A 144,179-nucleotide genomic window follows, 5' to 3' on the forward strand; every position below is an offset into this window, starting at 1 on the left:
TTTGCTTTGGCTGCTATTAAAAACAATACATCGGTTTCAATAACTTTTAAGATGAAACAAAACATTCCTCTCTATATCCATGGAAACTCCTTTTTGAATGGTGATGCATACACTCTAACACTTGACCGATTTGAAACATATCAAATTGCCCATGGAACGGATTTGACAGGAACCGTTGTTCAATCTTCAAAACCTATCGCAGTATTTTCAGGAAATGATTGTAATTGGCTTGAAAATATAGGTTATTGTGATCCCCTCATTGAGCAGGTTATTCCAACAGCAAAGCTAGATAACACGTACATTGTACCTCCGAATCCAAATGACCGAAACACTAAAGTTCTTATCACTGCGGTAGATCAGAGTAATATTTCCTACACAGTGGATCAAACATCTCACACTGTTTCATTGAACAAACTGGATTCTTTTGATATAATAATTTCTAGCAGGCAAACGTGTGTGATTGAATCAAACACAACAATTATCGTTACAAGTTTTGGCCTTTCATCTCAGATATCTGATATGGGCGATCCTTCAATGACAAACATACCTGGTGTTCATCAGTATATTGATTACTACAAAACAATCGTGCCATACGGGTTCAATTATAGTTATGTGACCGTGATTATGAAACAATCTTTAAAAGATTCCATCCGTATTAACAACACAGCAATAAACAGAAGCAATGTTGTATTTGAAGAAAATGTATCAGCCATGAAATTATCATACAATGTGAGGTCCATAAAAGTAGAGGCAGGGGAGGTTACCATATCTACGGTCGGCGGGGAGAAGTTTGGACTCATGTTCTCCGGAGTTAAAGCCTGGGCTGCCTATGGTTTCTCTGCATTCAATCTGTGAAACTATAATATAGTAAAACCTACCTACTCCGGCTTATACCGAGTCTGCAACATATTTTTCAAGAACAGATTAAATGCGACTTAAAACAGATTAAATGCGACTTAAGAAACGGCAATACCTTTCTAATACAGAGTTCTATTATAAACATGGAAGCAAACGTTAATGTATCATTTCATACAAACGCTACACAACTTACTTTTGACTGTGTAAATAGTCATATTTTAGCTTTTAAGTATTATTTATGTTTAAAGAAAATTAATATTCTTGATTCGCCGTTGCACTGAATGATTGATCAGCAAGAACATGCTTCATATTTCATGTTTTTTTAATTACCTCTCTCTCTCTCTTTTCTTTCAATTGTTAAACTGGTTGGACTTGTATCCAATATCAAATAAAACGATTCTATCGTGTAAGGCTATATTATTTTGTACTTGATACATCTAAAGTAATAATCGCCCTAACGTGCCGTTTTACTATTACAGTTAACATTTTGATATGTTGTCAAAGCAATAATAATAACCTTTGAGATGAAACAATTTGTTATGTCAACTTTCGAAAAAAAAGTACTATTTACTTTATGTTTTATTTTACATCAAATAATGGGTTAAATGTGTGTGGGCTTTTTTCATCTTAACTGATATGATTTCAATTTTAATATTGATAATTCAATAAAAAATGTTTAATAAAAACAGCAATAATCTGTGATTTTTAATCCCAAAATCAAGGACCAAACGATTCACCTATAACAAAAATGTCATAATTAACATCAAAAGTCGTACAGGGTACAATACTAGTGCAGGGAGGTTTAATATTTGCATTGGTTATAAAGTGAAATATACTGTTTCTTTTCTACACACACTACCTAAATTGCATACAGTGAAAGGCCAAAAACTAAAATCTCTATCACCGGGACCTAAAACTCATATCTAAGAACTGTTATTAAAAACTAGAATATGTTGTAGCTTTTCTTTCACGTAATGAAAATAGCATGTCCTCACTTGATGTAATTGTAGTGGTGGTAGGGACAATATGCAAAAGACAAACACCATATACATGTATATACTCATTATAACGATTGTTACAATCTTTTTTTCCAATAATTGTCATCTCACACATGTAAGAAAATATATTCTTTTAAAGCTTCAATTTAAACTGAGATTTCGCAAATGTATGTAAAATACATTGATGTTAGAAACATAAACATTATACACTTTTCAGTTAACTTAGTAATTAGGGCAAATTGAAAAAAATAACGATTTTTCGTCACAAAAAAATTACAAGTCTTTAATTTGACGAAATGTTAAATCAGTCGTTGGCGTTTTCTCTCTTTTATCAGACAGCAGCAAAATCTAGAGTTGCCTTTCTTGATATTGAAAGTTAAAATAACGGATTACAGTGCCAAGAGTTATCTATTTTTGATTCAACAGATGTTCGTTGTATGTGTCTTTGGCTATATGGTTAACAGAATTCAATCTTTATTTCTCAAATACAAAAAAATAAACAAAAATGAACACACATCAAATCATCACTCCCACGTAAAATTTAATCGCTTAATTAAGTCCTTTAAGGTATCCCACTCCTCAATGTTGTTGTATCAAGATTTTCTTGAGAAGTATATCATTGAAATCTGTAGACAAAACAAACTTTAAAAATACAAAGATAATGGGGATCAGTATCCATCCCTCTGAGTTATGGCCCATTTAATTTGACCTTTTTGCACCTAAATTGCAATTTCATCCTCTTTAGGATTTGTTGTCAGTATTTTTGATTAAGCAAACTTATTTCTTCAAATATTGTTTTTGATTATGCACAATGGTCACACTGAATAGAAGGATTACGAAAAAAATTTATACAAAGCTGCATAAATTTGTGTGTGACCTTTTTGCACTTAAAATAGACAATTTCTTTAATAGTTACAATTGGATTTGAAATAAAAACTTTTTGAATATCAAGAATTTTATAAGATTAATCCAGTTTGCCTAAATATGTATTCAGTATCATTTTGACATAATATAACATGGGGGTCAGTGATGTCAAATTTTAGATATAGGGCTTCAAAGGTAAAATTCTCGCAAAATTTAGCTTAAAAAAATTCGGACATGTTCTATATATATGCCTGATTTTATGCTAAACGGTTATCACATTCTCAAGATTTGATTTTGTACATGTCACACAGAACCTATAAAATATGTTACAAACCTATCAAATGTTAAAAATGTGAATAACGAATAAAGGATAATAAAAAGAAAAGTATATTGAAAATTCATAAAATTGCTTGTTTCTGTCATTTTCGTATAAAAATCCTTCCGCACGAAAAAATAGTTCCCCAAAAAACTTGTTTGTTTCTAGAATTTAAATGGATTTTCTTTATGAATGTTGTGTAATTATGAAATAATAATCTATCTGTGATGATTAAATAAATAAAATCATATTCATTTTAAATATAATGATCATCTGCGCAATGAAATCAAAACATGAGTAGTGAGATACCTTAAAGCCCTTCCCTGGTCAAATAACTCCTGTAAAACCAGGCCAGCCTGACCCATCCGTTACAAAGACATATGGAAAAAAGCATTGGCCAAAGATGAAAACGATATGGTCCACAAAGAGACGCAAAGCTGCCATCATTCAAATGGATGTAAATTCACCACGGTGTTATAAAGCAGCGAACCATTATGTTTGTCTGAACAAGAAGATAGATGAAAACACACACACACACACACACACACACACACACACACACACACACACACACACACACACACACACACACACACACACATGCATTACCGACCATTCGAGGACTATGACACCCCACCTTCCTCCGAGGACCATACTTTCTAATTGAGCTATTGTTTCAAGATTCGGTACTGAAATAGGATATGGCTCTAGTTACACGATGGGAGGTTGCAGTATGCAGTATTTAGGTAATTAAAGCATGGTATTTTCACTATGCTTTAGAGGACGTTCCGGTTTAGTTTACTCCGGTTTGAGAGTACGTTGTGTTAACTTGAGAGGACGGTGTGTTAACTTGAGAGGACGCTGTGTTAGCCTTGAGAGGACGTTGTGTTAACTTGAGAGGACGATGTGTTAGCTTTGAGAGGACGGTGTGTTAGCCTTGAGAGGACGTTGTGTTAACTTGGGAGGACGGTGTGTTAGCCATGAGAGGACGGTGTGTTAGCCATGAGAGGACGGTGTGTGTTTTAACCATGAGTCATGGACGTTGTATTTATCTCCCACAAAGCAATCACAGTTTTTACTTTTGATCAATCTTACTATGTACTGTAAAAACGTGCGACATGTGTTCGCAATGATTTATTATTTTTCATGCACAATCTGGAGGTGGTATCAAAATGCGTAGGTAATATCCTGAAGTAGAAGGCACTTTTATTATTTCCTGAGAATTTTTTTTCATAAAGATTGAATATACCTTAAAATGAACTTAACATATGAATGTAACCAATCATGGAAAACATAAGCTATGAAGGACAACAGTTCTGGAAATAAACTTAATAAATTTCTAAACTTTAAACAGAAAATATTCTTAAAATTACTTGTTTTAGGGGTTATTTTCCTATCAAAAAACAGTGTCGACAACAGTCGTCAATTTCAATTTTTTTTTATAAAATCTTTGCAATGCATGTAGTCTATATTGTTTGATAAGAAATTCCTCTGAAATTGGTGTATTTTGCAACTGAGCTCATGACATCAAAATTAGCATTTAGGATGCATGTCATATGCTAAATGTCATATGCAAAAAAAGCTTACATCATGAGATTTAACAATTCAGTGTATTTGATTTTAGAAAAGGAAAACCTCCAACATACTAGAAACCGATATGCTAAATGGAGTGGTGTTTTTTTTTATGTTACTAGTACTTGTTGTATTCATGACTACATGCCAATGTATAATAGTGGATAGTAAATAGATATTCCCCTAAAAAAAACTCGATAAAGAAGTATTTCTCTCTGAAAACTGGCCCCAAAAAAGTAATCCCCGGAATAAATTGCTCAAGAATTGTATTTTCCTTAAATAAATCCAAACAAATGAATTTTTTTTTTAAACTTTCCAAAAAAAAAAAGACAAAAGATATTCATATCCTATGAACAAAGAGGATGTTGCAGAAAATACTGCTAAATTAATCGAGACTATGGGAGTATGGTGTTCCAATAGAGCCACTTTAAAACTTCGTTGTGTTAGTCGTGAGATGACAATTTGCAGTAACCTTTAGACGTTTTATCACATCCTTTATATTCTGCTTAAACGATAAAATAGCTACTATTTTCACAATACTTTTAGTACATCATTTTTAGACGCATGACGTTAAAATAAGAAAGTAAAATTGGTAAGTAAAATATGGTAATAACGAACGGTGTTCAAAATCAAATGTCCAAAGGAAAAAATACAAAACAGGAGCAGAGCAAACAAAAATATCTACAAAAATTAAAGAGAGGATCAGGTGGTGATAACGAACAGTGTTCAAATTCAGAAGTCCAAAGGAAAATTACAAAACAGGAGCAGAGCGAAAACGGGCCTCTATAAGAAATTAAGAGATATGATCAGTTGCATGGAGGAGTGAGCATCCTCTGCTGACCGGTCACACCCGCCGTGTGCTCTTTGTGGTAATCGGGAAAACGGAAAAACCCGTAGACAATTCGATGATTAATAATGGTCTTACAATACGTATTTTAAAAAAAACCCTCAGTCAGCATTCGAACTAGCGGAATTATTCTATCAAATTGTTTGTAAGTAGCTTGCCTCGTTTTAGAAATTGTTCATAAGTAGAGCATGCCCTTGCGTATTGAATCAAATGAGAGAAAAAAATTCCATATGCTTTTTTTCTTTCTATCTCTCGTATATAACTCTTTTGCAAATTATCATAAATTTATTTTTTGCACCAATACCATATATATGTGAAATAAAATGTTTCAAAAAAGCAAGCAAGCAAACTCCATATGCAGGTGATAAAGGTATATTGCTACGTAACTAAGGTAAGTTAACGATAGAATAATTGATGCATCATGTTTCTCATAGAGAATTGTTGTTATGTTATTACTAACGTCTTTATCTGGTAACATATTTAAATATGAAATAGATGACTCAGACTGAATCCGGCAAAGTAAAAATTGATCTGACAACCTAGTGTCTGGCTAGAGAAAGAGAATAAAGAGACAGACGGACAAAAAGGTTTCATGCAAAGCAACTTGAAATCGTAATTCTTCCCCGTTATCTTTTCTCTGACGGCCCAGATACAATATATTCATCACGTACATTGTCGACTTACACTGCGACACAACAATGTTACTGCCACTGCCAAATTATTTCTTGATTCAACCTATTGATATATTGTTAGCTTTTATTAATAATTGATGAATATAAATTCACAAGTACAAGATAAATTACTACAACTGAAATAAATGATGAGTGACAACAAATGAATATACATGCATGTATCTCTGATTCACAAAGATGGGTGCATCTTATTCAAGATATTTAAATGATACGTATATAAGGTCAGATAATCAAAATAATACAAGAGAACGTGATAAAACGAATTAACTAGACCGCATATTTAGATGGGGATAGGAGTGGTATGACACCCCTTCCCCCGCTCTTTAAGAGAGAGAGAGAGAGAGAGAGAGAGAGAGAGAGAGAGAGACCTTTCGATGCAATATTTAGCTCATTGGCCAATGTTTCATCTTTTATCTTTCATGGTTTTTTTGTCCTTAATTGAATTATAGCTTATAATAGATGAATATTAAAATAATAACTTTCCTTCCTAACTACTAGTTACAATAAAAAATGTTTAATTTTCAATAATAAAAACAACAAGAGCAAAGCTCGTTGCTCGTTGGTAATGGAAGACCCTAATAAGCGTGCGCTATTTAAGAATTTGAAGGAAAAAATGGGACTATTCGTATAGAATCAAAATAAAATCAATGTAATCTTATCAAATACATACAGTACCGATCAGACCCAGCCTTACAAAAAGTAAACCCCAACTAAACCCTGGGTTAACTTTCTGGGTTTACTCTGGGTTTACTAGAGTGGAACCAGAGTAAACCCAGAGTAAACCCCAAGTAAACCCAGAGTGGACACAGAGAGTAAACCCCGATCAGAAAAATACCCCGAAAGCAGACGCTACATGTGTATTCGGAATATACAAGGGACAGGAATTACAGGCAGTAGGATGATAAGATAAAATACAGGTCTGCTTCACACTTAAGTGCGTATAGTTGACTCCAAAAGCAATTTTCGAGTAAACCCAAAGTAAACCCCGAGTGCACCCAAATTTTCAAAAAGTAAACCCAAAGTACACACAGAAAGTAAACCCGGGTTTAGTTGGGGTTTACTCTGGTGTTAGGTTGGGTCTGATCGGTACTGTATATAAGTCAGTGTAAAAAAGTACATGTACAATGTACAATGTACATGTATTCTAGTTCATTGTTGTATCAATTAAAAATGTGTTTACACCCAAGAATTCAGACACGTAGCAGAAGGGAAGGGGGGGGGGGGGGTATGGGGGACTGCTCCCCCCCCCCTCCCACTTTTTCTCGCAGCAGACACATTTCTTAAGTTACATATATAAAATTGAATTAAAGTGGTGTGCCCCCCCACCCCCACTTTTTGGGGTAGCATATAGAAATAAAAGAGAATATAAGGACATCAAGAGTGAAAATGAAGGTAAAGGAATACAAAGTACCCCCCCCCCCCAAAAAAAAACAAAAAAACCCCCCAAAAAACTACGCAACCCCCCCCCCTCCCTCCAACGAATTAAGATTATCAAGATTTTGAGATTCGAGAATTTGCTTCTTCTTTTTATCTTGTCAAGGTTTTTTTTGATGAGGAGCAATCTGTCATTAGTATAGATTATTCTTATGATAGCTTTGGTTTTTGCAAAGTTTGACATGATGGACTTAAATTTTTCCTAAGATATTTCTAAGCGTATAAACTTTCTTAAGAATAATCTTAGCCTGCCTGACGGTCTTTTTTACAATTGACGACTACATTTGCAATTTGTGTGCAATTCTTTTTCTGCGATCGTGGGGGCAATATAAGAGTGTGTCATCTTAGGCGTTTACTCAATATAAGGTATGAGAATATTTACAATTATTTTACGAAGAAGCTCTCGTAAACATTAAAGAAAGACAAGGATGATGTCTTGTGGACGATTGCTCGAACACCGTCAATTGTACATACGATGATCAATAACCAGTGGTATGGAAATCACGGGGCTTCCTAAACCTAAGGTGGTATGGGACATCTGTCGATATTAATATGGATTAAAGTACATTATGATTGAAATACTTTCACCCGTTAAGAATTTTTATATTTTACAATACCTAACCAAAAATACCTTTAAAAATATTTTGAAAGGTAAAATTGTAAAACCCACAGTGGGATTCGAACTCATGACTTATAGATTCATAGTAAACCCTCTAACTCACTGCGCTACGCTCTTAGATGACAAAATTGGTAAAGAAACTACTTATATAACTGCACTAAATTTTATTGTTTATTTCGATAAACAATACGTCACAACATGGAAGTGTCCCATACCACCTTAATTAATTGAAAATGCCAAAGTGTCTTTAACATAGTACTGTACTCTTCCGGCACGGTCATCGCAGACCGATACGGTAAAAACAAAGAAATTATATTCACAGTACGAATAACGGCTTACGAATCTTATATTAGAATGTGTATTAATTACAGGTATAAATAAAAAATCTGTCGAATGTCGAATAGCCAGCACTAGTAATACATGCGCGGTTCCAGGGGGGGGGGGGGGGGGGGGTCGCCCCCCCCCCCCACCCCCCCCACCCCGAAAAAAAAATCTTGAACCGCACAGAGGCGAAGACTTCAGTGCGAAGTTGCGACGGAGAAGGAGCGATAGTAGTATTGCTCCTTTGCCTTTGCAACTTCGCACTCTCGCCTTCGCATCTTCTCGCTTCGCCGTCGCATCTTCGCACTTTCGCGCTTTCGCCTTCGTACTTTCTCTTTTGACTCTTCGCACTCTACCATTTCGTCCCAGAGGCAAAAGTGTGAGGGTCGAAGTGGCCCCATCGGAACATAATTAAAAAAACACACCTATTTAAACAAGCCGATAAAAAAACGTACGGTGTCGTGAGAAAAAAGGAACCATTCAATTTACTAGTTAAAATTCCAATTGAATTTAAACTGTTTGACAAAACAAACTTACTTGTCTAATAATACGGATGCGAAGTGTGAAGCTATAAAATAAAAGTCTACAAATTATAGTACGCATCCATTTAGTATTTTTGAAACATATATTTCAACTTAAAAGCTTCACGTCGTCATTGATGGTCAATGGAGAAACTGGTCGCTAACCTCTTTATATTAATGTATTTAATAGAATGGTTTCGTTTTGGAGATGCGAAGGCGAAAATGCGAGGGTGCGAAGGCGAATAAGCGAACTATTATAAGCGTATTATCGCTCTTTCGCATCTTCGCAATTTCGCCTTCGCCTTTCAAGTTTGTGGAGCCCTCAATCGTGCGGATCCAGATTTTGTTTCTAGAAGGGTGTTGGGGGGGGGGGGGGGGGGGAATGATTATTGTATTTGCCGCGGTTGGGAGGGGGGTCCGAGGCATATTCTTAGTAAGAGAGAGGGAGGGGGGTCCGGATCCCTCTTATCCATAAAATTTCGTGCATGAGCAAGGAATTGGAATGTCGTATAATGAAATTCAATGTTACTGTGTTTGAACCACAGTATTGATTTAAGGTAAGAAGACAGCTGATAAGTGATAGAAATCTTGAAATCACTACCTTTTATAAGGAGAATATAATGATTAGACGTAGCCAACACTGGTAAACAAAAAAAACCCCGCATTACCCAGTAAAATATTAATGAACATCCATTGAAAGCACGTGTGCTTATTATGATAATGTGCATGCGTACCAATAACAAATTCATCGGCAAGCCTCGGGTGAGTACGGTATCCATACCATCACTGATGGTCAATGGAACAAGAGGCCCATGGGCCACATCGCTCACCTGAGGAACAATAGGTATGATAAAATCAGCTTAATGGAGTCATAATACAAACTATCTGGACAATGTACAATAATACATGTAGATCCTGTATAAATAAAATCCATTTTCCCCTGGATATTCTTATGTTTATAATCATTAGTCCCTTTTCTAACAAGATGATTTTATAGTCATATCATATGTTGAGTATTGCAGTTCTCAAAATGATCCTTAACAATAGTTTATATATTAGATATAAACGTACATCAAACTCTGAACCTTCTCGGGAGGCCAAAGAATTGTCCTGGGGCCAAATTCTTAACAATTATAAAGAAACATCTGGCTGATTAGTTTCTGAGAAGATTTTTAAAGATTTACCCTACATATTCCTTTGTTAAACTTTGACCCCCAATTGTGGCCCCACCCTACCCCTGGGGATCATGATTTTCACAACTATGAATCTACACTACCTGAGGATGCTTTCACACAAGTTTCAGCTTTCCTGGCTGATTAGTTTCTGAGAAGAAGATTTTAAAAGATTTACACTGTTTATTCCTATGTAAAACATCGACCTCCCATTGTGGCCCAAACCTACCCCCAGGGATATGATTTTCACAAATTTGAATCTACACTACCTGAGGATGCTTCCACACAAGTTTCAGCTTTCCTGGCTAATTAGTTTCTGAGAAGAAGATTTTTAAAGATTTACTCTATATAATCATATGTTAAACTTCGACCCCCCATTGTGGCCCCATTCTACCCCCAGGGGTTATTATTTTCACAACTGTGAATCAACACTACCTGAGGATGCTTCCGAAGAAGATTCAGCATTGCCGGCAGATTAGTTTCTGAGAAGAAGATTTTTAAAGATTTACTCTATATATGTTTAACTTCGATCCCCCATTGTGGCCCCATCCTACCCCCGGGGGTCATGATTTTCACAACTTTGAATTTACACTACCTAAGGATGCATCCACAAAAGTGTCAGCTTTCCTGGCTGATTAGTTTCTGAGAAGAAGATTTTTAAAGATTTACTCTATATATTCCTATTTTAAACTTCGATCCCCCATTGTGGCCCCACCCTATCCCTGGGGGTCATGATTTTCACAACTATGAATCTACACTACCTGAGGATGCCTTCACACAAGTTTCAGCTTTCCTGGCTGATTAGTTTCTGAGAAGAAGATTTTTAAATATTTACTCTATATATTCCTATATTAAACTTCGATCCCCCATTGTGGCCCCACCGTACCCCGGGGGTCATGATTTTCACAACTTTGAATCTACACTACCTGAGGATACTTCCACACAGGTGTCAGCTTTCCTGGCCGATTAGTTTCTGAGAAGAAGATTTTTAAAGATTTATTCTATATATTCCTATGTAAAACTTCGATCCTTCATTGTGGCCCCACCCTACCTCCGGAGATCATGATTTTCACAAATTTTTATCTACATTACCTGATGATGCTTTCACTCAAGTTTCAGCTTTTCTGGCTGATTAGTTTCTGAGGAGAAGATTTTTAAAGATTTACTCTATATATTCATTTGTTAAACTTCGACCCCCCATTGTGGCCCCACCCTCAGGTGAGCTAAAAAGGTTAAGGTTACAATACAATAAGTTGTTAAAGTTGGTTTCTGGAAGAACAGGCTTTGTAAATTTTCTTAATAAATATTGACAATTTTTTTAATTTTTTAAGCTTTAGTTTTTAAGATCTGTGTACAAACATAGAATTGTGAGCAAATCTCTGTATCTTGCTTATAATTCGAACACTCAAATATGGTTAGTAAATAGAAATTGTAAACAATTAAACACAAGAAACATGCACTACATGTATAACAAATAAAGAACACAATTTATTTTTTCGAAATGAATCATATATATACATGTATATACCTACATATTTCCGTCAGCGATATCAAACTCTATTTAAACTGAATAAACTCGAGAAAATGCCGAGCATCTCAACAAAACCTATTGCATTAATCTACATGTACCATTACGCAAAAGATAATGCCGAATTACCGATAGAATGAATTGTATTTCAGTACCCCTACATCCGATTTTGCTTAATTTGCGCAGGTAAACAGTTAACTGTTTGATTTACCGAAGTCTCTGTTTGATTTGATACGTAAAAATCACGAAATACAGACGATAGTTTCCAGGTTACAAAGCATAATGAGAACGAAACGAAAATCAGAACAAGCTAACACCATCGTCATGTGTGAAAACTATCAACGCATTGAAATATTTAGCCTCAATTTACTTCACAAAATCGGCACCAATATATTTTGTATGTTTCAAAATTTCCCTTCATACGCGAACTGTTGCACAACAAGCAAATTCATCATAGTCAGAAAGACCTTTTTCGTATAATGTCATGGCTGCTTTAAACAAAGAACCTCGTTTTAGAAGTATGGAATCATTTTACCGTATGCCGAACCCGAAGCTATTAAACTGATTGAAACACGCCTTTCCTTTATTATTATTTTCGTAATAACTCAGATTTGAAACAGAATTACCACTTAATTTTTGCAATTTATATTTTCCTTCCCATAAGGATAATTTATGCTAAACTAGGTTGAATTTGCCTCGGTAGTTCTTGAGAAGAAGATTTTTAAAAATGCACCCCCCTTTTTCTACAGTTTCAAGGTTTTCTCCGCTTTGAATACAGATCAAACTTTCATTTCTGCAATTTATATTCGCCCTCCCATAAGGATGCTTTGTGCCAAATTTGGTTGAAATTGGATAAGCGGTTTTAGAGAAGAAGTTCAAAATGTAAAAAGTTTACAGACGGACAGACGGACGGACGGACGGACGGACAGACGGACAGACGGACGGACAGACGGACGACGGACAAAATGTGATCAGAATAGCTCACTTGAGCTTTCAGCTCAGGTGAGCTAAAAACTGGTCGTTAACCTTTTTATATTAATATATTTACTAGAATGGTTCGTTTTTGGGATTAACTAAAGACGCCTCAAGAAAATTTAATTGTAAATGTACATATACTATATAAACACGTGTGCACACTGTAGTTCGTATACTACAGTTAACCTGTGGCTGTACTTGATCTGTACACATGCAGTCAGAGGACCCTGTGTTTGTACTTGAGCTGTCGGTACACATGCAGTCCGAGGACCCTGTGTTTCTACTTGAGCTGTAGACATGCAGTCCGAGGACCATGCATGTGTTTGTACTTGACCTTTACACATGCAGCTTGTGTTTGTACTTTAATTGTATTCATGCAGTCAGAGGACCCTGTGTTTTGTACTTGATCTGTTTTCACATGCAACCAGAAAAGTACTCGATGTTGAATGTATATACCATTTAGATAAATATTCAAAACTAATCTAATTTTATTTAAAATTGGTAAGTAGATAAAAACAACAATAAAAACGCATTTTGGTACAAATTTATACATATTGCAGTAATAACACTACCAACTACCACCAACCACCAAAATATTTAAATAAATCTCATTTTATATAAATGCTGATTTCCTGGTGATCATGATAATTTGGTTAATTCCATATCAGGTTCTTTATTCAAAGCCCCAAAAACGGTATTCGATGTGGCTACTTTGATCTTCGCATTTTCGCCTACAGGGCGTAGATCTATGCGAGAGTGCGAAGTTGTGAAGGCGAAAGTGCGAAGTTGCAAAGGCGAAGGAGTGAAGGTACGAAGATGCGACGGCGAAGCGCGAAGATGCGAAGGCGAAAGTGCGAGCTTGCAAACGCGAAGGAGCGAACTACTTTCGCTCCTTCGCACTTTCAAGTTTGTGGAGCTCTCTATCCTGCAGATCCAGATTTTGTTGTAGGAGAGGGTGTGGGTTTCCGAATGATTACTGTATTTGCCGCAGGGGGGGGGGGTGTCCGAGGCATAATCTTGGTAATTTTACTTTGTGAAATTATTAATATTGAAGAAATTTCCAGAGGGGTGTTGGGAGGGGGGGGGTGGGTCTTCCCCATCAAAATCCGTGCATGAACAAGGAATTCGAATGTCGTATACTAAAATTGAATGTTACTGTGTTTGAACCACTGTATTGATTTAAGGTAAGCAGACAACTGATAAGTGACAGGAATCTGGAAGTGCATATGTACACATTATGGCGAGCATTACCTATTCTGTAGAGTACATAATGATTAGACGTAGCCAACACTGGTAAACACAAAAAAAAATCCAATGCCCCAATAAAATATTAATGAACATCCATAGTAGGCACATATGTGCTTACTATGATAATATGCATGCGTACCAATATCAAATGTATAGGCAAACCTCGGGCGAGTACGGTATCCACGCCATCATTGATGGTCAATGGAGAAACTAGTCGCTAACCTCTTTATAAATGTATTTACTAGAATGCACACATCTGTACACATGCAGTCAGAGGACCCTGTGTTTGTACTTGAGCTGTACACATGCAGTCCGAGGACCCTGTGTTTGTACTTGAGCTGTACACATGCAGTCCGAGGACCATGCATGTGTTTGTACTTGAGCTTTACACATGCAATTTGTGTTTGTACTTGAATTGTATACATGCAGTCAGAGGACCCTGTGTTTGTACTTGAGCTGTATACACATGCAACCAGAAAAGAACTCGATGTTGAATGTATATACCATTTAGATGAGTATTCAAAATTGATCTAATTTTATTTAAAATTGGTAAGTAGATAAAAACAACAATAAAAACGCATTTTGGTACAAATTTATACATATTGCAGTAATAACACTACCAACTACCACCAACCACCAACATATTTAAATAAATCTCATTTTATATAAATGCTGATTTCCTGGTGATCATGATAATTTGGTTAATTCCATATCAGGTTCTTTTTTCATAGCCCCAAAAACGGTATTCGATGTGGCTACTTTGACCTTCGCATTTTCGCCTACAGGGCGTAGATCTATGCGAGAGTGCGAAGTTGTGAAGGCGAACGTGCGAAGTTGCAAAGGCGAAGGAGTGAAGGTACGAAGATGCGACGGCGAAGCGCGAAGATTGGAAGGCGAAAGTGCGAGCTCGCAAACGCGAAGAAGCGAACTACTTTCGCTCCTTCGCACTTTCAAGTTTGTGGAGCTCTCTATCCTGCAGATCCAGATTTTGTTGTAGGAGAGGGTGGGGGTTTCCGAATGATTTCTGTATTTCCCGCAGGGGGGGGGGGGGGTGTCCGAGGCATAATCTTGGTTATTTTACTTTGTGAAATTATTAATATTGAAATTTCCAGAGGAGTGTTGGGGGAGGGAGGGGGTCTTCCCCATCAAAATCCGTGCATGAACAAGGAATTCGAATGTCGTATACTAAAATTGAATGTTACTGTGTTTGAACCACTGTATTGATTTAAGGTAAGCAGACAACTGATAAGTGACAGGAATCTGGAAGTGCATATGTACACATTATGGCGAGCATTACCTATTATGTAGAGTACATATGTGCTTACTATGATAATATGCATGCGTACCAATATCAAATGTATCGGCAAACCTCGGGCGAGTACGGTATCCACGCCGTCATTGATGGTCAATGGAGAAACTGGTCGCTAACCTCTTTATAAATGTATTTACTAGAATGGTTTCATTGTTGGGCTTAACTAAACCCTGTCACACCAGGCTGCGTCCCCACGGCGTTGTATTATTCATGGAATCGCCGTAGGATCGCAAGGAAAATTCAGAGAAAATGTACAGTTTTATTTGAAAACTTTACAACTGGAGAAGTCACGGCGTCCTGACGGCGACCTAGGCGGTCTTACGGAGCTCCCATGGCGTATAACTGCGTTTCCACGGAGTTCTACTTGGCGATTAACTGCGCTCTCGCTGAGTCTCCGCCGAGCGCTCATGACGTGCTAGGAGTTTTTACCGCGCGTCCACGGCGTGCTCTGTGCGCTGACTGCGCTCACAAGACGTTCTTTACTTCTTGGTAGGTTAATATTAATTTGTACAATTGTATGGGAAACAAATAAGAATTTACAACCAGTATATAAATGATTTAAAAATTGTTTTGATTTTATGATAAGGTACATTGTAATTGAAACATAGTTACTTCTAAACAATTTGTGAAGGACTAGGATTAAACTCTTAGTAGTCAGGTCTACAAAAAAGATCCGTTATTAGTTGTTAGAAAACATTGACAAGATGTGAAAACATCAGAACCAAATGGCGTGAATTCCATCTACGTCCATCGATTGGTCTTGGAATATTAGCAAATGCTGCTTTTTACATAGTCATCTACATCCAGTTTGATAATTATTACATCGCTTGCTATTGTACAACAACCATTTTTCGAGTTTTCGTGGTCCTGATGACAACGCACTAGAAACGCCGTGGGAGCCCAGTATAAACGCAGAAAAAACGTCACGAGAGCGCAATGAACCAGCAACAGCTCTTTGGGGTCGCTGAGTGAACGCAGCCAAATGGAAAACAACTTGTTCAAACGCTTTAGATGCGCAGTGAGAGCGCATTGAGAGCGCGATAGAGACGCAGTGAGATCCCAAAGGACTCCGTGAGGTCTCCGTACAAGAGCAATTAACTTATCACTGCGTCTTCACTGCGATTAGCTGCGTTCCTTGAGCGCACCGACGGAGCTCTCGTGGCGCTGTTGGAGATCTTACGGCGCTGTCACGGCGACCTCACTACGCTTTTACGGCATGTTTAGAACGCCGAGCCACGGCGCGTATTTTGTGCATGTTCAAAGTGCGCGCCGTCGCAAGGCGTTCTTAAATGATCAAGGCGATCCCATCGCGACGGACGAAGATGTAGTTATGTTGTTACAGCGCTGAAGAAGACTCTACTGCGTTTACCTTGGCGTTTTACATTATTTAAGGACGCGGCGGGATCGCCGTGAGAACGCAGCTCCGGTGTGACAGGGGTTTGAAGACGGCTCAGGAAAATAAAATTGTAAATGTACATGTACTAAAAAAATACCTGTGCACAGTGTAGTTCGTATACTACAGTTAATCTGTGGTGATCAGTACACATGCAATCCGAGGACCCAGTGTTTGTACTTGATTTGTACACATGCAGTCCGAGGACTCTGTGTTTGTACTTGATCTGTACACATGCAGTCCGAGGACTCTGTGTTTGTACTTGATCTGTACACATGCAGTCCGAGGACTCTGTGTTTGTACTTGAATTGTATACATGCAGTCAGAGGACCCTGTGGTTGTATTTGATCTGTATATGTATATGCATTCAGAGACCCTGTATTTGTACAATTACAATTTTCAGACCTACTGTGGTTTCATCAATATTCGTTGAATACCAATTTTCGTGGATTTCGTTGTTAAGTTGCTCCACAAAATTAAATGTTCATTGAAGTGCAATTTCTATTAACATTTTGTATTGATAGGTTCATTGGCCACGAATTTACGTATCCTTGAAACTGTGATTTTTACTATATCCACGAAAATTGATACCCTTGAATATTAATGAAACCACAGCATATATTTACATTTTCCAGTGTCTTTGCTTGTGATAACACTACGTACCGATTTTGTACTATATAACCCATAATACAAATGACGCCAAATTGAGGCACCAGCGGGGATTGCTTATATATATTTATACAATGTATATTTAATCGTACGATGGCATAAAACTATATAAATATAAGTAATAAGGAATCATTCTTTTAATATTATGAGGTGATAATTTCGGTCGGGGCGTGATCAAATCTATCATAAAGCCCTTCGGGCTTTATTGGATTTGATCACGCCCCGACCAAAATTATCACCTCATAATACTCAAAGAATGATTCCAAGTTTAATAATATTCCTTATATATTTTCGAGAAAAAAAACTCCTAACTATTCGTAAGAAAATCAAAGGTGGAATAACACATCATAACAAAATGGCTGACCTCTGAACGAAAGGATATTTCGTTTTATTAAAAGGATTTTATCGACGGCAACATGTAAGTTATCCAATAGCCGAATAGATAAAATGTCGGACTTAAGATGAAGATAAGTGATAAATGTCCGTACATCACGAGTTCGAATCCTGCTGGGGCTTTTGTTGTTAACTTGCATGTACTTACTGAATTTTTTAGATATTCAATTTGTATCCCTAAACTGTAAATATTTCGCTTATTTGACATATGTACAGTTTATTTATCATTATATCTTTCATAATCAAATAATTCACTGTTTATTTGAATGACTTTTTCCATGTGGGTTATTCGACCTTATCTATGCTAAATTTTCTCATATTGGCAAGCGTAAATCGTCTTTTATCTTACACACTCGTTGAAAGTTTTCAATGCGTTCGTTAATGCTAAAATTCGTAGTTATCGCACAACCATTGTATATTTTCAAATATACATGCATGGTCTCGCAGATCGAGATTACAAATGAAAATTCGCTATAATACAAATACAATAATGAATTTACAGGCGTCGTTTAGATGAGTTATTGAATGGGCTTTCTTCTGCTATTACATGTACAGTATCATATTCCTACATGTACAGTACATGTACCTATTTCAACTCTACATTTAACTTCGGGTGTCCACGTTTTCTTTCGGGGGGTAGGGAGTAGGGGTACAACATACGTATGTTTAATATTCACAGGTTCACTGAATATTTAACACTGAGAAAACTTTAGATCAGCTTGTCCTGTGGTTGTAAATATATGTACATTTTCAGTAAGGGGGAACTTCTTGTTGTACTTAATATGTATACATTCAGTCAAAGGACTCTGTCTTTCTACTTGATCTGTAAACATACAGTCAGAGGACCCTGTTGTTGTACTTGACCAGTCTGTACATTTGCTGTCAGAGGACCCTGTGTTTGTACTTGAGCTGTACACATGCTATCAGAGGACCCTGTGTTTGTAATTGAGCTGTACACATGCTGTCAGAGGACCCTGTGTTTGTACTTGAGCTGTAAACATAAAGTCAGAGGACCCTGTTATTGTACTTGACCAGTCTGTACATTTGCTGTCAGAGGACCCTGTGTTTGTACTTGAGCTGTACACATGCTATCAGAGGACCCTGTGTTTGTACTTGAGCTGTACACATGCTGTCAGAGGACCCTGTGTTTGTACTTGAGCTGTAAACATACAGTCAGAGGATCCTGTTGTTGTACTTGACCAGTCTGTACATTTGCTATCAGAGGACCCTGTGTTTGTACTTGAGCTGTACACATGCTGTCAGAGGACCCTGTGTTTGTACTTGAGCTGTACACATGCTGTCAGAGGACCCTGTGTTTGTACTTGAGTTATATAAATGCAGTCAAAGGACCCTGTGCTTGTACTTGATCTGTAAACACATGCAATCAGAAGAGTACTCGATGTTTGCATATACATGCCATTTAGATGAATATTCAAATTACAATTTATAATTAAGAAGGCTTAATAGTCAGCAAATTACCAATCGCATATACATGTACCTTAAAAGTTGGATATAATTATATTAGACAGAAGCCATGATGACTTTACATTGTTTATACAGTACCGATCAGACCCAACCTAACAGAAACTAAACCCCAACTAAACCATGGGTTTACTAGAGTGGACCCAGAGTAAACCCAAGGAAACCCAGAGAGTAAACCTGGTCAGAGGTATACCTCTGAAAGCAGACGCTAAATGTGTATTCGAAATATACATAGGGCAGGAATTACAGACAGTAGGATAGTAAGATAAAAGACAGGTCTGCTTCACACTTCAGTGCGTAGTTGACCTCAAAAGCAATTTCCAAGTAAACCCAAAGTAACCCCAGAGTGGACCCAAATTTTCAAAAAGAAAACCCAGAGTAAACCCCAAAAGTTAACCCGGTGTTAGGTTGGGTCTGATCGATACTATAGAGCTCCTTCTAAAGAAGATTAATAGAGTCCAAAAATGGCCATGACCATCGAACCCTCTTAAATGTTCTCCCACAATCCAACCCCTTAAGGCTATTTTTTATTAGTTGTTTTTCAAAACCCTTTTTTTTAATTGGACTGTAGATCAAAAAACATAAACATTAAAGACACATTTTGATACAAATTTATACATATTGTAGTATTTTTTTTAAATTTTGGTCAGTCGTTCTTGAAAAACAACTAATAAAAAAGTGGCCCAATATACAATGAAAATGAACCTTGTTATTAGATTACATGCTTTTATTCTCTGTAACAAATTCATTCTTAAACAAAATTTAAATGATTTCAAATAAATATATTTCAGACATGTTCATTTTTAGAAGCTAAATTAATTATGATAATTTCTATGTACATGTAGTACTGTGGAATCATTTTTATTTGTGGGGGTCAATGTCCGTTGGTTACCAAACTGTTCCTAGTTCATGGGGAGGTAATTTCTTCAGTAGCAAGTTCTATTTTATCAATAAATACTAAATATTTGCTTGTGTATACATTCAAGGGGATGTAAATTTGTGTACAAGGGTTACTCACGAAAGCCATGAACATTGGTCCCCCACAACCACGATGATTCCACAATATAATATGTACTGACTACATACAAAAATAAACATTCACATGCAATTTTAAATTCAGCTTCGATAAAATTTCCCAAAATTAAATTAAGTTATATGTATGGACTGAAAACTTATCATTCCAATTTATCAAGCATGCAGTTATTATAAATTGCATGAAAGTGTTCAACTTCAAGTTGCATCTAGTATGGGCCATGGTGATTCTTTTCCATTTGTATTCCATTCATATCTTTGGTATTATGTCCAACTCTTTTCTTGAGATTTCCTAAAAAGAAATATTACAAACATTTAAACATGCATAGTATTTTTACATCAACTTTAAAACAATAACTAGTAACAAATACATCTATTAAAAAATAAAATTCTAGTTTTAGTCAATGTACAAATAAAAGGCCTTGTAGGGGTAAAAAAAGAAGAAGAGTATTTAACACTTGTACATGCAACTGAACTCAGGTTTTCAGTGTAATTTTGAGATTGGCTAAACATTGAGTATAATTGACACATGTTCTTACATGTAATTATATGTATATACATGTAAGATCGATGTATGTATACATACATGTAGTTGTATCCCAAACAGCAGAATTGTAGATGGTGAGATTATAAATTCAGGGATTCGGAAACTAACACAAAGTAGGAAACCTGACAGATGTTATCTTTTTAATCAATTTACTGTAGATTCCTACATGTTATTAAACACAAGGAATTGATATTCGCATAAAATGACACGAGAAGCACCCAAAGCGGATTTTAAAACCTCACTATTATTTTCTGAGAGTTTTGAACTTTAAGAAATTAGGATAGAAGTTATTTTGCACTAGCTATTAAATACACAACTGCAAGATCATGGAATTACATGTAAGCTAGTACTCCCATAAAATAAGAGGGGTTTGCATTAATAAGGAATCAACGGTATATATTTGAAAATACCACTAGATACAAGGTTTATTTTGAAATATTAACCAACTAAAAAAAATTTCCGATACAAGTTTTTACCAGTATACAAAATATCAGTTCTAGAATCAAATTAAGAACAATATAAAAGAAAGAATATAGAATGGTATTATATTGTACATTTATGTAATTGTATCATATTTGATACTTAATACTAGCTTTATGTATAATTTGATACAATATTGTATGATATCATATCATGTGACATAGTAATTCATTATATATTGTTATACTTTCATATTAAATACTGAAATCTGATTGGTTAAGACGCAGTTCATAATATTTTCTATTACCCTCAGCGTTAGCAACGGGTAACATTAAAAATTGTTACATGCGCGAAAATTATGCGCGTACGGTTCGCTGTAGAATTCACGTTATTCCTATATGCAAGCAGTAAAATTTTCTTAAAAATTAAGACATTCAGTTTAACAAAATAAATAGTGCCTGTTTGGGAGGATAACAGTTGAAATTGACACCCCTCCAAAACCATTGTCAACCTCCCAAACAGGCACTATTTATATAATACAATATCAAATTAAAATATACTGTATCATATCCGATACAATAGCGGGTTTCGAACTCTTGCCACTAAAAGCATTGTGTCTTGAAGCCCAAAGCGTTACTGTTATGCTACAGCATCCGATGATGCATCTGACGGTATTTATGTATATAAAACGTAGAAACTTACGATTGACATCAAGCAATTGAAATTATCAAAAACATCTCATTATTGACGATAATTTTATAAGTTATATAAGTTTTGATAAACTTTTGAATAAATGGATTAAACAATTTCGAAAGAAATTCAACATGAGAATCACAAAAACGCTTTTTTGAATGACGCTTGATAAAGAATGTACCAGAACAAAATTCAATGAGAATTTGTCTGCTAAACATTTCGAGTTTTCTTGGTAAGGTGAAACGTTTCTCGTTTCTTAATTATAAAGAACATAATCCTTTGTTGATTTTTTTTAATTGTACAACAACTTGTTGATTAAATAATCGATGATTTTGAAATCAATTGATTAATTTGAAAGAACAAACGCTAGCTTTTCCGGTGATTATTTTTGGGACAGGACAACACTCAAACATCACAGCTACTTGTAGCAAAGCACGTCAGTATATACAACACTCGGCATAATAATTAATAACAATAGTGTTGTGTTGTGCATGTAACTATGCCTAAATAGTACCCTAGTCAGGGTTTGATACATAGTGCACTCGCCTCCGGCTCGTGCACTATGTAACAAACCCTGTCAGACTACTATTTAGGCATAGTACATGAACAACACAACACTATTATATAAATATTATATCATATCATACAATACTATACATAACGATATCATGATACAATATCATATCATAATGTACAAACATTTGATACAATATCATATTGTATCATATTACTTTTTACAATATAATAAATAATATAATATTGTATCATATAAACAAGATAGTGTATCATATCATACAATACTATATTAAAGGAATCATGCTATATCATTTAACAGAAAACACATCCATCAAGCAGTTTGAGTGAGGTAAGAGCTTTTTTAAGCATCTTTGATAATGGAGATCAGGCTCTGAAGTTACCTCTGTGATTCATTTATATTATAGCTAAATCAACTATGCAAGCTATAACATGTATCTATAACTAAAACATGTGACCTGTTCCAAAAACTAAACTTCATCTCACATCTAAAACCTATGGCTCAGATTCAGCATTCAAACCTGTCAGGTGAATCAGCATCATAAGACACATCATCGATACAATTTTGGTGAAGTTAGGACCAGTAATAAATTACAAAGATATATTTTTCAGCATCCTTGATAATAGAGATAAGGCTGCTTCCTCTGCGATACATTTATATTAATAGTTAAATCAACTATGCAAGCTATTATCTATAAAACATGTGATCTGTTCCAAAAACTAAACCTCATCCTGCATCTGAAACCTATATATATGGCTCAGATTCAGCATTTAAGGCTGTCAGGTGCATCAGTATCATAAGACCCATCATCCATATGATTTAAGTTTGGTGAAGTTAGGAGCAGTAATAACTAAGATAAAATCATCAGAGGGCCACTGATCCAAAAACTTTAACCAGCTATTAAAAATTAATCTCCTCCAGCATCCAAAACTAAGGCTCAGATTCAGCATTCAAGCCTGTCAGATGCATCAGTATTACATGTATAAGACACACCATCCATGCAAGTTTGGTGAAGTTAGAACCAGTAGTAACTTCCCTTACCAAAATATAAGGCCTCTGGCGAACAGTTGCTGCAAACTTGCGGAGAGTTTGCTGCAAATTTGTGACAAACAGTTGCTGCAAATTTGCGGCAAGTTCAGAATTCGTATGCAAATTAGCTTCTGGCAAACTGCTTGCGGCAAAGTTGCGGCAAGTTCAGAATTCGTATGCAAATTAGCTTCTGGAAAACTGTTTGCCGCAAATTTCCCGCAAGTACAGAATTCGTATGCAAATTATCTTCTGGCAAACTGTTTGCGGCGAATTTGCAGCAAGTTCAGAATTCGTATGCAAATAAGCTTCCGGCAAACTGTTTGCGGAAAATGTGCCGCAAGCTTATAGATAAACATATATAGCAACTTTTCAATATTACAACAAGAAAAACAATTAATAAACGCTTATAAGCATTTAATAATGAGTTACTAATACATGTACTATGCTTTTCAATCAATTTACAAATAACTTCTACTGGTGATTAACAAAGATGTTTAACTTAAACAGTTGCAGAAAAATTAGCGAGAAAGGACACAAGTTTAAAATTATTAACTTTAAATTTTACACATTTTATAAATTAAAAAAAAACCCCACAAAAATGATGAACAAACCATAATGAAATTTGACAAATAGTACTCAACCGTTCGGTGATGACTGATGATTTGTTGCTGCAGATCGATAAACTTGAATGCAGTTTGATCACAACATGCATGCACAGATGAACTCGGACAAAAGTTCACAATGAGCGAAGTTCAAACCATATAGTTCACAATTAATTTAAGGTACTTCACTACACCGAGACTTATACTTTTTAAGACACTACGTCACAAGATGGCGATTTACATGTTTTGTTAAACTGTTTGTATCAATCAATTCAGATGTATACCGTCATAGCTCAGTGGTTAAAGTATCAGGCTTGTGAACCGCAGGTCATGAGTTCGAATCCACCTGGGGCTTTTGTTCATGTTTACTGAATGAAATTTTTGAAAATATCATTTTTTATCTAAAATTGCACATTTTTTCGCCTATTTGACATATATGCTTCTTATCCATCATGCTTTTATCAAAATCAAGCAATTTTCTGCTGATTTGAGAAAATATTTCAAGGTGTAGTGAGGCACCTTAAGCCCTGCACGGTCACTGGTCATATTACAATTAATCACGGCAATCTTTAAGGCATTCTTGATGTCTTTTTTATGACAGTCTCCTGTATGTGCTCTCCGATTTAATTTCACACATAAACAATATCACACAAATAGCCGAATATCACAATAATGTCCACAATGGAATGGTCAGACTTCAGCACTGTTGTTTATATGCTTTTCTACGTATTCTTATACAAATTCTGTCTTCACTCTTTTTTGGTTGCATCATTTGATCATAAAATCAGTGAGATAGTTGTTCATGCATCGTTTTCTTTAGGTCTGTGTAACCCGGTCACCAGGGCAGACACCTATTGGGAGGATAAATGGATTTCATATAAGAACAACTGTTTTCAAGTTTAAAGCAGTTTCTAAGAAAAACAAGTTAACCTATCATACACTTACTCAATCTATTAATCTATATAAAGCTACAAATTTGCACTAGGCCTACTCTAACTCTGACTATGCGAGTAGAACATGAATTCTTTTATTTAAGTAATAAAAACTGTAATCATATAAAATGTAATTATACACTATGTAATGATAATTTCCTAAATTTGGCGTTGTTAAAATAAATTTTAAATTGAAATTATTTGTTCATGGCGCATCACAACGATGTCAATAACGAGCGTTTTGCTTGATTCGACACCCGGCATTGTCATAGGGACGGCCTTAAACTATTTAACTTACTATAAAAGATCACAGTCTTTCGTTTTATATTCCAATAACTGTTTAAACTGCCATTCAACGAATATATTTTCATTACTTCACTTACTTTTTCAAAAACGTGCTCAGGATGGTGCATGCAGTGGCCTTGCCTTTGGTTTTTAGACTCGATTCATTCACTTAAATTCGTCTTCTGTTTAGCCGTGGATTTTCCAAAAGTAAACACTCCATTGACAATGTTTCTTTTACCTTGTGCACAGCCATATTGATATTCCCTTATTTCCATTCATTTTACCATCTCAGTGAAGGCATACAACATGGCAGCATCGAATGTGAAAATTGGCGGCTAGCTATTGATCGACCAATCAGCGCGCGCGTAGCTTATTATTGAAACAAAAGTAAAAGTAGAAACAAACACTGAACAGCATACGGAAAATTCTTCAATCTTCATGATTCAACAGCAAGCGGTTTAGATACTCAAATCTAAGTTAACTGAACGTAAGAAAAAAGAATATAGGATAACAAAAGAACAGACAGGTTGGTGTTCACATAATACGTGGGGTCTGGTCTGCATGAGTGGAGTGGGGGGGGGGGGGGGGGGGGGGTCAGTAATGAAACATCATGCGATTAAAGTTGATCTTATTTTCGTTATAATAGAAATTTTAATTGAGACTATCTAAGAATAAAACTTAAATCCGAAAACATTTATTAAGGTCTTCCGTTTCCAACGGAAGACCTTATAGTGATTGTAATGTTTCTTATTATTATTATTATTATTTTTTTTTGTCCGTTTTTTGTCCACAAGATTTCTCAGAGATGGCTGGATAGATTCTCTTGAAATTTTCAGGACTGATAGAAAATGATAATATCTCTAGGCGTTTTTTTCATTTTTTCAAAATTCACTTCCTGTCGTCCGTTTCCTGTCCCGCGACAAAAAGCTATGGACAATGAGATCTCAGAAACGATAAAGACTTGAACCTCCAAACTTTGAGGGATGATAGACCTATAGTTGTAGATGTGTTTAAACTATTTTGTTTTGTTCGTCGTAACTTCCGGTCGTCACCGGTAGCTCTTCAAAAATTATGCTTTTACGCATTTAATATATTTCTCGGAGAATTGAAGTATAAGTATACATGCTTACATATGTCATCTATCCGATGATTAATAAACATAAAAATTCTACTTCCGGTGAGATATCTCAAATATCTCATGAAGCCTTTTTTAAAATAAATGTTTGAACCCCGAGATCTCAGAAACTGTAAGTGATCAAGACACGAAACTTACAGGGATGATAGACATTTGATAGAAGATGTGTTTAACCGTTTTTTATTTTGTCGACCGTCACTTCCGGTCCACACAGGAAGAGTTCAAACAAATCAAGTTTTTTAAAAGTTTAACCAGATTTCTCAGAGATGGCTGGATGGATTTTCTTGAAATTTTTAGGACTGATAAAGAACGATAATATCTCCAGGTGTTCTTTTCATTTTTTCAAAATTCACTTCCTGTCGTCCGTTTCCTGTCCCGCGACAAAAAGCTATGGACAATGAGATCTCAGAAACGATAAAGACTTGAACCTCCAAACTTTGAGGGATGATAGACCTATAGTTGTAGATGTGTTTAAACTATTTTGTTTTGTTCGTCGTAACTTCCGGTCGACACCGGAAGCACTTCAAAAATTATGTTTTTACGCATTTTATTTCTTTAACACAAAATTGAAATATAAGTATAAGCGCTTTCATATGTCATCTATCCGATGATTAATAAACAAAAAAAATTACTTCCGGTGAGATATCTCAAATATCTCAGGTACTCTTTTTAAAACAACTATTATTACAGCGAGATCTCATAAACTGTAAGTGACCAAGACACAAAGCTTACATGGCTGGTAGACATTTGATAGAAGATGTGTTTAACCGCACTCATTTTGTCAACCGTCACTTCCGGTCCACACCCGAAGAGTTCAAACAATTCAAGTTGGTTAAGAGTTTAACTGTTTTTGTTTGACAATGTAAGACAAATTGATAGCCAATAAAGTCCTGTTGTGTAATGGTTAAGAAATACAACTTTCATTTTCATCAAACACTTCCGTTTGTCCGTTTCCTGTCCCGAAACAAAAAACCTTGATTCCTAGAGATCTTAAAAACGGTGACGACTTGAATAATCAAACTTTGTGGGATGATAGAAGTATGTATGTACATGTGTTTACACTATATTGTATTGTTCGGCGTAACTTCCGGTCGTCACCGGAAGCACTTCAAAAATTTGTTTTTTTTCCAAATATTATTCATTTTACATAAAAAGAAAATAACAGTATACAATCTTACATATGTCATCTATATAATGCTAAATTAACAAATAAATTTTACTTCCGGTGAGAAATCTCAAATATATCTGTGTAACTTTCATCTTTACAAATTTGATGTCCGCGAGATTTTTGTCTCTGTAAGTGATTCAGACCCGAAGCTCTCTTGATTAATAGAAATTTGATTGGGGATGTGTTTAATGGGTTTAATTCTGTCAACTTTAAGAACCGGTTCTTACCGGAAGGGTTCAAACAAATCATGTTTTTAACAAGTTTAACTGATTTTATTGGGATTTTCATCTAGCCTGATAAACAGTGATGTACGCTAAGCAAATGTACGAGAAGTACCAGCTTTTGTTTTTATTAATCACTTCCGTTTGTCTGTTTCCGGTCCCGACACAAAAACTATTGTTTCAAAGAGATCTTAAATTTGGCAGAGACGTGAGCAACTAAACTCTGAGGAAGGATTAACTTATGATTGTACAAATGGTTAACATTTTTGTTTAAATCGGCGTTGCTTCCGGTCGTCACAGAAAGTACTTCAAAAATTGATTTCTTTTTCATCCTCGTTGTTTTACATGTAAGTAACGTCTGGATATATCATTCACAATAATTATCATATCCACTTCTTTTTCTATGTCAGAGAAGCAATGTCTTACAGTTAAATTGATACATGTATATCAAAACGGAAGACCTTTTTGTTGCTTTTGCAACAAGTGTCTAGTTATAATTTATTTTTTCTCTTTACAAATACACAAAATTATAAAAGCAATTCAAAATTATAATTGATAGTCTTAAAGTTGTGCTGAATGTGTATATAAAATTGTATAAGTATTATTTCTGGTAGAGCTTTGGCAAGCTCAGGAAGAAAATAAAACAGAGAAAAAACAAGAAATGTTTGTGGTAAGATTCTGGCAAATTTTGAGGAGTTTGCCAAAAGTTTGCCACTACTGGCGAAGAAGCTGCAAACATAATTGGGTGTTTGGTAAACTTCTGGCATAATAAAAGAGGTTTACCAGAAGTTTGCTACTACTGGCAAAGATCGGCAAACAAGTTCTAAAGTTTTCTGGTAAACTAATCAGTTTGCCAAAAATTTCCGGCAAGTTTGCTGCAAATTTGCCGCAAACAATTCATTTTGGTAAGGGTTAGAAATGGCTATCAAAGGGCACCAGCACCAAAGACTTACACCTGCTCTACAAACCTTAACCTCATCCAGCATCTGAAACCTTAGTAATGGCTCAGATTCAGCATTCAAGCCTGTCTGGTGCATCAATGTAGCTCAGTGGTTAAACATTTTAAAGTACATGTATCTGCAGGCTTGTGAATTGCAGATTGTGACTTTTGTTCATATTTACTGAATTAGGTAATCAAAATTTTTAAATCATAATTTTTCATCAAGTATATTACATATTTTTTTGCCCATTTGTCAATCTTAGACTAATATCAGGGGTAGAAACTTCTTAAATATACAACTTGCAAATAATTGCGTGTACCAAAAATGAACCTGTATGAATTTGCTACGTACTTTTTAGATTAAATCTTAATAAATTAATGTAACGTTACCAATTAAGCAAGCTAGCTACCTTGATCAATTTAACTAAAATGGCATATTAAACACGTTAAAATATGTATATAAAATACGTACCTCATAAGTTGATGTCTAATCCAATATCAGTCGCATGTTGCTATATTATTGATAAATTGTTTCACACTATTGATGAATCTTGACACTGTATGATTCTTAAATCTGTATCAAATTTGCATCCTAATCAATGCATTTTTGTGTATATATAATATTCAACTTTTTGAACACACTGAATATCATCCACACTTTTAACTGGTGAAATGGCTTTTTAGTTCTTTTATTGGAATCATTTTCTTGATCCTTCAGCATGTCATTTTTTTAGTCAGTTTCCTTAATTTAAAAAATCCACATCAACAAGAAAAGGTTGGTTACAAGGATTCCATGATACTCTGTCAATTATACTTCTTCCATCATCAGGTCATGATGAAATTCACCTCCCATCACACAGCTATAGATATGGTCCTATCGTCATATCCCCAAGAAAACAAATAGACTGGTCTGCTTATGTTCCTACAAAATAAATTGAAAAGTGTTTTTTTTTAATACTCGGTATCTAAATAATAAAATTACAATTATATTACTTTAATTATATGAATGATCTCCAACAAAAACCAATATGTATAGGCAGTACTGTGAGTATGCCCTGGATCAAGTGTTTATATATTCATGTGTCATGCATCACAAGAATAAACATATGCTACTCAATAACTGTAAAATAGTTTCTTTGCTATCTGCCCATTGTGAAAAGTCATAGAAACCATTCACTGGCAGCATTTGATTTCCCTCATTTTTGATCTCAGAACACCTCTGTTGTAAACCCAGTTGCTATGTTAAATTCAAAGTCTGATGATTGACTCTAATTTGTTTACCATCAAGAAAATCTGCATTACCGACAAATAAAGTTTTCTTTGGTACAATGTATAACAAGATATCTACAGTATTTACCGACTATATTCAGACAATAGGTGTATAATATTGTCCCCCTTGACAGAAATTATTTCCCATGGCTTCACCTCAGGATATATAGTTACTGTCTCAAGAGACAATAAACTTTTTTACCTTAATTTTCATTGCAAGTAAATGCAGTCACACTTCGTTATCTCTAACTAGATGGGACTGTTTAAAAACTTTGAGATATCCGAGTATTCGAGATATCGAGGGTAATACACTTAAAAAAATAAGTGGTTGTGATTTACAAATCACTTCGACATATCCATAATTGTATTTGAGATATCAGTGTTCCAGATATCGAAGTTCAACTGTAGGTATATTTTATCTAAACGATTTATTGCTTTCTTTGGTGCTTCATTCTGGCTATGAAGGTATCTAGCGTTGCAGAAAAAAAATACATGCTAAGGCAAGTTGTGTTTTTTATCAGCAATGCTAGGCTGTGTTATAACTTTCACACAGTACCTGCAACATATTTTTTTACAATCCTATCCTGTCTTATCCTATCCTGTACAGTTTATCAATCCCATTGTATCGTTCGTATAATTATATAACCTTCTATCGTGCGTTAATCCTATCCTATCGTGTGTTAATCTTATCAGCTTTATATATTGTTCAACTCTAACAGTTTTTCCATTTATCCGATCGCGTTAAACCTTTGGTACCATTTTACATGCAAGTACTTTACTTTGAAGTTACAAGTCGTTCAGTGCGCCGTATACGATAAGTTATCAAACAATTAATATACAATATACAATCCAGCATTATATCATACAAATTTCTAAATTCTTTAGACTAAAATTAAATAAAATATTACATGTAAATCACATTTTAAGCAATGGAAATGAAAGATTAATGTAAGCAATCAAAGTTCTTAGGAACAAGGTAACATATTTACCTATAGGTTGAATATATTAAATCGTACGCAGTGTATAACTGATCAGTAAGCATTAACTTGTATGTAATACAATTCGATCGTTATTTGATGCATTCCTTTTACAAAAAGAAAGTATTTATAAACGATTTTATACTTATTTAAAACAAGAGTTTCATTTTAAGGTTCTAAGATCTTCAGCCTCAAAGTATTTTTTTCATATCATAACAATGATATTTTTCTATCAACCTTTATAAATGAAATAAAATGAATTTTTAGATGGTGTCCATGCATTTTACAAAGTTATTGCAATTTTGCCTAGTATGATGGATATAATAAAATAAAGAAAAAAGTTGAGCTAAAAAAAAAGTACTGGTGCATCAGTGGCTCTAACTCTTTACCAAACATGCATGTACATGTATATTAGTGGGAGCTAGTGCTCCGTGGATCCACTACGCCATGAAGCATTTAGTTGTGTGACTACCCTTACAGAATTGCAGCAGATACTGCAAAGGCAGTATATGCTGCAACAGTGCTGCAATTATACTTAATATCTACTGCAAAAATGAAGTATATTTGCAGTACTTATTAGCATAATGTACTGCGCACCAGTATATGCTGATAATCGACTGTAAATATACTGAAAATGGGCTGCAAAAACTTTCTGTTAGTGACACACAATTACATATGCTGCATTTGTACTGCCAATAGGCTGCATTTCTACTGCTTTATCTTTATTAAGAGATACTGGTATTAAAGGTTTACTGCATTTCTACTGCCTTATCATTATCATTCACATATGACTGCCATAGGTGTACTGCATTATCTTTATCATTTAGATACAGTCATCAAAGGTGCTGCATTTGTACTGCATTATCTTTATCATTTAAATACAGGCATCAAAGGTACTGCATTTGTACTGCATTAACTTTATCACTTAGATTCTGAAGGTATACCATATTCCGCAAATATTACAGCTCATGTACACTATGATCTGATGGCTTGTGGGAAATGCAAAATACATGTGTAAAAAAAACTGTTTGTTCCAACACTGAAAAAATATACTAATAGACATGATCGATGCTTCAATAATAATAAATCTTTATAAATCTTTAAGTTCATATTAACACGTTAGTAAAAACATGGTCAGTCAGTAGCTTATGTACAACCTTCGAGATCGAAAGATGCATTCCGTTAGAATTTGCACTCCGTCGCGAAATGTTATTTATAAGTGAACGGCATCACTGTAGCACATAATTCACCTCAAAGACGTTATCAATCTGTTTCGAGAATATTTCTATGACAACTGGTGTCGAGAATGCATTAGCTTAGAAGCGATTGAAACTACAGCAGTTGTCACTCTTATTCGAAGAGTCCGCCATTGTTTATAAGGTGTCAAGTCAATTCGTCGCCAATACAAAATGAATACGATCTTTAAGATGGAAAAAACTTAATTTAAATTTAAAGTAAAATTTAAAATGAAGATACTACTTACAAAAAATAGTGCATAGTTTAAGAAACAAAGTACGATATTATATTTATTTGAGTTCCAATTATTTGATAGTTTTCAAAGACTGCAGGTTCAAAACATGAAGGGGTTAAAATTATACGGACACGACTTGTGTAAGCTGCGTACTAAACAACTCGTACGTTCCTTCAATTCTTATGGATTTGATTCTGAATATTTATTAATGACATCGTTAGTACCTTAAATTCAGTCTAATTAAAAAGAATCAATTCATTATGATCAATTAATGTTTTATATATGTTCATATCAAACCGAATCGAAAAGTCCCAATTTATCAGAATATATTGTCACCGTGTTGTTTGATTCTATAACGTCATTTCCGCCTATGACTACGCACTTTTAAATGAAGCAGACGGATCTTCAACATGTGTTATGGAACATTAAAAAATCACAATGTTGCAGCAGGTGTAGCGAAGAAAGGTAAAATATTTATGTTGAAATCACCTTGAGTGTATATGAGATAAATGTAGTTACTTTAATGGAACAAATGAACAGTTTTTGTCAAACATTTCGAAATGGCGATTTTGAATTTTTAAGTTAGATTTATGGCAGTAAAATTCTTTTATATTGTATAAAGTTACAAAGTTATATACTATAGCTACAAAGATAGATGGATACATGTGTACAAAAAGAAAAGAAAGTAAACACAATAAGTAAAATCATTCTCTCTTTTTTTTCCTTTAGAACTAATGACTCTGCATGATCATGAGGAAGATGCACTTGATGCTGCAATATTGATTGTTTTAAGGTAAGCAAAATAAATGATTTCACATTTGTATTAGATTTAAGCTTTGTTAAAAATCTGAGTTTGCATCAAAAGAGGGTTGAGTCATTAAATCGTCTAAATAATGAGTGCTATTTTGATATGATGTTATTATTCTAACAAAAGATAATAAAAATTCCATTAGGTACATTGAATTTGAGTAATAATTGTAATTTATCCTTAGTATCAAAGGCTTAATTCAAATTGAAATTTTGATATACTTCTGCATGTAGCAAAGTATGAAATTGTATCCATAGGGACTTGCGAGTTCAACAAGTGAATGCTCCTTAGCTAAAGGGCAGAATACCCAGCTCAAAAAGCCCTGCGAGACAACTGGAGGTGAAATATGCAGAATGGATTAAAGAAAATGACATTCTAAAATGCAGTAAGTTAATAGATTAATCATTTCAAATTGTATATCAATGCAAAATTTTTCTGTAAATTGTACAAGTCAAAGTTAAGTTATAAATTATTTAAAATACAATTTTTTCAGGGTTTTTTAAGTTTGACCTGTTCATTTTAAATATTAAAATTGTGCACCTTATTTTTTTTTCATAACTTTCATTTTATAGTTATTAAAATTCTATTGGTTTTAAAGAATCTATGGAATTATAAAAGACTGTTTCTTCTGTCGTATCACTTGATATCAGTATTGTGTATGTAAATGTAAATCTAACGCTTTTTATACCTCCTTCAATGCATTTATAAAAGAGTTCCATCTGTCATTTTCATTTTTTTGTCTCTCTGTATAAATACAATTTTTAAATGGCCTGCATTCATTTTAAGAAACACCTTAGACCTAACATTTTTTAAATTAATGATGTTTTAATTTAGATATATTATTTTCATTAATTTGTTTGCAGATTTTTCAGCGCAGAACTGAGAAGTCTTGCGCTACAAAAGGGGACCTTCACCAAGCAGTGGCGGTGAAATTGACCAAAGGACCAAAAGCGGGAAAGTTAACTGTGCAGCACAGCAATGAAAGTTCATAAAGGCTTGTGTATATACTGACTATTACACATTATAAATTACTGCTTATACTATAGATAGATTTACTGTAATAACTGTAGTAACTGAAATAACCTGAAAGTTTTGTAACGTTTATACAATTATCATGAGTATTGCGAATATAGATATATTTGCAAACTATTTGTAATTAAGAGTACATGTATCTAGAGTAATTAAACCTGAATATATTACTTTAGTTGTTATGAATAGTTGTTGTATTCTACAAAGGCTGCCAACCATATTCACAGTATATCACTATATGTCAGTAGTTTTGCTGTCCTACCGGCCGGGGTACATGAAATATCTGAAGCAAGCTGCATCTCTACTGCCAACCAAAGCTTCCATATTTGGATACACAATGCTGCTGTGCAGTACTAATTTAAATATTTGAAACATGCTGCAACTCTACTGCCAACCAAAGCCCCCATATTTGGGTATAAAGTACTGCAGTGCAGTACTAATTTAAATATTTGAAACATGCTGCAACTCTACTGCCAACCAAAGCCTCCATATTTGGGTGTACAGTACTGCTGTGCAGTAGATATTTGAAACCCACTGCAACAGGTCTACTGCTTAGCAGCGCTATTTAGTACTGCAGGCCAGTAGACTGTAGAGATATTCAAGAATTCTACTGCAGGGCAGCATATACTGCCTGGCAGTATATACTGCCTGGCAGTCTTATTTGCAGTACAATTGCAGTCTTAATTAACATATTTGAAACATACTGAAAGTCTGCTGCTTCATTGTATTTTTCCATTTAAAAGCTCTGCAGTACATTTGCAGCACTACTGTAGCTCTACTGATAGTCTACTGGGATTTTATACTGATAATGTGCTGCATATGTACTGCATATATGCTGCAATTCTGTAAGGGTAATGGTTATACTAGCCCACTAGTAGAATACAGTACTAATTAACATTGTGTGTAAAAAAAAGTCAGATTTATGGTACAAATAAAAGAAATCCGGATAATTAAGAGTTATCGAACATATTGCTGAGGATCGGAGGTTGTTTTCTTAAATAAACCTGCTATTTTCCATGTGATTTGATGTCGAGATGAGATATGTTTGCGGTGATTGGCTGGGGTGTTTGGTAATGAAAACAATGTTACCAATATTGATAAATTATTGATCATTTAAGCTCATATTTTTCCTTAATAAATTTTAACTTGTTATGTTTGTATATTCTATAAATGACGCAGCTAGGATTAACAACTCAATAAATGTAAATAAAATTCTGTACAGTAATTATAAGGTATATTGTGAAGAGCATTTGAAGCAATTATGAACATCATTAATTTTATCTTTTCCTATCATGAATCAATCCAATCGTATCATGCGAGTATAATACTGTTCTACCGTGCGTTATAATCCTATTTAGAATCTATTATGCGTGAATACTATCCGTCTGTTAATCTTGTAAAAAATAACGTTGCGGGTATTGTATCCACATGACTCAGCACCAAAGAAAACATTTTATTGTTTAGAAATAGCATCCAACTGAGATCATCTGATTTGATATCGGACATGATATACTGTTTAAATCACATGAACGTCTTATATAATTACGTACCTTTTTTGTAATCATTTTATATTTATTTTAATGATTCCTTTACAATATCTGCACAAAATACAGTGTTAGATGAAAAATGAGTAACACAGAAAAATGAAAATACCAAATGCTAGTTATAACTATGGAATTTTTATAATAACAAATAGAATTTAAAGACCTTTATGACTATCAGTAGTATAAATTGGATAATTTAATCCTGAAACAAGGTTAGCTTTTTAAATAGCTAAGAAAGTCAGCCAGCGGAATTTTTATTTTTTAGGTCCAAAGAGAATACACAATCTATTAAAATACAAGATAAATAGTTTCCAGAACAATAATAATATGCGGGTTCACTTTTAGTTTGCATCTTTATTTTTATATGGCTGTACATGTAGGTGAGGAGATAAGCGTGTAGTGGTGAAAATGCAATGTATGACTGTGCACCTACTTAATGCTTAAAGTTAATTGTCACATTGCAAACATAGCTCTATGAATTTCATGGTCTCGTCGCAAACCACTACCAATATATTTACTTTCCAATCTCACTAAGAGGTCGGGAAGATATACGGTACACAGAGTCTGGACTGTGGCTGCAGACAATTCCCATTGGCAGTCTTCCGATGCGCAATTTGACCTAGAAACTGACCAGTTTCATAACTTCTTCGAATTTCTCTAACACGAACTGTCTATATAATTCCTTCCCAGAATACCAATTTACGCAAGCTCAATTGAAGTTTCATCCTAACTTAATTAGTCAGCCCGCGGGCTGACTAATAATAACAATTGGGTCATTGACTAAGATAATTTAAATATCTCTCTCTTCTCTCTCTCTCTGCTGCTACCCTCCCAAACAGGCTCTATATAATGTTCATTTATCATTTCATAGGGATCAAGTCATTTGCCATTATAAAAATCTTTAGTTACAGTTGTATCATATAAACCTTTCAGCTAGGTACAATTAGCTCGCCAATTTATTTGTTACCAATGAAACAAGATTTTATATAAAAAGGTTGAAATAAGGAATGCTATATATGTATATAAATGTATATATGTCAGAGGTGTTAAGTATGAACAACATCATTAGACAATGTTGCTTTAGAATATGTTTACTTTCTTTAATTAAACAAATGATATTGGAATTTCATTTTTTCTGCATTGGATACTCGAGTGACCAGTTGAGTGTGTTACCAGTAAATACAGCTTTAATAGCTCATAAGAAACTTTATATGTTTTGGGCTGCTCATTCATCTTTGTGGAATTTATTAGGTAATATACATTCAACATGATTCAAATATAAATTTTGTATTTTCATTCAATTACTGAATAATTATTTTTTTTAAAACAATGATAATACCAGTTATGTAAAAAATTAATATGTGATGGAAGATATCAAAGATGACGTTGTAAATTGCTAGTAAACAGAAATCCACGGACCTGGATCTGGCCAGATCACGCTCGGACGATCACTGCAATCAAACTTCATGGGTGCGATTGCTTCAAACTTGATTGACAAGCGGCATTATTTTGAAGTTTGTACAGGTAAAAAAGGGAGCGTTTGTAAAATGTTCGGCCTTTAAGTGACCAGCCGACTGAGTCTAGTGAGCAGCTGACATAATTAATCATTGACTCTTGCCAAGAAGGAAAATCTGACAGTATTTTAAAACAAGTACTGGCGTGCGACCAGTTCTCGTCGAGTACCATTTCTCGCCAGTACATTGTGACGTCATTTTTCGTCTATAATTTTATGTGTTGATAAAATGACGTCACAATGTACTGGCGAGAAATGGTACTCGGCGAGAACTGGTCACACGCCAGTATATGTATAAATTGCCTAACCCATGTTCAACAGCTGTTCAACATGTTCAAAGCATAAAAAATCATGTTTTATACACAGATATCTTCTATCAAATATGATTTAGGTCTAAAATATTAAGCCTTGAGGTTGAGATATGCTAACCTGTTAATGGATAAAGTTAAATCATGATTGGAAAATGTTTAAATTCATTCTGTTTACCGATATTTTTTAATTTCACATTTACCAAAACCTGCAATTTCATTACTCATAGATCATGCATGTGAAGAAGTTTGTCTTGCACAGTTCAACATGGAATATATTATATTAACTGTTATTCCCTAGTAAAAAATGCAGGAACTTGAACAGCTGATTAACATATATCATAGTATCAATTATTATGCCTTCTGTCAGTTTGTCACTATATATTCAATACTTTTTTACTTTCGCATAGTATCAAAGGATTTATATAGCGTAAGCATACTATGCCGAAATAGAGCACGGCAAATATTTTCAACGAAAACCTTTCAAGCGCCGACAGCGGGGTTCGAACTCACGACACTAAAATCATTACAGCTTGAATCCCAACGCGTTACCGCTACGCTAAATTAGACGTTATTATAACCAACTGGTATTTATAAATATAAAACGAAGATATATACGACTTACATCAAGCAATTTAAGTAATTCAATTTTCCAAAAACACTTCATTACTGACGGTAATTTTAAAGTTAAAGTTTTCTATAAACTTTTGAACAAATTGATTGAACATTTTTCAAAGAAATTCTACAGGAGAATCACAAAAACGCTTTTTTAAATGACGCTTGATAAAGAATGTTCAAGAAAAAAAATTCAATGAGATTTCGTCTGCTAAACATTTCGAGTTTTCTCGGTAAGGCCAAACGTCTCTCATTTCTTGAAAAGAACATAAACCTTTGTTGACTTTTTATTGTACAACAACTTTTTGATTAAATAAACAATCAAATCAATTGATTAATTTGAAGAAGGAAAAAAAACGCTCGCTTTTCCGGTGATTATTTTTAGGGACTTGTCAACACTTGAACGTCACAGCTACTGAAAGCAAAGCACGTCATTATATTCAACAGTCGGCATAATAATAACAATAGTGTTGTGTTGTGCATGTACTATGCCTAAATAGTAGTCAGGGTTTGATACATAGTGCACTCGCCTCCGGCTCGTGCACTATGTTTCAAACCCTGACTACTATTTAGGCATAGTACATGCACAACACAACACTATAATAGCGAGCGAAGCGAGCTCTAAGAACCAGAGTGCGCGGGAAAAAGAACGAGCTAAACCTACAGTTCATCAAACAAATTTTTTTGTCTACGTCCCATAATGCTCTCTAATGTTTTCACCCGTGGTGCTATGCCAAAAATGGCCGACTTTTAACTCATAATTTACAGTGACTTAAAGTTTGAAGACACGTTTTGAGTACCGCATATGCTATGGCGAGACTCAAAAGATTTGTTACATGCTTCTATACCTCCGTATTGAGTCGAGAAACGTAAACAAAGACGAACAAAGTCATGGATGATGTCGCAGTGCACCCGTGCTATATTTCCCGCGAAATTTAGAGGTGGATCAAACATCTGTAATGCGTGTACTAGTTATTCCAGAATAGACTGCGATACCTGCCTCATTGACGGATGATTTGATTTTAATTTTTTTTAATATAGAGATTTTATGTATATATATATTAGCAAGAGCCATACTTTACTGTCATAACGATCCATTTTTAAGTTTATTGTGCATGCATGAGTTGGGCGGAAATAAACAATAGGACATTTTGAAATAAATAAAAAGGAATAAAATGAAAAAATAAACAGTTAAAAAAAATCATGTATATATTGCATATAGTCAGACCATTATATTTAAAAGTGGGAAATTACACCTACAAACAGGTACCGGGCTCTCTCTCTCTCTCTCTCTCTCTCTCTCTCTCTCTGGGAAGGGGGTTGCGCTGTATGTATCATAACCATTGAAATTAGTATATTTGGCATACTTATTGTAGAGCAATACTCTTTCAAAAATTCGTTGACGTTCGTTGATACCTAAATAAACTATAAGTTGACAATGATGCAAGGTATGTGTAATTCTTGCTGCGCTCGCCATAACGGTAGCACCGTAAAACATATTATAAGTATGTGTAACAGCTGAATATTGTAATCTGACCGAGTCTGACCTACTTACGTTGCGAATGTAAACATGGCACCCGTCCTCCATCCCTAAATAATACACGAAAGTTCTTCATGATTTTCACTTTTAAAATAACCAGAATCCACAGTAACTTGTGATGCTATGGTCAACTGACAGTTTTCTCTCCCGCTGGACAGTGGCGGCGTTTCTGACGAAAAAAAAAATAATTCGTACTAGGGATGTTTCCGATATGTAAACAAACATGGGGATTGATATAATAATCAACTCGCCATTAATTCACAATATAAATCTTGACATTTAAATAGATGTAAATCTTTTACTTAATAGCATTATGTTAAAACGAATGTTTGTTAAAAGATTCGCGAAAATTCGGGCTTACAAACTATCGAGCCATGCACGGACCCCGCATTTTTCCACAATCAGGGGTGTAAGAGAATTTTTTTGTGCAGTGGGAGTAAAAGAGTAAAATTCAATTAAAATGCAGAAATTTCCAGAGGTAGAGGGGGGACCCCTGATTCACTGTAGATCCGCGACGCACATGAATGATAGCCACAGTTAACAACTACAATAGGCTAAATTTTAAATAAATAAATGAATATAAATATATCTACATGTATTAAAAAATATTGTGAAATTAGTTTGTGAAATTAGTAAATTAAACGGTTCCGTTTTCTAAACATTCCCATGATGCATTTTGGTTTGTGTTTTCATTTGCCCAAAAAGAAATTAATTTTTTTACTTTGAATATTTCTATTACTTTGAAAGGAGACCGACTCTGCTGGTGTAAATAGGAGAAAGTGCATAACTTTCTAAGATAATTGGTTTGTATGGAAAATTATTTGATACTGTAAAAACCAAAAACTTGGACAAAGTAGCTTTAAGGATTCTATATGACCAATATTTCTTTGAGATGCGTTAGAATTCATGATACTAACTAAAGTTTAAAAAAGCACATGTTTTTCACTATAATTGATAAATTCTATAGTTTCTGAAAACAAATAAATATCAATGCCTTTATATTAATTATTAATGATATTAAAATAAATGAACATGTTTGTATATTCTTTTCTGGTACAATATCAGTCACAGTATGATAGTGTTTTATTATTTATTTATTCAGGGGGGAGGGGCAGGAGGGTAGATGTCAGAACTTTTGTTAAATAATCCAGTTAATATTCTGTTTCTAACTCTGTTTTATCTTTGCTGTTTCGTTTTTAACACAAATTAACAGTTATCAGGGTTTGATACATTAGAATTTGTTTAAAAAATAATTACATTTTGAACTCGGCGTTTAATATGTAACCAAAATCATGGCTTGATATATGTTTATATAACTAGGATTTGTGAGCTCTCTATCACTTTATAATCCGACGAATGAATCAATTTTTTGCTGGCTATGAAAACTCCTCAAAGAAGTATTCTAAACATCAAAATAGGAAAATATTTGGCTAATGTAATGACCATGCCCTTCAAACAGCACATTTTCTCTCGTTTGTAACTGAAATTATGGAATTAGTGTTTTGTAATTAAAAAAATAAAGAAATACTTTGTATGGTATATACTAATCTAATCGAATAAAGAATTTGAACTGGATAGAAAGATTTTAAACGATAGACTAAGCACAATGAAACTATAGATCAATATAATCATAGAGAGTATGTAGGTTTCAAAACATTTCATTTGGATTTGTTTACGTTCGCGGGGGTGTTAAGGAAGCATATGGGCAATTTAGAGTCTTATTTTGACTGTTATATTCAAAATCGTGAAATTTAATAATTATTTTGAATAAGATCAAACACTTAGTATTATCCTTTAAAATAGATGTCAGTGCAATAAAATCGGGTTGTACATAACTGCCAAATTGGTGCATTATCACGTGACAACTATAAATAGCTTACGTATATTCCTTAACCTAAAATGAGATAGAACAACACTACCCTGCGGTTTCAAAAATAAAATAAACATAACAAGTGAAAGCAAAACATCTTAGTTTAATCAAAACCCCTGCTAGAATTCTTTGTTCTTCCTTATTAAAAAGTTATTTATCCGGTTCTCGAAAAACCTTCCCAACTTTTTTATAGTTTGCACGGAAAACGGCAAATTGCATCAAAACAACACACAACATGGGATTCTAGCAGCTATTTTCAATTTAAGCATTGATCAAACTAACGATACGTATAAAATTTCAAGTTCAATATATACGGGGTAGTGTTGTTCTAGTCGGATTTTTATATCGTAAACAACGACAGAGGAAAGCCTGGCCGAGAAATAAAAGCAAATGTACATACCTTTTAGCGAATGATTGATAAAACTAACATCTCCCCAAGTATTCTTATGTTCAATTCTCAATAAATCACACCACAATACTTTATTAGAGTTCTTAGATTAGTTATATTTTGAATATGTTTACAATGTTTTCCGATCAAATTCACACGACATTCAACTTTTAGTCATGACGTAATCAATGTGTAAATCTACGTAATACAAACTAATTTCTGGAAAAAAATTGTCTTCAGTATTTTTTATTTGTTTTTTATCTCCGTTTCGTTGCTTAGATATTTGAATCTGTACATAATAACTAAGATTTGTGATTTCACGGAATTACATGTAACTCAGATTCCATATGCTTCCTTAACACCCCCGCGTTTGAATTACAACTAAACATGTATAAGAATATTCTAACTATTGTTAATTATCACTTTCGCTTCTTAAACCATTGATAAAACAATCTATATTATATAAAAATATTGTAAATACTTACTACGACCTCTAGAGATCTTGATTGATCATCACTTCCGCCGCCGAGATGCGCGCGCATCGAAAACAACAAGTGTGTGTTATGGCGTCCGATAAAACTGTGTGACCGGGAAACGCACATTCACATTTTACCGACCTTCTGAGGACTTTCACCAAATTTCACCACACGATGTATTTCGTCATTTTGAGTTGATTGGGACAGAATCTTTCCGAGGACCCGAAAAAAGTCCTCGGGAGAAATTTACGTCCTCGGAGTAAAGGTGTTTTTATACACTCGCGTCCTCGGAGCATCGGTAAAACCAACACACACACACACACACACACACACACACACACACACACACACACACAAATAAACAACCCCCCCCCCCCCCCCCCCCCCAAACAAGAGGCCAATACGCCTTAACGTCACCTGAGTACCATATCCCATATACAAACTTGTCGAGGAGTCGCATATATGAATTTAATTAAGTTTCATTCTAGAGTTAAATATATATATATATATATATATATATATATATATATATATATATATATATATATATAATACAGTAAAACTCGGTTATAGCGAAGTCCTAGGGACCAATGGATTTACTTCGTTATATCCGTAATTCGTTATATCCGTATTACGAATTCGTTATAATAACTATAGCGAATTCACTATATACATGCTTTCTTCCACCAGACTATAACTTTTTCTAATTGAGGCTAAAAATAAAAATACATTACTTTGATACCTTTAATAATCGGATTGTGAATTGAAAAATTTATATTAAAATAAATTCATTCAAATAATTATGTTAAATGGTAGTGCGAACTTTTTAATCTGTAAAGAAATTCGTTATAAAAGTTTTAAATTTCGTTAATGTTCACCTCTACGGGAATCAAAATCAGTTCGCTATATCCGTAAATTTATTATATCCGAATTCGTTATAACCGGAAAATTTTGCAAATATTTCATAAGATTTTTACCTGGGACTTAAAAAAATTTGCTATATCCGAGAATTCGCTATATCCGTGTTCATACTGAACGAGTTTTACTGTATTGTAATGACGACCGCCTCCCTACCTGGAATCTTTCAAAAATGACTATGAAACCTATGATTTTAGCGAAAAACTTCAAGATCATAATAGAGTGCATGGCCCGATATTGAAAAGGTGCAAGACACTGATAGAAAATAATTTTCCCATATTTGTTAATTTTAAAAATATGTTTTATGTGTATGTGTTTTCATAGAAAAACTAAAACAAGGCGACTAGTTGACATGTTTTATTTAAAACAACCTCCCTGCACCCATCCCCAGGGGCAGACAGAAATCCTTCTTTTGAGGGCATTTAAACAACAAAGAAACAAAAAAGCATTAAGAAATGACTTAGTCTTACTCACTTCTCCTGTTCAATTATTTAGATTTCACCATCTGGCATTTTTACCAAAATCATTTTACATGTACTGCTTATCGGTGATTTTGGTTAGCCGATTGCTATTCCTAGTGAAGATAATTTTTTTTTCTTACAGATGTGCGAGAGTTGAGAAGGAGATTTTTAAACATTATATACATTACGCCGTTCCTTTCCTCTCCGTACGGTCTGAGCCCCTGACCCAGGGGCAATGAATTCCACAATTCAGGTAGAGGAGTTCGTGGAATACATACGAGGGTTGTTAGAAAAGTTCGCGGACAAAGTGATTTACGGCAAAATTACTGTGTACTTTCTAGGATGGCGTATGTTTTATTAAATGACTACCAATTGAAAATAAATATGCAAAAATCATATGATTATAGTATTTAAGAACATTTTGGTCTCCATCGTAGGTGGAGATTAAATGAAGGCCGGGTGCTCCAAGATGTCCACTGACGTCAACGTTCTTGATTTTTTTTCAGGCGTTGTTTGTCATAAATCGGCGATAAAACGGTCAAATGCTCTTCAATTTAATTAAAACTTTCACTTCACTTTCACAAAATGACCTTCATAAGTTATTGTGATGTTATATGAAATATCATTTATTTTGATGCACTTAAGCGGTACATTTTCTTGATAAGGAAAAATGCGTACAAAATATAAAAAATGAACAAAACTGACATGCTCCATGAAACATATCTTATCAAAATAATTAAGGTGTATATTTGTATGGTGCATTCAAAACAATCAAACCTTCGCATATTTCTTAGCAAATACGTCAGGATTAAATCTGGAAAGTTTCGCTGGTATCATGTGAATTGTCCACTCACAATCGAACTTGTCCGTGAACTTTTCTAACAACCCTCGTAACCATGCATTCAGTGTTTGTCCCACATGTGTGGCAGTAAAGAAGAAGATTTTCTAAGATTTACTACATGTTCACCATATGGCTATATTGGCCCTATCCTAAGGCCTAAACCCCTGTCCCAGTCCTGAATTTAACAATTTAGGTAGAATACTCCAATGGCATCATAACTATGCATTTAGGTTTTTTTTCTTCAAATATTTATGGGAGTAGAGAAGAAAATTTTATAAGATTTAATACAATTTAACTACATGGCCCTATTGACCCTACTCTATAGCCTAAATGTTTGACCCAGGGGCCATGGTTTACACAATTCTTCATGAACATCTTAACCATGTATCCAGTTTATCCTCACATGTGTTGGAGTAAAGAAGACGATGATAGAATATTGGCTTTGCAGTTTTCAAAAAGAAGTTAAAAATGTAAAATTGTGAACGCATGACGACGGACGAAGACCAATTGCAATAGGTCACATGAATGACTCAGGTGACCTAAACATTACAATTTCATCTTCTAGAATCGGAAAATACAATGAAGAAACTACAGAACGAGCACTTACGCCGGAAAAACCTAGACGACCTACATGCATTCTACTCCATGAACTCGACGCTCATATGTAGGGTTACATAAGAGATCTGCCTGATTTTTTTTTTTTTTTTGGGGGGGGGGGGGTATAAATTCTAATATCGATCAATGCGTTGGCACTGGAGTTCTACTACATAAGGACATATTTCTTCTAGAAGAATGTGGTTGTCGAGTTAATCTGACAAATAAATGGGCACGTTGAATGACTTTCACGAAAAGACAGGCTACCATGAGCATCAAACACAAAGTAGAATATTTGGATAACGCGAAGCAAAAATTTTTCGATACGATTAAACAAATGAAGGATTTCAAAATTCCCGACAATCGGGATCAAACGGGATTTAACATGGTTTTTCATTGTTTCTGGACAATACAACATAAGGGCGATAAACAGGTTAACGTTGCAGGGTTAGGGATCAAACGACAAATAACTGCTCTGTTTTGTCTGACACTCACGCTCACTGTTGTAACCTCTCAGCTAACTTACCATGGTTCGACGACCATGTTGCACACTAATATACGATTTTCGACAGAATGGGCAATTACACACTCAACTAATCACTGAAGTACAGAAAAAGAAAATTATTTAATACATTAAGAGGGTTCTAATTCTCTATGTCGAATCAGTGCGCGAGAACTTACCCGTGTCACAAATAATCCAACCAGCTCTTGCGATTTATGATGTATTCGCTGCCCACAGACGCGAATCAGCACTAACAGAAGCGAATATTCGGTATGTGTTCGTTGGGTCATGAAAGCATATAATGTCATTAGTAAACACATCGAATTCCTCATTATCTCATTTATAAGCGTCGGAATAAATAAAATTTGATTGTGGATTTCTGGTTGTGTGTGCTTCTGAAACGTTTCTATAAATATGATTAAATAACTTCCTCTTTTGTTGAAAACACATCAACTGCATGAGGTGACAAGTAGATCATTACGTGATAATAACGCTAAGCTAGAATAGGGTGGAATGTTGAAACATTATTACTTATTCGGTTTGTTACTAACTCAATACAGAAATATATCGGGTTGATCAATCTCATAGGTGGCGAGGCGAAGCTATGTTCTCATGTGTTTTGATCGCTTTATAAAGTGGTTTTGATCTCTGAAATAAAAAGAACTGAAATTAACCGTGAACACTAACCGAAAATTTGATTATAAATATTGCATATGATCTTATTTTCGATAAAAAGGGTATTCCATCAAGGTAAACATGTCAAAGATTAAGTATATGAAAACAAAAGTGTAAATTTGGATATTTATTTTTTTTAATCTACCATATAAAGCTAGTGTTGGTGAACGATGTGACGCATGGGCCTCTTGTTTTGTTTTTGTTTTTCACTGACCCCTTTCTTGATCCGATTGGTGAGTATTTGTTGGCTATAATTGAAAGTAAATTGCAATTTAAAGAGATATTCACAATTACGAGTTATTTTTCATGATATTAAGATACCATGCTTCCCCTGTTTCAATATGTATTGGATATGATATTAACTAAGATTGAAACATCGGTATACTTTGATTATTTTACACCTGATCAAAATCTTCCATGACAAAACCATCCTCATTCACATTTTTGTTTATTTCACTCAAAATCTAAATTTAAAAAAAATACTCATTTCAAATCACTAGAGAGATAAAAAGTCTACCCACTTTATACATATCTGCAATGAAAATTCTGTTCGCAAAACTTATCGAAAGGAAAGAAAGTTTATGTAAACTATCCATGCAATCACTGAGGATATCCGAAAGCAAACGATAAACCTAGAGGAATCTTTTCGCGGATTGATAGCACTCTCTAGATCGAACATCTCAGATTAAATAACTAAATTACGTCACTCAAATGTAAAATTCCGTTGCTTTCGATAAGTTTGGCGAGGACCTAGTACAATTCGACACGATGCGTTTAATCTGAGGTACGCAGATGTAGCTAGATTTTGGGGATTATTAGTTTGATAATTTCCCAACCTATACCTCGTCAGAAATTGTTGGATAAATTGGACAACTTGTTTAAAGGATGGCGAGTGCTGTCCCTTTACTTTTTTAATATACATTGACTACACTTTCTAAATATGATTGAAATAGGTGTTCCATTGAATGTTTTTAATGCAATACACAGAAATTCTTTTTGAGATTACTAGTTTGTTTTAATCTTCTTTGTCTTCGGGAACAAATAATACAGAACTCCACTATCCAACAACCGATCTGTTGTGATGTCAAACACTTCATTAATATAATTCATTATTATGTTATAAGTATAAATATATTATACCCCCGCTCCGAAGGAGTCGGGGTATACTGTTTTACCCTTGTCCGTCTCTCCGTCCGTAACAAAAATTTCTGTCGTATTTATCTCGGCAACTATTTATCGCAGATGCTTGAAATCTTAACCCAATATTTGTATAGGCATGCCATATCGTGGAATATTTTTGTACTAATCAGACGTCAACTTCCTGTTAAATGACGACTTTGTTTATTTTTAGCCAAAATTTTCAAACAACTTTTTGTCAAAGAATTTTCAGCAACTGTTTATCGCAGATGCTTGAATGTTTACACACTATTTGTAAAGGTATGCTATATCGTGGGATGTATTTTTGTACCAATCGGACGTAAACTTCCTGTTTAATGAGTACTTTGTTTATTTTTAGCCAAAATTTTCAAACAAATTTCCTTCAAAGATTTCTCGGCAACTATTTATCGCGGATGCTTGAAATTTAAACACACTATTTGTTTTGGCATGCCATATTGTGGGATATATTTTTGTATCAATCGGACGTCAACTTTCTGGTAAATAATGACTTTGTTTATTTTAGCCAAATTTTCAAACAAATTTTCGTCAAAGATTTCTCAGCAGCTATTTATTGCAGATGCTTGACATTTTTACAACGGTTTTTGAAAGCATGCCATATCGTGGGATATATTTTTGTACCAATCGGACGTCAACTTCCTGTTAAATGAGTACTTTGTTTACTTTAACCAAACTTTTCAAACAAATTTTCCTCAAAGATTTCTCAGCAGCCATTTATCGCAGATGCTTGAAATTTTTACACACTATTTGTTTAGGCATGCCATATTGTGGGATATATTTCTGTAACAATCGGATGCCAGCTTTCTGTTAAATTACGACTTTGCTTTTTTTATATTCACTTTAGAGCGGGGGTATCACTAGTGAACATTGGCTCACAGATATCTTGATGTTCTTTTTAATTTTGAGGTAAAAGATCAGGGCTATGGGTGATACAATGCACAATTCAAAGTTAAAGGTACTATATCCAGGCTTATTACTATAATATTTTTCATACAATGTAACACTTTTGCAATTAGAGGTTTCCACTGTAGTCATTCTCCGTATACGTTTCATTTACAATTAGTGCTTGCATTGTGTCTTGTTTTATTAGGAATTATAAGGTTTAATTCAACGTTTTATAACTATATATTGTTTTGGTACGACAACATTTAAATTGCCAACAAAGATACAACAAAAAGTTTGGTTTTTGAAAAACAAAAAACAAAACAAAACAACAAAACATTGACTTTTCCGTCAATATGAATCCGCCCCCTCACCCACCCCCATAAACAGGCAGATTAATTGTTGTTAGCTTGTTTTAGTTCCTTGGGGTATCGTGTTTTGTGACAAAATTAACAAAAAATGAATTTTTCTGAGAGTAGATTGATTTTCTAAAAATCACTATAACATCACAACACTACTTGCCTGCGTCCGAACAAAAATATTTAAGGTAATAAGTAACATGCAATATATTGTTTTCAACACAAACGACTGTATTCAGAGTTTCTTTTTAGATTTTGTATTCGTGTCATGTATTTTTGCCCTTCTACATTCGCAAAAGGTTTTGCCCCATCTATAATTCGCCCAGAAAAGATATATATTACATATACTCCTTTTAATGAACAAAATAAAACTGTTTTGAATCCACTTTATCTCAAATTTGCTTGCCGACAGCAAAAGAACTAGAGGCGATTATAAAAAGGAGACGAATGATTCCTTGAAATGGCATCATTAGCTCACCTGAACCGAAGGTTCAAGTGAGCTTTTCTGATCACCCGTTGTCCGTCGTCCGTCCGTCTGTCCGTCCGTCCGTCTGTCTGTCTGTCCGTCCGTCTGTAAACTTTTCACATTTTCAACTTCTTCTCAAAAACCACTAAGCCAAATTTAACCAAATTTGGTACAAAGCATCCTTATGGAAAGGGGGTTATAAATTGTAAAAATAAAGGGCACAGCCCTTTTCAAAAGGGAGATAATTGCGAATCAGTAAGTATAGGGTGCATGTCTTTAAAAATCTTCTTCTCAAGAACCACTGCACCAGAAATGCCAATATTTACACAACAGCTTGTTTATATAGTGAAGATTCTAAATTGTAAAAATCGTGACCCTCGGACCAAAACTGGGGCCCCAGGCGGGGTTCAAAGTTTAACATAGAAATACATAGGAAAATGTTTTAAAAATCTTCTTCTCAAGAACCACTGCACCAGAAATGCCAATATTTACACAAAAACTTGTATAGATAGTGAAGATTCTAAATTGTAAAAATCGTGACCCTCGGACCAAACCTGGGGCCCCAGGCGGGGTTCAAAGTTTAACATAGAAATACATAGGAAAATTTTTTAAAAATCTTCTTCTCAAGAACCACTGCACCAGAAATGCCAATATTTACACATAAGCTTGTATACTTAGTGAAGATTCTAAATTGTAAAAATCGTGACCCTCGGACCAAAACTGGGGCCCCAGGCGGGGGTCAAATTTAACATAGATATACCTTAGGAAAATGTTTAAAAAATCTTCTTCTCAAGAACCACTGCACCAGAAATGCCAATATTTACACAAAAGCTTGTATATATAGTGAAGATTCTTAATTGTAACAATCGTGACCCTCGGACCAAAACTGGGGCCTCAGGCGGGGTTCAAAGTTTAAAATAGATATACCTTAGGAAAATGTTTTAAAAATCTTCTTCTCAAGAACCACTGCACCAGAAATGCCAATATTTACACAAAAGCTTGTATATATAGTGAAGATTCTAAATTGTAAAAATCGTGACCCTCGGACCAAAACTGGGGCCCCAGGCGGGGTTCAAAGTTTAACATAGAAATACATAGGAAAATTTTTTTTAAAATCTTCTTCTCAAGAACCACTGCACCAGAAATGCCAATATTTACACATAAGCTTGTATACTTAGTGAAGATTCTAAATTGTAAAAATCGTGACCCTCGGACCAAAACTGGGGCCCCAGGCGGGGGTCAAATTTAACATAGATATACCTTAGGAAAATGTTTAAAAAGTCTTCTTCTCAAGAACCACTGCACCAGAAATGCCAATATTTACACAAAAGCTTGTTTATATAGTGAAGATTCTAAATTGTAAAAATCGTGACCCTCGGACCAAAACTGGGGCGTCAGGCGGGGTTCAAAGTTTAACATAGATATACCTTAGGAAAATGTTTAAAAAATCTTCTTCTCAAGAACCACTGCACCAGAAATGCCAATATTTACACAAAAGCTTGTATGTATAATGAAGATTCTAAATTGTAGAAATCGTGACCCTCAAATCAAAACTGCAGCCCCAGGCGGGGTTCAAAGTTTAACATAGAACTACATATGAAAAATGTTTAAAAATTTTCTTCTCAAAAACCACTTCACCAAAAATGCCAATACATACACAAACGGTTGTATATATAGTGAAGATTGTAAAAATCGTGACCCCTGAACAAAAAGTGGGGCCCTAGTAGGGGTTTAGATTTTAACATATATAGGAACATGTTTTAAAATCTTCTTCTCAAGAACTATAGTGCAACTGTTTGGGATATTACTATGCATACATGTACATCCTTAAATAATGTAGATTCAAAAAATTGTAACTCCCGGACAATTGATGGGCACCAAGAGGGGTTCAAAATTTAAACATTTTAAAAAACATAAAGGAAAAGTTTAAAAATTTTCTTCTCAAGAACTACAATGTTTTAGTTTGTGGAATTTCTATGCCTTCGCTCATGTAGATTCCTAATTGGTAAAATCGTGACCCCCGGACCAATACTGGGGCCCCAAGATGGGGTCAAAGTTTATTATAGAAATATAAAGGTAACGTTTAAATATCTTCTTCTCGAGAACTACAATGCCTCAATTTGTGAGATTACTATCATGCATACAACCTTGGATAATGAAGGTTCGACAGTCTTAAAATAGTGACCCCTGGACTAATACTAGGGACCCAAGATGGGTTTAAAGTTAAATGTAGAAGTACCGGTATATATGGAAAATGTTTAAAAATCTTCTTTTCGAGAACTACAATGCATCAGTTTGTCAGATAACTACGTAAGCGCCCTCAAATAGTGTAGATTCGAAATTATAAAAGCTGTGACCTCAATCTAATACTGGGGCCCAAAGAGGTGTTCAAAGTTTAGCATAGAAATATAGAGGGAAAATGTTGAAAAATCTTTTTCTAGGGAACTATAATGCTTCAGCTTGTGAGATAACTATGCAAGCATCCTTAAATAATGTAGATTCCAAATAATTAAAACGTTAGCCCTGAACTAATACTGTGGCCCCAAGAGGGGTTCAAAGTTTAAAATAGAAAGATATATTGAAAATGTTTTTAAAAAGTTTTTCTCGAGAACTATAATGCTACAGTTTGTGAGATTATTATGCAAGGATCCTCAAATTGTGTAAACTCTAATGTAGTGGAACCAAGAGTTATCTTTCTTGATGTTCTGTACAGTCTGAGAGTTATTTCTCTTGAAGTGGAACTCTGCTACGTTCAGTTTTTCAGGTTGTGTACGTGCGGTCCTACCGCAGTGCTACACATTTTCATTCCTATGTTACTGTTTATGTTGTTCAAGCCAACCATAAACCTCGGACCATAACTGGGTCCCCAGAAAGGGGTTCAATGTTTAAAATAGAAAAAGCATATGCTACGAAATGTAATGTTACAAAGAACTGCTGTTCAGGTGAGCGATGTGGCCCATGGGCCTCTTGTTTTTATAATACTGACAATTTATTTTGTGTGGCTGTTTTTAAAACCATACTGTAAGTTATATCATTTCTTTACTGAATGCTATATCAATTGTATCACTAAAACCAAATGGCTTTGAATAGAATTAAAGGTTTTTAACTAATCAAATCAAGTTATCTGTGTTGAAAACAACATGCCAAAGTTGCAATCATTTATCTCTTCCATTTGAAAGTTATACAGCAATTATTACTTCTGCATTCGTATTATATAAAATATATAAGTATTCTATTTTTATATGTTTGTACAATTTTTTTTAACAAATTTTTCAAATGAATAATAACCAATGGGCAAGATGTAGTCAGTCGTATTTTTTTCTGAAGCAAATAATTATTGTAATTGGTTTAGAAAGCAGTCAGCTTGCAGCATACGTTCTGCGCAAACTTAAACAAACTTCAACAAGGTTAAAAAAAATACCTTTCTTTTGGTGACAAAAAATAATTTACAGAGGAATATTATCTGTAATCACAGTACTTGGCAAGTACTGCCAATGCAAACTAAACAAATTTATATAAAAAAAAATGACTCGTTGATTTTATCAGTTATTTGTCTAGACGTATCCATGATGGTATCATGTATTTGATAACATTCATCTTATTACCTGCTCCTATTCCTGTATAATTAGTGATTGAATCATTGCTTACTATTTTAAATATGCATATGTATACCCAACTCAAATTCAACATAAATACAAAATGATGGCACCATAACAAAAACGGCAATTACCCGATATAAACGTTAAAATGCCCAATACAGTATTGCAAGTTGAAATTGGTTAAAAATGATAGATAGATAGATAGATAGATAGATAGATAGATAGATAGATAGATAGATAGATAGATAGATAGATAGATAGATAGATAGATAGATAGATAGATAGATAGATAGATAGATAGATAGATAGATAGATAGATAGATAGATAGATAGATAGATAGATAGATAGATAGATAGATAGATAGATAGATAGATAGATAGATAGATAGATAGACAGTGTGACCTAAAATATGGACAGCAACGGAACTCAATTCCTGCTTCAAATCGAGATCTAGTAGATGGCATGACCTTAAGTGTTTTAAGAATATATAAACATATCATTAATTTCCGAAATCAAACATATACATGTAAATACATGTACAAATAAAGAACAAGGTACACTTAGGGTCATATTTGGCCTATTTTCAGAGGTTAACAAATTTTGGTCCAAATACTCTCTAGGACATGGGCTTTCTATATATAGTAATATTATCTTTGTTTCACTTATAGTTTTTGAGATACCCGGAAAGAAAGATGACATGCAAAATTATGACGTTATTTAACGTTAATGCCCTTAGTGGCAATAAAATTCGCTTTCTTCTCAAATACTCAACGAAATAAATTAAATTAAAAACTTTTTAATAAATTGATACCTGGGTGCACATTACACAATTGTGGAGTTTTTACTACAATATAAAACTGCACATGGTTTCATTTGGCTACCTAAGGAGTTAACTATTCACAGTCCAAAGTATGGGGGGGGGGGGGGGGTAAAAAAAAGGACCATAATCAAGAGTTGTCGAATGATTCCTTTGACTTTTAAAAACTTGAAATAAATGTTTTTTAATATTTATATGATTCAATGATTACATAACATTTGCTTGCAAATAATTCAATTTCCTTAGTTGTTAATGTCTGCTGAAGTCCTCATCAAATCCATGGCGCATTTTACAAGATAGTACATGTAACTTAAGACAGATCAATGTACTTTTAATGATGAGTTGGCTTATATTTGCATTGATAATAGTATCCCATGAACAGTTCTGTATTTGTATCAAAGACCTTATATATATATATATTTATTGTTAAATTAAAAAGAGAAACACTTATATGTATAACACATCATATTTGACCTTTATGCACTTAAATACAAAATGTCCTATTACTTAACATTTAATGTCAATAATAATATTCAATGAAAGCTGGTGTGAAGTATTGGTTTAAATTATTACATGCAATGATATTAACCACAATAAAACAAAACTAAAATAAATTGATAGTGGTCTGGACTCCATGGAGGTTTAATCAAAATATTTTTTTCAAAGTATAACACATTGTTCATTTTTACAGTTTGATCTCAAATACAGTGGTACGATGCCCCAAAATAAGTAATATTGATATGAATTGCTTTGAAAATGTTTAATTTTAAATATTTTCAATTTTATAGTAAAGATATGCTATGTATTCATGAGAGTAGTATACTTTACAAGTTAAAAGATAGACAAGCATATAAATATTGTGGTAAAAGAAAATGAGGTTATCCCTATACATGTATTTCATTTCAATGAGACACAATTATGAACAAAATGTATACAGCGTTTGAACAATATTTGTTGTATACATACAATATCAATTATTGAAAAGCACATCCATTATACTTTATACAGTTATAAATCAAAGAGCATGTCATAACTAAATAAGCCTCTAGACAAAGTGATTCTGACATTCTTATTTTACACATATATGGTTTTATATAATAGTTGTCAATATTCATACAATAAATCATTTGATATTGCAAATTTGTCATAAATTGATTTGCTTATAATCTTAAATTGCAATCAAAATAATTATAGAAATAAATCAATCAACAATATACTTGCATTTAGGTATGAACTCAGAACATCAATATACACATTCAGGTACATTGTAATCATCACTAATTTTTACAGATATAATATTACACACTAAAATTCAGAACAATTCTCCTATCAAACATGTTTTGTACATTATCATCTGGAGTTGCCTTTTTACTATACATAATTTAAACTTAAAAACTAGTTAAATTTTGAAAATAAACTTTAATTAACAGAACAATACATTGTAAATCAATCAAAAAAGAACAGAAATGCTGATCATTTCAATTCACAATGCCTGTACTAGAAATTGCCTATAGAGAGATTACATGTAATGTTAGACAATAGTTCTGAAAAGTTTTAAATTATTATGCATTTATTGACTGATGAGTCACTTTGAAATTCACTCCTCTTCTGTTATGGAACATCTTTCTTCATTTTCTTCCTCACTTTCTGATTCATCAATTGGAAGTGCAGCAGCATCATCAACAGAACTACACCAATCGCACACACCGCAGACACCACTTTCCTCATGACGAGCAAGATCCAAGAACCAAATCACACTGTTAATATGAGCACACATGCCCACAGCTTTTGTATCAACTTTACATTTGCAAAACCAAGATTTGATACTGATATCATCATGTCTTATCCAAAGTAAGTATTTCTTTGCGGAAATGTGTCTACTTTGAATCTTGGCACAGAGGATTCCATCAAAGTCATCACTGATGAAAATTTCATACCTTCCTTCCATAAAATGTTCATATGCATATGACTTTGCCAATCTTATTTGGTACACACCTAAGGTTAACTGACGTATTTCCTCCTCTGTCAAATGAGGGAAGACTACATCATGGGAGTCTATCTTCTCCCATCTTATGCTCCGCTTCTCTAAAACTTAAAAATATTATTTTCAAATAGAAGTTCAATTTATTCTCAACCAATTTTTATATTTGAAAATCCTGCCAAAACCTTGTGAGAAAACATAATCAAGATTCAAGAAAATGCTCACCACTTGTCTCAAAATAATCCTTTAACTCATTCACTCCGTTTGCAAGAAATCGCATTTTTGTAGCCATGGCAACATCTTCCTCCTCAATTCCAGTGCTCAAGTCTGGTCTAAACTTGTTGCAGATTGCACTTACTATGCGGACATAATCGCCAATATGTGGTATCTGTGTATTGGGGATGGTCCTGCTAAAAAAATTCCATGTCTTGAGCCTGCCATTCACTGACTCGACAACCCATCTAAGCTGTAACACACAACACATACTATGAATATGCATATATATTACACATGCATGCAAGTTAAATATACAGTAACACTCGGTTATAACGAAGTCGTAGGGGCAACAAATTCACACTGTTATATCCATTAATCGTAATATACGTATAACAATTTTTTTTAAAAATAAGTGCTGGGGACTCAAATAAAAACCTCGTTATATCCAAGAAATCCCTATATGTGTGTTTGAAATAAATATTTTACTGTAGTGCAATGTAATTAAAAGGAAAAGTTTGTTAAATCTTAAACTTTGGATTCAGAACACATCTGTACTATATGATACAGTACTAAAACACATCAATAACATTTTAAGCTTAAAATTTTTAAAAGGTGAACTGCAACAACATAAACAAATTGAATCAGTATTATATTGAGGCATGTTATATTATACAAGTACCTTGGTCACAAATCTGGTTGAATTGGCTTCTTCTGTTGAGTGTTGCTTTGAATGACGAGTCAGAAAGAATGGCATTTCAACATGTATACCCAAGTCATCAAGCAAAGCTTCTGCGTCTCTGAAACCTCTGTCGACAATAAAAATATCGTCTTCTTCTACCCATTTCCTAATGTCCTCTACATTTGTTTGGATCATGTGACTTAAGATCTTTGCATCGGAATTTTTGGAATCTGCCAGATAGGGACCTAATACAGAAATTATATATCAAGAAGTTGATACAATCATCATCGGTTTAACTAATGGCCGGTGTTTGTGGGTGCTGAAGGAACGACGTGAGAAAGAAAAGTTTCCGCTTTTTTGGAAGTATACATAAGTCCCATCGAGTACAAGAATGACTGGATTATCTGACATGCTGCATAGAAGTTCCTCGGCAAGGGGACGAGTATGGTGATAAATGACATCCTCCCTTGTTATGTTAGAGAACCCCAAATGCTTTGGCACAGAATCTTCCATCAAACCATTTTTCGCAGATATAACAGCACGTCGAACCTGGAAATAGAAAACCCAGTTTCAATTAATGTACATTCAATCACGTACGAGTTTTTATTTTTTATGTATAATAAAATAATAAGAAATCTTAAATGTATTGTCTTACTTAACATGTCCATACCTGCCATTTTTTCATGCCAAATAAGGTTCCAAGTAGTTGATTACTTAAACCACATCTAAGTTTCGTCAACAATAATGCTACACATGTTCTAGTACTTCTGTTCTTGGATGATCTTAAGTTGGTCTCCACCAAATATGTCATCAATTCATCAAACTGATCCTTTGTAACACCTGTTAGATTGTAGTAATCTTCATTTTCCATTCCATGTGGGTCATCAAAATTCAGTCTCTTGTTCTGATTTTGGATTGCTACCTCCCTGGTTTGTTTTAAACTCCAACAATGGTGGTCCTGTTGACATTGGAGACAGAACTTGTTTGTTTCAACAGATGCACTGCCTCAGTGTTGAGATCTCCATCAGATATATGTTTAGGACAGCATCTAGAACCAGGTGAAACAAATGTTTTTTTTTTTTGGATGAATACATTTACACGAGTGTTTCCAGGAACAACAACAAGCTTTGGCCCTGGCTTTTTACATATTACACAGTTGGCATGACTTGTAGAAGTACTTGGAATGGACAGTGTTACTGAAGGAGGGCTCTTCATACTCTGCTTTGATAATGTTTTCTGTATTTTGTTTGGCTCAGGCCTGTTGCAAATTGAATCTCTTGTCGATTTTGTTTCACACATGTGACGACATTTCCTACACAGCATGCTGTCACCAGAAACATCCATACGGAGTCTTTTCTTGATGAAGTCTGCATGCTCCTTCTTTATCCTGTTTCTGTCCTGTTGTGATGTTCTTTTGGAGCACAGCAAGCAGGGGTAGAACTTAGGCATTTTAAAAATATATTAAAAAGTCATTAATCACACACAGTCACATTACTGTACAAGTATAATAATGCTACATGTATATGACAGATGTACATTTAATATCTGCAATGATGAAAGAACTTTCTGTAGAATTTTTTTTTAAGAAATTCAATTTAATATCTTTAAGGTTCCTCCACACCCAGTGACCTGTACTTTTTAGAAGTGCATTACAACATGCAAATTCAACATATTGTTCTAGCTACCGGTACATGTAAAATATCGACCACTTCAAGTGTATTACTTGACAGTTCCAAAGGTTAGTCATCCGACTGCCAATCCTTTGGACCCCAAGATATTGGGTTCTAGTCCAACAGTAACTAATATTTTCATTGACTTGCGCAAAGTTTTTAAATTTCATATTTTCCCCTAAAAAATTTGTCTTCCATTATATTAGAATTTACTTTATCTTTGCATGATGATTATACATTAGTTTATGTTGTTTTAATAACATTTATCAAGCTGCATGGAGAAACCTTAATACCGGTATTTAAATAATATAAAATAAATGTTAAAATTATAAAGGATTGCAGGTATTAAATTATAACTGCTATTAAGATATTTTATCGTACCTCTGTTTATTGCTATTTATTCATCATCACTATGGAAATAAACTTAATTTGACCTCTGAACACTGGTAAAGTCACACAAACATGAACATCTGATTAATGTAGACTGTAGAAAAATGTACAATTACTTACATGGCTTCAAACATCTGTTCATATTTATTAGCATTTACATTTTCAGTTGAAATGTGATAATACTGTAATTATAGATTATGTGTGGCAAAAGTGAAGATAACTATTTTTTTGATTTTGTTTTTTTTATTCCATTCATATGAAAAATCCTGAGGATGAGCATGCATACGATGGAATCAAATGATTAAAATTCTTCTTAAATAATTGCTACAAATACATTTTATATCAAAAACTAACAGAAAAAAGTCAGTTACATGTATCATTTACTACGTTATTGCTTTGCAATAGCATAAAACCCTTTAGAACCCAGTGTATTAAATGGTCGCCTGTTTTTTCGGTATAATAAACAATTGATTGCATAAACATTCAGGAGATACAAAGATTCATTCATCCAGGGAAATCCATATTTCCTTTGGGCATTGCCCTCGAGGAATATGATTTTCCCTGGATGAATAAATCTCTGTATCTCCCTCACAATCATGCGATAAATGTAGCATTAATATCGATAGTACGCATCTGTAGATTGTCATATTGCAAATTCTGGTCAAAGTTACATGTAATAGTCTTGATTTGGCTACTGCATATGTGGTTGAGCAGTTTCCCTTATGCCTACCAGAAACATGCCACATATGCCTAAATACGTGCTTTCACACCTGATAGTTTTGCATGAATATATCTATAAATACACATCAAAAATAGCATCACTGGGCCTACAAAAAAAAAATATTTTTATCTTATTTTCAAAAGCAGATAGGCCTGTTACGTGAAAGCAGAGACGTTATTTATGTCTCTGGTGAAAGGGACATGCAAAACGACATATCTTTATACCGTGACAACTAGTTTGTTTGATTTTTATCCCTATCTCTACAACACACGCCAAAAAAATTAGCGGCGTCGGGTCAGGATTACAAGAATCTCGGATTAACATGCATTTTGTTGCTTTCCTTGTTTTCATAAGATCGCCAATCATTCCTTACCTAATACAATCCCATAGTGGTACATCAGTTGTGTTGAATATGTCTACGTATCGATAATGAACATAGTAGTTCCGTCAATCACTGCACCGTCATTCATTCAATCTATTCATTGCGATTGTCGAACTTGTCGTCTGGTTAGCAACGACAGAAACCGCCGAACGAAATTAAAAATTCCGAATCACAATGATTACGATTTTGCATTTATTTAATCAAATATATTTTTAAAATTTGGATTATTGCTACATTTGTACTTGAAATGCAGCGATTGTAGATCCCATGGTACATAATTTGGCGATTTTTCATTAAATATATAAGCCACGGGACTTGTTCCGGAAATGACAAATGTTTAAATTTCACTATGAGCACAGCAAACGCGATTTACGAAATATGCTTTTTTTCGACTAGTCATTGCAATAGCTTTGACATATACAAGTATTATCTATCGCGTTGCCTGTGCACATATCAAAATATTTACATACGTGTGTACAAATTCGTAGTTTTTTGCAAAAAAGTGAAATCGGGTTAAGTTTGGAATTTATAATTCTGATATGTGACGTTTTGGCGCCATTTCCCATGCATGTTTCAAGCACGGGGGTTGTCCAAATTTAACTTCAATGGGTGATGGCAGTTTAGCTGCTGCTTCATTTTTTATGATTTTCATAGGCCAAAATAATATACTAAGTGTACCTTGTTCTTACTCTACGATAAATAGCACGGCAGTACTGTCAATTCCTTATTTTGCGGGAGTACTTAATTTCGCGATTCCGCCGTTTTTTATCGCGAGAATATAAAATCGCGATCACCATTTTTTGGTTATAATTCCTTTATTTCTAAAAAATTCTAAAAAGTTTCTATAAATTAAAGTGAGATTTTTAAATTTACGAGGGCTTCTCGCGATTTTACGCGGACATTAATTACTCGCGTTCAATTAGCAATCTACAGTATGTTTTTTAAAAGAGAGATGGGGGAGAAAAAGGACTGGAACACTATTGTCAACATCTGTTTCTATTACATGTTACATGTTTAGACTCTCAGTTTGAGTGATTCAGCTGTGTGGTATCTTCAAATTCTGTATCAAAAAATCGATACCACATTTACCGATTTAAACGTTCGCAGAAATATGAATTGATAAAATGTCAACTCTACAAAAGAAGAACATATGGGAATCGTGTCGTGTGGTTCTGTTTCTAAACGACAGTGTCATGCTCCGTGAAAGGTATAGACTTACTTCAGAAAAAAATAAACAGCAATTCATTTAATATAAAATTACAAGAACAAATTTTAAAGTTGAGAAATGAGAAGTTTATAAATGATTCATTGGGATATGGTCACTGAAATATTGACTTCTTTATCTTTCTGTGAATAATTAGTTCGGATGAAGACTATGAAATCAAAAATCATTAAAATTGAAAATTGAAGAGTTCTACTTTAATGGAGAGTATGACTCTCCCAGTGGTCTATAAATGATGATGAAAATGTTAAACCTCTAAATAATAAAAAACAAAAACAAAAAAAACCCACAGAAAACAAAAACAAAGGGTTAATATTGCAAACTGGGATTCTAAGCGTTTTAAACAAATATCCATTTGAAAATGTATCATCGCTTGACACACGCATTTATGTAAATTAACTCGCAAAAAAATGTTTGGCTATTAATTTCACATTTCTGGAATGGGTACTATTACACACTGACACCTGTCAATCAATAGATTGTATCAATACTCGAAAAAAAAAATATACGACCGTTTTAATACATTTTAATACAAAGTTTTAATACACAACCGTTCATATGACTGTCTAGCTTAATTTGAAATAGAGAGGTAGGAAATATAAGAAAAAAATCCGAATTCTATTCAACGTCACCAGATAAGAAGATTTTTGAATGGAATACTGTGATATCTGTGTAACTTCAATTTATGGACATAGAAAAGATCCGGGTGAAATTTATTGAGAACTTACTTGTTTTTAAAGTCGAGGTGTATCATACTAGTAAATATACTTTACAAGTCATGGAGCCATCTGTTGTTCACTTTGTGTTGTTGATAATGTACATGTATCTGCGACTTACACAAGCCAAAAACTTCCAAAGTTACCAGGCTTACCCAGAATTTGACAACAAAGTGTATATTAAAGAACCGTTATACAGCAAGACAATGGTCTCTCTCCTTAGTTGCAGCGCACTTTGTGGTAATGGATGCAACTGTTTCAACTTCAACCTACTTACGGGCATGTGTCTTCTCTTTGCTTCATGCAATCCCTTGCATGCATGTATGACAGGCTCTGAAAATGGGTGGCGTTTCTTCTTCGATCCTTCTGTAATACTTAATGGTATGTATATGGTGTTTAATAATGAAATGCCACTTTTTAAACAAATTTAAATTGAATAATGAACAGTTAAATTGTTGATACACCAACTACAGCGAGTATTACTTCCTACAAGCTTTAACGCGAAACAGTCGGACTATTTGTACATATATAAGAAAAAATGTTAGTGTTGTTGGTTTTTTATTTATTGTCTCGTGCGCAAACATTTGTAACAAAGTTTGCCGAGTTCATCAAACTAAGTATATCGTACCATTTATTTAACATGTCCATATATCAATCATCTAAGAATATGAGTTAAAGTTTCTATGTTATAACACTGTACAAGCCAAAATTATCTCTTATGCCAAAATTGTTTTAAGAAAAAATGTCAGAAAAATATAATTGATGATGAGAGGCACATATATTATCGAGCACAAATATTTATACATTGTTTTAATTTTTTTCAAAAACAATATATAAATAAAAACGAAATATATCATTGTTAATATTTTTTGAAATAATATAATTCTTTTTGGATATACTATTTCCTGATCAATCAAATACAATCACTTTTTCTTACTGATGAAGTCCAAATTAACTTATTTTGTACATGTATATAATATTATTTTCCATTCCATTGCAGAACATGAGAAAACTGGTTTTATCGTTTTGTTTATGGCACATAAAGACATTCCCATGAAGGATATTTACTTTTCATCCAAGAAAGGTGCATTCATGAATATAACAACATCGTCACGTCTAGCCCATTCCCTTAAACAACAGATAGATAAAATGATTACCGTACCTTCGAGTTATCATACTATCATTCCATCTGCAATTGAACTGGAAAGCTTTAGGAAAGAAGTGAAGTCAATTTTCATCGAAACGTTTGATGATTTGTTTGTCGTTAGTCATGACCATCTTCCTGGTACTATCGGAAGCACTGCAATTGTTCCACTACATAAACTGGCAACCCATTACGTTGTAATATCGACAGAGCCATGGTCAACATCAGAGAAGAGTCAGTTTGCTATAGCTGCTCTTAAAAATAACACGTCAGTTTCAATAACTTTTAAGATGAAACGATACATTTCTTTGTATATCGATGGAAAGTCATTTTTGAATGGCGATGTATACAATTTAACACTTGATCGATTTGAAACATATCAGATTTCCCATGAAACGGATTTGACAGGAACAGTTATTGAATCGTGTGTACCTATCGCAGTTTTTTCGGGAAATACTTGTAATAGGCTTGAAAATATTGGCGCCTGTGATCATCTTATTCAACAAATAATTCCAACTAGAGAATTAGACAAAACATACATAGTACCCCCAAATACAAACGATCGAAGAACAAAGGTTCGTATAACAGCGACAGAAAGCAGCAACATATTGTACACAATTAATGGAATAACTCAAACAGTAACAATAAATAAATTGGATTCTTTCGACACCATTATATCCAGTAGACAAACGTGTGTGATCGAATCAAACACACCTATAACTGTCACCAGTTTTGGTTTACATTCTAGCAAATCTAAAATGGGCGATCCTTCCATGACGGTTGTGCCGGGGATAAATCAATACATTGACTACTACAAAACGGTTGTGCCATCCGGCTTCGATTATAACTATGTAACTATTATGATAAAACAATCTTTAAAAGATTATATCCAAATTAACAACACAATGACAAACGGAAGCAATATTGTATTTGAAGAAAATGTATTAGTCATGAACTTAACATACAACGTGAGGTCTATTAGAGTACCGGTGGGTGAGATTTCTGTGTCTACAACTTGTGGGGGACATTTTGGACTCATGTTTTCGGGAGTTAAAGATTATGCTGCATATGGTTTTAGTGCGATACTGCTGTAAAACCTGAAATATTTGGTTCAGATTGGGTCTATTTAAATTAACACCATAAGGTACAGATAGTATGGGGATTGGGAGGCTTTATAACATTTTTATCAGCATCGTGTTATTTTCTTAATCGTTTTACGATCATATAAGAATTGACATCCTATGAACTGCATGTGTTTAAATTTGTAAACTTTTAATTGTTTGCCATTTAGTAAAAAAAAGGTTTATAATCAATCCATGTTTTTTCAAAAGATTACCCGACAAGACATGACTTTCATGTGTTTAAAAAGACATTAAGATTAATAATAAAGCGGATTATAGCGGGAAACAATTAGCAGTGTTCGTGTCAGCCGATTCATTTTTAATAATGATTTTCACAGACAACACTCGATTCAAATTGTTAAATATTTAGTGTTACAAAGTAAAACCTCGAAATAAAAACTTTTCGATACTAACGGCAAAAGAAGGCATCGTGAGAATGTTAGATTTACAAGTGTAACATTGTTTGTTGAAAGAAACTTTTTTACCTGTACATATTTAATAAATCTGTACATAGGTCATAACTCATCCTTAGAATTATTTTGATCCTGGATTGACTATGCATGACAGAAATGAAAGTTATTATCATGATATTGATTTTGGTCAAATTTAGGCTTTTATGTCAGAAGTTTTTTTTTGATTATGATTACAGTGTGTTTTGGTAGAGAGAAAGTTGTAAGTGCATTTTTAATGGGTTTTTTTTTCTAGATTTTGAATATTAAAAATTCTAAAAATCCGTGTAGGACAAGAAAAACAAGTGAAATGATAATTTTACTCAGTATTCATGTACCAACATGTATCAGAAAACTAACAGACTTAAGAAACATTTCAAACCAAGCAGTTGATTATTGATTAGGCAATTGTACTTTAATATAAAAATGAGATTATATATCCATAAAATTGAAATTGTTTTACCGTTCCGACATTGAAACACGTGTGGGTTTTTTTTTTTCCTAGAACGGTAGCTATTTTGTTAGAATTTCATTTAAATCAAAATCAAAACATAATAGTTTGTTAAAATGTTGTTGTTATTGCTGTTGTTATTGTTGTATTTGTTTAAAAAAATGAAAAGGATAATCCTTTTAATGTTTACTTTTAAATGTAACTTCATTATGATGCCAAGCGTGTTGAAAAAAAACAAACTTAAACACATTATTTTTTTCAATATGTTTAATCAAATATGAGCATTTGTTCCTTAAAAATTACAAAAATATTGATCGAAATAATTGCCGTTTTATCCGTATAGCAAAATGTAAATTTATTGGCCACTATAGCGTATTTCACTACGAGTAGGATCTATAAATTATAGCAATGCAATATATTGAGGATCACACTACACAGTTAAGTACTTTTAGATTCATACTTAATACAATAGTTTGTTAAAGTGTTGTTTAATTGTGTGTTGTTTTCGTTTTTCTAATGATTTTAACATGTATATCAATATTTTTCTTTGACATCCCCTTTTGAATGGGATTTCAATATCATATCACGATTATAGTTTAAATCTTAAATAATAAGTTTTTTTTCTAAATTTCTTTTTTTAATGATTCTTAAATGAAATACATTAACATTTATCACTTACACGTTACAAAAATAGATATTGTTTGAGATTTAAATTGTTATTTAATAGTATACACGGCTTGAAAAGGGGCGCTTTGCGCGCCCGAGGCAACGGTGTAGCAACCATTTTGTCGCATGGTCTTTGTTTCTAGATTGAATAATCAAAATTATCTGGGTTTGATTAGTAAGGACTGTATTAGATAAACAGTCAACAAGGTTCTGAAATATATTCACTTTCTCCAAAAAAAGTGACAGAACTGAAATTTAACTTTCTTTTGTTCATTCATTGCACTTGTACAGTTGAATTAAATAAATCACTGTTAAATGTTCTAAATTTAATTTTCACTTAAATAATTTGTCTGTTATACATTCTTTGAAAACGATGTTATAGCTTACTTTAATGATTGGTCCAATGATTAATCAATTAACACATTCCATTTAAAAAGATGCGAAGGCATCAGTGATATATCACGTACAATTAAATGGAATTTTTCGGTCATTAGAGTGGAACCATGCGACAGTCAATTTAAAATAATGATGCACAAAAAATACTCTAAAATAAAACAGGTTCAAACTTGTTTACTCACATTCTGAATCTAGAATTATAAGATTTTTTTCCTTTTAAAAATTATAAGTAACCCCCAAAAAACTAAACTGGTATGTTTCTATGTCTGTTTTACTTATGGTTCTTTGACCGCTCATCCTTTTATAATCAAGCAATTCACTGTTAATTTGGGTGACTTTTACCAAGTGTGTTATTCCACCTTAAGTAGAAAAAAATGTATGCATGCTTAATATTACAGTTTGTCAAAGTGTTATACGTCTTGGTATTATTGTTCTTTTTGTTATTGTTGTTATTATTATTGTTGTTTGCGTTGTTGTTATTGTTGTTGCTGTTATATTGTTGGGTTTTTTGTTGTTGTTTTTTTAGATTTTTTAAATTTAGATGATTTTTATCATACTATAAATGCTTAGATTAAAACAAGATTACAATGTATCATCTGGTGAGTTTTGGGAAATATAAAAAAAAATTGGATCTACATTAATTTTCATGTTTTTACCGATTTCAATATACAGATATTATTCACTTTGATGCATCCTTACAAGCCATGGGTTTTATGACCATTCTATTTCCACAAACAAATTGAATAAGGACTCTCTTTGATAAAAAGCTCCAATTAAAAATGAACATTAGTGTGTTACTTGTTTAATACTATTTTGAATCAAGAATAAGTGCATTTCTTTTTTTTTCTTTGAAAATATTACATGTTGCTGTTGTTCCAAAAATTTGTTTCCCAGGTAGGAAATGTGTCAATGCGTTGTGTGTGTATGTGTGGGTTGTTGTCGCAAAAACCGTTAATTCTTTGGCATTAAAAACATTTTCTGTGCTCCCAATATTGAAGGAAAAAAATTGATCATTGCTCATTTAAATTGATATATATCATATTTTGGAATCAGAAGAGTTCGTATATAACCAAAAAAAGGGAGGAAGGGTGGGGGAGACAACTTCGGTATTTCGTATTATTTTTTGTGCTTTCAAAATAATACCTGTTGACAAAGATAAGAATCGAATACAAAAGTTTAAAGTCGATTATACAGATAGGCCATTGACCACAAAACCCTCTCTTATATAAAAAAAAAGTTATTCAAAACTGTCATCTAAATGTCATACAATAAATAATAAAAGCTTCTCTTGTGCCTGCTTTCGTAAACAATTCACTTATAAATCTTGTATATGGACACTGCACATGCATGATATATGACTAACAGTTTCGGTTACAGTAACTACAAATTCTTATTGTGTCGATAACTCAAAAAAATGTGACAACAAGCAAGCACAACCCATTTTTTTTCCTGTGACAAAATTTATCAAATGGACTATATTTTATTGGTTTGTAACGCTCGTACAAATTTATATGTAAAGTTAACGTAATATGTTTTATTTACTCTAAGCAACGTATCTAACTTATAGTAAAAAAAAAAATGTTTGCTTTCAATAATGTTGTTGTGGATTTTATATACAATAAAAAAAACTTTAGAAAATGACATTTATTTTTCCTTTTCATTTAAGGTTCTCCAATCCTCAGCCTCAAAGTAATTTTTTCATCATAAAGATGACATTATTCTTTCCACCTTTATAAATGAAATGATATAAAATGATTTTTTTAGAGGGTACCCATGCATTTTACAAAGTAATTGCAAATTTGCCTACGATGGATACATTTGTATAATGGAATAAAGAAACAAGTTGAGTCTTACAAAAAGTTCCGGTGCATCGATGGCTCGAACTCTATACCAAGATGTATATGTGGGAAAGCTCCGTAAATCCACTACGCCAAGCATGTAATTGTGTGACTGATGGTTATACTAGCAGTAGAATACTAAATTAAACTTGTCTGTATAAAAGTCTGAATATTGTACAAATAAAAGAAATCCGGATAATTTAGAGTTATCGAACTTTGCTGAGGATCGGAGATCGTTAACAATATTGATTCGCGTAATACATGTCACCATAGAAAATTATCAACTTTTGTAATGTATAGGAAACAAAATAGACCTCAACTCGTAGCTCATAATGTTTTGGAATCGATGTGAATCAGGCTGTTATAAAAAGCTTTCTTAAATTCACTTGACTTAAGCGCATTGTTGATCAAGAAAAATGGTGTAGAAAATAAAATTCAGGTCCGGATCTTAACGATGTAGAGCCGGTTACCTCCCCCCGGAAAAAACAAAAGACAAAAAGTTATTAATTTAAAAGTTGATAAAAAATGATGACGGAATGCTAACAGTAATAGGTGGTACTAAGAAATACACTATCTAAATTTTGATATCGTGCAAGATTGGGTGGTGGTGGGGTTACAATGCTCCCTTAGACAATGACTTACTGAAAGAAACTAATAGAAACAGACTACATTTGATATGGTCAAAAAGCTGGCCCCGATTTTTGACAAATTTGTATATACTGTGATATGATATCAAAATCAATAATATTGATGCAACCGAGGTGTCTATCACATTATGTTAATTATGAGCCACCACTGTACAGTGTGAATTTCCATCATTTCATCTATGATGTCACTAAACTGGGCTATATAATCAAACTAACAAAATTATTGTAACTTTATCTTCAAAATTTGCTTTCAAGTACAGAACAAGTAAACTATATTATATACATTTGAGTTAAAAATTCTGCTTGAGCACTTTTGCATGCACTTGATGTTTCTCAATTAAAATTTAAAATTATAAAAAAAGCACCCATATTTTGTTAAAAAACATACCGCAATAAGACCATATTCAAGACGTCATTACTATCATATTATGCCGTCACTGAAGTGATAACTTTTTACATACTTTTTACCCCCCCCCCCCTAAAAAAAATGCTACATGCCTTATGATGACATTAATTAAATGAGATTATATTATTAAGAGGACCTCTACTAGAGCAATTTATAAATATAACCTTTTTTATTTACTTTTTGATACAAAATTTGCCACATAAATCAAAGAAACACTTTCAACCTTTCATATACATTTGCTTTATTCAATGGCTTATTTCCTCAGAACAGCAGTTTATAATACTGTGTAATCAGTTTAAATTCATTGGACTGAGTGTCTTGATCATAAAAATTCTTTAGGTACATGTTGCAATATATTCATGATTTATTAAGGGGCAAGTGTGTACCAGAAAACCTTGAAAATTAGCTCCTCTGAATTTCTATGATTACACAGTACAATAAATTTAAGAAGCAAAGATAAAGAAACAAATAAACACAAATAAATGCAATAACTGTTCAATTCTAGCTTGTTCGAGCATGTATGTTATTAATATATTGAAAAGCACAGATAACATTTTTAATACAATAATATAGCATGCATATTTTTCATTACAATTTCAAATATAACATATGATAATAGAAATTTTGGAGCGGACTATTGCCGCACCCGAATCAACACTCCCAAAAAAAGTAAAAATCAAACCAACATATAAAAACCTTTGGAGCAGACTATTGCCGTACCTGATTAAACACCTCCATTTAAATAAAAATTTAAAATATTTTTTAGAAATTTTGGAGCGGACAATTGCTGCACCCGAATTAGAACTCCCAATAAAAGTAAATCAAACATTTAAAAAAAACTTTGGAGTGGACTATGGCTGCTCCGAATAAACACTCCCATTGCTCCGACAAACAACAATTTCAAATCAAACAAATTAGAAATTTTGGAGCGGACTTTTGCCGCACCCGATTTAACACTCCCAATAAAAATAAAAATCAAATCTATTAAACATATTAAAAAACTTTGGAGCGGACTATTACCGCACCCGAATTAACACTCGTCCACAATTTCAAACTTGACATTTACATTGAATCTCAAATGTTGACATTTGTCACTTTAACCAACAATTCCAACAAGTAAATTAAGGTATTCTTCTTTGTCTTGCTGTTCGAATCTGTAGAAAAGTACATAAAAATAGATATAAAATAAATTTATACAACTTACGAGATAGAGACACACACACAGACTAAAACTTTGAAATTTATTTAAAAGGTTTTCCTTTAAGACTTGTTTCCAAATGTTTTCACTAACGATATATATCACCAAAGTTTTACAGCTAAGGAAACTCTTACAAGAATAGTTTACATAATTTGCTATTGATCACTTACTGTTGACTCCTGTGTCAGACTTGTCATGTGTCTGTAGATGGCTTCCGCCACAGCTGAGGGACCATTTCCTCAGTGGGAACCAGCCTCAGATGCTCCCTGAAGGCACTCAGCGTTGTTATGGTGGGTTGGTGATATTGAAACTGTCCATGTACATGTAAGTGGCCAGTCCACCAGTTCCTCTCCTTTGGAGACATACTCCCACTCTTCTCCCACTTCCGAGGGTCTGCTTCCATGCTGCTAAATGCTTTCCTCCCCTTCTCAGGCATGGTTCCAATTTGCAGAGGTTCGCCTCTGAAAGCCCCTGCCAGGTTGGTTATGTCCACACACTTGTAGTCTGACCGCTCCATTGGCCACTCTTTGTAGAATAGCTTGACCTCCTCCTCCACCAGTTTGAACTTGAATATGTGGGGGGATTAGTGGCCGGACAACTGGACTGGGAATTCCAAGGCAAAGCCCCTGTAGTCCCAAATGTTCTCCAGGAATGTTGTCGTTGGTTCCGGATGGTACAACTGGTGGATTTCAGCATGAAGATGGTCCAGGGTTTTGATGGCCTGTTGCCAATTTGGATGGACATGCGAGGAAATAGCTGGTCCACATCTTTATGGGTATGTCCTACCATCAAAAAGGACAATTTAACCTGCAGCAATAAACAAGTGGAACATGTGAATTATTTTTTTTTAAAAGAAGATATGAAAATTGTGTGCTTAATTTTCCATACCATTTGTCATGACTTTATTGATATTATACGGTATACTATAACTATGACAATTTTATTCATAAACTGAAACAGTGATGGAAGTTATTCCCAGTTATGTGTAATTAATAATCCATTATTTAAATATTTATCGAACGAATCCATCTTAAAGTGGTGGAAACTGTCCATTGCTTAATTATTTTCAAAACTTACAGTTAGCTAGCACATATAAACAATTGAATGAGATTGTCTAAGGACATTATTTACATCTACCGAGTGTGGGACGCCTCTATTTCTTACGGAAACTTTATGGTTAATTCATAGTTCCAAAGAAACAGCAAGACTGAAATCTACATGTCCCTTTATCCATAGGTCAAAATCAACAGCGGCTGAAATTGACATGACTGAAATTTACATGCTCCTTTTATCAATTTTAAATTCATTATTTTTTTCAATGCGTTTTTTTCCTAACTTTTCTCCTGTGATTTCAAGATTTCAAGTTGATAATTTAGTTTAAAAAATATATTTAATGGAGACAACAATAGGTTTTCCTTTTTTTTCTCCCCCAAAACCAAGGACTAAAAGATTCACCTACGCTGCAAAGTAAAGGCATGTTTAAGTAGGCGGGGCTTATTTTATTGAACTTCGAGCTCAAAAAAAATTAATCATATCGAAGTCGTTTAAAACTTGCAGGAATAAATAATGCTTTTGGTAGGGTGTTCTGTTTGTTTATTTTTTTGTTTTCTTTTGATTTTTGGGTTTTTTTTATTTGGTTTTTGGTTTTGTTTTGTTTTGTTTTGTTTTGTTTTGTTTTTTTTTTGTTTTGTTTTTTTTTTTTTTGGGAGGGGGGGGTATATCGAGACAATTAAATATGTATGCTTTCACGGTGCATAATATGTTGTAAATAACGCTTTTTAATGGAAATATAAATATACCTTTTCACGGTAACTGCGCACCGCTATTTTGCAGGGCAAAATGACATATTTTGGTAAACAAAAAAGGAGGGACATTACATTGATTGTTTCATTGATGTTCTTTCAACATCTTTGTCAAAGTATATCAATTTGCTCTACAAGAGATAAGTACTGCAATTATCGTAAAAGAGGTCAATCATTTTTTGGTTCTGATACGCTACCTCTCGACATTTGATGGTGTCTCTGACAACAACTGTATAAAAGAAGCAGGCATGGTTACGGCTAATGGCAAATACGAAGAGCTTTTTTCTTCGTTTTATCTTTTAACATCAACTAATTTCTTAAATTGAAAAGATACTTTAAGAATTCGTTAATTATGTCTATGACTTGCACACACAAGTATTATAGGTGATTTTTAGTAGCTTAATACGAGTTAGAGACCGAGGATGTATAGTTTACACAGACCACGTGTAAATAAAGTTGAAGTGGTGCATACTGGCTGTAGTTCCAATGAAACGAACATTTTGTATAATATTGAGCTAGAAATAGTTTTATCAGTTTTGGATGTAAATGTAAAATTCAGCATGGAGAAGAAAAAAATGTATCTAGAGTCATTCTATCTGTAGAAAATAGCTTTGTTGTTTTCACCCGTGAATTTGAAAAGACCAATATTATCGGTGTTTTATACTTCTTGGTTATTGTGTAAAATAATTTTAATGTGATATTGAAAATAACAGAGACATTAATGTTATGACCATTTTGTCTTTTTCTGGTTTATTTTCCAGTATAATTTCAATCACAATGAACAGAAAAAATCAAAATCTACAGCTGACTACGGCTCGTAAAAGGAATTTTTTCTGCTACATTTCTTTTATCATGTCTTATGTCTGAGGCCTGTAATATGTAAGCTGTTCGCCTAATCACAGTTCAGATCATTTTTCACCTCTGTATACGGACGCATTCTACATAGCTACACAAATTGTAATGCATTCCGTAGTGACAAAAAGTAATGTGCCTCTTCCATTGCATTAGATCAAACTACGAAAGAAACAACAGTTTACCTCCTTTTTGTCCAAAATCAATTGCTCAAACCATTTTGCTGTATGATTTTTTTAAGTATTGTAAACTGATTCTCCTGTTTAGATACCTTTCTGTATCTACCAGAGTTTTCTTAAAGAGGAGGGAACGTTATATCAAAGGTTTACTATGTGTACTTGTAGCGAAACAAATATGGATTTTAAGTAAATTTGAAATTGTAATAAAAGGATTTTTTTTAAATCTTAAACTTATGTACATCTTTTTATAGCCATTATAAAAATGGAATATGTTAAAATTGAAAGACGTTATAGCTCGTTAGAAAAAAGAATGAATTTCAGGTCATTGGCAGTTTGGAAAAGATTTGAAACCACAACTTTCGGTTTGGAGTTATTCTCATTATCTTTTTAAATTTTAGGGGCATTCATTTCCAGACAAATGCTCTGAAATGGTGGATAGCAAATGATTTAAAGATAAAAATCTTTAATATTGACAATTTGGACGTTGTCCTCTGATTTTTGTGTTTTAGTTTTTTTTTTTTTTTTTTTTGTTGTACATGTATCACTCGAATTATTAAATTGAGATCTTTGTTTTAAAAATTGCTAAATTTTAATGTTTTTGCTGCATGTAAGTAGCACCTTAGTTATGAAATATTTTCTCAATGCACAAAAAAAAAGTTGTGCATAATTTTGGGGTTTTCAGTTGAGACCATATAAAGGGGGCTGGTCCCTTAAAGAAGTGAAACAAATAAACGCCTGGAAAGTCTTTGCTTTATAACTAACAAAACGGTAAATATTTCGATAATGCTCCCGCTGAAAAAGTTAATCGTTATTACCATATCAATTTAATTGTAATATAGTATTGGTTGGATAGTGCGTAATAAGAGAGTGAAAAGTTTGACATAAAAAAATGTAAATCCGCATTCATTTTGCTAATAAGCAATAACTCCCTGTGTGTTATACTGTTCTAAGGTCGCAATTAATTCTTTTCTTGTTTTTATTGGATGATACAAATTTATCAGAATGCGATTTTAGTACCCCGCGCTTTTATCACAACTCATTTTTGGATTTGTCATCCTCTTATGAAAAATTAGAACAAAATAAGGGAGGGTTTAATCAAATAGAATTGATAATTCTTTGATTTTCTTTTGTTAATTAAGCACAGAAACAGAATGAAATGAACATTTGACTATAAACATACAATAACTGCAACATTTTTAAACTTAGTTTTTACTCATTCCCCACACGTGGCCGTGGAGAGTTATCGCGCGTTGATCGACTGGAACTATTTGTAGTTATTTTGTAGACTACCTTTAGGTAGAAACACGCGAAGTGTTTTTGTGTCGCCGTCAGACATCAATGATTAAGCACTATATATGAATTTTCCTCTTTTAGTTTATTAAGAAAAACACCAAAGATCTTCATATATTTTGTATTCTTACTTAGTTAACATTTCACCTGCGATGCTCGTACGTGCGACGACAGGCAGTAGCATGATCTGTGTTGATGCATTTAGATAATGCATTTAAAAATAACAAAAATTAATATACATTGTTAAAATATAAATAAAGTCTATCATAGGATAAATTCTGTTTACAATTTACAATTACCAATGCTAAAAACATGGATTCGTGTAACAAACACATCATGCTCTAGATTTGGACATTTTATATTGTTACGGAACTTCATTTTCTTGATGTTTATTTATTCATAAAACTGAAGAAAGCTATAAACAAACAAAAACAAGGAAGCTGTGTCGAGTTTACTTTGTGTGCATGTAACCCAATTATCAGAACTACGTCGGGGAAATTATTGCAATTCCTACATTGTTTGAACAAAATATTTTTTCATGGAACAATGAAGCAATGTAATACTATTTTGTTCAAAAATATGAAGTAATGATATTGCAGGTGCATATAATTACAATCTTTTTTTGGAAACAAGAGGCTGCTAGCATCTTCTGACAGATATTTTCGCTGCTGACAATACTTTTCACATGAATAAATATTATTATCATTATTATTATTATTACTATTTTAAAGTTGTTTACATTTACACAAGTTTGGCACTTGACATATTTTCAACCATCAGTTTCAAAATGGTATTGTATTGGTGATGTCCTTTCTGAGTGCTCTTAAATAAGTGTGAATGCAACTAGAAGTATTTTCAGCATGTTGGTAATTCATTTAAACCACCTAAATCTTTGAATTCATAAATGTAGAACTGATTTCGATATCTCATAAATAGACCATAAACACCATGAATGGTAAAAAATTATTTGGAAGTTCCATCATCTAGCAATAGAAATTTAACGAGGCCAGGTCTAATTTGTTCTGCCCTAGATTTTTGAATGACATATTTTGCATGAATTTCTGCTGATATAATAATTATTTTAAGATAGAAAAATAAGACATATACCACACCGTTTGTTTAACAAGTCAACTCAAAGGTTGTTAATTTCTAACATAGAACCTTATGGGATTTTGATCAATTTTGCAATTTTTTTTTTTTACTTTTTTTTAAACTTCTGCCCAAGAGATTTCTTTTTCTGTATTAAATATTAAAGGTTTGCTAAAAGGTATCATATGGTAAAATAAAATCAAAGGCCTGAAGGGCCATAATGGCTTACGGGTTTGATATGACTATATTTACATGGATCGAGTATGATTCCCTCTATTTATTACGGAAACTTTAGTTTATTTATAGCTCTAAAGAAAGTAACTAGCTACATGTAATTCATAGATCTATAGAAACTAACAGGACCGATATGAACATGCCCCATTTATTGATTGGTTGCACCTTAGTGACCGAAACAGACAGGATTGAAATCTGGACGCCTGTTTTATCAATTGGTTGAAACCACCATTGCTTTTAGGAAAATCATAGACTGCATAAAATAATAATGATGATGTCAGACTCAAACTCCAATATGAGACAATTTGTTTCTTTCTTTTATCCAACGACTTAAGTACATTAACTGTAAATTCATTCAACTATATAGGACACAAAAACACTTAAAACCAACATGCTCTCAAATATCAGTATACCTTGTATTCCTACGCACTATGAACTTGCGCGAGAGTTGGTGCACGGTGCGACGTAACAGCGCCACAGCCAGCGCACAATCACTGCGCGTAAAAATAATATAACCAAATGATAAAATGTACTGCATGTTATGTACTATAATTAATGAATTTTCATGAAATCTACACCAACAAGTATTATTCCATTTTCTTTGTATTTCATAAATGTATATTTATTCATATTTTCTGGGTTTTTTCTACTTTTTTAAGAGGCTGACCTTCACAAGCTTTTATAAGAAATATAGATTCACAAGGCAGTTCTAACACCTTCTGTTTTATTTTTTTCCCTTTGTACAGAGATAAACTCTTTGGAAAGGGGGGGGGGGGGCAAGAAACAGGCAGAACTATGCAATTACAGCAAACTTGTTTTGACACCAAATTTAATTAAAATTGATTACTGCACTATTACTTTGCAGTCAGTCTCTCTTCACATGACAGGTGTACACAGTCATTTTCAGAGGCATACTATACGTCGACGTCTTTATGTTATAGTAAAATATTTGTATTTGTATTTGTGACATCGCTTCCGTATATGACTTGCAATCAAGCTTAACTGTAAATTGTTTTCTTATTTGAGTACATTTGGTCTAAAGTTTCAAATATTTTAACGACAAATAAACAGTTCAATCATAGCACAACCAAGGTAACTCCATCGAGGGAACATTGTGCTAGTTTTAGATCTTGGAAAATCCCTAACATTCGATAATGGCGGAGGTGTCGAAGAAGGCACATTATATTAAAACAAGTATTAATTGCCCCTCTATTTATGCATTTATTACCGATTTATAATCCCAGTTTCAATATATCTCAATCATAAGTTCAGTTCTTTAACCGTTAAACATTTTCCCCCTTGCTGAGATCGATGTTAGCGACGCTCTCTGCGGGTGCAAACGTTTTTATGAAGATTGAACGAAATAACGACAACTTTACATTTACTTATCACTGTTAGGATCTGAAATAATTGAGAAAAGATTTTTTGCTTATAATACATGTAAGTATGCATAGCGGAAAGCATGGCGGGGGCCTATACCTCTATGCAAAAACGGCCTAGGGAAAACACTGCAGTTAATATTCATTCGCGTTGGATTTTATTTAAATAAAGTCAATTCATATTGGTTACAATAACATAAGTGATAATAACATATGGAAAATGTAATCTTGCTTAAAGATATTTATTATGAACAACAAACAGTTAACTTTGCAACATTCGAATAGAACTATTTTTTGTCGCGCATGTTCAGATAACTGAACTCTTTGCCGTAAAGACTATCCGGCAACTAGATGGCCGTAAGCCATAAAAAACCTTTTACCTCCAGGTTTGTTCCAGGGGTCTTATCAAAGTTGTTTTTTTTTGTATGCCCAAGTTCCCAGTTTGTCAGATAATGGCTATTTTTTATTTGACAAAGGTGGGAATGGTGATCTTTATAGTATTATTAAAACATTAAGATATATTTAAGTAATAAATAAATATGTAATATCACCTATTAAGTGTCATTAATAAAAAAGACATGGTCATTGTTTTGAAATATATGAATTAAGCTATATTTAGGCGAGTTAAGAAAGCATGACAAAGAGCTAGGCTTGCTGAACCCTCTTCACATTTTCGATGATTGGAGACCAAATAAAGCTTATGCTTCGAAACATTTATATATGATATCAATTTACGCATCAAACGAGCCATTTTCAACAAATTTCGCTGAATATCCGCAACTGAAACTATCACGCTATGGCGTCAACAAAGCAAAAAGATGACGTCATAATACAAATGAAACGCTGCGCGAAAGTGCGCGTACTCGTTCTGTACTCGGCCTCGGTAACTAATGATTCAAACTTGTTTTATATCCCTTCATTACCCATTGAATTCCTCAAATATTAGATTGTAGAATTTTGTGTTTTTACATATAAGGTAGAAAACATAGAAATAATTACATTTTAACGTTTAAGGAAATGTGTACATGTGTAGTATTCTAACAATAATAATTTCTGTTTATTATTATATAACATGTTTCATAATTGTCAAGTATCCCGAACAAGTGTTTACATGCAACATATAAAAAGAGAACTGTTTACTTCCTCTTTGTTAAAAGTCTCAGACAGACGACTTGTCTCAAGTATTACAACATAAAATATTTCGACAGTATTTAGCCGACTAAGACGTTTTTCATTGCAACACAGATTTGTGTGAACTGTGAGCTATTCTTTTAGACATTTTTTGCAGTTGCAGAACGAATAAAAAGCAATAAAAAAAAATGAGTGGATTGTACATTGTTCAAGTGGCTATATGCATTTGTTTCATGGACGGCTTTGATGGACAACCGTTGTATGAAGACAAATGCCATGTCGATGAGATGGACAGACGTTTCAACGGAGCTTACAGTAAGATTTAAACAGTTAATCATTTTATATTAAAAAAAAAAAATAAACGTTTAAACAATTTTGAATTCATCATAATTAATTTCTCCTATTATAAAAAGTGCTTATGATATGTTTTGCACGTTTCAATATTTTTATATTATCGAATAGAACACCTCAAGGATTTGTCAAATCCAAATTTTAATGGCTCTACGCCTAATCTTGGTAGAGTTTTTTTATCCGTTTGTAATGATGATAATTGAACTTAAAAAATCTTGACCTTGGGTTCTACAAACGTAACGTCATTGATTAAAAGTAGAAATGTTTAAACATGGCTCTCTTCGCAGTACACTGAACCCCGCGTTATTATTTCTTTATGCCATTGTACTTATCCCAAAGGCACATGTTGTTTAATGTATGCATTTATTATATCAATTTATTTAAGACGGTCTGCTTATGAATGTTAAACATTCTATGATTTTAACAAAAATGGAAAAGGAATAGCTCTCCTATCAGCCGCGTAGTTCAGATCACTTGACTCGGCACTTATTTAGTGTTTCGGCGGTGTGATATTATTGAGGTTAATTGAAGGATTTGTAGCTGCAAATCTGCTATTCTTAGGAATTATTTTATTAGAGGAGAAGTACGCATAGTGCACCTTTTAGTATAGTGTGCCAACATTTGATGGATTTTTCTAAGGTTATGAATTTGTTACAACTCAAATTTGAGAGCTCTTTTTCTTTGTATTATTTTCAGCTGTGAGAGTCATTTGATTATCATTTCTTGAGTTATAAGCGAGTTACAGAGCTTGAAATGCTTCGCTATGTAAACAAAGCGTTTGTTTACATTTTGAACGTTGAAGTAATAATTTCAGTTTTAAACCTTAAACGAATGTTTTAAACGTTATGAACTGTTTATCTATGCTTAGAATAATTAAAAAGATAGAATATGTTGAAAAAGAATTTTTACTGGTATATTGAACATATGAAAACAAAAAAAAAAGGCGGGAGTCTTCTATTGTTAGCCATGCATCTTGCTTATAACTCTACGAATGAATCTCAAATTTTATTTGATCATTAGAAATGCAATTCTAAAGCATTGTAAATAATAAAAAAAAAAATGGAATTTCACCAAAATCGTGACCATGCCCCTTTAAAATAGCGTAGTGTCAAAAAATGCAAATGTTTTGTAAACGGATTTAAGCAATCGGCAAAGGTTATTTGCTAAGATGAATATGTCGTATATTTTGTTTTCATTTCCATGAAATAAATATGTATTCATTGTTTTTATTGCGGTCATGAAACAGTATATCTGTTTTCCTTTGAAATATCTGTAGAATCCATTCTTTTTTTTTTATGTACGCAAACACTATATAGGGCGGGGTGACACTATGAACCCATAACACTACTTGTAATTTGTTTATATGTGTGCATTAGAGTGTCATTGACATATTTTTTTTTCTTAAATTAAATTACGTAAGTAATTCGGATCTGATATGGGCGGGGCTAGTATTGAATAAACACTCTTGTCAAACTTACTTTAAACCACTTTTTATTTGCAACGATTTTCTTTCGCGATTTTCTTCAGATGAACTGGTTCGCGACGAGTGTTGTTTACATCAAAGACTGCTTAAGCTGAAATTAATGACTTCTCTAGAAAAAATAAATGTAGATACAAGTTTTACAACCCAGAAGAAGAAAATAGTTATAATATTTTTACGATTTAACAGCGGATTTAAACAGGTTTTTTTTCATAATGACTCTTTTCATACATGGACGGAAACAAACTTGATTTGTCGTCGGTCGAAATTAAGAAAACTTCAGATGATTTTAATTTTGTCTTAATGGAAAGCATTGTAACACTGAAAGGAACGCACTGATATTAGCATAAACAAGGCAGAAGAAATAAAATGTGCGTTGTCTTGCCCAATGTTGTCTAAATAGTTAAAGGTACAAGACATTTAAAATTAAAATAAAACCAAGAAATAACAAATCCGGATTTAAAATGTCACAACAATATTATCCAAGAAAAAAATATTGATATGAAAACAAAGGGTTTTACTGAAGATGCGAACTTCAACTGTTAAACGAAAACCAAAAAAAAAATCGAGGTATGGGAGTTTTTGTCTGCCCCCCCCCCCCCCATCCTTCAGAAGAACACAAACTGGACATAAATGTATTTGATGCCATTAAAACAATGGTTGCTGCAAAAACATTACGATAATTTCTAAGGAAAGACAAATTATGTCCCCATATAACAACGCCAACAGAAAATATTTTTTTAGTCAATATGTTGCTTATATGTTAACAACAATTTTGCACATGTTAAGCATTTCTATAAGTGGCGGCTGTAATTTCATTATAAATATAGAGCATATCAGACCACAGGCACAATGCCTGCGTGTCAGTTATATGATATAACATGAAATAGCCTACGATAAGTACGACAAGAGTTTTTATACAATACTAGCCCCTTCCACATCAGATCCGAGTAGCTTACGCAATTTGATTTTAGAAAACAACACATTTAAATGTAATTCTCACACCTATGAATTAATTATACATGTACAGTCCCTGAAACGTTCTATTTTCCCACTTTAACGGCGAGTGAACGGTGAGCGCACGCTGAGCGAGCGGTGAGTGCACAATGAACTATATAAGAGCGCACGCTGAATTGAAATTGATGACCACTTATGAAAGGTGAAAGGTGAGCGAACGCGAGCGCAAAGTGAAAGGTAAACGCACGGTAACAATATGTGAACGCAAGATGAATGATTTATTCTGAGTTTCTTGGGAGTTATTCTTACATTGTGTTTCGTTGGTAATCGGGGAAAAATAACAAATACACAAAATGTATGTATTGTTATCAGCCTAAATATAATATTATCTGACTGAAGAATAAGTGAACGCTGGACGCACGTTGAGCGCTTTGTGAACAGTAAGGTCGAATTAAACGAAGCGTATAGCCCAAATGAACACACGAAGAAAGCACGGAATAAGAAAGTAAAACGTTTCAGGGACTGCACTATACAATGCTTGAACAACATGTATAATGGAGGCTTTCGTTATTGAAAAAAATATATTTATAAAAAAGCTTGAATTTTTTATCATGGTAAAAGTGAACAAAGATGTAGAAGGTGTATGCATGATTCTGCGACTTATGATAAATGTATGAACAAAAACATAATTGATTACATTTGGTAACAAGTCAACTCATTTTGAAGAATAAAATGTTCAGGGTACAGTCGAAATTGTTAAGACCCTCAAATATGAAAATAAATTTCGCAATGAAAAGGCTTGTCGCTAAGATCCCTTAGATTAATTATTTTCACAGGAAGACCAGCAGTTCAAAAGTTTGTTGCGATTTGTATTTCAAAATATCATATCCTTTTTTTCTGTTAATTTACTTTGTAGATATACTCTTTAGAGACAGGTGAAAAAATGATCATTTTAATGGACAACAAAAGCCGACCTATTTGTGATAAATAAATAAACAAAATAAGCTTATGAACAAAAATGATGACAAAAACTATAACATATTATTATATATACTTTTAATTTACAATATCTTTTCAAAACGTGTATTTAACTTTCACAGATAGAGAAGTGGTATTGCAAAGACAAATTGGCAGTTTAAAAAATCAACTTGACTCCTTTAGAGGTATTTCTTTTTATAAACGATGAGTTTATGCTTAGTACACTTCAATCATTAAGAAATATGTCATAAAGCTTAAGAAAGCTGGTTTTAGAAGTACAAAAACTGATTGTTTATCTTAATTTAAAAAAAAACCCACAAACTTAGCTATCAAAGATGTAATACTTTTGTTTTTGGGTTTCAGAGACAATAGAACGTTTACAATTTCATCTTGGATGTTTAGATGAGAACGGAACATGTAAGTAATCTATTCTTGCTGTCCATACGTTCGAACGTCCATCAGTCTGTCTGTCTGATATGACGGCACATGTGTTACTGTTTAAATCACTTGAACAAGGATTCGGCAACACAACTACACAACTATAGCAACCATTTCTACATTGTACGCAGGGCGTAGCTTTTATCGTTTGAAGAGTTAATCTTTGACTGGCCTAAGTATGATACTTGTTTTAAACATGACACTTAAACAATCTTAACTTCTCGGGCCTTTACGGCAAGCTTGGAAAAACACCTCGAATGTATTAACATCACCAGATGTTAGAATTTAATTCAAAATGGAGTCGATTCCCACCAAAATAACTATCGGTTAGACAGCCTTTTATGTCGCTTATGTGTTCTATAATAGGGTATATAGTTGACTTTAATGAAGTATATAGCTCACATCTCAACAGATCGTAAAATGTGTTGTATTTATATCAAATTTTTATAACATGGGGGGGGGGGGGTCATGGACGCCAAAGTAATACATTTGAGGTGTGTTCCGAGCTTGCCGGAAAGGCCCGAGAAATTGCGAGTGGGCTCTCAATAACAGAAAAGTATACAAGTTTAGCATTTTTGAAAAAGCTTACCGTCTTAAGAACAAACCGAAACACCAATTAGTTATCAAAGACAGTTTAATTCTCCTTTTATATATATATATATATATATATATATATATATATATATATATATATATATATATATATATATATATATATATATATATATATATATATATATATATATATATAAATGCCACCTTCCTCTACATAGCATGGCGAGTGGATTTATCCGAACATTTTTGTGTCTTGTGTCGTTTAAGCCTGCGTGTCTAAAATTGAGAACTGTGTGCGCGAGAATGTAAGTTGAGATCGACTATAAGGTAAACGAGATCTTAGGTAGGGTCGTAGACTCGTATTATTTTGATAAAATCAAAGTTATACCACTTTTGCAACCACTATTGAAATAAAACCACTATTGAAATAAATTATTTCAATAGTGGTTGGGAATGCATTTCATTAGAAAAATCGCTTTGCAACCACTATTGAAATAAAACCACTATTGAAATAAATTATTTCAATAGTGGTTGGGGATGTATTTCATTTGAAGAATCACATTGTAACCACTATTGAAATACAACCACTATTGAAATAAATTATTCAAATATTGTTCCGGGATGTATTCCATTTTAAAAATCAATTTACAGACACTGTTGAAGAACATATACTATTAAAATTATTTTTCAATCGTAGCTTAGAATGAATATCTTTATAAGTATTACTTTGAAAATTTATATTTTTTTCTTTACGTTTTTCTTTTTACAGACATATCATGTTCTATGAATATTGTATATTACATGTATTTAAATGATAGTGAACATATTGTCAATTGCTAGAACTTCTATTCAAACCCCCTGTATAATGAATCATTATTTATTGATAAATATTATAATAAATATTACTATTAAAATAAATTATATCAATGGTGGTTAGGGATGTACGTCATTACGACAACTATTTGAAAATATTATTTCAATAGTGGTTAAGGATGCGTTTTATTTCAACCACTATTGAAATAAAAAAAATTCAATAGAGGTTAGGGATACCTTTCATTTCAACCACTATTTAAAAAAAGTATTTCAATAGTGATTGATGATGCATATCAGTTTTATGTCTATTATTATGTCTATTTGTAGCACTTTCCTTTCTGCTAGGGGAGTTTTTTCAGATATTAAGTATGTCTTATCATATGATAAATTCATTTTTAATCATGATTTACCTTTATATGGTCATGCTTTCCATACCACCTGTTATCTGGAACTGACAAAGCTATACGCAGACGGAATAATAGGCATAAAAATGACATGCATCCCTATCACTTTTGAAATAGTTTATTTCAATAGTAGTTGTAATGAAACGCCTCCCTAACCACTATTGAAATAAATTATTTCAATAGTGGTTGTAATGAAACGCCTCCCTAACCACTATTGAAATAACTTATTTCAATAGTGGTTGTGATGAAACGCCTCCCTAACCACTATTGAAATAACTTATTTCAATAGTGGTTGTTATGAAACGTGTCCTTAACCACTATTGAAATAATTTATTTCAATAGTGGTTTAGATTGTATTTCATTATCAACATCATATTGTAGTCACAATCAAGATACTACCAGAGTTGAAATTTCAATTATGCAATATTTGATTAAAACTACATTTGAAGAATAATTGCAAAGGTCAAATTTCTAAAAGGCAGATCGAGATCGAACTCATGACTTACAGATTCGTAGCTTAACTATTTTTCTACGCTAATACATACTTCGACCTGGAAAATCAAATGTATAAAATCATACTTGATTCAATTGTTCATTTCGATACAAAGATTTTTACAATATGGAAGTATTTCATACTAGATTTTGTAGTGGACTCCTAAATCAACATTTGTTATAGCTTAAAAATGACCCCTGAAAAATGATTTTCAGGTCAAAAGATCAAAATTAAACCTGAGATCAATAAATTGCGAGAGATTCTTCAGTACCAAGCGGGGGACACAAATTCTTTGAATTATATTGTTTCAATATTAGTTTGAAATGTATTTCATTATGAATATGACTAATAAAACACCGACTACTTGTTAAAATTAAATATACAAAAAAGCAGCCACTGAAATTATTTAATTTTACAATTCTAAGTCAATTGAATGTTATTGATTAATATAAAATCAAAAACATTGTTTCACCCTGACATATAAAGCCAAGCCACCCCTTCTCCGGTGATAAATCATTACGTTACAGAGGATGGTTTTGACTGAAATATAAAGATATCTGCTCAAAAATTTAATTGCGAACGTTCTCTAAAACTTACTAAACTTTGCAAAAAATATCAATATTATATATTTGTTTGATATTGGCTATGTTGTTATGGAGAAAAGGTATAAAAAATTAATTGTTTACGACTACAAAAATGATGTCACCAACAATGACTGACATGGGACAAATGTTGATGAGAAAAATATACAAAGGCCGAGAAGGCTCATTCGAGATTCGAGATTCAAAATACGACATTCGGAATACGAAAAACGGAAATTCAAGATTCGAAATTCGAGATTCAATATCTAAATTAACAAATCAAATTAAAGTTCTGAAAACATGTATCCTAGCGATATCAAACCATTATTAATAAAGATCATTCGTACATGTTCTTATATACAAATAAATGATATGTTCACTTCTTCCTAGCTAACTAAATGATTATTTGTAATTATTTTTACACAGAATATTAAAGTAGACTAGTAATTATGCAGTGTGTTTTGCGGATCTAAGTGATTTTGTTTGCCCCGCTGCATTTCCACCTGATGCGTTTGAACCCTTGGGAATATCACAACCAATAGTTTAAAACCCCGGTTTATTCAACCCTTTTGTGTAAAAATGCGGTTATGCTAGAGAACTTCATAAACGGAGCCAATTTATTCGGTAGGGGGGGGGGGGGGGGGTCCAGACCCACTGACCCCCTCCTTTCTAAATCCGCACATGACGATTAGTATCTAAAATATGTTTTAATCTTAATATAAATAATCAGTCAAGTTTCAACGATAAATATAAGCAATACTTATCGTTTTTTATGTATACAGGCATACACTAGTACTATGATTATAAACTAATCATTGAGATATTATCACATCATACAGAATAATTAATTATTTTTTATTTTACTTTTCTTGAGTAAACAATTTCAAATGAGTCTTACATTTGGCATTGTTTTCAATATAGAAGGATACATATTTTGTACAATTAAAGGTAAGGATGATTTGTTCACATTGCCGATTTCTCGTGCAGAAAACAGTAAAATTTTAAAAAGTTTGTGCATGGATTTCTCAAAATTAATTGATGTAGTTTGTTATGATTCATTCATTGGTATATTAACAAGAAAGAATAGAAGGTATATAGACAGGCATATGTATCACACCCAAGTTGAGTGTTTCTGAAGTTACCTACCACCAACCCCCCCCCCCCCCCCGCACCAAAATTGACAATAATAACATATAAATCATACAAATGTTTACTTTGCATGTAAGTAACTCTCTAAAGATGTAAATAAGCGCTGCAAAGATGTGTGTACTTAATATACTACTACATTACACTTAGCCAGATAAAATGTATTATCGTCATATAACATAGCCGATTAAGTTAATGTGTACATATGATCAACGTACATGTAATTCTAATATACAAGGAGGCGGACGTATCAGGCGGGGATACAGAATTTTTTTTTCCAAAAATGATCGGTTGAATTACATTAAATGCTTTGAAAATTGTTTTAAACTCTCGCAAGGGGTCAAAATACATGATAGCAGCTATGTAATTGAAATCTTTCATTTCATATCAATATGAATTACTTATTATAACAACTGGGAGTATATCATAAGCAATACATGTCCTTCACCGGCACCACCCCCTCCCCAGAAAAAAATGAAACAAGTGTCCTTTGTTTGCTTAACGTGTGGAAAAACTGGTTCAAAATTTTTCTAAAGGACATACCCGATTAGTAAAAAAATGAGTCGTTTAAAACTAATTTTGTCAAATTTTTTTAGGTTCATTTGGGTATATTTTGGTCCATTTGGGTAAATATATGCACCAGCGCAGCTCTAATTTATATATAATCAGACCATAAATTCGAAATATTTTCAAAAATTAATAGCTTTAAAACCAGTGGATAAAAAAAGGAACCCAAGTCGAAATCGATGAGTGCTAATAGTTGTGTTGAATGAATGGTACAGTAGGATATGCGCAAAAAGTCCAGTTTTCTCTTTCCTACCCTATATTTATTAAACATTAAATCCGATCATAAGAGTCAAATCTAAAATCAAGTACGGGTATATACATGTTTATCAAATGTAAAACTATTCATAATTTATCTGTAGTGCATCGTTATGGTGCTACACAGAAAGTCTGAAATTAATTTGCCGAGCCAAAACGAAAAAAGCGCCTGGAAAACGAAGAGAAAACGAAGTGGGGACAGAATAACTGATGAATTACCCCCCGAAATTTAAATACTGAAAACAGATCATTGAGTACAACCCATCCGCACACAATTTAAGAAAATTTCATATTTTTTTGTTATCATTTTCACTAGCCGATGTATAAGACATCACAAATACCCCAAACCCCCTAACGGAAAAGGACATGCTAGGTGATGACAGAGAGAGAGAGAGAGAGAGAGAGAGAGAGAGAGAGAGAGAGTCGGTATAAATCACACGTGCGCTAACACCGAAATTAAAGCTTGCTAGTTGGTCTGCCTTACCCTATAGCTACTATATATGCTTGTATCAAATCAAATCAATTTCAAATTCTAAATCAAAGTTGAATTTGACACTACAAAACTTCCCCCCTCTCTCTCTCTCTCTCTCATCTCGACAATGGCATTGATACCCTACAATACACTATTCCTATTTGGATTGTTGATGTTGTAAATCATTATATCTTCTATGGTTTATTACCTATATTTTGACATGTCGATTATTTCACTGAAATTCGTTTCATAGCTAAAACCACACTCAGTTTTAATTATTTAGATTAAACAGATATTTCTTCGAGAGCTGATTTTTACACAGTTAGGGCGAATACACTACATGTTAAAATGATTCGGGGGAAAAACATGGAGGGCAAACAAAATCACTTGTATTTGCAAAGCCCACAGTGTTATCACTAATCTTATTGTTTATACTGTGTGGGGTTAATTCATAAATGTTAATTTAACCATTTTATAACCACTATATAAGAGTTTTTATGACATGATATGTATTATATTTGTAGGAAAGAGCATGTACGAATGATCTTTATTTAGAACAGTGTGATAAGATACATGTTTCAGATCCATGATTTGATTGGTTAATTTAGATATTAAATCTCGAATCTCGTATGGCGAATCTCGTATTTTGAATCTCGAATCTCGAATGAGCCTTCTCGGCTTTAAGCCATTGGTTAAGTTTAGCCTTAAAATACAAAACTCGAATAAAGCATATTCACATTGTAATTTTATTTGAAATTCAATAAAAGAAAAACAGGCTTAATATCGCACGCATACATGTACGTTCATGATAAAGATTTAAACTTGAAAATCATTGCAATTAATTGTTTGTTTTAATAAAGTCTCCCGGTTTGATCTAGAGAATGAATGTCAACAATTTTAAAATGAAGTTATTTGCAAGCAATCGTAATTACTTTGAATACCTATGCAACATGTCACTCTGATTTAAAAGTCAACGACAACAATAAAAAACAAGTTCGCCTGGAACATGAAACAAAAAAGATTAACATGATATAAAAGAAAAAAACACGTTTAGAACCAAGAACCCAAAACGTTAATTTTCCTTGCGTTAGAGCTTCAAATGCAGCATTCTTCATCAATGTTAATTTAGTGTCTTTTCGTCCAAAATATGTTTCGAATTTCGTACCAATTGTTCTCTTCCTCAAACAAAACTAACCAGGTGTTTAAGAATCTTTGATCCTGTACAATTTCTCTTAATCGACAAATAAGGCCACTATTCCTTCCAAAACGACTCACCAAGCGCCGAATGCAAACAGGATTCGGAATGTCAGGCATTATCAAGTTGTTAATATGGATAAGGGGTAGTCCAGCAGATCTGACAACGTGCATAAAGAATATATTAACATACTGCAGTCTAAACATTGATTCAGGATAAAATTCAATACAAATTCGTATTATATTTTCAAGTACTAGATTTGGAGGTAGAGGATTCTCAGTATTTGACGATTCTGTATGCAAGGAACTGTTATTTTCACCAAAGCTCTTCTTCTCTGGACAAGGAGGTCTTTCGGTCTCTTCAGAAATAGATTGATCTGGTTCGAGTAATGGATCTGGAAGGATATCATCTGTGCAAATTGATCCTGCAGTTTCAGATTGACGCATGTCAGTATCAGTTGCAGGGCTGTCTGAACTTACTTCTAAGTTGTCATTAGCTTGGTTTGTTGGTAACGAAACCTCGTTCTCAGGTTGAAAGGATTGGCTTTGATTTACAGAATCGGTTTCAGAAATAAGAGATTCCTGTATTTTGGGCAAAACATTTTCTAAGTTAGTACAAACAACGCTAACGTAATGTTCGCCCAATCCTTCCGGGTAATGGCCAACTGTAATGATAGGAAGATCAGGGTCGAACCGTCCTGTGTCTGATACGATTCGGTGATGCCCTTGACCTAGTTTGGAGATGACTAGAATCTGCAAACAAAATATTCTTGCAATTGCTTGAAGCGTGAAATGGTCCCCATAGGTTGTTGAAGCTGACATGTGATTTAAATACAGGTCAAAGTAATTATCATTTCTGAAAAAATCAACGTACAGGTTTCTATTTTCCCGCAGGTGCAAAATAGCGCTATGACGAAGCTGATCTCCTGTTCTAAACAGGCCTAAGCTATTTAGCTGGCATGCTAAAGCATCAAATTGACAATTTCCATAGCGTGTTGGATTTAACGTAATTCTGACTCCAGGAATAAAAACTGCGTCATTTGCGTTATCTTCTACGCAATTTCTTAACAGATGGGGGATTTCCGGTTCACTTTGTTCTTTTTCCTTATCATGATCAGAGTTTCTTTGGGTTTCTGTACTTGGAGTGATTGCAATGTAATATTTTCTTCGATGATCCTCTCTTCGTCTTTTTTCTTGAAAAAACTTCTTTGATTTTTCTCTTCGTTTTTTCTCTTCCTCAACTGTAAGGCTTGTTATGTTTTCCACAGATACCCATTCCTTTCGCGAAACTCCGTTTGGGTCTATATTTGTTACAAAGTATTTACTGAAAAATTTGTTTCTTTTAAGGATTCTTGCAATAACTACTGATCTTTTTTTAGGTACACGTCTTCGGCAGGGATATTTTAACAAGACCTTTTCTCCGCTCTTGTAAATGGAACAGCAAAAATTGCTTTTAATTCTCTTCATTCTGGCTCCACATCGTGCAGATGCCAGGGATGCTTTTTTCCTTATATCATCGGTAGAACCATCTCCCCGACCATAGTACACCATGAATGGTGTCTGGTATCCAAGTACCTCTTTTGGCTGACTGTTAATCGCACACGCAACCTCAAAAAGGCATTTTGCCCAGTTTGAGCCCCGATTATTCGCAACCTTTAGGAAGTTTAGTTTTCTTTTAAGAAGGGAGTTGTTTCTCTCAACCTTTCCTTGACTTTGTGGGTGATATGGGCTACTGTTAATTAGTTTTATGCTATGTTTAGCCAGGAATGCAGGCAAATCTCCCTTAAACTCTGTTCCATTGTCGCACTGAACGATTGATGGATAGCCGTGTTCTGAAAAAAATGTTCTTCAAACATTTCAGAACATTTCTGGGACTCTTATTTTAAAGAGGTCTTAAGAATACAAATCTCGAAAATCAGTCCATTGCACTAAGAATGTATGAGTACTCAATCCCATCATGAACAACCGCTTCCTTTCTCATATCTATGAGGTCAATTTGAAGCCTTTCGAAAACTTTTTTTGACTGCATACTTTGGATGGGAGCTTGATTTGTAAATCGTGCGTTTATAATTGAATGCCTTTGACTCCGACTTAGAATTTTTCGCACACGTGCCTCACTTCCACCTGTAACCTTTCCTTTCATTTTATAGTGGATGCTTCTTGCTCCTGCTCCCAATGTTTTCTTTGCTGCCTGAAGAATGGTCTCTTTTAGATTGGAAACTGTTAAGACTCTCTTACCTTCGTGGAGAAGAACATCCTTGTTTTCTTCTTTGCCGAGGCTCAGTTTGTTTTTTACTCTCCAAAACTGGAGAATACCTCTTCGTTGCTCTGACGTCCTTTCTTTAACGGGAACGTGATATGTTCCTTTCAAAAGTTGAATAAATAAAGTCCTCTAGTCTTTGGCGGAACCATCAGAAAATTGAATTAAACGCTTATGAATTTATTGAAAAAAGTATTTGTAAAAACTATCAAGTTGATTGCAAATTGATAGGGTTGCTGTAAAGTTTCACTGATTTGTCTGATTACGCAGAATTTTAATGGTTAACCAGTATTTCTTAATTGTTAAAACCTAGAGACATCCTATTGGTTCAATTGAAAAATTTCAATCATAATAAAGAAGAGAATTCTACCATTATGAAGAAGAGTATAAAAAAAAATATACATTTTTGTTGTAGTTAAGTTTCCATTTGGAATAGTCAGTTTTAACCGATTTTCGTTTATTCAGTTATTTTTGCAATGACCAAAAACAACTGTGATATTCGGTTTAGTGTTTTGCTCAACGTGTTAATTACAGGCACGTATGTAGCTATATGTTTTAAGAAGACAATGCTTTTTGAATATTGTTAGATGTATTACCTTCTTTATGTACGTTTATAGATGGTTATATTTCTAACACCCTGAATAATTTTATTTATTCGAACACTTACCTCCTTTTATAGCAAAGCAAAACACCACTCCTTTGATTCTTTAGGGAATCCAGTCATACTTTTTTGTTACTCATCGGCTGGCAATTAAGAACATTTAACATCATGTACATACTTTAGTTCTCCTCTGTCAAATTGATTTTGTATATATTACATTTGGTAATATAAGAACATGTTTCTGCTAAGGAACGTTTAAGAAAACAGCCAATGCATTTTGTGCAGGTCGTTTAACCACAATAAAGAGATACAGATTTTATCTATTCAATTCAGTACATCTAGAAAGAAAGTTTGGGCATGTTAAGCATATTCCTACCGTAATTGTTTTTTCTATTAAAAATAAAAAATCAATTCAGTACATCTTGAAAAAAAAGTTTGAGCATGTTAAGCATATTCCTACCGTAATTGTTTTTTTTTCCTTTTGAAAAAAGCGGTTGTAAGCCCTGATTATTTTTTGTAAATACAATAATTGGTGTTAGGATGACGTATGCAAACATATATTTGTTCAATCTGAGTGAAAAATATAGCTTACCAGTTTATTTTTGCTTCATATTTATTTGTTTGAATTTTCACATAAAAAGTATCAGTTTTCTAAACAAGTTTTACCAATTCTTGTAAGTTGAAAACTATAATAAAAATCACACATAAATATAGCATGCCTAGAAAACAGGGTATGATATCAATAAGAATATAAAAACTAGCTCTGATTTAATATCATGTGCTTTAACACGTCTATTGTGGGGAAATATTTCAAAATTAAAAAAAAATCTTAAACGATGAAAGTACTTTTATTACAATATTTTATATAAAAAAACAGTATTCAAATGTTAAAATATTAGCATAGCAGTGTTACCTTTAACTTCCATCTGGAACGAACATATCAACGACTCAGGCAGGCAGACAAACAGAAAATGTCTAATGTATATCCCCTACTTTGAATGAAATGCAGGGACAAAATTTATTTATATAGTGCTTGTGTTTCAGCAGTTTTCAACAATTGCTATAAAGTAAAATGTATAATGGAATTTATTATCAATTACTATTGAAATAATAAATTTTAAAAGTAGTTGAAAGGTTTTCCCAGAATATCTGATACCATTTCCTCCTTAAATAACTGATTCATTTTGTTGAAGAAAAATCGAATGCATTTTTTATAAAAATATATGATGTGAATTTTAACTCAAGAAATTTAACAAGCATTCACAAGTTTTTTGACAAGTAAAGAATTCTTTATAAAACACAACATATTTAAGAATGTGATCCATATTTCTTTCATTAATGGTTATAATGAAACGCATAACCAACCACTATTGAAATGATTTATTTCAATAGTGGTTATAAAAAAAATCCAACCACTATTGAAATGATTTATTTCAATAGTGGTTATAAAAAACATGCATATCCAACCACTATTGAAATGATTTATTTCAATAGTGGTTATAAAGAAATGCATACCCAAACACTATTGAAATAATTTATTTCAATAGTGGTTATAAACAAATGCATACCCAACCACTATTGAAATAATTTATTTCAATAGTGGTTTTATTTAGATAGTCAGGTTACTAAGTGATTCTAATAATAAAATACATCCTCAACCGCTATTTAAATTACTTCTCTCTCTCATATATATATATATAGAGAGAGAGAGAGAGAGAGAGAGAGAGAGAGAGAGAGAGAGAGAGAGAGAGAGAGATTGTTTGAACATTTTGAAGAGTTTAAATGAGTTAAATTTGACGAGATGTTAGGCATCTTATACATGGCGTTGCGTAGATCATCGCTATTTGTAAATAAATATGTCGCTTGATAGTCCTCGAGAAAACAAAACACTTATAAGGTTAGTTATTGACTCATTACGGAGATATATTGGGTTGATCAATCTCATAGAAGGCTCGGCTTCGCCTCGCCATCTATTGGATTGATCAACCATATATATATATATATATATATATATATATATATATATATATATATATATATATATATATATATATATATATATATATATATAATGAAATAACAATTATACATAATTTATAACAAAAAAATCGAATTACTATTTGCAAATTGATACTTGAAATGAAGTACATCCACGACCTATACCAAAAAAATAGCATAAATGTGATATGTAAAATGAAATTTATTCCCAATACTGCACAGTTATTCTTGTATTGAAATACATTTATACAATTACGATTATCATAATATATTTCAATAAGGATTATTATAATGATATATGTTATATAATATTTTAAATGGTGTTTGTATTTCAATAGTGGTTGCAAATTATTTCTCATAAGAAGCTTTATACCCCACCACTATTGAAGTAATTTATTTCAATAGTGGTCGTAATAAACTTCATCATCAACCACTATTGAAATAATTTATTTCAATAGTGGTCGTAATAAAATTTATCACTAACCACTATTGAAATAATGTATCTTAATAGTGATGTTTATAATTACATGTATCCTTAATTGATTTATTTTAATATACAGGGGGTTTGAGTTGAAGTTCCGGTAATTTCCAATGTGTTAATTCTTGTACAAATAATGTACGATTTTCACATTATATATCAATAGAAAGAAAAAGGTAAAGAAAAGAATATAAAAACAATTCTATACATCATTCTACGAGTTTTTTTATTTCTGCACAACAGTAAAAATCCGAAAAGAGGTACGTTAAATTCATAGTCTCGGTTATAATTACTGTAAATTATAAGTCTTTAAAACCTTTTATTTGCATTTCAATTTGCGTGAATTGGTTATATATTTCTGCACACCCGTGAAAATTGTAACATTATACCATATTTCCTTTTAGTCTTGAAATATGCAAGTATAATACCTACCTTTTGTATCTGATATTGTTCGTAAGATAAAGTGTTTCTTGCGTTACAATAGTAATAACAAAGTAATATTTCTAAAAAGTTCATTCTCGTCTACAATAAAAAAAATAATAATAAAAAATTAGTCTTTAAAAGTGTCTGTAAAGTGACTCTTAAAATGAAATGCATCCCCAACTACTATTGATATAATTACTTCGATAGTAGTTGTATTTCAATAGTAGTTGCAAAGTGATTCTTCAAATGAAATACATCCCCAACCACTATTGAAATAATTAATTTCAATAGTGGTTTTATTTCAATAGTGGTTGCAAAGTGATTTTTCTAATGAAATGCATTCCCAACCACTATTGAAATAATTTATTTCAATAGTGGTTTTATTTCAATATTGGTTGCAACATACCACTGCATTTCTCTATCTAAGGTGCAAATAACTTTACCAATATCAGGCATACCGCATCATTTTTTTTTTTTTTGACATTTTGGTATAAATATTTGAATTAACAATGCTTAAAGAAAAACAAATAATTTCAATAGATATTGTAGAATGTTACTTTCAACTACATGTAGTTGGACCTGAAAACCGAAGGCTGAATTTCATTTATAGCAATTTGTATTGCATTTTCGTTTTCTCACTTTTTAATATTTGAAATCTACGAAATTTGTTAAGTCGTACAAGGATCATCAGAAAATTATCTCCCTTGCGCCGAACAGTATTTCAACCAATGAAATTAATGTAAGTTTTCACATCATGTATTTTCAACCAAACACAAAGGAAAGGAAGTGCACAACCCGGAGACTGTAAATTATTTCAACTCTTTATACCGTCTTCCAAGGAAGACGGATATAAAATTGGTGGTATGGGAGGGTGCTTTCAATTAAACTACACACTATTGTATGTTTTATTTCAATTATTATCATTTTCAATGCCAACATTGCATAATCGGCGAAAAAAGAACAATAACTTATGCATGATTTTCAGATCTCGAAGAAAACGTTACAAAGAGTCAATACTGTTTCATTAAAGCACCTTTCAACTGGAAAAATGCCAAGGTAAATTGTTTATTGCTTTAATATATTGTTTATATCCTTAGTTTATTCGAATATGAAATGTACGAAAACAGCCTGGTTCTCATGTTTTTCTTATAATTCCCCCCGCAAACGAAGTTTGGGGGGGTATATAGGAATCACCTTGTCCGTCCGTCCGTCTGTCCGTCCGTCCGTCCGTCTGTCTGTTCGATTCGTGTCCGGTCCATATCTTTCTTATGGAGAAAAATTAGAAGTTCTTACTTCACACAAAGATTGCTTATGACCTAAGGGTGTGTCATGACCTTTAACCAAGGTCATTCGGGCAAGGTCAAGGTCACTGGCAGAAAAAGTGCAAAATTCGTGTCCGGTCCATATCTTTCTTATGGAAAAACATTAGAAGATCTTACTTCACACAAAGATTGCTTATGACCTAAGGGTGTGTCATGACCTTGAACCAAGGTCATTCGGGCAAGGTCAAGGTCACCAACAGAAAAAAGTGCAAAATTCGTGTCCGGTCCATATCGTTCTTATGGAGAAACATTGGAAGTTCTTACTTCACACAAAGATTGCTTATGACGTAAGGGTGTGTCATGACCTTGAACCAAGGTCATTTGGGCAAGGTCAAGTTCACTGACAGAAAAAGTGCAAAATTTGTGTCCGGTCCATATCTTTTTAATGGAGAAACATTGGAAGTTCTTACTTCACACAAAGATTGCTTATGACGTAAGGGTGTGTCATGACCTTGAACCAAGGTCATTTGGGCAAGGTCAAGGTCACCAACAGAAAAAAGTGCAAAATTCGTGTCCGGTCCATATCGTTCTTATGGAGAAACATTGGAAGTTCTTACTTCACACAAAGATTGCTTATGACGTAAGGGTGTGTCATGACCTTAACCCAAGGTCATTCGAGCAAGGTCAAGTTCACTGACAGAAAAAGTGCAAAATTCCGGTCGATATCTTTCTTATGGAGAAAAGTTAGAAGTTCTTACTTCACACAAAGATTGCTTATGACCTAAGGGTGTGTCATGACCTTTAACCAAGGTCATTTGGACAAGGTCAAGGTCAATGGCAGAAAAAAGTGCAAAATTCGTGTCCAGTCCATATCGTTCTTATGGAGAAACATTGGAAGTTCTCAGTTCACACAAAGATTGCTTATGAGCTAAGGGTTTGTCATGACCTTGACCAAAGGTCATTTGGGCAAGGCAAAGGCTACTTGCATAAAAGTTTAAAACTCGTGTCCAGTCCATATCTTTCTAATGGACAAATATTGGAAGTTCTTATTTCACATCTAGAATGCTTATAACCTGAGAGTGTGTCATGACCTTGACCAAAGGTCAATTGAGGAAGTTCAAGGTCAATGTTAAAAAAAAATCGGGTTCAGTATACCAAAAACTCAAAATGTTTATATTAAGTGGCTGCTTGACGTGGAATTTCGAGTCATGTTTGTTAACATAAGGATGCAAATGTCCTCATGCATTTACAGTTAACTTGAACTAAAATGGAATTTAAAGAATAGAAATTGGTTTTTGTACTCATATAAGCATTAACAGTTTTAAAAAATAGAGCAGTTGTTATTTATAGAAAATGGACGATGAAATAGATTCATCCAATATTTTCTATAATAGAAATAATACATGTGTTATGATTTTTTTCTTAGCGGGGGGTATCAATTGTGAGCTTGCTCACAGTACCTCTAGTTTATTAATATATATTTACATAATCAAGTATGTGTACCTCTAATTCAAAGGAAAATATATTGTAAATTTATATCTCAATCGAAACTGACAAGACTGAAATCTACACCGCGGTTAAGGCAAGTGTTTAAAGATAGTATATATTATGGTCATTTTGAATAATATTTCATTCTAACAAAACCAATGCTGAATACAAGTATCTATAGTCTGTCCCAAGATATTTATGCAGCACATTTGGACGATTCGTAATAAAAATACACATACCTGTGAAAGAAGTACAATTGAAAAAGTTGAAAGGGATAATTTCCAAGATAATTTCATTGACACATTATCATCTCTCACTGAAAAAAATTCACAGGAACGAAAACATGATGCCTAAGTTACTTATAAAAATCGAATTAGTAACAAAATGTGAATCTGGGATATCTTGGAACAGAGTATAGTGAATGTGTTCACGAAAGATGTATATTTGTACTTTTGAATGGAGTCACTCTTAATGTAATTTCCGATTTTCATTTTATGGTTTGACAATATGCTATATCTGCATAGATTTTTTAAAATGTTATTTCATCCTGTTTATTCTGTTTTATTAAGTTCAAAATGACCTATTTTTTCATCCCCCCTACTTAAACTTACTGTACATGCATGCAAAATTAACTTAAAATTAGATCGATATGACTGTAAGAATGACCCTTCCTTCTATATATATAATCTCTCTATCAAACCAAATCTGAGGCAGTAATCGCATTTTATACTAAAATAGTTAGTACAGCATTACAGATGTTTGATCCACCTATTTTCCACAAAGAACTATATATGATAAGAGTTAAATTTGGCCCCCAAAATTCCCCATTTTTTAAGTGTTTCGGGTACAATAAAATGTTAACTAATTTTCACGTCAGAAATGACGCCATTTCTTTAATTCAATCAAAATCAGCCAAAAATTGACATTTTTCTTATCTATTTACGAATGGGAAATATATTGCGCATGCTTGAACAAGGAAAATATTTTTGTCACTTATTAGTCTTGACTAGATTCATCTCTGATTAAAATATTTTATTTGTTCAAGAATGCGCTCTATGTTTTCGGAAGGAAAAACTGCTGAAAACAAGCTGTTTTACGCTAAAATGCCAAAATGGCGGGAAAAGGTTGTCTTTACAATGTCATATTTCTAAATTGTGGGCACTTGAACCAAAATGAATATTATGTAAACACATCACATACATATCTGTACTAAGAAAACAAAGAATGATAGGAAAATGATGATGTTCATTTTAGGGGGCCATTTTAGGCCCATATCATATATAGTCCAAAGGAAAATATAGCACGAGATCACTGTGACGTCATACATTTAAATCAATGATCATTTGTTTGCATTTCTCGACTCAATACGAAGTAATGCAAGCATTTAAAATCTCTGGTCTCACCGAAACTTTTTTGGTCTCAAAACGTGCCTTCAAACCTCAAGGCACCCTTTATTACGAGTTAAAAGTAAGTCATTTTAGCACAGCACCATGGGAGAAAACATTAGCGAGCATTATGGGACGTAGACAAAAAAAATTCTTAATGAATCTGTAGGTTTAGTTCGTTCTTTTTTTCGCGTGCACTGGTTCATAGTTCCAATTTTGACATTATTACACTTCATTCCGATGATTTTTTTCCGACATTGATCACCAAAAAAGCATTTACTTGTTGTGGGCTGTATACATTGAGAACAAAGTTAAACATGGCAATTCACATATTACTTTGATAATATAATACATGTGTATATAAACTGCTGCATCGATTTTTGTTTTTTATTTTGTTCCGCACATATATAATAACGCAACATTTGTGAAATATGCGAATCGCTTTCAAAGGAATAAGACAAATCCTATTTTTTGACAGTAGCTGGAAACTGTATTCTAAGGAAAACTAATTGCGTGACTTTACCTCATAAAGACATTGGCAAATTCATTGATAATTGAATTATTTGTATCTGTGTTTTATCCATTTATTTATTTATTTGTATTTTATTCATTTACCTATTTGTTCATTACCAGGGTAAATGCCAATCATTTGGGTCACATCTTCTTGAGATCAACACAGAATCAGAACAGAAATGGTTGTATGATAAAGGTAGTTTCTTGTGCTTTAAACAGTTCTATTTGAGTTGGCCATCAGATTATGTCCATGATATAATTATGTTGCTTAACCTTCGAAAATTATGTCAAGTGTTAAACTTCTGGACATTTTTGGGATTTAAAAGTAAACTAATTTTTTTTAATTCTTACTTTGCAGGAACGGGCAATAGGTTACTTTCAAGTTGATAAACGTTTCAATCTCTTTTTTATGGTTTCATAGGAGTAGTAATACAATGTGACATGCATTTTATACATAAAGGCAATAAGTTTAAATCTCTTATTGACTATATCTACCTATAGTGAAGGATCAAAATATACATAAATAGGTTGCTCACTGCTTGAAAAGTAGGCTCCAGAGGTCGTGAGTTCAAACGCCTGCCGGGGCGGAGGTGGAGCTCCATTAAAGTGAATTTCTCTGTGGTTTATGCATATCTATATCCTTCACTTTGGGCAGGTATATGTCAACTTTAGAGTCGTTGCAATGTTTTTGCTTATTATATGTATATATCTATGCAATGTATATCGTTTAGATCCTCTCAAAATGTCGTTTAACCTGTACCTCAAGCGAGCGTTTATTGTGCGACCAGCGCGCATGGTTCCGTTCGTCATCGAAGGCAGGAATAATGTCTTGCCTAGAAGGCCGATTGGTTAGCCCGGTGGTCGCTCACTGCTAGGAAAAAAGATTCCAGAAGTCATGGGTTAAGCCCCGGCCGGGGTGAACTTGAGCTCCAATATAGTGAATTTCACAGTGCTTTATGTATATCTATATATCCTTCACTATGGGCAGGTGTATGTCAATTTGAATGTGTTTGCAATGTTTTCGCTCGTTTATATATATATATATATATATATATATATATATATATATATATATATATATATATATATATATATATATATATATATATATATATATATAAGAGGAATTTCAACGAGTACTCGACTATCGCTCGGTTACACTGATCACCAACTAAGTTTTCTTAGTCGATTACTCGTACACTCGTACAAGTTATTGAGTAAATTAATTTAAAAAAGCTTGTTCTTAACGCTGCAGTTTTGAGCTACGAATGATAATAAAAGTTTCTTTTTTTCGGTATGTTTCATGCCTTAGTTACAGGGGTTTTTTTCCATCGGTCTCCCTGGTGTATTTTTTAAGCGGCTAATAAATGATCTCTTTTGATTTACTTAGGCAATTATGTACTTGAGGAGAACAAATTGTGTTTCTTCTAATCATTTATCTATTGGATTAGGTGTTTGTGTCTTGAAAAATATAATTATATCAAAATCATCCCAAGGTGTTCAGTTTAATAATCATTAAGCTATTATTGTTGATTTGTCGCGGACTTAGCATGGACCTGGTCACATTTGATTTGCTTAAGATAACATGAAGCTCATTTATATGTTCTACTAGCATCACACGAAAAAGAAAAACTAGGACATTTGCTAACACATATCTAGATGGAAAACTGTTGTACATATTATTTTAGGTCTTTAAATGTTTTTTTTTAGTTTTACACAAGATGCATGTGACAGTAGCACTATTTGATTTCATCAGGACACACAATTTCAGATAAAACAACAGTGAATTAATTTTTAACACATTCAATTGTCAATGTATATATAAAACAAATAAATTAAAGCTTTAAACGCTGGCTAAATATAGCTATTACAGTATTTAAAGGAAAAAACCAACAAATCAAAATCACCAATACTGTTAAATGTAATTTCACAGAAAAAGTAAATTGGAATGTTATCTGTAATTAAACAATCAATTTTTATCACTAGGTAAACTGATAAATCATTTAATCATAAAATAGAATTGAAAGTTTGGCTTCAAATAATTGCAAAAGCCATCCTAAAATAGTCACCACTGGGCCTCCATAGCAGACAAAACACAAACAAAATATCCTGTCTCTAGTTCCGGACTCGAAGGTCTCTCACTGGAAAACTATCCACACAGGGCCTCCTAACCATAAACGTTGGTCAAACACGAGCTCCCGTGCGTCCCACTTGCGTCACGCGCTGCTCCGTTAATAGTTCTCAGTCCTAGTCCTGCCCCACATATGCTAAGCTAAGACTTCAACTAACGTTTCACCATTGACCCACCGGGTTAACGATATGATTATCCATGCACTGAAACAATAATTACCTATGCTAAAACCTATAGACATACTCATTTATACAACGAAAATAACAAAGACCACACCCTGTAAATATACACCCCGTAAATATACTATGAAACTGACAAAATACATACAAAAACTTACCGGCTGGAGAAAAGCAAATGCCCAAACAGATTTACAGTAATTTATGGCTACCAGTCTACCAGACTAGCTTCTGGTATTCGCCAAAATTTACAAACTTGACGATTTCAACAACGTTGCCGCACACTTGACAAGCAGCCACGGCTCTAACTCACCAAACCGGTTATACTAAAAATAGCCATAACACCAAACACTCTCGATTGACAAGTATGGAACACAACTTGGTCCAAAATTACAACTATTTACACAAACAAATACAAAACTGAAATAAACTGAATTCAACTTCATCACATTGGTAATATCATTTCCTACCTTTTAGGCCTCCTTTAAAGATAATTGCAAAATATTGTGATATACTTCAAATGAAAATAGCCAATAAAATAAGATAGTTTTATAACTATCCTTAACTTTCCGGATATTCGTACCTAACAAGTAAATCAATTGGTAGAAGCATTAGCTACGAATCTGTAATTTCGAATTCCGGTTGGGCTTTTCCAAATTTTACCTTTCAAAACAATTAAAAAGTATATTTTGGTCATTTTTTTTTTATTTTAAAATTCTAAATCGGTGAGGGTATTTTAATTATAATGTTCTTTTATTTAGTTTCGAGCTCGGAAGGAATGTGGTGGATCGGACTTGTATTACACACCGTAGAACACTTATGGATTTGGGATCATTCGGAGAGTGCATCGACATTAAAATACTGGCATCCAGCAGAACCCAATGGTGAAGGACGTGAGAAGTGCGCCCTGGTAAAAAAAGATGGCAGGTGGCGTGATTATCCTTGCACTAGCAAGTTCTACTTTATTTGTGAAAGAAAATAAGAGAGAAACAAGTTGCTGTCCTTTAAAAAAGGACTACAATACGTGGACCATTTGTTTGTGTTTCCAACGAAAAAGTGAAAGCCTTAAGATTATCAGAGATTCCACCGACTCTAGCCCTCTGCTTTTAACCACTAAATTTGTACGTTGTATTACGTATATATGTATGTATAGCCCTGTCTTTTTATCTCAGAATTTAAAGGATTCATACTTCTAAAATAATTATGATCTATCTATGAATGAAGTTTGCATGTACAGTATCAGGCATTCGGTGAATTTTACTATTCGCACTACTTTGTTAACTATGCAGTGACAGCTTTGTGTAAATTAAAAATTTCATATTCATATGATGCAATTTTCTTGAGATTTAAACTTTTATACAGTGACATAATTATTCAATCATACTTAAATGCTTAAAAAATTTAATCGGGAATTTCTCTACCCTCGCCTACTATAAAAGTAAAGTTAAATTACTTGTGTATTCGGAAAACAACAAAACATTGCAAATTATGCTATTTGATGCATGCTGTAGTTTCGGCATAACATTAACTTATTTCATAATACTGATAGTTCATATCACATGCCAATCATTTTTAAAAAGGAATACTTTGTTTCTGTACTGTTTACCGACAACTTTACAATTACAGCGCCTTTTAACTTATGTGTGCATACGGCATGAAATCCCGATCCCGATTCAGATAAACGTGTGCTAGCCTGGTTCCCTGAGCTACCCATTACGCACAGGAACCAGGCTAGCTCATGCGCAGGCTGAATTTTCCCCATAGCATCCGGTTTAACCTCGCTTATATATTTTCTGCGTGGACCTCAGGGTCCACGCAATTATCACGGGAAAAAGTGGTCAATAACTTAAAACATTGATGTCAGATCTACATGTATCACCCAGTGATAAGGAGTTAAACAAAAATGCATGTATATATTACGTTCTTTATTTTGTAATCTATATCAGCTAATCAAAACATAAAATGAGAAAGATATGAATATCCACGTTAAATGACACAGGTACATAAAAGAATTATTCTTTTTTTAATATAAGTATATATTAGATTAGTTCTCGTAATATGATTTCGTGCTGATTATTTCATTTGTACAGGGTGTTCCATAATATCCTATACCATTTGAAATTCTTAAATAATGTTTGACCAAAACTTTAGAATTGTGATTCAATTTTAAAAAAAAAAGGAAACGAAAGTGTATTTTTCTATTTAAACAATTAAGGTGAAAATATGCCTTTCATCGACTTATGATGTCACAATATTGCATCATATTTCTTTAGTTTAATTGATTTTTTTTTCACAATGAATCGGACAAGAAAGCAAGCATCTTGCTTTTAAAGGCTGCTTTTTTAAACACATACTCCAGATACAGTTCTACGAGTTATGAAACAAGAATACTCTAGGTAAAAACAACTCAACAAGCACCGGCTTCAATAAAGAAAAAAAATTAGTTTTTTTTTTTTCTGGGACACCTCGCATATAGACTACATTTAACTTTTTTTGTTTATATTTATTGATAATGCTCATATATATATATATTGAAACAATGCTTTGATGTATCGCATTTGAATGATTAAAATAATGACATATAAAATATTCTAAAGCTTAAAAGTTTTTACTATCTTTTTTTCTGACAAATAAAGTTTTCTTCGGTATATTAAAAAACCTATCAATTGAGTATTCGGTCGAGAGCAATTTTATTGTACATGTACCCATTGACAGTATCTATTTCCCTCGGCTTCACATCGCGGAATAAGTGATGTCTATGGGGCTGATAGCTTGATTCCGTCCTCATTTCCATCAAAAAGGTATATGATATTATTCCTGGTGTCATAACTTCATACAGTATACATGTTTTGATGTGATTCCGAAATATAATGTCATTACATTGTAGAAATAGTGCGACTATTGATACGATTAAATTATTTTTTTAATGATCAGCATCGAGTCAGTCTGAAACAAAAATGTTATAAATACGCATAATTTGGCTTTGCAGACAAATTCTAAATAAAATTACTAATTTATTTTTTATTTAAGGAATTGTTATTCTCGCTTACTATGACAAATGTCATTAGGCATAGGACACCTCTCTTACAATTATAATTACATCAAGTTCACATACCCGTTTTCTTTATTTGATGTATAAACTAAACCTACAGGTAATACAACGGGATGATACACAACATATTTTTAAAGTCAGCTCATCCACTCTCCGAAGACTTTGTCTTTATGTAATAAAAAATATTTACATTACACTTATATATTGCATGTAAGGTGTGTTGAAAGCTACGGCAGCTATAACGCTGTAACACACACAGGGTACTGAAAGGTTAAAAGCTGAACATTTTAAAACGCAACGTCAAAAGCGAAAACCTAAGTTCACGCTTTTGTCTGTTACATTGACTCTTCCATTTATATTCACTTAACCTTAGGACAAAATAGGATTTTAGAGATATGAATGACATTTGCAGACAAGACAAAAAGTAAAACAAAAATTAAATGTAAGCATCAAATCCTTTTTCTTTTTAAAATATAGTCTCATAGAACTCGTTTCAAAATTCCATCGATTTCCCCACTTGGTGACAGCCAATGTTTACGTCAGCCACTCGCTAGAATCAGTCAGCCGGTAACTTCGCCGGCATCAAAAGGATGCCGCCGTCACGACAACGCATGTGATATAAACGGTGCAATTGAACTAGACATGGAACCTGCAGGTCGGAAAACAATTCTCTTGTTCTTTTTTTTTAATTCTTATATTAAGTAATATAAATATGCATATTTGAAATTACTTTATAAAAATGTAGCCTAAACATACACATAGACTCAAGGAGAGAAAGAGAGAGAGAACACATGCAGTTAAAACGTGCAACGGAATTAAAAATAGTGTACTACTGATAAAAAAAACAACTGATTGGTTAATCATGTTTATATATTTTTTATAATGCATGCATAAATCTATGTGAATGAAAAATTAACAGTCCTTATTCATAATCGGTAAGATAGCGGCATTTCTTTGATACCGGTGGTTCTAATGCGGTTGTACTGCGTGGGAGTCTCGGCGTCATGTCTTTGATGCCGGCGAAGCGACGGGCGTCTGGATTTAGCGAGCTGCTGACAAAAGCAAGAATTTCACCAAGTGGGAAATTCGATAGTATTTTAAAATGAGCTCTAAATGCAGGGGTCTGTGATATTTGTGGTAGATTTTTGTTCATTTCATGTAAACATATTTGATCAAATATAATTTATAAAAGTTGTTAATTAAATTACATAATTTGTTTGGATTGTTATGCTCTATATATTCTAAACTACCCCAGTAAAAGAAAGAAAATTGAACAACAAATCTCAACAACAAATTAAATAAGAATAACTGAATTGAAAATGAGCTTGCAACAAAACCGAACTCTGCATGACAACACTTGAACAATGTATTACTTACACAATACACATTTTAAATCTTTGCTCAGGCAAATAACCATCTAAAATAACAACTTTGAAGTACACGAATTAAAGGTCTGAGCTTTTTCAAATTATGTTATGAACGTTTTTATATAATGTTCTGCAAAAATCTCAAATACACAGTAAATAAAACAACAATCTGCAGATCACCCTTTTCATAATCTACGTGCAGATTATATGCATAAATAGCTTGATTCCCTTCATACTGAATATTGTACCACATTGGAAATCCTGGTATAACACCAATCACTTTACCTCTATATCTATAGGTTTGGTCTGTAAATTTGTGGTCGACTGTTTTTCCCACTAAAAGAGGAATACCTACAACTTAATTCTCAGTTGTTTCACCAATCAAAGTACTTTTAATCAATTCAAGCAAGTTCGTCCTGAGTTCCGGAATTGTTAGTTTCTTGTATTTGCCTCCATCTGATTTCGTTGAAAAATTGAAAAGCTTCTTGTTCCTTGGTTTCTGTTTAAGAAATTTTTTTCCTAAATTTTAGTTGTGCTTGCATTGCTTTTACAATTTCCTTGTCATCCTTCAGTCTTGAAACACCCTCATCTACTTGCTTCTCACTCTGCCAAACGCCATAAAAACATATATCATTAGTCATGTCCTCTGCTTTCTTCAATCTTTCTCCACAGGATGAATCTGTGCCATTCAGTTAACTGAAATGTGACTGAACGATAACTAAAAGGTGACTGACTGGCATAACTGTGCTATTCAGTCCCCTTTTCAGACCATTCAGTTAATATTCAGTTGACTGAATGGCAGAGTTTCATCCTGTGCTCTCTCAATTCTTTCCAGTTCTTTTTTGTTTCTCTTGCTGTGCTTTTAACCTTTTCTTATTAATTATTTGTATCCGCTCCTTGAACTTATCGCGAATCTCTCTTCCTTCTAAAATTGAATCCTGCATTAGTTTGTCTTTTTCATCTGTTGGAATAGATGACAGCCATTCGGATGTTTTGTTGAATGGATACAAAAGAAACGCCTCATTCGTAAGAACAGATGCATTTGGTCTGAAAGATATCGAATGGTCTAGCTGACCAAATATGAATTCTGGCATCTTATTGTGCTTTGCAACAGATCTTGTTTGTTGTCGAAAGTTATCTGATGCATCCCAGTATTTTCCACCTGGTAATGGTTCTGGAATCATTCGTGTTAAAAGTTGTTTAATTGCTGTAAACAAGTTTTGAAGTAATGGCAGAACAATTTCATCTATTTGGCCAGATTTCTCAAGCAGTTTGGAAAAAATCAAGTCATCTGGTTGAACAGCTGTGTCAAAGGGAGTTGTGTTTCTTGTCATGAATTTACCAACGTATTGAAGTTTTCATTCATGTCTAGGAAGTGACCTTGCGATTCAATCAGCCGCCACAAAGGTGAAGTTATGAATTTGGATATATATGAGAGATTTGGTTCCTGCCATATACAAATCCTCTTTGCAGTCGAACAAACCGGCTTTTAGTAAATCATTGGAAGTTCCATGAACATGCTCCAAGAAATGACAAATATCTTCTTTGTGGTAATAAACTGCTTGTCCTTCAAGAAAGATCATATTAAATCTATGATGAAAACCCTTTTCTTCTATTTTCATGTCATATGTAGCTGTTAAAAAGCAAAGTAAATGTCATACATGTATGTCAAGTTCAAAAATCAGACAGCAGGTCTCGTTGCTCGCAACGATATCTTTTTTATTTATTTTTTATTTTAAATTTAAATATGTCCTGGTGTTGAATTTTTATAAACATGTGTCCGATTTTTTTCAATCCCATTAACTGATATCAATTACAAAATTTGAAACTGGTTACTGTACCATCGTTCCGACCGATTAATCGGTTAACCGGTTAGCAATTGCCGTCCGAAGTTTAAATTCACCTTTTGCTTTTCCGTACTTAAACATGTTAACTAACATTTGACACTTCCCTGTTACCTTGTTTACAGGTGCCTGAGGACAATTACCCCCCCCCCCCCCCCACACACACACACTTCCAAGTTTAGACCTCCAGTGTTGTTGACTCTACTTTAAATAACAAGTCTTTTAATGTCATGTACACAACATATTCCTTTCTTTATATATTGACATAAAAGGAAAACAGATATATAACCCCCCCCCCCCCACAATCGTCATTTAAAAATAGAGGAAAGATGTGCAACTCTGCTTTCTTTATATTGCTTCGCCTTCTTTCAAAATATACCAGCTTTATGTATCAAGTTAGCCCGCCTTGATGTTGTCGCATTAGAGGTATTTCTTTCCCGGAATGCTTTTTTTCCCTCACAAATGAATGTACGTTGTTCTGTAATCCATCAATAATATGTTTTTTGGTATTGTTTTTTTTTTTTTTTTTGTTCTTTTTAATTTTATGACATTTTTGGCAAATACTTTTTAGATAATATCGTGTTATATTGACTGAAATAGTTTTACTTCAGTCCCAGATACTATGCAAAGTAACTTGCCTTTCTTTCCTTTTTTTATATGCAGGTTGGTAGGTGTTTTACATGGATTAATTATTTGCCGTGAACTTTTAGATATCTAGAAAGGCCAATGTTGATTATTTGACATTAGAGGAATTTCCATAAAAAGTACCTAATACACTGTGCGTCTAATTCGAGGAAGGAAGGATGGGGAGGATCCTACTATCAAGTATTAGTGAATTGGTCGCGATGAAATAATTGAAACTTATTTCAAGCCAGAGGAAAAGTCAAATCAGATACGCAGGGCAATTTTTAACAAACAGAACGGGTACGCGAATTTAAACAAGAAAAGAAAATAAAAACTCAGACGTCCCTACAATGAGGTAGAACATAACAATTAATTCCAGATGCGCAATCAGGTGTAAATAATACGAAGGTTTTATACTCTCGCTTTGTGGTGTGTCGTATTTAAACTTTAATCATGTAAATCATACTTCAGTGACGGCCATTTAACTCGTTTCGGCAATTACTAATATGACCTTTGAGCGATAAATATTTTAGATTAATTGCAAGGTGCCCTTTGTTATTTAATGGTGATATTCTTGTCGCCTTTCAAGTACGGTTCAACATATTCTGTCCAATATAGCAGACATTAATGTTTGGTCTATTTTGAGTTTTTCATATATAGCTGCTCTCATTTAGATTTAATCGAGAATAAATAAAGACATTTTGTTTTCTCCATTAAATGTTTCAAAAAATATATTGTGTGTATCTTTCTGTTATCGATCCAAATCTTCAAATATCCCCAACGAATGTTAAATGATCAATACGTCTGGTTGATAGTGACCTCTGCTACATGTATCAATGAACAACAGTATCATGGTAAGCATTAACACACAATGTTGAAGGAAATGACTGCCGTCACGAGAAAAGGGTCCTTAAGGCCAACTTTTCACAAACTCACGTTTTGTCAATTCCGATTAGCCAACGCTTTCTGAATAAAAATATACAACGATATCCAAGATCTTGTGTGTTTTAAGAATTTTATGACAATTTTAGTAGGACATGTTACATGTAACACGACTTTGACCTAGCTGGTCGAGAACGTCACGAACGTCAAATTTTGTTTTGCATTATTTTTTTTCCTCTATACTCTGGTTTATCGTCTTTAATTGTTTGAAGTAGAATGAATGAAGAATTTTCTACAATATTAGATTTCTTACTATTTTAACAAAATAGAACAAAACATTTCGAATATCCTGATATAGTTAAAGTTCTGCAGCTAGTCCAGATACACTTCAGTTTATTCTTTTTTGGTAATACATGATTCGTAATGTGTCTTATAAATATATTACCGTTATGTTTTTGTGATTAGATTTCAATAAACAATAATCACTGAAATAATTAGTTATATATAAGTATTATCCACATTTTGTTTTCAAAATGTTCGATTGCATGTAACTTTCAATAAGACTTCTGTATTTATTATGTCCCTTTTTGGCACTAATCGATAGTACTAGTGCCGATAGACGTAGCTTATGCTCAATGAGTAGTAACATTTTTAAATGTTAACTACATTTAATTTTCTTATCGATGTTGCACGATGCATGAATGAATCTCTCTCTCTCTCTCTCTCTCTCTCTCTCTCATTGAATACAATAATCGGCCAAGTAATTATCAGTTTTTGAGAGAAAAAAATGAAAAATTAAATAATAGCTGTTTACAGAATGCATACAGTCAGTGCATACCGTATTCCGAAGTTTTAAGCAATCTCGCCATTATTCGGGGTTTTTTTTTATTGCTGTACATTGCAACAAACACACTTGAACAGTGACTTCAGTTTCATCGAAATTCGTTTCTTGTATAAAAAAGAAAAGATGAGAAAACATTATCTGTAAAGGTGAATTGTACGTCCATGCATGCCATTAATTGTAAACGCCGTACATGTATAGTGTGTATATCTATCGATAAACATTAACTGTTCATTTATAAAACGGCAATTTTATCGACTTGATATAAAAAGTATGATAGTATAATGTCTGCATTTACAAACCGGTTTACAAATTTTGAATCATGTACGTAACTGATTTGAGATCAATATGATCGTATAAAAATGCAATAAATCCATGAAAATGTGGTGATTTTTCAGGCATGTTTTGACTTAAATGTTTCTATATTTTACCTAAAATAGCTCAAAAAGTACAAAACCTGTGGGTTTGGGTTCTTATATTGCAAGAGAAAACGAAATATGCTGCGCTCAATTTTTTTTTCCATTCGTACAGGTTATACTTCTATGATGTTTCATTAAGGGCACTTTACATGAAAATGTCACTAAGAATAAGATTTTTCCATGAAATCAAATGCGATATAACATAACAGATTTTTACGCTGTGAAAATATTTTTCAAACTCTTTGAATCCATTAGTTAGCCTACATGTGCTTTAATTCGTGAAAAAAATTCAAAATTTAATCGCATTTTTGTTAACAAAAGAATTAATATGCGAGATAATTTTTTTTGTATATTGGCAGTGGCACTATATCTCGTGTTCCTTCCGAATAATTTAAAAAGTGTAGAATCATCTCCCATGAGCTGAACTTCCAAACTTATGATTTTAAAAGATCTTTTGAAATTTTTGACTTGTATTGTTTTACTGTAATTACTGCGCAGATAACTGCTAGCTTTGAAAAATACTGCTCTGCATCGATTCGGTGTGTCTCAGCCTTCAACCCCTCTTATCAACAACGAGTATGTAGTGCAGTTATTTTTACTTTAATAAATCATACATGTATGGCTAATTCAAACTAAAGCTGTACAATTTCACTCAGAATACTTTATAAATCAACATCGAAAATCCACGACCATTCTTGCATTCAATTCGACGCAATAAGTAAGCGTATACGAAACGGGCCGATCATTTATAAAACAAAGAAGTGATTTCCCAATTAGAGCATGTGTTTTTATAACACACTAGAATGGAAAATGTGGTGTTTAAGTTTCATAGCCGATGTAAAAGAGGCATTTTTATGATATCTCAGCATGAACTTGTGTGCAATACTACGCGAACGAAAGGTGTAGATATTGACGTTACATGTGTATATTTTATTTATTAAATTTTATTTTTTTAATCAATATGGAATATTTCATGAAAAAAATATTAATCGCGGTATATTAACAATGGCCAGACTATAATCAGTGGCGTCGGAAGCAAATTGAAAGTGTGTGTGTGGGGGAGACTAATCCTCAGAAATATTGTCAAACAAAAAAAAACCCCCTAAAACCCTCTCTGATGTTATGTGCCTGATGGTTAGGTGTAACTTTGCAAAAAAGTGTGTGCGGGGGGGGGGGGGGGGGTTCCGACGCCTATGATAATTATTCAAAAAACACAACATCACAACATAGACGCAGAAAAAAAAAAGAAATAGAAAATACAGAATCTGCGTTTACATTAACGCTACTTTGACGTCGTTTTCTGAGCATTGTGACGTCAAAAGATAAGGGCTCTTTTCGCATGACGGCAGTCAAATAAATTTGTACGAACAATCAAACTAAAAAAGTTGTATTTGTGTTTGTTTTGTTTGCTGTTGGTTTCTTTCTTTTGGTTGGGGGGGGGGGTCTTTTTCTTTTTGTTTTGGGAGGAGGCATCTTGAAATTTCTTTTTGTTTTGTTGTTGTTGTTGTTTTTTTGTTTGTTTTTTTTTTTTTTTTTTTTTTTTTTTTTTGGGGGGGGGGGTTATTAAGCATTCATTTTGTTTTTGAAAATAAATTCCCGGAAACAATATTTTCAGAAGCATTTCAACAAGGCAGGGTTTTTTCCCTACTTTCGAATCATTTTCTCCATTTTCGGGTCATGTGACTTCAAAGTGTCAGTTATGTCGGGTTATCGTCTTAAAACACATCTTTTTTTTTTTATAAATTTGCAGCAATATAAAAAATAATGCCGATCAGAAAATATATTTAAAACTACTGATACTCAAGTAACAGGAACCAATTTCTAAATGTAAATGACATTCGTGATTCAGAATAAAATGATCGTCGTTATGTCATCATTGTGACAAAAAGAATAACAAACTTTAAGAAAAATAACAAACAAGATAAATAAAATGCTGGATGGATCATTTTATTCAATTAATTTTTTTTTCTTTCACGTTATCTTAAATCCGCAGAAAAATATGGTTCAGGTATAGTGACTCGCATTGGGGAAATTTCTTCAGATTAGTTAATTAATTGGCGTAAATTTATTTGAGCAGTTATCATTCTGAATAACTGTTGACATATAACTGAATGCATGTGCAATATTTTTCATCCATTAACGCCCTTCCACAACTTTCACATCAACCACGCTGCAGTGTAAATAATGAAAATAACATGTCGAAGATGTGTGAAAATATCCATCTCGAAAGCGCTTGATTTCTGTAAATGTTAATTTTCGAATATCGTTTAGTGATCAAAGACAGAAAGGCCTATAGTTCGTGATCAATGTATTTATTATGTTTTTTATGTTTCAATTCAATTCAAAACAAGGTGCCATGAAATACACACGAGTGACACGGAATTGGAGACGACCCATTAGTGGGGACTTCACTGTACGTCAACCATCCATTACCGTAGTTTGATAAGTATTGTCACGTCTTTTAAATCATTTTAAAAAGAACTTTTAATTTGGAACACTAGAATATAAATTGATAAAAGAAATACAGTTATATACACTATTCCTCAAGTTCGTAAGTCGGTTAGTACACCAAATCGCCGTAAGCTAATATACTTGGTTATTGGAAAATGAATATTCGATTTTAAGGTACGTCCCAAGCTTATAAACTTTCTTTGCATTGGAATTGCAATTTAAAAAAAAAAAGTAAATTAAATTTATGAATTTTAATTGGCCAAGTAAAAAGTGTATAGGGTTGTCATTGAAAAAAATAAATATAAAAAAAAAAAATAATGTAATTCGGTAGTAAACATTCATTGTACAAGTTAAAGTGTTATACTTTATTCTAAAATGATTTATTTACAAACCGAACTTTACAAATTTGTTTTGGCTTCATGGTTTGCAAACTGGCGGTTTTTCCCCAAAGATTTACAATGAAAAATAGTCTTGGTTTTTTGTATAAATGTTGTTTTAAATAATTGATAGAGTTTCATTGCAAAAATACACGAACTTACTAATGCTAACTGGATGCCAAAAATGGTTAATTTCATTAATCTTAATATAAAACAATAACAGGGCCGTAGTAATAATAAGAGTTTAATCTGCCTACTTTGGTTACTCTTTTCATTAACACTTGCAACAAGCTATATGAATTACGATAAAAACAACATCGAAATGACGCTTTGGGAAATAAAACGTATAGTAATATATATGTCTCCATATACAAATTCATAGGGTCATTCTTTTGAGTGGAAATAAACTCTAATTGAACAGTCAATGCTGTTTAATAAGTTTGTCATTTCATTAATCACAGGTACACGAAGTTGTCATTTCGCGATGTCTCTTTAATATCCTTAGAACGGAACACTTCGGCCTTTAACTATGCATATTAAAAGGTTACCACAGGATACCATCTCAATCGCAACTTCTCGGGCCTTTCCGGCAGGCTCGGAAAAACACCTCGAATGTATTAACATCACCGGATGTAAGAATTTTATACAAAATGGAGTCGCTTCCCATTAAATTAAGTATAGGCTAGACAGCCTTGTATGTCGCTTCTGTGTTATATTTTAGTGTATATCGTTTACTTTAATGAAGTATAGCTTACATCTCAACAGATCGTAAAATGTGTTGAATATATATCAAGTTTTTTAAAAAGGGGGGTTGTCATGGACGCCTAGGTAATACATTCGAGGTGTTTTTCCGAGCCTGCCGGAAAGGCCCGAGAAGTTGCGATTGGAAACAATCTAAGAACAACTTAATTTTTTGCGTTTTCATATATCCACAGCTTGCCGGAAAGGCCGAGAGGTTGCAATTGATCCACAGTCGTGACTTCTCAGGCCTTTCCGGCAGGCATGTTTTTCCGAGCTTGCCGGAAAGGCCCGAGAAGTTGCGATTGCATATAACCTCTGAGACAAAAATGAAAGTACATTTTATGCCCTAGAATCTAGAAGTAGTAAAAAATGGTAATTTTGCATTATGAAAACAGTGTGCAAAAAGTACAAAAGTTATTAAATTTCAGATTGCTTGGAAAGGGAATAATGACTTCAATAACTTGGCATATTCTTAAGATAAAGTTAGGGATGATAAAAATGACATTTGTTTTGCGTAGGAAATTGTATCCACAACCATCGCCAAAAACTAAATTAATATAAAATGTAAAAGATTTAATGTAAAAGTAAACGATTACAGGCACGTAGCATCGATTTTGAAAGTGTGTGTGGGGGGGGGGGGGGGCAGACTCATCTAAAAAATCTTGACCAGAAAAAAAGGCAATTTTCCAAAATCTTCAAAATCCTAATCGGTTGGGGGGGGGGGGGGGGCTGGCGAATTATATCTATAACTTCAATTTCTCTTATTTCCATTCCAATTGTTTACATACTCCCAAAAACGTGAGGGGGCCAACTCCATGATAATTCAATTTTTACTATGTAAATTTAAGAAAATTATTTTCTGCGAGATAAGGGGTGTGGGGGGTGGGGGGGGTGGGTCTAGGGCTGATGCTTCGTGCCTGGATTAAGATATAATGTAAATAAAACACTCTAAGCTATGGCCATTTGCAGAGTTCTATATTTAATGAAAATTACTTTTTAATGACATCACAATTACCATTGTGATAGTTTAATGAAGTGGTTCTAATAGATTCTCAACTTTTTGGTTATGTGCAGAGCTGTAGCTTCAAGGGAAATTTACATACATGTTTTTATGTTCACCAAATAAAAAAAAATGTAAAAAAAAATAAAAAATATATTGCGCACAAACTGTTTCGAGCAGTCGAACTTTTTAAATAAATTTGTAATAAATTCTGTAAATATTTTCAAACTGAAATATTTCTGAGATAATTTAGAACTAATTTGCCCCAAGCATCCTTACCAACCTCGGAAAGTGAAGTATGCTAAATTCACGATGGGATTAGTTCATCTGTAAACATATCACACTGTTTTACTTTATAGTGCTAGTGAGTGTGTTTAAGAAAATTCAGATGCAAGTCATGACATCTAAAGTAAAATATATCTGATATTTCTTTTTTTCTTTTTGGTATTGAAACTTTCACAGAATACGAATATGTTCCTCAATAAGGTTCAAGAATCATCAATCTTGATGTGTTATCTCTTAAATGCAATGCAGTATGAAAATGAGTGTATTTTCAAATATATTTTTTTAATCAAATAGGTGCAATTCAACACTAATATTATTTTAGTATATATTTGTTAAATATTTTCTGAATAAAACATGTAGTATGTGTCATGATGTTAAGTTATGTACATTAAATTAAATAATTTAAACTTAGTAGTTGTTTAAATGTTTTTTGTTTTGGCACCAAGAGCAATTTGTTAAATCCAGAGTCTCAAGTCTAAAACAAATACAACTGCTTGTATCCGAAACTGTAAACACTAAGTTATGATACTTTGTAACTTGGTAATATCATTATCTTCAATTAAAATTGTCATATGCACAGATAAAGAATGTTGTTTTCACTTGGGCTAGGAAGGGGTATGAGAAATACATTTTATTTCTTGGAAGAATATGGATTGGGTCCCAAGTTTTTTCTTGGTATTTTTTAGCTACATTTAATAAGGCTCATTTTTAATAGAGATATTGTACTACTTAAAAGGACACAATTTTGGGGGTTTTTTTTGTTTGTTTAATGTTAACAATTGTCAATATAAATGTTTTTAATGTTTTGTTTACTTAATGCTTTATCAGAATATGTGATTCAGATATTGGATACAATCGAGTTATAGATGTTACGATAAGGTCATTATTTTGTAAACAAATATTAAGTCCCCTTGATGTTTTTTATATATATATGCGTTCTATCATTTTAAATCTCAATCTAATATTGCTTTTTGTTGTTGATAAAATTATTTGTGAAACCAGTAAATCAGGATTTTTTTCCACAAGTTAATTTGAAAAAGAAATAGTAAACTCCTACTTTACATTATTTGGAAAAAGATATGACTTAAGCTTTGTTTACATAACAACGACTTCTTTCCATCGTAATGACACAATAAACAATTTTATAAAAAAAAAATGAATAAAAAAAAATAATCTCAGATCGTGTTTCGGTCCATATGGACCAAACACACACGTGTGTAATCAACCCCAAATTTGAAAGAACCCCCCCCCCCCCCTTCCGAAAAAAAAATAGAAATAGAAATAAAACTCTAAAATGAGGCATACTAGTATTATCATAAAAATATCAATCTCTCCCCAAAAACCTACAAAAAGCTTGTTGCCAGGCAACACCGATACAATGCACACTCATATCAATTATCCTTGATTAGGATAAATGGTTTTGATTTTTAATCTGTTTGAATATTTATTTTAATGAAATTTAATGCGATTATTTAAATCAAAGTATCAGAGCACTGCATCATAACTTTTAAACGATACATGTAGAAAATTAAAAAAAAAAAATATTTTCCTTTATTATATCACAGGTTTAAATGTACGTGGTAAATGGCTTTCTGAGAAAAAAAACTTTAAAATTAAAAAACAAATTGGTGATATATAGCTATAAGTCTATACTTGTTATGTTTTTTGACAGACATCAACAGTTGGCTTTGGACCTGTTTTAAAAGAAAGTGTAACAGGTCTTGAAGAATGCCCTGGGGGTGAAGAACAATGGAGAGAAGCTGCAAAGAGGAAGGATTGTGCCAATTTTGCATACAACCTCAGTAAACCTGAAGAGTTTTTGTATCATTGTGTCATCAACTCATATCTTAACCAGACAGTGGAATTATGTGCCAAAGAAATATTAGTATTTTTGGGTAACTTTATCTTGTATCTGCACTTTCACTTTTTCATTTTTTTTCCATTCATTAATTATAATTCAGCTTCAAAATTATGTTGCACGAGTCTATCATTTAGTTCACTCATATCCTCTTGAGCTTTATTTTGTCTGCATGGTCATCTTCATTACTGAGAAATAAAAACAGACTACTTAACTTTGTGTAATTAATATCCCCTTATTTGTTATTTAACAGGCTCTTGTGCAGAATACTCGTTTAGTGCCAACAAAATACAAGGGAGCTTGAAAGCAAAGTGTAATGATTCATCTCCACCATGTCCAATTGTATATAATTCAACACAAGCATACAGATGTAAGTTTTCTAAACATTGCAAACAAACTACAATTAAACCCTATTAATTAGTTTCCATCAATATGTTATGAACAATTTTTGTACTGTTTTACACACATGGTCTTAAGAGAGCAAATGGCTATAACATAAGAACAAACCGAAAGAAAACAAAATCGGTTACAACAGTAAAACATAAATGATAAAATAGATTGTTGTAGAAAGAATAAAAATATCCAATGATTTTAAACGTGAATATGATTCCAATATCTCATCATTTACTGTTTCATATTTAGACCAAGGATGCTATCACTTGTCGAAAAAGAATCAAACTAAAGAGTAAGTTGAGAAATCTTATTTCATAGTCAATTAGATATTTCTGAAAATGACAATTAGTGATGTACTTAATAAAAATATAAAATATATGATTATTTATTTTTTGCAGAGCAAGAACAAATGTTAGTGCAGACCTGAAAGCATTATTTAGTGTTATTATACTATTTCTTATGATTACTGTATACTGTTCCAAAAGCTTTGCTAATTGAATCCAAATTTATTTTTAAAAGAGAAAAAAGGTACGTCGCACATCGTACGTGTATCAACAATGGTCAGCACACCATTTTTAGACATTTTATATAGATTTTTTTTATTAAACTCTCACCATTAATATTAGTGAAATTAACGAAAGACTCAAACATTTTTTGATGAGGGAGCATGATTTGATCAATTTCAAATTTACACTGTTCTTTTTTTTTAGCTAAGACTTTTAGTCACCCATTTGTGCTTTGTTTTAATTCAAAATGTCATCTTTTGAACAAAAAAGGATTTATTCCACATTAGAATGCTTGCAAATTTATATGATTCATCAAGTAATTTTCAAAATATGTCCAAACATATATTATCTCATTTATTCACTGTTGAATCAATTTGAACTCGCACCATTGTACCGGTTGTCGAGTTTTAAGAATATTAAACTCACGCTTCAAAATCAACACTATAATAGTTTAATGTGATTAATTGACATGTTGTTGCTGAATCATTGTCAATGAGCAATACTTGAACACCTTTTTTTACATCGAATGTTACTAGTAAAAGAAAGATAGGAAACTACCATGGGTTTCTACTTAATTTGTAACGCTCATTTTTTTTGGCGGAGCACTTTAAAAAAATGAATTATAAATAATTCGATGTTTACATTTTATCCAGACAGTTTTAAAAATATTGAACACCTTATAATCTTGTTGTTGAAAGTACATTTTTATATCATTGACATATTGTATATGCAGTATCCACAGTTGAAGTTAATTTTGTTTATCGTAAGGTGGTCCACGTATATTTCAATCTTTTCATATACTTCATAAAAAGTAAGCAGTCTTTTGAACAATTTGATTTACTGACAGACATGACAATTGTGTATACAAAGCAAATCAGTTGTTGCTATTAAGCCTCATAAACGTTGTGCTGTTTCAGAGAAAACAATAACAAATTAATTTGTTCTGTATTATGAGTCACAATTGTATAAATAAGATATATTCTGAAACATTTATTTAAAATTCAGTATTAATCAAACTAATGAAGTTTATGAAATTACAATTACAATGCTGTGAAATGCTCAATTTCGAGTTTCATTGATATGTAGCATGCTACAATCTGTTAATAAAGGCAGTCTTGATACTGTAAATTCATTATTTTACGCGATTACCTAATTCCGCGATTCCGCTGTTTTGCAAGCACTATCATTTTGTTATAATTTCATATACTTCAAAACTGTCTGAAAAATAATAGCAAGATTTAAAATTCGCGAGAAATGCATCTTGTGGTTTTACGTGGATATTAATTATTCGCGTTAAATAAGGAATTTACAGTAGTACAGTTTACTACTCAAAAGAGGCCTCAAAACTTTAAAATTTTAACAATCTTGACTTCAAGATTAAAAAGTAATAATAAAAATAAAGCTTAATATTTATCTAATTTATTACACATTATCAAATTATAAGTCGAAGAACAGTTGAAATGAAACTACCATTTTAGGAATAGTTTTAAATAAAATATGTAATTAAGTTAGCTTCCAATACTCGATAAAACCCCTTCCACTCAGTCAACTAAGAGTTGACTTAAACTCATGCAACTTTCCAGACATTTCAGTTAACAACTAGTTTATTCTGTGCATATGAAGTGTTGTAGGTTTAATGCTTAGTACAGTCATTTCATGCATATATTTTTTTTTTTTTTTTTTTTTTTACAATTTTATGCTTTGCTATGGTTTGCGATTTTAATGATACTCTATGAGATTTCATTGCAATGCTATGAAATTTGTATGCTATGCTAGGACCAATTTAAATGACGGGTTTAATGATATAGTTCGCTATACTACGGTATGTTACGAGGTTTGAACAAAACCGCCTCTATACACAGAAGAGTTCAAACATTTCGAAAGTAAAATGATTAGAAACCAAAGTTTATCACTAATCTGTAATGTGAACACTTAATCTTTTAAGTAAAAGCATTTAAAACCAAGTAAAAACCATGTTGTAAGCTATGCTATGGTGTGATATAACGAATGAGAATTTATGAGATTGTATGCTATGGTATGAGTTTCCAAAGTTGTGCCATGGGATTCAAATGCTATGCTATGAGATTCCTTTACAATGCTATGATATGATGTATATTATAAATGATATGCTTAAACTGACTGTATTTGCATGTATAATTTTTTAAACAAAAACATGATTAATTTTATGATTAAAATTTAAATACAGACTTCACTAAATGTCATTTTTATCGTTGTGATTTGAAAAAAAAATGTTTTACAGTATTGCGTACGTTGCGGGTGACAAGAAACTGATATAGGTTCGCAGCTCCTTTTAATTAAGAAAATATCAATCGTTGTCAAATAAATAAAGTTAAGTTATATAGAATAATTAAACGCGAATTCAATAGCCGCTTTAAGATTATCTTGTTTCTATACTTTGTATAATCATTCTTCATTATGGGTTAAGATTAATTCCGTTCATTTTATTTCTGCTTGCTAATTTTTTTTTTTTTTTTTTTTTTGGTAATTTGAAGTTCCATTTGTATGTGAGCATTTGTGCAAAATACCAAATGATTTGTTCATGAAATTGCATATTAACTGATATTTTGGCATCGGCATCTTTTATGATTCTGCAGAAAACAAATTGCAGTAAAAAATTGTGTCCTCAAAGTTATCATGAAATTTTATGCACATCACTTTTGTTTTATGAAAAAATGAGACACAAATAGAGTTAGTTCTTGAACATGTAGAAAGATGTTTCAAAGCATAAACAGGTAGTTTGTTTTCCTTTTAACTTTTATATTTTTTTAGTTTTATATTACATGTACTGATTTTTACACGAAGTATTTTAACACATTTGAAATTGGAAGCAACTTTGAGGATGCAGGAAACCTTCATTGATTACATGTAAAACAAAAAAAAATTAGGAATGTTCTATCCAAGATAGAACTAACGTATTTTGCTGCAAAAGCATATTATGTCATTAATAGTATAAAAAGAATGATGTCTTATATGTGTGAAAGTTTTCTACTGTAAAACGCGGTTATAGCGAAGACATGGGGACCAATGGATTCACTTTGTGTTATCCGTTACTTGTTTTAACCCTATTACAAATTCGTAATAATATGTATAGCGAGTGTGCTATATACATGTTTTATAACATCAGACTACAATACTTTTTTATCTAGGTTAGAATAGGAATACATTCTTTTGAAACTTATAGTAATCGGACTGTTAAAGAATTTATGTGTAAAAAGATTCATTTAAACTCCAATGTCACATGGTAATGATAACTTTTCATACTAGAAAGAATAGTACATATATGATATATATGTCGTTCATGATTAAGATTAAATAAAAATAATATCCAATCAGAATTGCACTTCATTATACAATTAGGAATTTTTGTCCCCCGCCGCAACGCGGTGCGGGGACATAGAAATGCCGTGCGTCCGTCCGTATCTCCGTGTGTCCGTCCGTCACACTTTTTTGTAAGCGCTCTCATGCCTACAAATTTTGACGGATTTTCATTAAATTTATACCAAATGTTTATATCACTGATACTTTGGTCAAGTTTGAAAATCAGCATTGGTCGATACTTTTTGTTGGAGTTATGGGACTTTGACCACAATAATGACTCCGTTTTATCCAAAAATTGACCTTGTAAGCGCTCTCATGCCTACAAATTTTGACGGATTTTCATTACATTTATACCAAATGTTTATATTACTAATACCTTGGTCAAGTTAGAAAATCAGCATTGGTCGATACTTTTTGTTGGAGTTATGGGACTTTGACCACAATAATGACTCCGTTTTATCCAAAAATTGACCTTGTAAGCGCTCTCATGCCTACAAATTTTGACGGATTTTCATTAAATATATACCAAATGTTTATACTACTAATACCTTGGTCAAGTTAGAAAATCAGCATTGGTCGATACTTTTTGTTGGAGTTATGGGACTTTGACCACAATAATGACTCCGTTTTATCCAAAAATTGACCTTGTAAGCGCTCTCATGCCTACAAATTTTGACGGATTTTCATTAAATATATACCAAATGTTTATACTACTAATACCTTGGTCAAGTTAGAAAATCAGCATTGGTCGATACTTTTTGTTGGAGTTTTGGGACTTTGACCACAATAATGACTCCGTTTTATCCAAAAATTGACCTTGTAAGCGCTCTCATGCCTACAAATTTTGACGGATTTTCATTAAATTTATACCAAATGTTTATATCACTAATACTTTGGTCAAGGTCGAAAATCAGCATTGGTCGATACTTTTTGTTGGAGTTATGGGACTTTGACCACAATAATGACTCCGTTTTAACCAAAAATTGACCTTGTAAGCGCTCTCATGCCTACAAATTTTGACGGAATTTCAATAAATATATACCAAATGTTTATACCACTAATACCTTGGTCATGTTCCTTAATCAGCCTTGGTCGATAGACTCGATACTAGTATACTGCTTGACCGGCGGGGGACCCAGGAATTCTATTCTTGTTTATATAGATTCAATTTGATCTGATATGCCGCATATGTGTGACAAGTTTTGTGTTTGAGATATTCCTGATTTTTTGTTGATTACATTTGAATCATAAACGAACCGAATTAGTTAATCGAAGGTGGATTTTACAATTTTTATTCTTTAAAGAAACATAGCACGAGACCATTTATAATCAATTGTATGTTTATGACCATATCCCATATGCCTACATAGTGTGGAGGCCATGTCATCAAAAACTTACATGGGAAAGATTGAGTTATTAAACAATGTCTTTATATACGAACCATTAGAACACAAACATATCAGGTTCTCTTCTGGCCATCAGTATCTCGATTACTACAAACCAATTGTGCCATCTGGGTTCAATTATAGTAATGTGACCGTAATAAAAGATTCGATCCATATTAACTACACAGCAATATACAGAAGCAATTTTGTATTTGAAGAAAATGTATCGGCCATGAAATTATCATACACTGTGAGGTCCATACAAGTAGAGGCAGGGGAGGTCACCATATCTACGGTCGGCGGGGAACAGTTTGGACTCATGTTCTCCCGAGTTAAAGCTTGGGCTGCCTATACTTTCTCTGCATTTAATCTGTGAAACCATGATATAGTAAAACTTACCTACTCCGGTTAAAACAGATTTTGAAAAAAAAACCCAATATTTTAAGAACGGATTAGCACGCGACTTCAGAGATAAGAGTTGTATGCATGGGAACAGACATTTTTAATGGTTTTTGTTTTTTGGTTTCATTTTCTAGGTCACCTGAGTAGACTCAGGTGACCTATTGCTATCCGTTTTCGTCCGTCGTAGTGCATTAACAATTTACATTTGTAACTTCTTCTTTAAAAGTACAAGACTGATTGTTACCATATTTCGTCTGAGGCATCTCTATGGTAAGAGGGATCTAAATTGTGAAATTCATGACCCCTGGTTCAGGGGTGCAGGCTCTAGGGGGGGGGGGGCAACATGGCCAAATAGTAAAAATGTACTTAATCTTAAAAAATCTTCTTCTCTACTCCCACACATGTTGGCAACAAACTGAATACATGGTTATGATGTCTACTAACTCCGCTACCTAAATTGTGAAAATCATGGCCCCTGGGACATGAAGGGGGGATATGCATATAATTTGTAAACATTTTCTTCTCTATTCTCACACATCTGTATAAAAAACTGACTAATCATTATGTTATCTCTATGGTAAGAGGAATCTAAAATGTGAAATTCATAACCCCTGGGTCAGGGGTGCAGGCTTGGGGGGGGGGCAACATGGCCATACAGTAAAAATGTATTAAATCTTAAAAAATCTTCTTCTCTACTCCCACACATGTGGGCAACAAACTGAATACATGGTTATGATGTCTACTAACTTCTCTACCTAAATTGTGAAATTCATGGCCCCTGGGACAGGGGTTCAGGACATGAAGGGGGGGGGGGGGGATATGGCAATGTAGTGTTAATGCATATAATTTGTAAACATTTCCTTCTCTATTCTCACTCATCTGTATAAAAAACTGACTAATAATTATGTTTACCAGGAAGTCCTTTACTGAAATTTTAATTTTCATGTCCCCTTATAGCTGCAGGTCTGTAGCTCCCGGTCTGAAAAAAATTCGGATGGACGACCTGGGAGCTACAGTGCCTCCTATAGTAAAAAGTGCAATTTACAGCGCACAAAAAATTGCGCTAGGTTTGGACTGATTAACCTTATTTTCACACAGATTCTGTGAAAACAATTAGTACCATTAAATTCTTCAGACAATTTACAACTGATATTGTTACTTTACTTGCCTCAGACTTTCTTAGAAACACGCTAACCGACCTCGGAAAAAAAGTATGTTAATTCACGTCGAGATCGAGAGTCACCATATTTACATGTAAACAAATTGCACCACTTCACTTTACAGGGCTCGTGATCGTGTTTAGAAGAATATCAGAGGCAAGTGACGATATCTGTAGTAAATTGTCCGAGGAATTCTTTGGAATCAAATATTTGTACAGAATATGTTCGGAAATGAGATTAATCAGTCCAAAACTAGCGCAATTTTTAGTGCGCCGTAAATTGCTTATTTTTTTTACTATGGGAGGCACTGTAGCTCCCAGGTCGTCCATCCGAATTTTTTCAGACCGGGAGCTACATACCTCTAACTAGTCCCCTCAAGGATGGGTTTTGACTCTAGGGGCAGGGCCATAATGTATAGGTGTTAATGCATATAATGTTAAAAATTGTCTTCTTTACTCTCTAACACCTGTGAAGAAAATTGAATTCATGATTTTGTAGACCAGATCTTTTAGTTTTTTCGCCAAAATTATAGGTTTCACAGTTCTTTTTGAAAGATTTCTGGCAGGGAGGTGGTCATCATTACAAAAAATAAAATTTTTCTACTCCAGTATGATACCTAATTAATCAGATGCATATATGTGACTCCTCGACAAGTTTGTGTATGGGTTATATGCTACAAAGTGAACGTTAAGGCCAATTGGTCTCTTGTTTGTTTCCTTTTTTTCCTAATTGTGTTTTAGTTTTGTTTCTTATTTGTTTGTTTATTTGTTTTTGTTTTCATTTGTTTATATCGAGACAATTGAATATGTCTGTTTTTATGGTGTTTAAAATTTTGCTATTTAAGCTCTATTTATAAAATACAAATAGGCCAATTCACAGTAACTGTGATACCGCTCTTTTGAAGGGCAAAATGACATATATTGGTAAAAAATGATATAACGTTAATTGTTTTATTGACTTCATTTGATTATGTATTAACTAAATCCTCAACAAAGTATATCAATCTGCCCTGCAAACGAGCAATATTGCAATCATTGTGAAGGGGTCTGTTATTGTTTGTTTCCGATCCGCTACCTTTCGACGCTGGAATCGGATATGTGACGTCAGCAATCACTGTTTGGCTAATGGCAAATGCAATATGCTCTCTTCTTGGTTTTCCGTCTTTTAACATCAGCGAATACTAAATTGAATCTATACGATAAGAATTCGTTAATTATTTCTATGACTTGCATACACAATTATTATAGGCGATTTTTAATAGTTTAAAATGACAGAAAATGTAAAGTTGCCAAGGGCAACGTGTAAATAAAGTTGAAGATGCGTGTACTGGTTTTAGTTCCAATGAAACGAACAATTTGTATATAAATTATTGATGAGCTAGAAATAGTGTTATCAGTTATAGATGTAAATTTGCATTTAAGCATTGGAGAAGAACAAATGCATGTAGAGTCATTTTATCTGCAGGAAATAGCTTTGTTGTTTCCATCGGACATTTGAATATTAATCAATCACCAATATTATCGATGTTCTACATTTCCTGGTTATTGTGTAAAATAATTTTAATGTGATATTGAAAATATCTAATAAATATGTGAATGTTATAATACTGAGACATTAAAGTCGAGAGACCTTTTGTCTTTTTCTAGTTTATTTTCCAGTATAAATTCAATGACCATGAACACAAAAAATCAAAATCTAATAAAAGCTGACAACGACTCATATAAGGAATTTGTTTGCTATATTTCTTTTATCATGTCTTATGTCTGAGGCCTGTAATATGTAAGCTGTTCGCCTAATCATAGTTCAGATTATTTTTCACATCTGTAGACGGACGTATTCTACATAGCTACATATATTGTAAAGCACTCCCTAGAGACAAAAGTAATGTAGTAATCTGCTTCTTCCATTACAAGAGATCACGTTACATGTAACAACGAAACAGCAGTTGAGCAAGTCAGCGCAGTACAAACACAAATAAAATTAATCTGAAATAAAATGACAACAAATGTAACGTAAGTTAAAAACACGAACCTATGTTGTTCTTTCTACGCACAGCTTGACAACTTATGCATTCTTTTAGATTTTCTTTCGCTGTTCTGACTTATTGAAAATGAAACACCATTCTTATACCCCTGTAAAACAGTTACCTTATAACTCTATACGAAAAAAAACCTCCAGCATTTTGACTGTTAGACCGGAACTGTTGGATTGGAACTGTTAGTCAAAGTACTATCATTTTTATATGTCATTTGAAGCTACATGAATTTTCAAGCTAGCAATGCAAAGGACTTTTAAAAGATAATATGATTTACGGTGCGACCGTTGAGGCGAGCGCAGCAGCTGATCAAAAAATGAATAATGATAAATCAATAAAAATAAAAGTAGTGACGTAAAGTAAATGAATTTGAATGCAAAATAAAATAAACATATAAGTAGTATAGGAGGGACATTTCGACCCCCTTTACCGGCGCCAAGATGGCGGCCCTTCCGCCAGAATGGCGGCCCTTTTGCTTCCGACAAGAGGGCGGCCTTTCCGCTTCCGCCTAGAGGGCGGCCCTTCCGATTCCGCCAGAATGGCGGCCCTTCCGCTTCCGCCGAGAGGGCGACCCTTCCGCTTTCGCTGGGGTTTTTTCCCGCGTTTTTTAAATACGCAAGTAGCCATCACCCTTTACCAGGACTTTGGACCTGCTGTCCAGAGACAGGTGGGTTTACTACTTTTTTTTTTTTTTTTTTTTTTTTTTTTTTTTTTTTCGGAGACGGGAAGAGTGAGTCACACCTATGCACAAAGCAGCACAAAGCTTGAACTCGTACCGACCGGATCAGCGTTTATAGCCCGATCATCGATACGAGGGGGATACTCTCAGGTGGTTTACGGGTGTTTCACTTCCTCGCCAGGGACCACATTTTAAGTTAAGGAGAGCTCCCCGAGTGGTTTACGGGTGTTTCACTTCCTCGCCAGGGACCACTCATAATATGAGGCCTGACCCACCCTTCATCGTTTCCATGTGTCTTTCAATTAATCATGTTACAATAAACATATTACGACTAATGAAAACTGAAACATTTTATGCATTTGGTTTCAATACAATGTTTAGAGGTTCGGTTGAAATACCATCCTCCAAAACTTTCCTTTTGCAATAGAAATAAGAAAAACCACTTCTTTCTTGTGTATATGTGAACATTGTATTATGGCGCGCGCGTATCCCTCGATTCATTCCATGCCCTGCCTTTTGATTCCTTAAAACGGCATCATATGTTCCCCAAGGATTAGACACCTGATTTTTATTTAATCCTTTTGAACTATATTTACACTCATTTCCATTGGCTACTACGTATGTTTTTGAACAAAGACCAATCATTTTTTCGCCTTCGAATTCTGTTTTAAACAACCCAAAACATAAATGTCTAGGAAATCATAATTAAACTCCAACATTTTCATTTTAGCGTATTGTAAGATAAAGTAACCTAACTGAATAGGTAGATCCATGGTGATCTTAGTTTTTGCCATTTCTAGTTCATAAAAATCTCCCCCTAAGCATGTTGCATTTCTAAATTCATCTTGGTTGATCGCTAAGCAGGTTTGGTGTTCTCCCTGTACATAAGTGATATCCCGATGTTTTGTTTTGTCCATGATTAAAGACCTGTATCCCGAATTGCCTATTTATTTCATCGTATTGCCAATAATTTAAAATTCCGGTCTCGCATCCCCCATCCTTCGCGCTTCTGTCACATCATTAACAAATTTTTTGAAACATGCCTGAGCGTTAAATTCAACCACCTGATAAATGCGCGTAACTTTTAATCCGTGATCTAAATACCATTTTAACAATGGAGTACCAAGTAACATTTTTTCTGCTTTCATACCCCCCACCAATAAACGCCTTGGGTGCGTACTAAGACCTTCCTTTTCTATATGTTTCTGCATATGTTCCCCAATATCCTCAAATTTCACTTCCGTATTGCAAAACAACGGCGACATTTCTTTAAAATAGTTCCAAAGAGACAACTTCGGTTGAAACTCTCCTTCCCACTTTTCAGGTACTTCAATATCTATCTCAACCATACCAAATAAAGTTTCGCTTTTCACTCCCTCTAAAATTTGTTTTTCATTAACCTTTCCCCTATGCTTCCGATAAAAAGCAGGTCGCATTTCCCAACCCAAAGCATGAATCACAGGACGAGGTTTACAAAACTCATCAAACTCACATTCCCAGATTTCCTCTACCTTATATCCCTTCCCAATCAAGTAAGCAGTCGTTTTCATTGTTTTGTTCAACTTCTTTTCTCTGTTTTCCCTCCAATTCGTATCTGTTATTTTTTCTGTCAACCTACATTCGTGACCGTGGAAATAACATCCTTGAAATTGGTAAATCGTATTTGTGTTCCCATCATACCCGTCTACGGGATAAGGGCCCACCCGCTTTTCACCCCCGTCATTCCGCGCATGTTTGATGTCCTTTCCCTCGTATTTAATCAAATAATTCATCCACTGATACATTTTAATGTCCTTATCTCTGACTTCTGGTTTAAACCCTTCTTCCGCCCTGCGTCTGACCATGACACCCACCGGCATTTTTTGTCCTATACACCACAAATACAATGCATTGCAATCGTACCCTAAAACTTTTTGGCACAATTTCCCATCTCAGATCTTGGTCTCTCCCTTCAGGGCTTTTCGATGGTAAATAATAGAGGGTCCCCCCACAATATTTGACTTAATGTTATGATACAAATCCTTGTTTTTCTCGTCCAGTAACATGAATTCCGCCCCCTCCCGTGTTGCTGTGTCGAATAACATTTTCCTCGCAATGCCAGGAACCGACATGGCAATTTTGAACAAATCGATATTTCTATCAAAGTAAAACTGTTGCAGTCGCGTCACAGCGGTGACAAAAGGTCCTACATCTAAATTATTGTACCACACTAAAAAGTCTCTAAATGTGGTCATGTTGTGGTCCACCCAGGCTCGTTGACAGGTCTGATAGTCAGTGTCTGAAATGCATGACTCTTTTAAGCTACTATAAAACGCAGAAGGGGGAGGCAATTGATTGCACTCTAATTTCGACACGTCATCAAACCATTCGTAGGGAAAATGACCTTTTGATTCATCGACTTGATAGGCTGTTAAGAATTTTGCATAAGACGTGCCAGGCGCCAAAAAGTGAGAAACATCTAAAAATTTCAATTTTTCAGTTGAAATACAGGCGTACGCATTGTTCTTTTTAATGGTAAAGCAGTGCTCTTCCTGGTGAAGTCCTAAATGTTTAGCTAGTTTCGTTTTAATCAAATTCAAATCGTATTTGGCCGAATTAAACCTGTGACACATAAGCATTAAACTTTCCATACAATTGTTTTATCTTTTTAGCCTCGTCGTCCTCCTCTTTGTCCTCCTCATCCTCACCCACCTCCATACTACTTACGGAATTTTTTGTCCTATGTTTTAATTCCCCCAATTCCCTCCCCCATCGCTCTTTAGCTAAAAGTTCTGTTTTTTCGGCAATGTCTTTCATGTAGCCTACCATTTCTCTGACTAACTCGTCCCCATTGTCATTCACCAAACAGTGAGGTTCTTCGAACCCCGGGACATTACTACAGATGGACACACTAATGGGCATATGTACCTGGGTCCATTCGACCTTTTCTGATCTTTGATCTTGAACCTTGTGTAAGAGAGCTTCAAAATCATACACGATGAACCAAGGATAGACCCGATTTTTACAATTAATTCCGAAATAAGACAATTCCTCAAAGATGGTTTTTGATGGTCGATAAAAGCCCCCCGGATAGACATACCTCGTCTTGTTTTGACATTTTTGTTCGTGACGCAAAAAATGTCCATGATGATCCCAAAGCTTGTCGCAAAAAATGCCGGTGGGTGTCATGGTCAGACGCAGGGCGGAAGAAGGGTTTAAACCAGAAGTCAGAGATAAGAACATTAAAATGTATCAGTGGATGAATTATTTGGCAAAGACTGCAAAGTCTTTGATGTAGGAAAAGTGCCCTTGATAGAGGTGGAGGTACACAGTGTCCTCGTAACGACCTCTTGATTTGTACACTGACCCCACGTGACCTTCGGTGTTAAGGGCATAGACCTCGACATTGATTTCGAAACAAGATTCAAACTCGGGGAGTTCCCTATATTCTACCCCTTGAGAATCCTTCACACCCTTAAACGTTGTCCACTTGTCAAACAATTGTTTTGTTTTCCCCTCAAAATTCTTGACATCATATCCCTGGTGTAAGGCTAAGCAACGAAACGCACAGAAATGATCCTCGTAGGCATACCCTGTTCTATCATTTATTTCTAAAGTGATCAAACTTCGGTTTTCTTTAATGTATTCAGGGAGGGGACCGTGCAAATCTCCGATGGGGTAAAACGTATGAAAGATTGTAAATCTAAAATTGGTAACAAGAACGGGAACCCATTTCGTATCAGGACGATGTTGAAGGAGGAGGGTAAATAGGTCTTTACGTCTCAGTCGAAGCACTAACGTTCTTAAATCTCGTCGTCTCGATATGTACAAAGGTCGGTCTAAGACACTATCATTATAGAAAGGTCGGAAATACCTATATTCTCCCGTTTCCCTATGTCTTAAAATAACCCTGAATGACAAATTCAGTTTAAACGCGTGGTCCTGTTGATTATAAATGTCATCCGCTGCCTGACTAATTTCATTTTCACCTACGGCATTCGTGGTGGGGAAATCAACAGTAGAGATATTGGGTCCAGGGGCACTGGGTTGTAAAATGAGGGGGGCGTTGGCTTCATTTACTTGTTTTAGCCTATCATCGATCCCTTCAGGACCCTCCCAGGGTGCACCCCCTTCCTCCCAGGGTGTATCTTGTAATTGACCCCCCACTTGAAAATGTTCTCGCATTTGATGCAAGTACAACTCTCTTCTGTTTAAGAACCTGTTTTCACATTGACGACAACGATAGAAAGAGGGTCCTGGTTGAGAGTCATCTGAAGAGGGGCTCCTCAATGACTCAAAACAAGGTCTCTTTGTAGAGGCATAATCATGGTCAGACGCAGGGCGCTTAACCCCTCGGGCATGGTGGGACATGTGCCATTGTAAGCCGTGAGGTGTGGCACAAAGTTTTTGACATTGGGGACATTTTAAATCAATTTGACAAATTTTTTCATGCTTTTTCAAATCGTTCTTCCTTTTAAATTTTTTTGTACATTTATCGCATGCATACGTTTGCCCTTCGTGTGCAGATCTTTTATGACGCAATAAATCCTTATTATATTGGTAGGGCTTACCGCAAATCTCGCAAGTAAACATGTTGCTGTCTGATCGAGAATACTACGAATCAAAATATCACCGGTTATAATACCCAAACATTACACTCCACCCCATCCTAAGTGGGGCTTACGGAGTGGTTACTCAAATCAGGTGACATTATTCGATTGGTGTTCAGCTCAGATGGCTCACCCTCTTAGTGGAATAATCATTTGCGAAATAGAAGAGTCATCATTTGAAGGATTAATCAAGTATTAATCCCCATTTAACTGATGCCCTAATCCCTTTGAAGAATATCAGAGTAAGCATTGCGTAACCATCATTTATTTAGGGGTCAATTCCCCTGATTTGTAAATAATGAATAAATCTCAATAACAATAATAATATGATATTTGACTACAAATTGCGTTGATTACACATTAAACAAATGTAAATATTATTTATCCTCTACATTCTACAGATGCCTGGATGCGCTGTAAATCACACTGATTCACACCTGCATTAGACAGGTCAATTTCTTGTGAATGTACAAGACTTAATAAGCCTCTAAAAATTCCAGCGAATTCCACCCCATGATCGTCATCGTTCATAGTCTCTAAGACGTGGGTAAATTCGTGAATGACTGTATCTGTAAACTCCAGATACGAGTCGTGGTTTTTTAAATTTAGCCCCACAATGGCTTGTCTTCTTTCAGGTAGTCGGTGGGTGACACCCAAATCCTCAATTTCAGTAAACTGGAAATTTAAGGCATCGTAATGGCAACGACGTCTTCCAAAATAAGAAATGAAAAATTCTATAAGGTCCGAAATAATTCGCCGGCACACGTTTGGACAAAGGACGGCTACACTGGGTGGTGAACGAACAAAGTGGCTGAATTTTGAGTCCACGTAACGAGAATGCTGAATGTCTTTGTCTTGTGGTAGGAATCCTCTGGAAAAATTGAAGAGGGAGAAACTGATGTCCAATTTTAAATTTTGTAGTTTTCGACTGCCATTTCCATGCTCCCGTAAAAAATTTAACATCAACAGCACGTCCACTGTCATCTGAAAGCCACAAAAAAAGTATCATAACTTGATATATAATTATGAAATGACATAGTGGAAATCTTCACATTGTGGAGATGGGGGAAATAGAAATAATGGGAAGATAGGTCGCGTCTAACCTTAATGAGAGGATTTACATTTGTTTTATTTACATGTTGATGTGTGTCATTTTCTAACGAGTGTATATTCTTATTAATACATTCTTATCAATAATCTCAAATATCCGTTAGTAAACATGTCCCCTGAAGTGACAGCATCCACTCAGATAAAAAAACACTATAAAATTTGTATGAACCATTTTAAGTATACAAACTCCAACATGCCTCACGGGATTAGAATAAGATTCGCCGGTATTAACTCCAACTCATGGTGTAGGCCAGAGTACCAGAGAGAAAACTATGAGTGTTTTGTTTGCCTGGAAAAGGCAACTATGCCTGTATGTGCAGAACCTGCAAGAAAGCATCTTGCTGTTTGAGATGCTACCATAAGATCCAGGACAAACGATGCCCCCTGTGCAGAGGAGGAAATGAAGGTACATTCGAGTAATTAATTGTAATTATTGTAGCGGCCATTTATTAGAGTTCAATTAACACTTTATAGAAATTTGAGTCTTTGTCACCTACTGATACTTGCCTCACGGATTAAAATGCTCAAACTAAAATCAGTTACAACAGTGTAGTTAAATCAATCTGATCACGATGTTTACACGTATGTTTAATTGTTTGTGTTTGGACAGTTGGTGTATCATCAATGCACTTTTACACGAGTGAATAATATGCACAGAGCGTGCATATTACAGATGCATTTGCAAGACATGCAGAAACATGTCTTGTTGTTTACAATGTTACTTTAAACTCGTACCCCAGGGTTGTCCCCTTTGTAGAGCAGGTATAACTTAAGTTTAACATTATGGGGTTTACATAAACGGTTAGAGAACCAATGAACACCTTCAATTCATTTTCTAATTTTAATAATTGCTTTCTTGTTTAATTTTCAGGAAGACAACCACAATGACTAGGCGGGGAGCAGGGGCGAGAGGAGAGAGGTTAGTTGTTTTAATTCGTTTAAAAAAAAAAACTTACTCGGTAAACGATGCCTTCTTTCTTGCTTTTCTTCATTTTCTTTTTGGTCTGTCTAACGTCGTCCAATCCGTACTTTGTATAGTATATCATTTTTACAAACCGGTTCCAAATTCTAAACTGTGATCGATGATTGTGAAAATGAGCTAACTCAGACAAAACTAGTGTCCTTTATCCCTGGTGTTTTATATCATCGACCCCCCCCCCCTTCCTTGAATACAAGACTTCATTTCTCGGATCATCTGAATCAAAGTTTAACTCAAGTGCACGAGCATAAGACATGCTTGTGGTTATGACACTTATTTCCAAGATCAAGAGAATTGACATTAATTACAACGGTCAGCTTAAATGAGTTAACTCGTACAAAACACTGCTGTATTATACAATCCCCCATCCCCCTACTTTCACTTGGTCTCATCACACATAATACTAGGCTCCATTTCTCGGATCTTACCTCTTATTCAACGTTAAACTCAAAGAGACGAGCATAAGACATGCTCGTGGTTATGACATTTTATTTCAAAGATCAAGATATTTAACACAATGGTCAGAAATGAACATGCAAGATTGAGACATGTACAGGAAAAGCTTATGTCCCTCTACTTTCCGTAACATGCTCATTTACTTAATTTTCTGAAAGTAGCTGATCGGTTTAAGCTTATCACATTAGAGACCTTTGACAGAAAGATTTGGAATACACGAACCCTCGACGCAGATGGCCAAAGGGCATTTTCTCAGGCTCTCTCCTTTCAATTACGTAACAATACTATACACAGACCGTCCCGCGCTGACCGCTCTCCAATGGAATAGGCCCATTGTTTTAATAGGGGTGGGCTGGACTGGTTCTTCACTTTTTCGTTCTTTAAATATGTAATTGTAATTTATATCGTGAATTCAATATCACCCCGTCCAAACTTTATTTAAAATAGATTAAGAATCTAAAGATTTTGATTCATATATAATTGAATTAGGATTTTACTTTTCATCTATCACCCCTTCTACCCAGGAACCCTCCCATGTTAAAATGAAAGGGGTGGACGGGTTGTTTTAAATTAAACGATTAATAATTAATGAGTTTCAGTGCTAAAGTTTACGCTAGCAAAATTCATTTTCAGTGTAAATGATACTGTAATATTCGGGATAGGACAAAATAATCGGCTTGTACATCAAATATTGAAGCTATGTCTATCTTGACCATTTCTTGTTTAGTTCATTCATCCACCCGATATAAAAGAGATTAGCATTAGTTTGACTACTTCCCAATTCGATTTCTAAACTGACAAGATGTACTTGATGATTTTGCTTGCATTTCCGTTAGGAGCTTTGACTGCGTGCATCCAGAGAGACAACAAACTGACATGCGAGGATTTCAGAGAATTAGCCAGCAGGACATGGAGAGGCGTTGAAATTCTGACAGTCAACAGACTGAGCTCAGGAGTGAACTTAAAGAAATTTCCGGCTCTGAAGAAGTTCAAAGTCATGCACTCCCTCGTTAGATGTGATGACATCAGTGGGTCAGAGGGAATCGCAGTAGAGCTTGAGGATAAAGTTTGCTCTGTAAGTATCGTGTATTATTATGATTATTATTATTTTTTTTTTAACCGACAATAAATAGTTATGATTGTTTCTTTCTTATTTTCAGATGTCCAGTTCAGTTTCCCAAGAAGTCGTGAGTACCACGAGGTCACATCCAGAAGTGGAGGCGACAAATGCCATTGTTGGTATTATTACTGGAGGTATGCATTATAAGCAATTCATTAAGATATAATTGTATCATTACAACGCATATTTATTCATACCGATAAAATGTAATGGATAATTCTATGATATCTATTTTAATTTAGGGGTCATCGGTATTGTTCTTGTGGTTGGATTCATTGCTTTTCTCGTAATACGAAGAAAAAAAGAACCTCGACAAAATGATGTTGAAATTATAAGTTTAGACAGCCTCTGTGACTCTGTGGTGTTTGAACGTCAGAAAATTGCCTAGTGATTGATTAGAGTGATTGTTACAGGCATTTTGGTGTTGGTAATTCAGTGTGTCGGGTATGGGAAGAGGCAACTACCCATACAACGCCCCCCTCGACAAGGCCGTCCTCAACCACGCCCCCCCAACCACCTCAGCCAGCTGCTACTCTTAGAAGATCAATGAGAATTAGAAGACCAATAAACAGATTGCAATTGTAGGACTATTTTTTCATGTGTACTATTTTTTTTCCCTGGCCCCCTCCTTGTATACTATGTATAATTATTAATTCTTTTTTTTTTTTTTTTTTTTTTTTTTTAAATTTTATTTCTTGGGATTTATTATAATTTTTTCTCCGATACAAAAATACAATGTAAATATGAATACTGTCACGACAGCCGTCGTGTGTCTAACCAGTCAAGCAATGAAAACAACAATAAGTATTTACAATCTTTATCTTTATATAAAATCAATAAATTTACAAATATACACATTCACACACACACAAAATATGAACAAAAAAATGTTTCTAATATCTGATTCGTCAATGTCCTATGGTGGTATATTGGACAGCAGTGTCCCTCCAGTGTTCCTCCAATGTGTCCTCCTTCGGTACCATGTCCTAAGATGACGGCTTCCGTCCACCGGCTTCCAGCGTAGTAAGTGAATACTCGAAGGAGGTTGCACGGGTGGTAAGATGTTCAATACCGGAACACTGGTGACTATGGCCGAATCATCACTGGGACATTGCTGGAGCCTTGCTGGAACCTTTTAATTATATATAAATAACAATATTTTCAATTAAACGTTTCACTTCCACAATATATTTATTTATTTAGTTACCGCAACTGCACGCCATACAATCACACCGAACAATACTCGCTCTACAAAACCGTTAAGTGTATCAGACCCCTTAACGTATCAAACACAGTCACAGTTAAGCGTATAAGACCTCTTAACGTGCAATATAGTTAAGTGTATAAGACCCCTTAACATTACAAAACAGTCAATGTATGACCAAAAACGCCGTATAAGACTACGAAATAGAAACTCACAAATAAACTAGCAAACCACGCTTGTCACACAAACGCACCATAACTCTACGGTAAATAAACAAGTATGTAAAACGTTAACACGAAAATACTATCGAACACGTATAAGAACAGTTACCTAAAGTCTTAAATATTATAAACAAGACTAAAGTATAAGGAAAAACGAACTTACCCCTAATGGAGATGGTTACCGTAAAAAATACACTTAGCTATACATCGTGTTACTACTGCAGTGCGTGCTAATGGACCCCGGCTCACTGACCAAAACATGGGTATTTATAGCATCATAGTAAACAAATAGAACAGTCCGAGTATAGTCCAATATTGACCAATACCTGAATTGATAAAATTGAGGCACCAAAAAGGATATGAACATAGAATAAAAATCAGAGGTACCCTATAGGAAAATAGTAAGAATGAATAAATCTATTGATTGTGACAAATACATGTTTATATAAATGCTTTTTTTGCTCAAAATTGTGTAATTTTTTTTTTTTTTTTTTTTAAATCGTAATTTTTTTTTTCGGTACAAAAATACTCTATATATAGCTTTCGGCCATGTAAATATGAATACGTGTTTATATAAATGCTTTTGTTTTGTGTACATTTTTTTTTCTCCCGGTAAAAAAAAAAAAAAATGCTTTTTTACAATTATTGCTATCAACCAAGTTAATACGAATGTATGTTTTTATAAGGTTTGAATATTTTTTTTATCTCCAAAATTTTGTATTTTTTGAACAAATTTCCCCTTTGAATTTTTTAATCAAAAATTATATATTTCTTTTGTTGGTATAAAAATTTTATTTGTTGATATTGCTTTCGGCCATGAAAATATGAATGTATGTATATATAAATGCTGGGAAATTGTTTTCTTTGTCTTGTCTTCATTGCAAAAGAGGTTTTCTCAAAGGTATAAAAGGAAGTTTTGTATTTCATACTCCATCATTAAAAACATGTACCCTTTTCGGTGCAATACGTCCATTGCTATCAGCGGAACCACGGGTTCCGGAAAAACCTATTGGGTGTATAGACTATTGAGTCAAAAAGAGGACATGTTTGAACATAGTCCTCCAAATGTACTGTACTGTTACGGTATCTATCAAGACATGTTTCGAGACATGGAAAAAACATTACCTTTCATAGAATTTCACGAAGGGTTACTGAACATTGAACAATTAAATAGTTTAAAGGAAAATAGCATTATTATTTTAGACGATTTAGCCCGTCGTATCGTAAATTCACAAAATATGGAAGAATTATTTACAATGGGGGTCCATCATAGAAAATTAAGTGTCATCTAAATAAATCAAAACATGTATTGTCAAGGAAAATTTGCGCGCACCATTAACTTGAACACCCATTTTATGGTATTGCTTAAAAATCCAAGAGATGTATCGCAAGTGGATTGCTTAGCTCGTCAAGTATTTCCTGGTCAAAGCAAAGCTATGGTTGAAGCCTATCAAGATTGTATGCTTAAAAAATTTGGGTACTTGGTGGTCGATTTATCTCCCCATGCAGAGGAAGACCACCGACTGCACACTAATATTTTCAAAGATGAGGTCACAATCATCTACAAAACTCTATGAATAGAGGCGACTGTATCCCATTGAAATCAATATGGATTATGTTCATTTGATATTACGCACGTCCAAAACCCAGTCTTACGCTCTATTGTATACAGCTACCGCAAGTCAATTAAAAATTATTTGTGAGATTTTGCATAACTTGCAATCGGGTGTATTTCCACACACCCCCAAGACAAAATTGCTGCGTAAGCAAAATAAAACCTTTTTAAAATTATTTGCCATCCCCCCACCTCGAAGTAAACGCCAATCTATCGTAAGAAAGCATATAAAAACTATTTATCGCATGTTCATAGATCTGAAAACTTTTTTAAAACAACTATGAAGTATCTCAAAAAAATGGTGATGGTCCCTTATGATCAATTTCAAAGAATGTTGCACCGCGATGAATTAGACCTAGAAAATAGTTCCGCTCAACAAAGTTCAGCGAATGAAGCAAAATCCTTTCAAACGGATCCACCCCTTAATGAACCAAGCCCGCCCGTAGATCATAAAACGAACAAGGATCCTCCCCTCGTACACGGAAGAGATCCGCCTCTTGAACATAATAAAAAAAGATCCATGTTAAAAAATACACCACCCCCAGGTAAAAGGAAGAACCGACGCATGTTAAAAGGAGAGTGGACGAGACAATGGAGGACACTATAAAAGGAATGCAATAAACTTTTAATTTTTATAAGATGGAGGTCTTAAAGAAAAACTACTTTGATCCTAAACATCCTATCGCCTTTGCAGGAGTGGAGAAAATATATCGATGGTTTAAGGAGAACGGTTACAAGCTTTTAAGAACAAAAATTAAAAGCTGGCTACTAAAACAGGAAGACTACGCCATTCACCAACAACCTAGAAGGCAATTTCATTTCCCCTTACCCGGGTTATATGATTGATGCTGATTTAGCAGATTACACTTCATACTGGAAAAGTAACGACGGTTTTAAATATTTTTTGTTGTGTATTGACGTGTTTTCTCGTTATGTATGGGCCAAAGCTCTGAGGAATAAAACGAGTAAAGAGATGGTCTCTGCGTTTGATGAACTAAACAAAGAAGGCATGTCAAGTGAACATGTGAGAACAGATAAAGGGAAAGAATTTTTAGGTGACATGAAAAACTGGTTTAAAGCTAAACACATGAATCATTTTGGAACGCAAAACGAAACCAAAGCTAATTATGCTGAAAGGGCCATAAAAACGATCAAAAAGAAAATAGCGCGGTACATGTCTTTCAAACAGTCCCATCGATGGGTAGATATTTTAGAAAAGGCGGTATATAGTTATAATCATTCTTATCATCGCAGTATTCGAATGTCTCCGGCTCAAGTTACGAGGAAAGATATATCTAGGCTATGGTCATTACAGTATGAACCTAAAATCGTGGTTAAAAAAGTGCGCAAACAGCTAAACTAAACAGATATAAATTTAAGGTGGGAGATATAGTTAGGATCAGTGCCTTAAAGAGAACCTTTGAGAGGGAGTATGACGAAAGATTCACGCGAGAATTGTTCATTGTGACGAACAGACAATTAGCACAGGGTATGACAGTTTACAGATTAAAAGATTACGAGGGGGAGAATATTGCGGGGACCTTTTACGAAAAAGAATTGGTGAAAGCTTAACAAAGTGACTCATAAAATTGAAAAAGTGTTAAGAAAAAGATGAAAAGAAGTGTTTGTTAAATGGTTAGGTTGGCCGTCTAAGTACGATTCGTGGATTCCGGCGGCAGACTTGAAAAACTATAAATAGATCACAATAATTACACTTGCGAATCATGTCTCATTATTTGTTTTTATCTTCGGAGGGAATTGCTCCTTTTGATTTTACAACAGAATTAAATCAGCCTTTAACCTTAGATGGTCAGTGGGAAGTAGGTTTAACGGAAATCATCGGATTTCCCTCCTCCTCTGGTGTTTATTATTTCCTATCCGATCTGTGTGAATGTAGTTTCATTAATTCTCGCTTACTTCCCGTGTTGCGTCGATTATTTACGTCAGATTCATTTTTGGAAGAAAGGTATCACCCCATTCTCTACTTTCCCCTATCTAAAAATAGAATCGATAGAGTAAGAATCTATATAAAGGACCGCGATTTTCAAAATTCGTTAGATTTTAAACATCCATTATATTGTACACTTCATCTAAGAAAAATATGAATTTAGAATCTAAAGTCCCCTCGGTCCAGGAGCTAGAGGATCATTTCAGAGCCCAGGCAAAATGGAAAGGACCCCCTCCTGGTTACTGGATCGTGGACCAGAAAGGGAAAGGGGAAAATATAGAACCTAAAATAGAACTCGTGTCTCCCATCGCTCAAGAATTGAAAAGAGCGGAATCACAAGTCAAGCAAATGAAGAGAAAGGGTCAACCCATGCCCAATGAACCTATTGTAGTTAAATTAAAAGCTCAAAAGTTGTCCCGCGAAGCGAGGCCCAGCACTAAAAATAACAGAAAATCAAAGAAAAAACCATGGGAAAAGTATAAATAGAAGAGTTCCTCTTTCCTTTGAATTCATTCGCCATGGAAGAAGCGAAGAGTTATGACCATCGCTTACAGTTATTTTTTGCCCCTCCACTGGAGACAGCCATTCAGTCAATTGATTTTGTAGAAATTAGACCCATTGGACAAGTAGTGAAAGACGGTCCCATAGAATTTAACATCCCGGGAAACACCTACCATTACGGAGATTTAAAACATTCCAAATTGAGTTTAAAACTGAAATTAACACAGGAAAATAATTTACCTATTGCTACGGGGAATAAAGTTGGGTTAGTCAACAACATCCTTCACAGTATTTTTTCCCAGTGTGAGCTTAGTTTCCAGCAGCAGGACACAACCAAAGGCATTTCGTCAAATTATCCTTACAAGGCCTATCTAGATGTGATTACGTCCTCAAACACTAAATTGAGAGAAGACTGTTTGTCTAGTCAGTTATTTTTCAAAGATTCGCCAGGATTTATGGACGATGTAGATTCGGTTGCGGGGACTAACATAGGATTATATCTTAGATCAAAATATACTTCTGAAGGAAAAGTGGTGGATTTAGAAGGTCCGCTTTATGCGGATCTCTGTCAACAGGACAGATTAATTATCAATGGGGTTCAAATTGGTCTAAGGCTACGTCCCCACAGAGATGAATTTTCTCTAGTGACCATTGACGATCTTAAATATAATTTTGAAATCACAGAAGCTGTATTTAAAGTGTGTTTTGTTAAAATTCACCCTAGTTTTATCTTGAGTCATAGCAGGATATTAGCTGACCACCCCGTAGTTTACCCCATTCAAAGCTCAGAGATCAGGTGCTTCAGTATATCACAAGGGCAGTATAACTTTAGTGCCGATAACTTTTTTAATGCGGTCCCCAATATCTTGTATGTGGGTCTAGTCAGTTCAGAGGCCTTTAACGGAAGTTATATAAAGAACCCTTTTAATTTTCAACATTACGATTGTAATTTCGCAGCCTTTTACGTTGACGGGAAATCGATACCCTCAAAACCCTTCCAACCCAATTTCGAAAGTGGTTCTTATTTAGACTTGTATTCGGCCTTTGTCGAGGGAGGGTCCTGTTTAATATCCAGGGAGGACTTTTCCAAGGGAAATTGTATCTTTACTTTTAAAACGAAATATGAATCCCAAGGATTACAGCCCATGTCTGAGAGGGGACAACTGAGATTAGACCTGAAATTTTCAAGTCCTCTTCCTGAAAGCGTTACGGTGATTTGTTACGGAAAATTTTCTAGTGTACTGACCATTGACAATACGAGAAATATTCAGATACTATGAATACGTTAGAACTCCTTTCTGCAATGTATAGGGATGTAGGAATGAGAGTTCAGGGGGGAGGGGTGTGGCCGGCTGATGCCTTGATTCATCTTAAATGTAAAAGACCTTCCTTTTTCATCGTAAATACCTCGGAGGGTAATAATATAGGAACTCATTGGGTCGCACTTTACCTCCCTGAAAAAGGTCCATTTGAATTTTTTGATCCTTTAGGTCATCCACCCGAGCATTATCATGCTTATTTTAAATCCTTTCTCCTGGGATTCGGATACAGTTGGAACAGGGTGGCATATCAAGCGCCTTACTCGGTTTTGTGTGGGGAGTATTGCTTATATTTTGGATACTATCGATGTAGGAATATGAGTATGCGTCATGTACTTGAAACATTACGATTGGGAGATGATGATCAGATGTACACATTTTATTCACACACATTTCAAAAAGTATAAATAGCAAACAGTATTTAGTATAATGTCACAATCATGAAGACAGAAACAAAGATAGAGGATCGTGTTTCAGCCTATTATAAAAAACATTTAAAAAGTTTAAAACTAATGGGAGTGTTTGTGATAGTTTCTATACTTTCAACTAGCTTAGGTCTTGGAATCAATACGATACAACATCGCTGTACAAAATACGAAGATATACATGGTGTCAATAAAACAGGGTGTAATGTAACTGCGTCGTTTGATTTGCCGGACAATTATACATAAGAGTATGTCAAACGGAAGCAACTATAACATTAGACCTGCGAAAGTATATAAACCATAGATTAACAGCGGAAGGAGCGACTTTGACCTTTAGACAGTGGGATTACTTGTACAGAATTGGGGATATAATACATAATAAGATATTAGAGAACTTAGTTCATTTACGTTCATGATGTCGAAGGAAACACGTCGTTGTTTTAGTGTGATCAGACAAAAGTTAGATGCTTGTTTTATCATGAAACATAATGATCTAGTGTATAGAAAGGGAAAGAAGAAACAATTTGACGATCTAGTAGAAAATATGGTAAAATTATTGAAAAAAGCGAGAAAGTTAAACACGAGAGCTATGGGTGAAATGTATGAGGGTCCTTCACTACACCCTGACTGTTTCGGGGAAGCAAACCATCAAAATCAGGAGGCCATGTTTTACTGTCCAAAATGTTTAACCAACAGCCATGCTTTGAATAAGAAAATAGAGAAAGAAAAGAAAAGATTGATTTATAAAGTGTAGTACGCATGTGCGAACTTTGGTATATAAATTGAGATGAAATAGATTTACTATCATATAGAAGAAATGAAACATCCCGATTACGCTCGCTTTCACGATCGCCTCAGTAGCTTTGTGGGGTGGAAGGGTCCTGAGGCCATTCACATGGCGGCTTCTGGGTTTTTTTATACGGGGCCTAATGATTTGGTAGAATGTTATCATTGCGGGGTGACACTTAAAAGCTGGAAAACTTTTCATTCACCATATTTTGAACATGAACAGTGGTCTAAATCCTGTCCGTGTGTAGGACAGTATCACATAACTGAATAATATCAAGAATTCAATTCGACTGATCCAGGACGCACATAACACGTGCTCCGAGTTATTTGGATCGATCGTAGTAGTGAGATAAAAAAAAATCAATAAAAAAAAAGAGACGATGAAGGGTGGGTCAGGCCTCATATCATGAGTGGTCCCTGGCAAGGAAGTGAAACACCCGTAAACCACTCGGGGAGCTCTCCTTCACTTAAAATGTGGTCCCTGGCGAGGAAGTGAAACACCCGTAAACCACCTGAGAGTATCCCCCTCGTATCGATGATCGGGCTATAAACGCTGATCCGGTCGGTACGAGTTCAAGCTTTGTGCTGCTTTGTGCATAGGTGTGACTCACTCTTCCCGTCTCCAAAAAAAAAAAAACCCACCTGTCTCTGGACAGAAGGTCCAAAGTCCTGGTAAAGGGTGATGGCTACTTGCGTATTTAAAAAACGCGGGGTAAAACCCCAGCGGAAGCGGAAGGGCCGCCATTCTGGCGGAATCGGAAGG

The 144,179-nt window shown here is 33.8% G+C and overlaps 3 protein-coding genes, 3 long non-coding RNA genes and 1 pseudogene across 7 annotated transcripts in view; 6 read left to right on the plus strand and 1 right to left on the minus strand.

Annotated features, from left to right (window-relative positions):
- LOC128172409 (IgGFc-binding protein-like) overlaps nt 1-1,108 on the plus strand; it is a 1,456-nt gene extending 348 nt beyond the window's left edge. Inside the window, exon 1 of the mRNA XM_052838207.1 lies at nt 1-1,108. This exon is cut by the window's left edge and continues 348 nt beyond it. Coding sequence (XP_052694167.1) covers nt 1-855 — 855 coding nt within the window. The 3' untranslated portion in view covers nt 856-1,108.
- Nucleotides 1,109-19,920: 18,812 nt separating this feature from the next.
- LOC128172500 (uncharacterized) lies at nt 19,921-40,367 on the minus strand. Its single transcript, XR_008242264.1, has 3 exons — nt 39,843-40,367; nt 29,226-29,675; nt 19,921-20,538 (listed from the first exon to the last, which is right to left on the minus strand). It is a non-coding gene; the product is annotated as an uncharacterized LOC128172500 (long non-coding RNA).
- Nucleotides 32,751-34,694, plus strand: LOC128172521 (uncharacterized). 2 transcript variants are annotated; one of them, XR_008242289.1, is made up of 4 exons: nt 32,751-32,935; nt 33,200-33,263; nt 33,536-33,663; nt 34,142-34,694. It is a non-coding gene; the product is annotated as an uncharacterized LOC128172521 (long non-coding RNA). The 2 variants fall into 2 exon arrangements; XR_008242288.1 differs by having other exon boundaries at nt 32,751-33,263.
- A 22,494-nt stretch (nt 40,368-62,861) lies between the features above and the next one.
- Nucleotides 62,862-64,145, plus strand: LOC128174383 (IgGFc-binding protein-like). The gene has a single exon (XM_052839947.1). It carries the CDS (start codon nt 62,862-62,864, stop codon nt 64,065-64,067), a length of 1,206 nt encoding a protein of 401 aa, XP_052695907.1. The 3' UTR covers nt 64,068-64,145.
- Nucleotides 64,146-78,147: 14,002 nt separating this feature from the next.
- LOC128172456 (CD209 antigen-like protein C) lies at nt 78,148-103,320 on the plus strand. The gene is made up of 6 exons (XM_052838254.1): nt 78,148-78,416; nt 81,990-82,052; nt 82,231-82,284; nt 95,531-95,601; nt 99,314-99,389; nt 102,262-103,320. Exons 1-6 carry the CDS (start codon nt 78,290-78,292, stop codon nt 102,480-102,482), a joined length of 612 nt encoding a protein of 203 aa, XP_052694214.1. The 5' UTR covers nt 78,148-78,289; the 3' UTR covers nt 102,483-103,320.
- Nucleotides 103,321-117,493: 14,173 nt separating this feature from the next.
- LOC128172531 (uncharacterized) lies at nt 117,494-118,189 on the plus strand. The gene is made up of 3 exons (XR_008242298.1): nt 117,494-117,611; nt 117,884-117,926; nt 118,033-118,189. It is a non-coding gene; the product is annotated as an uncharacterized LOC128172531 (long non-coding RNA).
- A 16,887-nt stretch (nt 118,190-135,076) lies between these two features.
- LOC128172472 (uncharacterized) lies at nt 135,077-135,933 on the plus strand (annotated as a pseudogene).
- Nucleotides 135,934-144,179: the final 8,246 nt, after the last annotated feature.

The sequence above is a fragment of the Crassostrea angulata genome, chromosome 2, assembly GCF_025612915.1.
Source record: "Crassostrea angulata isolate pt1a10 chromosome 2, ASM2561291v2, whole genome shotgun sequence".
Lineage (NCBI taxonomy): Eukaryota > Metazoa > Mollusca > Bivalvia > Ostreida > Ostreidae > Magallana > Magallana angulata.

What these genes read in the sequence shown, in the direction of transcription:
- LOC128174383 (XM_052839947.1), top strand. Translation starts at nt 62,862, where the DNA reads ATGGCACATAAAGACATTCCCATGAAGGATATTTACTTTTCATCCAAG.
- LOC128172456 (XM_052838254.1), top strand. Translation starts at nt 78,290, where the DNA reads ATGAGTGGATTGTACATTGTTCAAGTGGCTATATGCATTTGTTTCATG. An exon ending in ACGTTTCAACGGAGCTTACA is followed by an intron (nt 78,417 to 81,989) that starts GTAAGATTTAAA and finishes TAACTTTCACAG; the next exon opens with ATAGAGAAGTGGTATTGCAA. An exon ending in TCAACTGGAAAAATGCCAAG is followed by an intron (nt 95,602 to 99,313) that starts GTAAATTGTTTA and finishes GTTCATTACCAG; the next exon opens with GGTAAATGCCAATCATTTGG.